The sequence below is a fragment of the Apium graveolens genome, chromosome 9 (assembly GCF_009905375.1).
Source record: "Apium graveolens cultivar Ventura chromosome 9, ASM990537v1, whole genome shotgun sequence".
Lineage (NCBI taxonomy): Eukaryota > Viridiplantae > Streptophyta > Magnoliopsida > Apiales > Apiaceae > Apium > Apium graveolens.
Window position 1 is genome coordinate 284,376,787 of NC_133655.1, and position 108,062 is coordinate 284,484,848.

Sequence of the window (108,062 nt, forward strand, 5' to 3'; positions counted from 1 at the left end):
TAGCGATATACTCCAAATCAGTTTTTCGTTTCTTGTCTCCATTGGGCTCATTACTTACTACGGTCTTCCTCATGCTTTCTTCAACCTTGATATACTTCCCTGCCCTCTCTTGGAGCTGCAACATACTTTCAGGGGGACGTTTGGCCAAGGACATCTTGAAAAACTCATCCCTAGTTCCTTATTGCAGTGCTATCATAGCTACCTTATCATCATGGTCTGGGACTTTTAAAGCCTCCTTTGTAAAACGATTCAGGTAATCTCTCAAAGACTCCTTAGCTCCGTGCACAATACTCATAAGAGATGCTGAACTTTTCTCATGGACTCTCCCACTAATGAACTGCTTAATAAAAGCCTGGCTTAACTCTCTGAACGATCCAATAGAGTTTGGGGGCAAACGGCTGTACCATCTTTGAGCCATACCCGACAGGGTTTGAGGGAATGCCCGACACTTTATAGCATCATTCACGAGTTGCAGCAGCAGTGCATTAGAGAATGTCCAAACATGATTAGCGGGGTCTCCCGTGCCATAATAGGCTTTGATAGTGGGCATCTTGAACTTCCTTGAGATATGGGCATTCATTATCTCTTCTGTGAAGGGTGGAGTTGGATCATCAGGATCTCCAAGGGGAAGGAGATTGCTTGGATCAGTTCTTGGGACAACAGCCCTTCTTCGTACCGGACCATCCAGGTCTATGATAGGAGGAGGATTTCTCCCCCTAGGAGGTATCTGGGGTCTGGTGGCCTGGTGAGCTTCCAAGTCACACCTCGGCCTTTGTATCTCAGCCTCATGAGCCCTGATCCTCTCCTGCACTTCTTGGGGATTCGCCCCTTGGGTGCTTTGAGGGCGTGGCCTTCTATCAACCATCGGCTCTTTGCCAGGACGCCTCCTTCTTGGGGCCACTTCATCATCTGAAGATTCGGAGTCTCTCTCATCAGTGTAAGGACCAGAAAATTCCCGATCCTCGGGGATAGGAGCCAAACCTCTTATATAGGGGGGTGATTGCCCTCGTGCTTCGCTTCGCCCAGCATGTCCACTTCCTCCAACCTCGGGGTAAAGGGGCACCCCGTAAGGGGGGTTAATAGTAACAACAGTTGAATATTCATACCCGACGGGTCGAGAAGTCACAGGTACATGTACTTGTTGAACTTGAGAATTCGTACCTTGAATATTCGGGGGAGTCGTCCCTTGTGGCTGAGGTTGAGTTGCCCCTATCTGGGCTTCCCCTTGGGTAGATGCATAAGTTGAGTGAGGAGGAATCTCCACGGTTGACGAAATCACCTGGGTTGTCCCTGATGGTGTTCCTTCCTCCAGAGCTCTAATCGTTCTCCGTGTTCTCGCCATGGTTGTTGTTGTCGTTTCCCACAGACGGCGCCAAATGTTATGGATTAAAAACTAATATAATTGATGTATCTAATAATAAGGAACGTGAGCTTCAAGGCTCGATTTTGACTGCTCTTGTGTTTCGTGACTCAATCTGCCTTAACAAGATGCCTACGTACCTTGCTGATTGCCAAGGATCAAGTCAAAAAACGTAGTTCTGATTTGTGGGGTGAGGCCCCTTATATAGATGTTGGGAGTCCTTGAATTGGACTTGGTATAGGAGACTTGGTGGGCAAGTCTCATAATTAGAATGGACTTTGGAGTCCTAGATAGTAGGAAACTGATTCCTTATCCTTTTAGGTCCCTTTGAGGCTAATCTGTAAGGATTTATATCCTTATCGGGACTCTTCTCAACAGCTGATTTTTCCCTTATTAATTAATTACGAAATTAATTAATAATCAGGGTTTTTGGGCCTTCTTTGTTCCATCAGGCCTGATCTGGTCCATCAGGTCTGATCAGGATGTTAACCTTTTTGGTCTGAATGTCATACATCTTCTTATCGGGCCTAGTAGTCCATACCTTGTATAATTAATGCAGTATTTAATTATACTATCATAATTTATTTATCCCTATCAGTAATAAAGTAGTTATTACACATACTGGTACTTTTTATGGAAAGGGTTACTTGTCTGGCGGTTTATTTTTAATAAATGTGGAGCCTTTTTGGGTAGTTTTATTAATGATAGTGTTGCACCTTCTGATAATTGTGTAGAATCATCTGATTTGTGGCACTTACGACTTGGTCATTTAAATTTTGGTGCTCTAAAGAATATGATGAATTTAGAGTTGATTCCAAAGCATGCCATTGATAAGAAAACTAAATGTCAAGTATGTGTGACTGCTAAATTAACAAGGAAACCATTTCATAATGTTGTTAGGGATTCTGACTTGTTAGATTTAGTACACACAGACATATGTGAATTTGGTGGTGTGTAGACTAAGGATCATTGTAGATATTTCATTACCTTTATAGATGATTGTAGTAGATATTGTTATGTTTATTTGCTTAAACATAAAGATGAAGCACTAGATAAATTCATTATGTTTAAAAATGAAACTGAAACACAAACTGGCAAAGTACTTAAAAGGTTGAGGTCGGATAGAGGTGGTGAGTATACGAGTACCTCATTTAATGAATTTTGCGCAAGGAATGGTATAGTTCATGAGGTGACTCCTCCATACACACCTGAGTCTAATGGGGTGGCAGAGTGAAAGAACAGAACTTTTAAAGATATGATTAACAGTATGCTGATTAATTCGGGGTTGCCAAAGTACATGTGGGGAAAGGCTCTGAATACGGCTTGCCATATTCTGAACAGAGTCCCTCTGAAATACATGGATAAGACTCCTTATGAATTATGGAGAAAACGTAAAACTAGTTTGAGTTATCTCCGTGTGTGGGGGTGCATTGCCAAGGTGCTTGTCCCTGAACACAAAAGAAAGAAACTAGGACCGAAAACTGTTGATTGTGTCTTTCTGGGCTATCTTGAAACCACAATTGCTATGAGATTTTTGGTTTTAAAATCTGACATAGATGGTATTGTGGCGAATACGATAGTTGAGTTTCGTGATGCAATATTTTTTGAGGATGTGTTCCCTATGAAGATTGGTATACCACAAGGTACTTTTGATACATCGAGTTCCATTCCCGATCATGTGGAAAGGATGAAGAATGTGGGGGCGGATCCTGGTAGTAGCTCTACTCCTAACGAAGTAGAGGAACCTAGAAGGAGTAAACGTTCAAGGCTAGTCGAGGACTTTGGAAGTGATTACATCACTTACAATGTCGAGGACGAACCTTTAATTTTCCGCCAGGCCATGGATTCTTCAGAATCAAGGTACTGGAAAGGCGCTGTGAAGAGTGGAATGGACTCTATTGTTTCTAATGGAACATGGGAGTTAGTCGATCTCCCTCCTGGGTGTTCTACTATAGGATGTAAGTGGATTTTTAAGAGGATGTTAAACCCTGATGGTTCAATAGATAAGTACAAGGCTAGGCTAGTTGCTAAGGGCTTTAGGCAAAGAGAAAGAATTGACTATTTTGATACATACTCTCCTGTTGCTAGAATGACAACAATCAGATTGCTTATTGCATTGGCTTCCGTACATGGTCTTATCATCCATCTGATGGATGTAAAGACAGCTTTTCTTCATGGTGACCTTGAAGAAGAGATTTATATGGATCAGCCTGAGGGATTTGTTGTTTCTGGTAATGAGAGGAAAGTATGTAAGTTAGTCAAATCCATTTATGGCCTAAAACAAGCTCCTATAGACTGGCACAAGAAGTTTGATGACACTGTTTTAAGCTTTGAGTTTTTAGTTAATGAAAGTGACAAGTGCGTCTACTATAAGGTTAGAGGAAATGAATGTGTGATTGTGTGTCTATATGTGGATGATATTTTGTTGTTTGGAACCAATATTGAAATTATTAACGAGATAAAAAGTTTTTTGAATAGGCACTTTGAGATGAAGGATATGGGTGAAGCTAGTGTGATTCTTGGGATTAAGTTGACTCGGTCAACCGATGGAATAAACTTGTCACAGTCTCATTATATAGAGAAATCTATACTTGAGAAGTATGGTTATTCAAATTGTAGAATCGCTAGTACTCTATTTGATCCTAAAGTTGGCCTTATCAAGAATAGTTCAGGTATTCCTGTGTCTCAGTTAAGGTACTCTCGGATTATTGGGAGTTTGCAATATCTTGCTAATGTGACTAGACCAGATATTTCTTATTCTGTGTCTAAGTTAGCTAGATATACAAGCTGTCCGAACAAGACTCATTGGGAGGCACTGGATAGAGTTCTTAGATATCTCAAGGGAACAATTTCTCTTGGCTTGCATTACCGGAGATTTCCGGGGGTACTCGAGGGGTACAGTGATGCAAGTTGGATAGCTAAGAAATCTGGTTCCAATGGAGTGACTGGATATGTGTTTACCCTTGCTGGTGGAGCAGTGTCCTGGAAGTGTTCTAGACAGACTTTGATTACTCGGTCCACTTTTGAGGCCGAGTTGTGTGCATTTGATGCCACGAGGACGGAGGCTGAATGGTTACATGGACTCATGAGTATGTTACCTGTAGTAATCAAGCCGCTTCCTGCCATTTCTGTTCATTGTGATAGCCGTACAACTATCGACAAAGTCAGAAGTGTTAAGTATAATGCTAAAACAAAGAGACACATCCAAGTTAGGCTTAAGTCTATAAGGGGTCTTGTATCTGATAGGATTATAGCTATAGAGTGCATAGGAACTTAGGATAATATAGATGATCCGCTGACTAAAGGGCTTGAGCATGCTGTAATCCTTAAGTCGAGGTTGGGGATGAGACTGATAACCCATCATAATTCATCAACAGCGGGAACCTAATACACCTGAGAGGAGATCCCTCGAAGTGTATTCAATGTGGTAATAACAAGTTGTAAGGATGAATTGGTAGTACCTCTACCATATACTTTTAGATACTTATGTATCTGAGTCTATCCCCTGTAAACCTTAAGAGGTATTTGAACAACTAGTTAGCAAGAGTTTTAACAAACTCTGATTGTAACAGTTTTGGATCAGGATTTGATAAATTCTGATGGACCAAATACTGTGTCAGAATTTGTAAAATCTGAATGGGGTCAAGTCGTAAGACGAGATGTTAGTAGTACATCTTTGGAGATGCCCAGCTAAGCGAATGTTATTGTGAGATCACAATTAGAGGAAAGGGTTATTCCTCGAAGCATTCGACGAACAGGATCGAGACACGACCATAATGTCTCAAAGCCGTAGATCTGACCATAGCCTTTGACTTGTCGTCGTCTATGAAGTGTGGTTACACTTCACGGATATAGATGGAATACCGACTCTGAAAAGCAAGTCATGATAAAATCTGATATGCATTTCTGTATGGATTTGTGGGGGATTGTTAGAAAATGGAAAGTTTGAGACATGTTTTAGACATGTTCTTGTAATGAGGACTTAAACTTTCATGTTTGGATCTAAGTCATTGTCTTAGTGTAATCCATAAAGAAATTGAGTTGAAGATTGTAGCTTGAAAAGGGTTGTGTGGGTTTGTCCCACATTGATTAAGTAAGCTAGGAAGTTTACTTAATGTTTAATTATAATATTTACTGACTTATTATATTATTTTAATATGAATATTGAATCTGAATATCAGGATTTGGAGTAATGCACTAAACTGATTATCCACCGGGGTACAAAGTGTGCATTATCCACCGGGGTACAAAATGCACTGAATTGATTATCCACCGGGGTACAAAATGCACTGAACTGATTATCCGTCGGGGTACAAATTGTACATTATCCGTCAGGGTACAAAGTGTACATTATCCGTCGGGGTACAAAGTGTGCATTATCAACCGGGGTACAAAGTGTGCATTATCCACCGGGGTACAAAGTGTACATTATCCGTCGGGATACTAAGTGAGCATTATCCATCGGTGTACAATGTATGGATTATCCATCGGTGTACTAAGCATTATCCACCGGGGATGGGCTGTTTCTGATTCTGAAAGTATTCACTAAATGCATTTAAGTCAGAATATTTATTTAATTAATATAACATATTTAGTTATGTTTTGGGATGTAATATATATACTGAACAAAACATTTTGGAATAAGGAGGTTGAAATACATTAGAATATACATACGTAAAACCCTAGCTATCATCTTCCTCTTTTTCTTTCCTCCAAAATTATACAGATTAGCATAGGTTTTGGCGACTGAGGTCTGATCGCTATTTGTACATCGAGTTGCCGTGAACCGGTGTGCTGTTGCTGTTTTATCCTGATAGGGTTATTGCAGTCTCTGAACACAGTAAGTGAGGGAAATAAACTCTTCAAGAACAGACTCTTCCTCTCGAGAGATTGGTGACTCAGCTGTGATTGAAATCTTCATTACGCTAAGCTTTCTTTCTCTTCTTAATTTTCTTTTACAGTTGCTGATTATTTTTTTTTATTTACGACCTTCGTGTTTTATTTTCGTTATTGGTGCTATTGCCTTGTTCTTGTTATTGGTTATATAACTGCCTCATTGTGTTAGTATAGTAGTAATTTACTATTGTTGTGTTTTCCCCGGAAAGAGAGTATACAAAAACACACGGAGACAATGACAATTTAACACTCTCAAATAATATCTTAGCAATTCATGTAACAGTTTAACACTCTCTAACATCTCAGCAGCTACTTCCTCATACGAGCTAGAGCTTGAAATGAAAAAACAAATTCAAATCCTCACTTTGCAGTTTTAAGAATTGCAACAAACAAATTTTCCAGGCCAACAGTTCTCCATAGCAGTCGTATTAAACGGGAATAACTGATACACACATTTACTGCAGAACCATTTAGATGAATCAGTGAATAACAGGAACTTCCATTTTAAATAAATGAAGTACATAAACTTTTTTCTTGTTGTTCATGCCATTCGTCCTGATAAACTCTTTTAATAGAGAAACAAAAACTACTCAATACAAAGTAATGGGTTATACAACCTGTGCACACTGCACATCTAAGTGCCAGCAGAGGCCAAAGAATCAGAATCTTCTAACCAGCACTACAAATTTAGGTGACCTTTTCTTGCTTCCGTAAACTTGCATACAGTTCTAGCAATTCAGGAAATTCTGCACAGTATTTATCCACATACTTTTCTACAAATCGAGTCTCAGTCGATACTACAACACTACTTAAGCTGAAGTCCTTTTTTACCAGCCCTTTTGACAACAGAAACTGAATAATCAAACATCGTGGCACAGTCCGATTCTCCAAGCTATGCTTAACAATAGTAGAACAAGAAAAAATCTTTGACATCTCCCATCTCATTTTGTTAACCAAGAATTCCATCACCCGTTCTACCTTGTTCTCCGAAACTTCCATAATTTTAGGTTGCTTCAAAAAAGCAGAAAGAATTTCATCATCTGACCAACCCCATTTCTTAAAACAATTCCATTTCCGCTCCCACATTGTTTTGCTCAACTGACACTTTACTACACAGGCAGTTATGAAATGATTCTTTGCAGGCTCAAATCCCATTTCCCTAACCTCTTTAACAACCATTCCAAACCGAGCCTGCGTCATTGTCCTCGCCCGGAACCTCAATATTCCTGCAATCCTATCATCTGGCACTCCATAATTTCGCAACAATTCAACATTCGGCCTTAATTTTTTTCCTAAATCCTGCTTGAGTAGCCAAGTCCACTTCCTAACTGCATAAACCACACTAGCATCATCTTTGAGAACACTTCTCAAAAACTCATAAGACGGTATTATAAAATTTGTCATATCGCGTCCCAGAATCCCCGGGTCTAATGCAAGTATATGATAGAGATCAGACGACGAAAACCCATTTTTCGTAAAGAAGTCCAATCTAGGCTCAATTTTCTTATGTTTAGCATAATACAAAAGTGCTGGACTTTTGCTAAAAAGACTACAAACTTGAGTTTCAGTAAACCCATAACTCACAAAAATAGATAAGAAAGGTTTATAACATTTATCAATCACATCAGCTCTTACAATCTCTGTAAAAGAGGCTTGCTTCAAGATACACAAATGGCGTGAATTTAAAGATAAATAAGCACAGTTCTTGAGCACATTTTTGTAAATATAACTAAGCATTGTGTAATTAAACAAAAAGGGGTCTCTTGAATAGCATAAAGAAACAACCTTTGAAGCTTTTCTTGAACATTAGAAGCTACCCATTGACCTTTTCTTGGCTATGAACTCAGTACAGCGCTCAACAACGTGATCGAATTCTCGAGAACCAAACCCTAATTGGAATTATCCTTTTCTTAAAAAGTATAAAATTCATATCAAATGGGTTTAAAAAACGGAAATTGGAATTGTTTGAAATTTTAAAATAAATAATTTATAAATTAAAATGAAAAGTAAGCACTTTTAAATTATGTAAGTGTTTGGATAATTTTAATTATAAGTCATAATTTTCTTTTACTGAAATGAACTAAAATAAATATTTTTTAAATATGATTATCTTAATTAGTGAATTTTAAGTTAAATTGCCATTAAAATATATATATATATATATATATTAAAACTAAAGTTAATAAAAAAGTAAAAAATTAGAATAATTTGAGAAAAAGTAAGTTATTACTAATATTCAATTCATCAGCTTAAAAGCTATAAATTTGACATATAAATTAGGCGGACAAATACTCATTAATAAGTTATAACGAATTTATAAGTGAACGAGCTCACTTATCAAAATAGCCAAACAAGCCCTATATAATGATAGCATAAGCACTAAATCAATGATATGACAATGTTTTTGGTACGACGATTTAGTATTAATAAAGACCAGTTATTTAGCTAGAATAAAACAAAATTGAAATATATGTAAATTCTAAGTGTTTTTGAAGTTTAAGAGAAAGCCGGATAATTAAAATAGACAAAAAATATTTAGATTATTTAAATTATTAGAGGAAACTAATTTACAACAAACAAATATTCCAATTCTAGTTAGCATACAAAAAATATTTAGATTATTTAAATTATTAGAGGAAACTAATTTATAATAAAGGAAGATTCTTAGCATTCAAAATATAAAACAAAAGGCCAATGATCATTGTATTTAAGTTATGTTAGTTATGTTTCATATATCCTTGCTAAAAAACAAATGCTAAAAAACAAATTGTCCAATGATCCTAGATAACCTTGCTAAAAAACAAATTGTCCAATGATCCTAGATAACCTTGCTAAAAAACAAATTGTCCGATTAACTTTGGTAATTATTATTAGTAAATATTTGAAACTTTTTGCGATATTTGAGTATAATTGAATAGCCCGAGTGGTTAAGGATAGTAGCTCTTAAAGCATTGCACCCACATTAGATGTCTAACACTAAACTATGATAAACAGCTCTTCAAGCATTGCACCATATTATCCAAAAACTTGCAAATAGCCCACACCATGGTTCCTTCTTCCTTGAAATCTATGAGGTATTTGAATTGATAACTTGGGGGCAAATAGCAAATAATCGTCAAAATGTGCTTTAACCCGTGAACCGTATTTGCAACTTCACATTAACAGAGAAAATGTATCCACTGAAGGAAAAAGAGTATGCAAAAACACACTTGGACCAACACAGAGACAACTGCGATTTAAATGTGTACATCAAATTCTGACCAAAAAAAATACATTCGAGCTCGAATCACCAACCTTGAAAGTTTCTTAGGTACTGCATCATACATAAACATTACTAGAATTTGTTATAGGTTCTACTATGAATGGATAACATTGCTTGCTATATTCATTGTACAAATATAGAGCAATTACACATATATGCTAGAATCCATGAAATCAAGTGCAACCTTATACATAAATAGGTAATTACATATAACAATTTAGCACTCTCTACCAATATCTTAGCAATACATATAACAGTTTAACACTTTTTAACAATATCCTGGCAGGCACTTGCTCAGACGAGTTCGAGCTTAAAATGAAAAGAAAATAAATTCAAATCCCTACTTTACAATTTCAAGAATGACAACAAACAAATTCCAAGCAAATATTCCCTATAGCAGTCATATTAAACAGAAATAACTGATACATATTTACTGTTGGAACCAGTTAGATGAATCAGTGAATAACAACAGAAACTTCTATTTTAAATATACGAAGTACATAAACTTTTTTCTTGTTGTTCATGCTATTAGTCCTGATATATTTAACCTGTGAACCATCTTGCAACTTCCTTTTAACAGAGCAAAATGAATTCCTTAAAGAAACGGAGAATAGATAAACATATTTGGACCAACACAGAGACAATGGCAATCTAAAGGTGGTACACGTCAAATCAGTAAATTCAAATGCAAGCACCCAGCTATAAACTCTTTCAACTACTGCAAAATTGTGTAAGCATAAAAAATAAGACATTGATGTTGTAATTTGTAAACAAGGGTTGTATTATAATTGATGTATTACTATGTAGCACGAAATTGAAACATCACTAAATGTTTTACTATGTCACACGAAATTGAAACATCACTAAAAGTCTAAATCCTTAAAAAGTACATGTATAAAATGATGGAATCCATGAGAGCAAGTGCGCAAATAAAATATACATGCTTGACAATTTAACACTAACGATACCTTGGCAGTTAATTGCTTAAAGGAATTGGAACTAAGAATGAATAATAACATCCACGTCCAGTTTCAAGAATTACAAAAAATAAACTTGCAAGACTTTTGGTTCCCTAAACCAGACATTTCCAGTAAGGGTTCAACTGAATGTATTCGTGGTTAGAATTATTGAAATGATAGTGAGGGAGCAATAATAAGAAGTTTATTTCAAAATTATGCAGACCAAGTGCATATCATGGTGAAGATGAACTCGTCTAACAGACAAAGAAAAACTATCTATTCAGTACAAACTAGCGGGTTAGACAACCTGGGCACACTCCACAACAGTTAGCTTTCAGGTTTCTGATAGCAGAAGAAACCAAAGAATTCTCCCACACGCATTACACGTTTAGGTGACCTGTTGCTTGGATGTTATTCTTCTGTAAACCTGCATACAGTTCTTGCACTTCAGGAAATTGTACACGGTATTTTTCCACAAAATTTTCTACAAATCGACTTTCGACCGATACAATAACCGTACTTAAGGGGAATTCCTTTGTTACCAACCCTTTTGACAATAAACATTGAATAATCACTCACCGCGGCACAGTCCATTTCTCCAAGCTATGCATAACAACAGCAGGACAACATGCAACCTTTGATATCTCCCATCTCATTTTGTTAACCAAAAAATCCATCACTCGGTCTATCTTCTTCTCCGAAGCTGACATAATATTAGGCTGCTTTAAAAAAGCAGAAAGAATCTCATCATCCGACCAACCCCACTTCTTAAAACAATCCCATTTCCGCTCCCACATTGTTTTGCTCAGTCCACACTTTACACTACAAGCATTTATAAAAATGACTCTTAACCGGCTCAAATCCCATTTCCTTAACCACTTCAACTACCATTTTAAACCCATCAGCATTTTGCAACATTGACCTCGGATGGAACCTCAACATCCCTGCAATCCTATTATCCGGCACTCCATATTTTCGCAACAACTCAACATTCGGCCTTAAATGTTTTCCTAAATTCCGCTTGAGTATCCAAGTACACCTCCTAACTGAAGCAACAACAATCGCATCATATTTGAGAAAACTTCTCAAAAACTCATAAGATGGTATAATCTCTGTCATATCGCGTCCCAGAATCCCGCGGTCTAATGTAAGTATGTGACAGAGATCAGTCGACGAAAACCCATTTTTCGTAAAGAACTCCAATTTAGGTTCAATTTTCTTATGTTTAGCATAATACAAAAGTGTTGGCCTTTTGCTAAAAAGACTACAAACTTGAGTTTCACTAAACCCAAATCTCACAAATATAGATACATAATATTTATATCGTCTATCAATTACATCAGCCCTCAAATTCTCGAAAAAAGAGTCTTGCTTCAAGATACACAAATGGCGTGAATTTAGAGATATATAAACACAGTTCTTGAGCACATTCTAGTAAATATAACTAAGCATTGTGTGATTAAACAAAAAGGGGTTTCTTGAATAGCAAAAAGAACCAACCTTTGAAGCTTTTCTTGAAAATTAGATGCGACCCCTTTCACTTTTCTTGGCTATAAGCCCCTGTTTACAATTGAACAAATGTTTGAATTTTTTAGAACTTAACCCTAATTTGAGTAAAAAAAGTATAAGAATGCAGGGAGATGGTAACTTTTTCCCTTTCAATTATGTATATTGTTATGATTTTGGGGTGTATTCGTTCTTAGTAAAGTGTTCACTTCTTTTCCGAAAATGTATTATATATAATTTATTAATTAAATATATTATATCAGATTTTGATTTTACGCTATTAAAATATCTGATGAATAGTCTTTAGAATTTAAATACAATATTTTAAAATCTCATAAATTTATGATGATATTTCAAAAACCATAAATAGTCTTTAGGATTTAAACACAATCTTTCAAAATCTCATAAATTTATGGTGATATTTCAAAAATCATAAAATATATTGAATAATCCCATAAAATTCATTATTTTATAAAGTCCAAAAAATTCATTAGCATGTGAATACAATCAGATTTTAATGCATTTTAAATAATCTTAGTTGAATATCATCAGATTTTTAAGTATAATTTTAAAATCTGACTGAATACCACCATATTCTTAGCATAATTTAAAATCATAGTTGTATATCATAAAATTCTGATACATTTTTTAAAATTTTATTTAAATACACATAAATTTCATAAATTAAATATAATCATTTAAATTTTCAATTCAACACATCACAGTTGCATACAACTATATTTGAGTTAAATGTAAAAAGGGAAGCTGAGAAGATTCTAAAATAAAAATAAAATAAAAAATTAAACTATATCCCCAATAAAATATTTTATTTAATAACTTATAAATTTTTAATAACAAGTATTAGTAAAATTTTAGTTAGAGCCATTACAATGCAAAATAATTATAGTTATTTTTATAATTTCATGTCAAAAAATATTTTTGTTGTCAAAATAGAATTTCAATTTACATTTGAGAATTTACCAAAAATACCAACCTTTTTAAGTTTTTTTTGCAATTTTACTATCTTCTGATTTTTTTTGCAAAAATACGGAATCAACCAAAATCAACAAAAATCAACCAAATATGTTACTAGTTGAATAAATTATTTTTGGTTGATTTGAGGTTGCATGTACTTGCAAGAACTCGTCAAATGTTGCATGCAGTTGATTCCTTGATTCCAGTTGCCAAAAAATCGTATTTTTGCAATTTTTTTTTGAAAAATAGTATTTTTACAAATTTTTTAAAAAAATGATAATATTTTTGCAAAAATATTTTAGCTTTGGGTATTTTTCAAAAAAACCCTTTACATTTATATTTAAATAATTTTAAATTTAACTAATTTTTGTAACTCTCTCCTCTGTGTTGTTTAAAGGTTATCAATATGTATACCTCTTGCATTCTTATTTATTAATTTTAAATTTAGATTTAAGTATTCATTTATGTATTCAATTATAAAAGGAGAAAAAGAATCCTGAAATTGATTTCGTAGATCCATTAATGAGATGATATAAAACGTGATTGTTTTACATTAAAATTGTTCTATATCTGTTTACGTGTACTCTATATTTACACATGATTTGTTTTTAAGAATATTATGAGAAACAAATAGAAAAATATAAGAGTAATATAAAATTAATTATTGAGCAATGTAATTATATTTATGGGAGTATCTCATGAATCCTTAGTAGGGGTGTAATTCGAGCCGAGCCGAGCCGAATACTGACAGGCTCGCCTCGAGCTCGATTAAAATAGTTCGGGCTCGAGCTCGAACTCGACCGAGACTTTAATTTCAAGTTCGAAACTCGGCTCGTAAAAGGTTCGGTAGGCTCGAGTTCGGCTCGAAAACTCGAATTAATTCACTAAATATTAACAAAATTTTGAAATATGATCGGTTCGACTTGAGTTCGGCTTGAGTTCGACTCGATAAAAAAATATATAAAAAATATTAAATATTTACATAAAAATATATTTATAATAAAAAAAATAAAAATAATAGAGGCTTAATGAGGCTCGCGAACCTTACGTGCCGAATATTTTAAAGCTTGAGCTCGGCTCGGTTAAAAATTAGAAAAGTTCGAGCTCGAACTCGACTCAATTATTTTCAAGCCGAATTCGAATTTTTTACGAGTCGAGTTCGAGTAGCTCACGAACAGTTTGGCTCGTTTACACCCCTAATCCTTACTACGATTAATCTTAGATTTCTCAATATTATATAAAATTACTTTAAGTAAAAAAATTTAACAATTAATTTCAAATTATAAAAATTATATTATTTATAAGTTATAAGATTGCATTGAAATTGTTCTAAAACAAAACTATAAGTTTGGCATAAAATTGCGGTACTTAACATAGATCTTCATAAAGGGATGATAATTTGTATTGCATGATATTTTAGTATAATAACAAAGGTTTCATAGATTTTATTTTTAGATTTTATATATTTATTGATTCAAAAAATTTATAGTTTACATTAATTAGAATATTTAGATTTTTTAAGTTGTTGAAGGAAACTAATTCACAAGACAAAAAATATAATTGCAAACACAATTAAACGCATACACACAAATCTACATTATTTTAATGCAATTATATTATGAAATACACGATAAGTTAAATATTTTGCAAATTACTTAAATTTTTTGACCAAGTTTGAATACGTAAGTGTTTTATTGATACTAGCATAATAACCCGTGCGAGATACGAGTCATTTTCTAAAATTTTTTTATACATCATGTAATTATAATATTTTTATAGCATCTCCAACAATATATTTATATAAGCTCTTGAGTCAAATTATGAAGAAATGGAGATAAAATTTCTCTCTAACAAACTCCATGCTCCCCTCTTTAACGTCAGGTCAGAAGTTTTGAATGTTTGCTCACTTCTAAAAGTGAATATCCCCTCATCTTTAAAGTTTAATAAAATATTCATTTAATACATTTACATATTATGAATATGGTGTAGTAGTAAGAGATTATATAGTTAAATGAAATAACTTGAGTTTGATTCCCACAAATCACATTTTTTATATAAATATTAAAAATATGGGTAATTTAGTCTTTTTAATGAGACTTTTTAATCTCATTAAATTATACCCGTATTCTCCTATTATATATAGAAGAGATGAGTTCCAAATTTTAAAATTATCATACTCGAGGTTCAAATTTTATTTTAATTTTGAAAATTTAATCAATAATTTAGTCAGACTATGCCTTATGTATTTTTACAAAAATGATTCGTGTATGATAAATACAAACAATAATTAAATTATATAGAAAAAATATATAGTATAATATACTTCCAAGTAAATAATTACCTTGAAATTCAAATTAGCTAATTACGAGGCGATACATTTTTTGTTTTCTTTTTACGATAACAAGTATTCAAATGTGATAAAGAGAAAAAAGAGCGAGCGAATACATTCAGAGAATGATATCTAATTAGGATTGTTTTTTAATTGATCTATTTGCCTAATTCACCCTTATAATAAAAATTGTACAACAATTTTATCTTTCTGATTATCGTGTAACAACAAAAACCTAAAATTCTAACGATTTTTATTCCCGTAACAAACTGACAACTAACCAGATGAATCATAATTTTTTTTGATAGTATAATATAATTTAAAAAACTTATTAGAAATATTGTATATTTTTAAGTTTTATAATAAAAAAAATATTTTTATCCGAAATCTTGGAAAAGCTCGGTTTTTATCTGGATTGAGCTCGATTTTTGTTCGCGGTTTTATAATTTCGACTTTTATCTGAATTTTTCGAGTTTCAGGTCGGGTCAAATTTTTAGGAAAAAGAAGACACGTAAAGACCGCGTGTGTGACTAAACTAGGCTGATTATTTTTTCCAAAACAAAATTTTCAGTTATTTTTTGAATAGGATCTCAGACTTCGATTTTTTTAAACGCCTGCAATTGGGAATAAAATACTTAAATAAAAAACTAATATTTTTCTATAACAAGTATAGTATTTTTAGTTATATATTCAGTTGTATAAGTGGAAATTGTAATTGTATAATATCTTGTTCATGTAAAATTTGAACGTAAAAATTAGCTTCGCATGACATGTTAGTATTTAACAAAGGTTTGCAAATTTTAAAATTATCATACTCAAGGTTCAAATTTTAGAAGAGATGACAAATATCATCACATCGATGATAATTTGTATGTCATGACATGTTAGTATTTAACAAAGGTTTGCAAATTTAATTATATACTAATTCCGAAGATATTTGATTACATTAATTAGAGTAAAAATATTTAAATGACTTGAGTTAGTTTTCATTACAAATGCTTAATATTGATGCCTACTTATTCGTAAAAATAACCTTATTTTAATAAATCCGTAATTTTTTGCCAAACTCGATCCTTCTATACGCTATGACATTGTAGCTTTCAAGATGTCAATAAAATAGAAAAATGTGCGATTTTGACGGTATATCAGTTGGTATCTAATAAAAGATTAATTTAAAATTCAAATCAATTTATTGTATATCGGTATATTTTAACATTGTCGAGAATTCAAATCTCATAAGAAAATAAGAGGGGTGTACAAGTTGTTTAATTTGCAAAATAATAACAAGATGTTACATTACATGAAGAAGAAGAAGGGTATGGATGGGGAGGTAGCTTTGAAATTGGACGTCAGCAAAGCTTACGACAGAGTGGATTGGGGTTTTTTGTTGCATCAAATGAGGCAGTTAGGCTTTGACAATAAATGGATTTCTTGGATGCAGTTATGTGTAACGACTGTAACTTACTCTATTAATCTCAATGGCACATAAGTTGGTCCTGTTAATCCATCAAGGGGTCTTCGACAAGGTGACCCCTTATCACCGTATTTATTTTTGTTCTGTGTTGAGGGCTTATCGTGTATGCTGAAGAATGCAGCAAACGAAGGAAGGATCCAAGGCTGTAAAATCTGTGTGCAAGCTCCTGCGATAACGCACTTACTTTTCGCAGACGATAGCTTCTTATTTTGCAAAGCTAAACCATAAGAAGTTATGGAGGTTCGAGCTATTTTGCAAAAGTACGAAATGCAGTATGGTCAGACGATTAATCTGCAAAAATCAGGAATCTATTTTAGCTCGAACGTCAGACTGGATAAGCAGGAAGAGTTGAAGAATTTTTTGGGAGTTTTAATGACTTGAGTACATGGAAGTACCTTGGGCTTCCATCATTGATAGAAAGATCTAAAAAGGTGGTATTTAACTTCCTCAAAGATCGATTATGGAGTAAAATCCAGGGGTGGAGTGCTAAGTGTCTCTCAAAGGCTGGTAAAATGGTTTTGCTTCGTACTGTAGCACAAGCGATTCCTTCATATGCAATGTCCTGTTTTCTATTACCAAAATCCCTGTGTACTGATCTTGAGAAAATGATGAATAGTTATTGGTGGGGATCTCAAACTGATAATAAGAAGGGCATAAGATGGGCTTCATGGTCTAATATGAGTATGTCAAAGGAGTTGGGTGGCTTAGCTTTTCGTGATCTCCAGGGGTTTAATTTGGCGCTTCTTGAAAAACAGTGCTGGAACTTGATAAATAACCCAGATTCGTTGGTAGCAAGGGTTTTCAAAGCAAAATATTTCCCAAACTCTACTTTATTTATAGCAAGTAGAGGAGGTGGTGCTAGTTTTATCTGGTCAGGACTTTGGCAAGCCAAGGAAACATTTAAGCAAGGATACAGGTGGGTTGTAGGAGATGGGAGATCAATAAATGTAAGTGCAGATGCGTGGCTTCGAGGTAAAGATGGTCATAGAATCGATGATCAACATTTGACTTCAGTGAGTGGTTTAAAAGTGTGTGATTTATTTGTTCCTGGTAGGAATGAATGGGATACTACTAAAGTGCACAACTTGTTTTCAAGGTGTGATGCTAAATGTATTTTAGCAATACCTATCCCAAAAGACCAGGTCCATGATCGTATTGCTTGGAATTACTCTCTAGATGGAAAGTACAGTGCCAAATCGGGGTATATGTACCGGCAGAAGCATTATAGTACCTGCAAACATTTGGAGGAAAGTAAGGGATGGGGTAGACTGTGGAAGATTCATGTCCCTCAAAAAATAAAGGTGTTCCTGTGGAGGGTGTGTAGAAATAGTGTTCCTGTTCACAATTCTTTGAGGGGGAAAGGAGTGAATATAACGATTTTATGTCCGTTTTGTGGTACTGATGTAGAACATTTGAGACATGTGTTTCTAGACTGCTACTATGCTAAGGGATGTTGGAATGATTTGGGGTTGGGGTTTGATACCTCGCAGATTCTTACGTGTTTAGAATGGCTGTTGCAGACTTTGGCAACTGAAACATTTGAGAAGCTGGCCCAAATAGCAACTGTTCTATAGGGAATATGGTATGCTAGGAATTTGTTGGTGTGGGAGAATAGATCTTTAACAACTCAAACGGCTATGCAGTGTAGTGTTCTTCAAGTTAAACAATGGAGAGATTGTCAGCTATTGAAAATGTTGAAAAACATGACTGCTATGCGAAGAAATGAAAGTCGAGAGATCAAGTGGTTTCCCCCGACTGTAGGCAGAGTGAAAGTTAATGTTGATGCTCACATAGTTGCAGGGTGCTCCTGGTTCTCTTGTGGTTTAATTCTTAGGGATCATGAAGGTAGCTTTATCCGGGCTAGAGTAAACAGACTTGCAGGTGAAGTCCCAGTAAGTCTCAGTAGTTAAAGCAGAGGCCATGGCAATCCTGACTGCTATCGAGTGGATCGGGTCACTGGGCGTGCAAGAGGCAGATATTGAGAGTGATTCCTTGGTCACAGTTCGAGCTATTAACAGTGATCTAGAGAATTATTTGGAAGTTGGTGTGGTGTTCCAAGAATGTCGTAATTTCTTGAAGGTTCATAAAGATATTATGGTGTCCTTTGTTAGAAAGCAAGCAAACAAGGTCGCTCATTTAGTTGCTAGAGAACCTTGTGAATTTAATTGCTTTGTTGATTTTATGACTCCTCCAAATTCTGTGTTTGAGTCTCTGGAAAACGAAAGCTTTTTGCATTAATATATCATTTCAATTTCAAAAAAAAAACAAGATGTTATTTTGAGAGAAAGATTTTCGTTTTCAGAGAATATAAGTGAAAATACCAAATTATCTCTGCATTAAATATTAGTTATTTAAAGAATAAGACAAAAATAATTTTGTTTGATACTCAATTACTCCGAAAATAAAAAATTTAATCTGAAAATAACATTTTCGAAATATTACTACATTTTCTTAAAATGTGAACGTGGAAAGCTATTTTATTATTTATATGCCACTGGCAATGTTGTAAAAATTGAGAATCGGGGAAGATCGGTCGAGTTACAGATTTAGGATTAATTGAAAATTGAGGATTAATCGGAGTAAAAATCGGATGTATTATAATATTAAATTATATTTAATATATTATTATGATTATATTAGTTATTTATTAATAAATATATATTTATTATATCATAATTTCTATAATTATTGATTTTTGAATTAATATAGTATTTTAATTTTAATAAATAATTATATATACTGCAATAAAAAAAAATCGTAAAAATAAATCGAATTTCAAAGATCGAATCGGTCGGATACTTTGTAGAAAATTAATCGAGGATTAATCGAATTTTTTTTAAAAAATCGGGATTTTTAGAACACTAAACCACCGGCAAGTGCTGTAGTTGTCTACAAAGTTAAGTCGTGTAATTAGCAATTGGCCATACGTGTACTCAAAAGAAACAAAAACAAATTATTAAAACAAAAGCATACTACATATGAAAGCCATAACCAAAGTCCAAAAATATCTTGAGCACAAAAAAATGGCAATAGCTTCAATCTTTTCACTAAAACCAACTCTACTCCCACCCTCATTCTCCTCTCTCTCAAACCTCAACTTCCCTTGTTTTCAAAACCCAAATCTCCAAAATCACCAAAGAAAAAGCATTCTAAGACTGCCCTTTTACTCATCATATGAGAACTCAAACTACAACTCACCAGAAACAGAGTGCCCTGTTCCACTTGATCAGCAGCCTGTTAATGAGTACCAGTATTTGTCTACTTCTCAGCCTTATTGTTGGGCTTGTGGAGAGTTTTCTGAGTACTGTTCCAGGTTGTTTGTAACTGGACTTTCTTTTGCTCTCTTTGTTGGGCTGCCTGTTTCTTGGTATGGCTCAGTTGGAGTTGGTTTGGACCCTGTGAAGAGAGTCTTAGGTGCTGCTGCTGGTGGGCTTTTTGTGGCTACTTTTGTTGTTGTGAGGATGTATCTTGGATGGGCTTATGTTGGTAATAGGTTGCTCAGTGCCACTGTTGAATGTAATGCTACCTAACACTTTACTAATGTGTGTTTGTTTGATTGTTTTGCTTGGATTGAGATATTGAGTTGTGTTATTTTGTTTTGCAGATGAGGAGACAGGTTGGTATGATGGTCAGGTAATCTCGAATTTCTTTGCTTTCGTGTTGAATTTGTTCTTTAAATGCTTGAATAGTTGAATTTGAATGTGGATGTCTAGTGACTTTAGCCTAATATATTGATACCAACATAGACTTGATCAAATCATGTATAAGTATCTCTAGGTATGTTGTTAAATGTTGATATAGTTCATCCGTGTCTAAGTGGGAGATAGAAGAATGTTTCTTGATTGCCGTTTTGCTCCTTAATCGATAGATTTGCATAAGAAAAATGTTTATGCCAGAAGGTAAAGGACTCTTTCTTGATCACAGGTGATGGATAGGGTTGCATCGTGTGGCCAAAGGCCACCGACTTTTGAATTACATTCTTGTTAGGTTATAGTATTAGTAAGATATTTGAAGAGGGTACATGTGTGTGAAGGTTTTGGACTGACTAAGATTGAAAGCAGGGGCACATTTAGGAGTTTTTTAAAACTTATGAGGGGTCATTCTATATATTCTTAAGAATTTTTAATGGTGAAGATTTACAATATTATTTACGGTGGAGATGTGTCCTTGTGCCCCTTTCTAGATCTGCCCCCAAATGGAATTTGGAAGACAAACTTCATATACTGTAAATGTATTACTACCCGATAAATCATAAACTGGGGATTGGAAGATTGGATTGTACTATAGTTCATGAACTGGCATATTTATACACCTACTCCAACATTTAAAGATTTTCAGAAAAGCACATGAACACAAGTACACAACTTCGAACCCACCTTACTAATGAAGCTGGCCTAATTGCTGGTTTAGCTTCATGAAGCTAGCCAGAACGTCACGCTTTGATGTGTTAGAGTACTGTATAATTTCACATATCAGAGGAAGATGTTGGAGGTAAATATGCCACATACGTGTGAGAATTTTGACAAAGCTAAACATAAAGGTGCTAGAGATACAAATGAGCAACATTAGTTCTTAGTAATTCAAAAGTAAACATTAGAGTGCTAGAGATAAATAGAATTAATATACTTTACAACACTAGAGGTATTATAGCCCCTGTATCTTTTACCTATTCCTCCTACAGTCCTACCCTGCGAGGTTGTCAACTAAATGGAATTGACAAGATTTTGCGAATAAAAGAAATATGGTTACTCTCCTAAGTAATACTTTTTGTGGATCCATCAACAGATCCGGGTCATTTGTCAATTTTGTAGTGTCAGTCTCTTTTCTTCAGTTATTTTTTCCCTTACAGGGAATGTTACATACATGTGCACAATTCAATCTATTCTTTTCAGTAGTATATCTGGAAATACCCATTGAAACCTTATGACATCGTTTCAAACACAAATGATACATTCCAAAATAACCGCTTTTCAGAAATGTTTTCCCTTGGCCATGAACCCCTTGGGATTTTTAATTCACCCAATCTTCTATTTTCAAGCAACAAAAATCTAGTTTTGTTGTGTCACTTCTCTTTAGGTTAAAGTTTTAGGTTTAAGCTGTTCCATCTCATAAACTAAAGTTGAACCGCCTAGTACTTCCATAAAAAGATGACTTCTGGACGACAATATTTTTTATATCAAACTTTTTTGACAGGTATGGGTGAAGACTCCTGAAGTTTTGGCACGCGATCGGCTTCTAGGTTCATTTACTGTAAGTAATCTGGTCTGGCTATTAAAGCGCATGATAGAAGTATGCATATATATCATAATATGACATTCTTGAATTTTATCAATCATCCGAAGAAGATAAAATTGTAACATTTGATGCTTAAATTACATGTGAAATCTTGGTGTGCTGTGGTTTGGTTTGATGCTTAAATTGCATCCTTTTAGTATAAGATCTAATTATATGTTTATCAACAAGGATTGAAGTAGCACAAATATCAAAATATGTATTCCTTATCAAGGGCATCAGAGGCCTTATCTTCTAGCTTGGCTGCAGGTGAAGCCGGTTCTTAGCAGATTAAAGAACACTCTGGTGGGTCTTGGGTTATCCTTATTTATGTGTATTGTTCTCTTCATCAACACTGAAGGCAGCCCAAAAGATACATATGTGTCATCCGAACAAGCGGGTGGTAGAGCTGTGCGTGGAGTTTATAGTGAGGAGTCTGCGAGATCGTTTGAGCCAGATGCATTTTGTGGCGAATCTGGTATTTCTCCGTCCCTGGAAAAGTAGACAACTTAATGCCCCTTAAAGTATGACTTTGCTCACATTTACAAGTTGTTTTATACATATATGTATATATTACATTGTTAACAATTTGTGGTCTCATATGAAAATAATCTGTAAATAGTCATTTACTTATTTCCCAGATTCTAGTAAATACTGTAGAAGATTGAGAAGTGGGAACAAGATTAATAGATGAATAAAATTCAAGTCTTGATGCGTGGTTATACTATTGATTTTGTATTGCAGCTACTCACTACATTTCAAACAAATGAACATTAAGAAACTATATGGCATCTGTGAACCACAATAGATACTTGAAGCTTGTCTAGAAAAGATACACTATACACAAAAACCTATCTGCAGGGACCGTGAGGTACGGTTTCCGCAATGCTGTTAGGAAATAAACAACCATCTGCAAGCAATATAGAAGAGCAACTTCAAATTATTATGAACTTATAGTAAGCTCTTATGTGATGCACAATCCAAAAGCAATATGCAAATCAGGTAAACATTACATGCAACTTAAGATTCTGACAAAGAATCAACAAATGCAATGTCTTTTATACACCAAATTTCTCCTAATGAGCTCCAATGTGAAGAAAACAAAGTCGAATTCACTACACTCTAGAATCTTCCCTTCTTGAAATCCGAGCAATGTGATAAATATTTCTTCTCATTCAATAATGGAGGCATAAGACCATGCAACAGCCTGATTTGCATCTTTAGTCACTTGTGTTAGAAAGAACGTGAACTCCAACTGAACCAAAAACCTTTCCTTTGTTTATTAATCTCTTGGCGTGCTCCGTTTTCCTAATCCACATTTCAAATACATGATGGGATTTTTTTGTTACCACTCTACTTTCAAATCAGTGTGTTTTAAGAGCTCCAAAGCAGCAAGTAACTAGTATGATTCCGCGAGGGAAACTTATCTTGTAATGTACTACTCAAAAGCCCACTCCACAACTCACTAGCTTCATAGCAGTTATGTTTCTGCATATGTTTTCACAATAACTCCGTAATCCTATTCCGATGATTCCATCTCAGACTCTTTAAATCAGTAACCAAAGTCCCATACATGAAAATGACATGGAATCATCGGAACAGACTTAATGAGTTATTACACAAACTTATGCGGAAACATAACTGATATGGAGCTACTGGGGTGCTGAGTGTGCTTTTGAGGAGTACAGGCAAGGACAGGTCTACCTCCTCGAATCGTACTAGATATTTGGCTGCTTTGGAGCTAATAAAACACACTAATTCTGAAAATAGTGATAACAAAAAAATTTAGCATGTATTTGAAACATGGATGAGAAAACTTTGCTTACTAAGAGATTGGCAAACAAAGGAAAGGTATTTAGTTCAGTTATAGTTCATCATGTTCAGTCTAACATAAGAGAAGACTAAAGATACAAATCCGTCTTTTACATTATCTTATACCTCCAAAATGGAATGAGAAGAGAATTTTATCAATAATCAAATGAAGAAGTTTATCCTTTCTTCCAAAGCTTTCTTTGAAATGCAGTAAAAGTAATTAAAATATCAAAAATACTAACCAGAAGTAGCATTAGGAAGACGACCATCTGCAGGTGGCTCGTCGAGATCATAGAGGGCCTAAGTTACCATTACTAGATTAAGAGAAAATAGCTACTAGTTACAACTAGTAAAGGAAACAGAGCTTTGGACACTCCTAAAGTTGTACAATCAGCTTGGATTAGTGAATTAACCTTAATCTGTTCAAGTCACTGAGTGCTTTAAAGTCTCACTTACAGGAGTTGATCCATGAAAGATTAGTAGTTGAGCAGATTTAAAAAGAAAAAAGAAGTCCAGGAAGACTTTTACAGCTTGATATCTCAGACTTGTACAGAAACCACTAGGGATTGCGATTTTTTGAGGTGGCACACTCCTGAGTTTAAGCCTAACCACCCTATGTAAATACCTAAGCTTCTGTTTCTGGAGACGACATGTAAATATTAATTTTTCTTTAAGATACATTCATCCGTCATTAACGATATAATAGTAAGAGAATTATAATTAATCTCTAAAATATCTTCAAACAAAGTAAACCAGTAAAGAAGATTTTTTCCTAGACTTTGAGAAAGGAACAGTAACAAAACCTACTTAAACAAGAAAAACCAAAATTTTAAGTAGTACCTGCAAACAACTCCAAACTTCTAAAAATATGAAATCTTAAACACCAAAAAAGAATTTAATCTGAAACCTGATGACACTGGATAGAAAATTCTGATCAGCATTCAGAATCTTAACATGCTTCTCCTTCGTCATCACCATCATCGTCATCAAATGATCGAATATCAAGCTGGTACCGCAGGATGCCTCCAATTCCACCAAACCCTTTGCAAAAGCGAGAGCCCTCTTCTGTTTTATCGGTGACAAACTCAAGCCTACAACCAAACCTTTTATATTCATTAGCAAACCACTCCAACAATGTCATCTTCTCTTCAACCTCTAGCTCATCATTCGTTTCACGGAGGTTACTCTGGTCAGCCTCTTGATCCTTGTTCATATACTTTACGACAACTTCAGATGCACTCTTGTTCCTAAGCACATACCTATTGATATCAATACCTTCCCAAACAATGATTATTTCAATAACCCCCATCTCAAGAGCTTTTAAAGTGTCATCTACACCGTAAACATACTTGCCACTGTCTTGCCTAATTTCCTCAAAGTACTTGCTCAGCAAACGCTTTTCCTCTGCAAACTGAACACCCGAGATGAACTCAGAAGAAAGCTCAATCGCTTGATTGAAACCTTTCTCTCCACCATGAGAAACATCAACAACTTTCAAAATTTTATCACCAAGACGCTTGTCAAACATACTGATTCAATTCAGCCTTCAAGTCTGCAGATCCTGCAAGTACTAATCCCGCAACATTAGGCTGACAAGTATTAGCATCAATAAAAAACTGCTTAGCAAGTTCAGCTGTCTTCATAACATAATTATGTCGTTTCTCTTCTCGAGTACGGCCAAATCTCTGCGCTGATTGGCCTCCTTTTCGTTGTTTGTTCGGAAGATTAACGTTAAATTTATGCACAACTTCTCTAGTATTCCCGCTCAATGTCCCGAATAGAGTACCATTCCCATCCATAACAATAAATCCAAACTTATCATCACATTCCAAAAGTTCATGCAAAACCTCAGTATGAAACTTATTATCACACATATAAACAGAAGTATTAATCACCTTAAACGGCTCGATTTCAACAGCAATCTTCTCTTCTTTGCCAGTATCACCAACAATAGTTCCAATATAAAGTACTAATCCGTTTGGAGGAACCTTGTGGTACAACTTCAATTTTTGTTGAGCAGATGTAATTGCAGATAAAACCGATTGACGATTAACCCGACTTTTAATGTTTTTCGCGGTGGCATGTTCATGCATGAGCATCTTTGCAACATCAGAGATTTGAGCACGAGGCGGCACGAGCAAAGATATCATGCTAGTTCCACTTCCTTTGACAGATTCAAGTGTCTTGAGACGCTTCTTCATCTTCCATGACTCGATGGTCTTATCTGTCTCGGACATTGTAACAGACCTGAAGAAGAAAATAAAAGGGTCAAATATAAAGATTAGGTTTTTAGAGATTAGGGTTTGTGATGTAAGGGCACTTTCGTTGGTTTATATAGGGCTATTATCCTTGGCCGTCAAGTAATTAAACATCTATTTAAATTCGGAAATTATTTACTTGCTGTTGTTAGAATTGTAAAAACACACAAAATCTAAAATTACAAATTTCCTACTGGAGCTTCGTGTCTGAGAGGTCCTCGTCCTCGCCGGAGGAGACTTCTAGTGGCTCTGCATCATTGGGATGACTGATGGGATCTTCAGCGACTTGTCTAGAAGCTACTTGTAGTCCCAACCGAGCTCATGCGCCTTCCTTAGTACATGGTCGGCACCAAACTGAAAGCAGCGCTCTTCCGTAAGGTCCAGTGTCTTCTCCTTCTTCCGAAGCTCCCTCCGCGTCTTCTTCAATTGAGCATTGCATCCTTTAATCCTCCTGTTGGCCCTTGCCAAATCCTCATTTAGCTACTGCTTGTCACCAGTCAGGACCTTCGTCTGGATATCCAGAGTTTCATTCTGCAGTTGGGTTCTCCAAAGCTCCTCCTCGGCCACCGTTGTCCTTCTCTCTAGTTCCGAAACCTTGGCCATTTGGACCTGCATCTTTTGCACCTTGTTCGCCAAAGTTGTGGCCCAAGGGGTAGCCCGAGAAATAAGACGAAAAAAAGACAAGGCAAAAGTATAGTCAAGCCGAATGATGAAGAAATATAAAAATAAAAAGATAAATGGAGTACGTAAAAATTAAACGCTTACCGGAGAGAGAAAAGACATTAGCTCTGCATACGCCTCCACTGGAGTGGCTGCAGCATAGAGCGTTCGGTCGGCCGGAAGCTGAAGCCTTCGGCAGAGGTCCGGAATGACTTCCTTCGTCTCCTCCATATCCGGGTAGACGGCGTGATTAATCATCAGCACCCCCAGTCGGGGAAGTACGTCTGAACGATGCTGTCACGGCCCCTTTTTCGCTTCAAGCTATGCTTAGCTCCTTCTTGGCTGCCCTGGCCCTCCTCCTCCTCGACTTCTACCGAAGGAAGAAGCTCCCGCCTTCCTACCTCTGGCTCCCTCTCCAACTCCTTCTGGGAGGGCTCGCCTTCCTGCTGCTTCGCAGCCTTCTCGTCTGCAACCTTCATCATCTTCCTCTCTAGAAGCGCCTCCATGGAAGACACTGAAAATGAAACAAGGAAAGGGATCAGATGAAGGAGATAAGGAAAATAAAAGCAGTTAAAATAAAGAATAGTTATTACTGGAAAATAAAAGAATGAGGGGTAGAGATTTGTTACCCCCACCCCACAAACCGTAAATCCAATCCTGGCTTCGGTAATTATCAAGAGTTAGTTTCTCCACATTGGCGTCAACCAAGGTTGTATATAGCTCTTTCTCATCGTTGCTCAGGTTTGGCATGATAAGCTTCGTAGGGTCGACCTCCCGCCCGGTCGAGAACTGACCCAGCTTCGGCCCGTTAATATAGCACCACTGGGTGTGGGGCATCTTGTTATTCGAGTTGGTCGTTGTCCAATCCGGGCGACCAGCCCGACGGGCAATGGTGTAAAAGCCTGGACTCTTTAGATTCCTCCGGAAGTCATAATGAAATCAGAACAGCCGGGTCAGTGGCTTCACCCGCCTGCAAGCACCTGTTCTAGAAGCAATTTATATGGATGAACTTGTTCGGGTCCATCTGTCCTAGGGCAATGCCCATCTAGAAGAACGGGTGCCGAAGGATCTTCAGCAAGGGGACTCGGAACCTGCACTTGAAAGCTGCCTCAGAAATGTCGACTGCATGGTCGCCATACCCCTTCGACACTACTGAGGTATCATAGATCTTCTTGTCTTCGTCAGCGTTGTACAACCAATAAGCCCCGCGAGGGACCTTGTACTCATCGTACATATCCTCCACCCTCGCCTTCGAAAGCTCAGACCTTTTATTTGCTGCAGGTTACGAAGCGACGGACCCGAACAGTCTTCGCCCTATCCACTCGGGCTGAGAAGTAGAGGTCCCTGCCAAGGTATTCGTTTGGTCCATGTCCCTGTATTCCAAAATAAGGAGACAAGTTAGTCCATGTACTCGAACGAAGAAAAGAAATGAAAAACACAAAGAAAAGGACCAAGTACATGTCCGGAACCGAACGAAGAACCTTTAAAAAATATCCAGGATCGGCTCCCGAAGGATGTTCTAAGGCAAGATCCTCCCGAAGGAAGTTTTTTCCCTCTAACACCTTGCATGCCATCTTTAAATTCACAGGACAAAAAACTGGGACACCAAGGGTCGGCTTCCGAATGATGTTCTTCAGCAAGGATGTCTCGAAGGGAGTTCTTGCCCAAGAACACCTCGCATGCCCTCTTTAAACCCAGTTGGTGCCCCCAAAAAAGAAAAAAAGGAAAAAAACAAAGGCCACCCAGCAACATGGCACCAGAAAAAGGTAATAAAACAAAGGCCACCCAGCAACAAGGCACCAGAAAGACACCAAATAAGACCGAAAAAGAAGAACAAAAGGCTTTAAAGAACAAAACATGCAAAACCCAAGGAACAACATTTTAAATCAAGTGAAAAAAACCATATACTTACTGATATCAAGATGTTGTTGGAGAAAAATGGGATGGTATGGAAATGTTGAGTTTACGCTGTCTGTCGCTACGAAATCCAAGAAGCCTTGAAGAAAAGCTTTAAACTAGTACTTGAAAGTGTTTTTGGAACTTGGATAAAAAAAATAAAGGAAAGAAACTGATTAGGCTTATATAGCCCCCCCGAAAAAAACTTTTTGGTGCCAAAAACTGTTAGGTGCCAAAAGGTCGGGTATAAGTAGACCTGACAACACTGGTATATGACTAGACCTGGCAATTTTTCACACGACACGAAACGACACAAAAATTTTGTGTTTGTTTTTGAATTTTAGGTACACGACACGAAAATACACGAACACGAAAGTATACGATAAATATTTCATGTCGTGTTTGTGTTTACCCTCGGGTACACAACACGACACGAGGTACACGATATAAATAAATAAATAAATAAATAATATTAATATATTTTAAAATTTATTTATGAAACATAAATTTTATACACAAAATATAAATCACTAAAAATCAGTTTCACACCATAAATCAGTTTCACACCATAAAATGTACGGGATGGGTTGGGGACTTGGGGTTTGGGCTGTTGTTGGGCTTATTTTAGTGGATATATAGAGAATAGAGAGCAGAGAGAGCCCCGACTTTTCAAACATAAATTAGAAAACATACATACAAAATTTAGGGTTTTGACTTGTTGCCGCAGTCTGTCTGAGGAGTGAGGAACATGGAAGAAGAAGATGGACCAATATCTAATGATCCGGTAATTTTTCACAACCTTCACTCTTTAATTATGTTTAGTTCTTTAATTATACAATCATTTTTTCCAGTGTATACCTTCTAATTAGTTGCTTTTACTCAACCTTCGAATCTTGTATTCCTTAGCATTTTATAATCGATTTTTATAAATAAATTTGTTTCTTTATACAGCAATATGAATCGTTAAGTGATGATGAGGCAGACCGGATGGAGAATGAAGAAACTGGACCAAAAACAGAAAGTTTCGTGAAACCTGAGAAAGAGAAGGGCGTTAAACGAAAATGGTCAAAGGCCTGGGATACATTCGACCTCTTTAAAGGTGTTGGAGATAAGCCAGATATAGGCAAGAAGTGCGGTTATACAGTCACATACAACTCAGCAACTGGGACTGGAAATTTGTTGAAGCATCAAAAAATTTGCGTGACCTCTTCCGATATTAGGCAAATGATAATTTCAAAGAACCAATGATCTATGTTGGTGCATAATGGAGCGTTTGATCCCAAGATTTTCAGAGATATGATAACCGACGCCGTGGTAAGACACAATCTGCCTCTTTCTTTTGTCGAATACGAGGGTATTAGAGAGGCCTTTTTATATGCAAACCCAAGAGCTACGTTAGTGAGTAGAAATACCTTGAGAAATGATATATTAATTAATTACAAAACTGAAAAAAGAAAGTTGTTGAACATGTTGAAAAGTTGTGGCAGTAGGGTATGTTTAACATCTGATATATGCACTTTTTGTTAATTATAACAGAACTCACAGGGTTAAAGGGGGATTCTAACTCTAACTTTCACTCTGTTTTCCAGTTTGCACAATAGTAATAATTTAACAGACTCACGAGTTGTCTTCACTAAGGCTGTGCTGTGTCCAAACAAAGTTTATCCTTTTAAAAATCACACACTTCAAGAACTGAATTACTACTACTACTACTACTACTAGCGTATGATGAAGTCAGACTTAGTAGAGAGACAAGATGACAACTTCTAAACCAAGTTTAATTAAATTACTCATTCTATCCAGAGTTTAATTTATTTTAGGTCATTTTCTTTCTTCTGTTATGAAGCAATGAATGTAAAAATTACAAGGACGGAGTGGCCCCATGGTTGATTGTAGTGCAACACCATGACAATACATGCGCAACATATATATAGTTCACATAGTACTTATTTTGTGTGTTAAATAAGAGTACGGTATTGAATTTTAATGTTGAATTTGTATTTGCAGTGCCTGAAGAGCTAAGACATGCTGCTGAATCAAGAATTCAAGATTGTGGAGCAGATTGTGAAATTTGGTGTTGCAAGAGCTATGGAATTCACAGAATCTATCTTTATTTATGTTTAACCAAAATTTGAACAGGATTTGTAAAATTTCAAAATTTCGTGTATTGAATTCGTGTTATCATGTACCAGTTCGTGTTTATTTCGTGTACATTTCATTTTTTCGTTTTTTCGTGTACCATTTCGTATCGTTTCGTTGTCGTGTACATGGAAAGTACACGAAAATTTTCGTGTACTACAGTTCGTGTCGTGTCTACCCGTTTTGAATTCGTGTCGTGTTCGTGTTTGCAAAACAGGTAGACGATTTCATTTCGTGTCGTATTCGTGTTTACTACCCAAATACACGAAACACGAAAGTACACGACACGATTATACACGACACGAATGATTTGCCAGGTCTATATATGACATGTGAACACGGTACGAAATGACACGAATAATTAGTATTTGGATTCGACACGAACACGGAAGTACACGAACACGAAAAAATACGAATATAATTAGTGTCGGGTTTGGGTTTTCAATATAGGTACACAACACAGAACGAAAGTACATGAAATAAATAAATAATTAATTTTTTAAAAATATATAATATACATATATATACTAAATACCAAATATGAATTTTACCTATTCTAAATAACATATATATAATTGTAAATATTAAATTATATATTTATTATTTCTTAACTACGTGAGTGAGCACTTCAGCATTTAATTATTTATTGCATTTTTAACAATTAATTTTTTGGTATATAATCCGTATACTTTAGTATACTAAAGCGGGTAAATACGAATATATTAGTTATGGGTTAGTGTCACCAAATTGGTACACGAATACAAATCCGGGTCGGGTTCGGATTTAAAATTTGGTAAACGAAAGTACACGGAACGTTTGTCCAGGACACAGAACATTGTCAGGTCTAGGTATAAGGAGTTTTTTAAAATCAAGGGTCACGATTAAAACAGTTGAAATTCAATGGCCACGATGAAGTCACGAATATCGATAATGAGATAACTGTCCTCCTTAAATGAATTCAGTTCCCTACGATGTTGCCACGTAGACGGACGAACCAGTAGAACGATAAAAACAAAGTATCCTAGGGTTTTTCTCCCCAAAACGGGCCGAGCTTGATGTCTATCGATCGATCGATTGACCAGCAGAAAGACAGGGATATGTTAGCTATAGGCCCGATAAGACCAAACAAACAGAGGTCTACTAAGCTTCTTAGTCATTGGGTCGAAGGGCCACCCAGCTAATAAAGGCCGAAGCCAATACTCTACTCTACTGTTGGAAACTAACGGAGAATCAAAACGTCTCCCCCTTTCTTGCCTCAACGGTTGTCCGCACTACAAGCATAACGAAGAATCATTTCTTACGGTTTTGGGTATAAATACCCCATGGAAAATGAGAAACAAACAACTTTTACACACTCTCTCTCTACTCTCGCTACTTTCTTGTATTTTCAAACCTACCTTACATCTGGATCACTGATTATCACACCTGAGGTGAATCAGGGGTACAATCTCTCACATTCTCTTCTTTCTTGTTAGACCGAAGACTGTTCTTTCGTTGAGCCAGATGCATTTTGCGGCGAATCTGGTATTTCTCCGTCCCTGGAAAAGTAGACAACCTTATGCCCCTTAATTTATGACTTTGCTCACATTTACAAGTTGTTTTATACATATATGTATATATTACATTGTTAACAATTTGTGGTCTCATATAAAAATAATCTGTAAATAGTCATTTACTTATTTCCCAGATTCTAGTAAATATTGTAGAAGATTGAGAAGTGGGAACAAGATTAATAGATGAATAAAATTCAAGTCTTGATGCGTGGTTATACTATTGATTTTGTATTGCAGCTACTCACTACATTGCAAACAAATGAACATTAAGAAACTATATGGCATCTGTGAAGCACAATAGATACTTGAAGTTTGTCTAGAAAAGATACACTTTACACAAAAACCTATCAGCAGGGACCGTGAGGTTTCCGCAATGCTGTGAGGAAATAAACAACCATCTGCAAGCACATATAGAAGAGCAACTTCAAATTATTATGAACTTATAGTAAGCTCTTATGTGATGCACAATCCAAAAGCAATATGCAAATCAGGTAAACATTACATGCAACTTAAGATTCTGACAGAGAATTAACAAATGCAATGTCTTTTATACACCAAATTTCTCCTTGTGAGCTCCAATGTGAAGAAAACAAAGTCGAATTCACTACACTCTACAATCTTCCCTTCTTGAAATCCGAGCAATGTGATAAAAATTTCTTCTCATTCAATAATGGAGGCATAAGACCATGTAACAGCCTGATTTGCATCTTTAGTCACTTATGTTAGAAAGAACGTGAACTCCAACTGAACCAAAAACCTTTCCTTTGTTTATTAATCTCTTGGCGTGCTCAGTTTTCCTAATCCACGTTTCAAATACATGATGGGATTTTTTGTTACCACACTACTTTCAAATCAGTGTGTTTTAAGAGCTCCAAAGCAGCCAAGTAATTAGTATGATTCCGTGAGGGAAACTTATCTTGTCATGTACTACTCAAAAGCCCACTCCACAACTCACTAGCTTCATAGCAGAATAACTCATCGTCTTCTACTATAGCAACTGTCGTGGTATCATCTACTATACCACACTACTTAGTGTGTTTCTGCATATGTTTTCACAATAACTCCGTAAGGCTTTTCTGATGATTCCATCTCAGACTCTTTAAATCAGTAACCAAAGTCCCATACATAAAAATGACATGGAATCATCGGAACAGACTTAATGAGTTATTACACAAACTTATGCGGAAACATAACTGATATGGAGCTACTGGGGTGCTGAGTGTGCTTTTGAGGAGTACATGCAAGGACAGGTCAACCTCCTCGAATCGTACTAAATATTTGGCTGCTTTGGAGCTAATAAAACACACTAATTCTGAAAATAGTGGTAACAAAAAATTTCAGCATGTATTTGAAACATGGATGAGAAAACTTAGCATAGTAAGAGATTGGCAAACGAAGGAAAGATATTTAGTTCAGTTATAGTTCATCATGTTCAGTCTAACATAAGAGAAGACTAAAGATACAAATCAGTCTTTTACATTATCTTATACCTCCAAAATGGAATGAGAAGAGAATTTTATCAATAATCTGTAGCAGCAGCTACCAGAGAGTGGCCACAAGAATGAGAAAAGAGTTTTATCAATAATCAAGTGAAGAAGTTTAACCTTTCTTCCAAAGTCTGCTTTGAAATGCAGTAAAAGTATATTAAACATCAAAAATACTAACCAAAAATAGCATTAGAAAGACGACCATCTGCAGGTGGCTCGTCGAGATCATAGAGGGCCTAAGTTACCATTACTAGATTAAGGGAAAATAGCTACTAGTTACAACTAGTAAAGGAAACAGAGCTTTGGACACTCCTAAAGAAAAAAGTTGATCCATGAAAGATTAGTAGTTGAGCAGATTTAAAAAGAAAAAAGAAGTCCAGGAAGACTTTTACAGCTTGATATCTCAGACTTGTACAGAAACCACTAGGGATTGCGATTTTTTGAGGTGGCACACTCCTGAGTTTAAGCCTAACCACCCTATGTAAATACCTAAGCTTCTGTTTCTGGAGACGACATGTAAATATTAATTTTTCTTTAAGATACATTCATCCGTCATTAACGATATAATAGTAAGAGAATTATAATTAATCTCTAAAATATCTTCAAACAAAGTAAACCAGTAAAGAAGATTTTTTCCTAGACTTTGAGAAAGGAACAGTAACAAAACCTACTTAAACAAGAAAAACCAAAATTTTAAGTAGTACCTGCAAACAACTCCAAACTTCTAAAAATATGAAATCTTAAACACCAAAAAAGAATTTAATCTGAAACCTGATGACACTGGATAGAAAATTCTGATCAGCATTCAGAATCTTAACATGCTTCTCCTTCGTCATCACCATCATCGTCATCAAATGATCGAATATCAAGCTGGTACCGCAGGATGCCTCCAATTCCACCAAACCCTTTGCAAAAGCGAGAGCCCTCTTCTGTTTTATCGGTGACAAACTCAAGCCTACAACCAAACCTTTTATATTCATTAGCAAACCACTCCAACAATGTCATCTTCTCTTCAACCTCTAGCTCATCATTCGTTTCACGGAGGTTACTCTGGTCAGCCTCTTGATCCTTGTTCATATACTTTACGACAACTTCAGATGCACTCTTGTTCCTAAGCACATACCTATTGATATCAATACCTTCCCAAACAATGATTATTTCAATAACCCCCATCTCAAGAGCTTTTAAAGTGTCATCTACACCGTAAACATACTTGCCACTGTCTTGCCTAATTTCCTCAAAGTACTTGCTCAGCAAACGCTTTTCCTCTGCAAACTGAACACCCGAGATGAACTCAGAAGAAAGCTCAATCGCTTGATTGAAACCTTTCTCTCCACCATGAGAAACATCAACAACTTTCAAAATTTTATCACCAAGACGCTTGTCAAACATACTGATTCAATTCAGCCTTCAAGTCTGCAGATCCTGCAAGTACTAATCCCGCAACATTAGGCTGACAAGTATTAGCATCAATAAAAAACTGCTTAGCAAGTTCAGCTGTCTTCATAACATAATTATGTCGTTTCTCTTCTCGAGTACGGCCAAATCTCTGCGCTGATTGGCCTCCTTTTCGTTGTTTGTTCGGAAGATTAACGTTAAATTTATGCACAACTTCTCTAGTATTCCCGCTCAATGTCCCGAATAGAGTACCATTCCCATCCATAACAATAAATCCAAACTTATCATCACATTCCAAAAGTTCATGCAAAACCTCAGTATGAAACTTATTATCACACATATAAACAGAAGTATTAATCACCTTAAACGGCTCGATTTCAACAGCAATCTTCTCTTCTTTGCCAGTATCACCAACAATAGTTCCAATATAAAGTACTAATCCGTTTGGAGGAACCTTGTGGTACAACTTCAATTTTTGTTGAGCAGATGTAATTGCAGATAAAACCGATTGACGATTAACCCGACTTTTAATGTTTTTCGCGGTGGCATGTTCATGCATGAGCATCTTTGCAACATCAGAGATTTGAGCACGAGGCGGCACGAGCAAAGATATCATGCTAGTTCCACTTCCTTTGACAGATTCAAGTGTCTTGAGACGCTTCTTCATCTTCCATGACTCGATGGTCTTATCTGTCTCGGACATTGTAACAGACCTGAAGAAGAAAATAAAAGGGTCAAATATAAAGATTAGGTTTTTAGAGATTAGGGTTTGTGATGTAAGGGCACTTTCGTTGGTTTATATAGGGCTATTATCCTTGGCCGTCAAGTAATTAAACATCTATTTAAATTCGGAAATTATTTACTTGCTGTTGTTAGAATTGTAAAAACACACAAAATCTAAAATTACAAATTTCCTACTGGAGCTTCGTGTCTGAGAGGTCCTCGTCCTCGCCGGAGGAGACTTCTAGTGGCTCTGCATCATTGGGATGACTGATGGGATCTTCAGCGACTTGTCTAGAAGCTACTTGTAGTCCCAACCGAGCTCATGCGCCTTCCTTAGTACATGGTCGGCACCAAACTGAAAGCAGCGCTCTTCCGTAAGGTCCAGTGTCTTCTCCTTCTTCCGAAGCTCCCTCCGCGTCTTCTTCAATTGAGCATTGCATCCTTTAATCCTCCTGTTGGCCCTTGCCAAATCCTCATTTAGCTACTGCTTGTCACCAGTCAGGACCTTCGTCTGGATATCCAGAGTTTCATTCTGCAGTTGGGTTCTCCAAAGCTCCTCCTCGGCCACCGTTGTCCTTCTCTCTAGTTCCGAAACCTTGGCCATTTGGACCTGCATCTTTTGCACCTTGTTCGCCAAAGTTGTGGCCCAAGGGGTAGCCCGAGAAATAAGACGAAAAAAAGACAAGGCAAAAGTATAGTCAAGCCGAATGATGAAGAAATATAAAAATAAAAAGATAAATGGAGTACGTAAAAATTAAACGCTTACCGGAGAGAGAAAAGACATTAGCTCTGCATACGCCTCCACTGGAGTGGCTGCAGCATAGAGCGTTCGGTCGGCCGGAAGCTGAAGCCTTCGGCAGAGGTCCGGAATGACTTCCTTCGTCTCCTCCATATCCGGGTAGACGGCGTGATTAATCATCAGCACCCCCAGTCGGGGAAGTACGTCTGAACGATGCTGTCACGGCCCCTTTTTCGCTTCAAGCTATGCTTAGCTCCTTCTTGGCTGCCCTGGCCCTCCTCCTCCTCGACTTCTACCGAAGGAAGAAGCTCCCGCCTTCCTACCTCTGGCTCCCTCTCCAACTCCTTCTGGGAGGGCTCGCCTTCCTGCTGCTTCGCAGCCTTCTCGTCTGCAACCTTCATCATCTTCCTCTCTAGAAGCGCCTCCATGGAAGACACTGAAAATGAAACAAGGAAAGGGATCAGATGAAGGAGATAAGGAAAATAAAAGCAGTTAAAATAAAGAATAGTTATTACTGGAAAATAAAAGAATGAGGGGTAGAGATTTGTTACCCCCACCCCACAAACCGTAAATCCAATCCTGGCTTCGGTAATTATCAAGAGTTAGTTTCTCCACATTGGCGTCAACCAAGGTTGTATATAGCTCTTTCTCATCGTTGCTCAGGTTTGGCATGATAAGCTTCGTAGGGTCGACCTCCCGCCCGGTCGAGAACTGACCCAGCTTCGGCCCGTTAATATAGCACCACTGGGTGTGGGGCATCTTGTTATTCGAGTTGGTCGTTGTCCAATCCGGGCGACCAGCCCGACGGGCAATGGTGTAAAAGCCTGGACTCTTTAGATTCCTCCGGAAGTCATAATGAAATCAGAACAGCCGGGTCAGTGGCTTCACCCGCCTGCAAGCACCTGTTCTAGAAGCAATTTATATGGATGAACTTGTTCGGGTCCATCTGTCCTAGGGCAATGCCCATCTAGAAGAACGGGTGCCGAAGGATCTTCAGCAAGGGGACTCGGAACCTGCACTTGAAAGCTGCCTCAGAAATGTCGACTGCATGGTCGCCATACCCCTTCGACACTACTGAGGTATCATAGATCTTCTTGTCTTCGTCAGCGTTGTACAACCAATAAGCCCCGCGAGGGACCTTGTACTCATCGTACATATCCTCCACCCTCGCCTTCGAAAGCTCAGACCTTTTATTTGCTGCAGGTTACGAAGCGACGGACCCGAACAGTCTTCGCCCTATCCACTCGGGCTGAGAAGTAGAGGTCCCTGCCAAGGTATTCGTTTGGTCCATGTCCCTGTATTCCAAAATAAGGAGACAAGTTAGTCCATGTACTCGAACGAAGAAAAGAAATGAAAAACACAAAGAAAAGGACCAAGTACATGTCCGGAACCGAACGAAGAACCTTTAAAAAATATCCAGGATCGGCTCCCGAAGGATGTTCTAAGGCAAGATCCTCCCGAAGGAAGTTTTTTCCCTCTAACACCTTGCATGCCATCTTTAAATTCACAGGACAAAAAACTGGGACACCAAGGGTCGGCTTCCGAATGATGTTCTTCAGCAAGGATGTCTCGAAGGGAGTTCTTGCCCAAGAACACCTCGCATGCCCTCTTTAAACCCAGTTGGTGCCCCCAAAAAAGAAAAAAAGGAAAAAAACAAAGGCCACCCAGCAACATGGCACCAGAAAAAGGTAATAAAACAAAGGCCACCCAGCAACAAGGCACCAGAAAGACACCAAATAAGACCGAAAAAGAAGAACAAAAGGCTTTAAAGAACAAAACATGCAAAACCCAAGGAACAACATTTTAAATCAAGTGAAAAAACCATATACTTACTGATATCAAGATGTTGTTGGAGAAAAATGGGATGGTATGGAAATGTTGAGTTTACGCTGTCTGTCGCTACGAAATCCAAGAAGCCTTGAAGAAAAGCTTTAAACTAGTACTTGAAAGTGTTTTTGGAACTTGGATAAAAAAAATAAAGGAAAGAAACTGATTAGGCTTATATAGCCCCCCCGAAAAAAACTTTTTGGTGCCAAAAACTGTTAGGTGCCAAAAGGTCGGGTATAAGTAGACCTGACAACACTGGTATATGACTAGACCTGGCAATTTTTCACACGACACGAAACGACACAAAAATTTTGTGTTTGTTTTTGAATTTTAGGTACACGACACGAAAATACACGAACACGAAAGTATACGATAAATATTTCATGTCGTGTTTGTGTTTACCCTCGGGTACACAACACGACACGAGGTACACGATATAAATAAATAAATAAATAAATAATATTAATATATTTTAAAATTTATTTATGAAACATAAATTTTATACACAAAATATAAATCACTAAAAATCAGTTTCACACCATAAATCAGTTTCACACCATAAAATGTACGGGATGGGTTGGGGACTTGGGGTTTGGGCTGTTGTTGGGCTTATTTTAGTGGATATATAGAGAATAGAGAGCAGAGAGAGCCCCGACTTTTCAAACATAAATTAGAAAACATACATACAAAATTTAGGGTTTTGACTTGTTGCCGCAGTCTGTCTGAGGAGTGAGGAACATGGAAGAAGAAGATGGACCAATATCTAATGATCCGGTAATTTTTCACAACCTTCACTCTTTAATTATGTTTAGTTCTTTAATTATACAATCATTTTTTCCAGTGTATACCTTCTAATTAGTTGCTTTTACTCAACCTTCGAATCTTGTATTCCTTAGAATTTTATAATCGATTTTTATAAATAAATTTGTTTCTTTATACAGCAATATGAATCGTTAAGTGATGATGAGGCAGACCGGATGGAGAATGAAGAAACTGGACCAAAAACAGAAAGTTTCGTGAAACCTGAGAAAGAGAAGGGCGTTAAACGAAAATGGTCAAAGGCCTGGGATACATTCGACCTCTTTAAAGGTGTTGGAGATAAGCCAGATATAGGCAAGAAGTGCGGTTATACAGTCACATACAACTCAGCAACTGGGACTGGAAATTTGTTGAAGCATCAAAAAATTTGCGTGACCTCTTCCGATATTAGGCAAATGATAATTTCAAAGAACCAATGATCTATGTTGGTGCATAATGGAGCGTTTGATCCCAAGATTTTCAGAGATATGATAACCGACACCGTGGTAAGACACAATCTGCCTCTTTCTTTTGTCGAATACGAGGGTATTAGAGAGGCCTTTTTATATGCAAACCCAAGAGCTACGTTAGTGAGTAGAAATACCTTGAGAAATGATATATTAATTAATTACAAAACTGAAAAAAGAAAGTTGTTGAACATGTTGAAAAGTTGTGGCAGTAGGGTATGTTTAACATCTGATATATGCACTTTTTGTTAATTATAACAGAACTCACAGGGTTAAAGGGGGATTCTAACTCTAACTTTCACTCTGTTTTCCAGTTTGCACAATAGTAATAATTTAACAGACTCACGAGTTGTCTTCACTAAGGCTGTGCTGTGTCCAAACAAAGTTTATCCTTTTAAAAATCACACACTTCAAGAACTGAATTACTACTACTACTACTACTACTAGCGTATGATGAAGTCAGACTTAGTAGAGAGACAAGATGACAACTTCTAAACCAAGTTTAATTAAATTACTCATTCTATCCAGAGTTTAATTTATTTTAGGTCATTTTCTTTCTTCTGTTATGAAGCAATGAATGTAAAAATTACAAGGACGGAGTGGCCCCATGGTTGATTGTAGTGCAACACCATGACAATACATGCGCAACATATATATAGTTCACATAGTACTTATTTTGTGTGTTAAATAAGAGTACGGTATTGAATTTTAATGTTGAATTTGTATTTGCAGTGCCTGAAGAGCTAAGACATGCTGCTGAATCAAGAATTCAAGATTGTGGAGCAGATTGTGAAATTTGGTGTTGCAAGAGCTATGGAATTCACAGAATCTATCTTTATTTATGTTTAACCAAAATTTGAACAGGATTTGTAAAATTTCAAAATTTCGTGTATTGAATTCGTGTTATCATGTACCAGTTCGTGTTTATTTCGTGTACATTTCATTTTTTCGTTTTTTCGTGTACCATTTCGTATCGTTTCGTTGTCGTGTACATGGAAAGTACACGAAAATTTTCGTGTACTACAGTTCGTGTCGTGTCTACCCGTTTTGAATTCGTGTCGTGTTCGTGTTTGCAAAACAGGTAGACGATTTCATTTCGTGTCGTATTCGTGTTTACTACCCAAATACACGAAACACGAAAGTACACGACACGATTATACACGACACGAATGATTTGCCAGGTCTATATATGACATGTGAACACGGTACGAAATGACACGAATAATTAGTATTTGGATTCGACACGAACACGGAAGTACACGAACACGAAAAAATACGAATATAATTAGTGTCGGGTTTGGGTTTTCAATATAGGTACACAACACAGAACGAAAGTACATGAAATAAATAAATAATTAATTTTTTAAAAATATATAATATACATATATATACTAAATACCAAATATGAATTTTACCTATTCTAAATAACATATATATAATTGTAAATATTAAATTATATATTTATTATTTCTTAACTACGTGAGTGAGCACTTCAGCATTTAATTATTTATTGCATTTTTAACAATTAATTTTTTGGTATATAATCCGTATACTTTAGTATACTAAAGCGGGTAAATACGAATATATTAGTTATGGGTTAGTGTCACCAAATTGGTACACGAATACAAATCCGGGTCGGGTTCGGATTTAAAATTTGGTAAACGAAAGTACACGGAACGTTTGTCCAGGACACAGAACATTGTCAGGTCTAGGTATAAGGAGTTTTTTAAAATCAAGGGTCACGATTAAAACAGTTGAAATTCAATGGCCACGATGAAGTCACGAATATCGATAATGAGATAACTGTCCTCCTTAAATGAATTCAGTTCCCTACGATGTTGCCACGTAGACGGACGAACCAGTAGAACGATAAAAACAAAGTATCCTAGGGTTTTTCTCCCCAAAACGGGCCGAGCTTGATGTCTATCGATCGATCGATTGACCAGCAGAAAGACAGGGATATGTTAGCTATAGGCCCGATAAGACCAAACAAACAGAGGTCTACTAAGCTTCTTAGTCATTGGGTCGAAGGGCCACCCAGCTAATAAAGGCCGAAGCCAATACTCTACTCTACTGTTGGAAACTAACGGAGAATCAAAACGTCTCCCCCTTTCTTGCCTCAACGGTTGTCCGCACTACAAGCATAACGAAGAATCATTTCTTACGGTTTTGGGTATAAATACCCCATGGAAAATGAGAAACAAACAACTTTTACACACTCTCTCTCTACTCTCGCTACTTTCTTGTATTTTCAAACCTACCTTACATCTGGATCACTGATTATCACACCTGAGGTGAATCAGGGGTACAATCTCTCACATTCTCTTCTTTCTTGTTAGACCGAAGACTGTTCTTTCGTTGAGCCAGATGCATTTTGCGGCGAATCTGGTATTTCTCCGTCCCTGGAAAAGTAGACAACCTTATGCCCCTTAATTTATGACTTTGCTCACATTTACAAGTTGTTTTATACATATATGTATATATTACATTGTTAACAATTTGTGGTCTCATATAAAAATAATCTGTAAATAGTCATTTACTTATTTCCCAGATTCTAGTAAATATTGTAGAAGATTGAGAAGTGGGAACAAGATTAATAGATGAATAAAATTCAAGTCTTGATGCGTGGTTATACTATTGATTTTGTATTGCAGCTACTCACTACATTGCAAACAAATGAACATTAAGAAACTATATGGCATCTGTGAAGCACAATAGATACTTGAAGTTTGTCTAGAAAAGATACACTTTACACAAAAACCTATCAGCAGGGACCGTGAGGTTTCCGCAATGCTGTGAGGAAATAAACAACCATCTGCAAGCACATATAGAAGAGCAACTTCAAATTATTATGAACTTATAGTAAGCTCTTATGTGATGCACAATCCAAAAGCAATATGCAAATCAGGTAAACATTACATGCAACTTAAGATTCTGACAGAGAATTAACAAATGCAATGTCTTTTATACACCAAATTTCTCCTTGTGAGCTCCAATGTGAAGAAAACAAAGTCGAATTCACTACACTCTACAATCTTCCCTTCTTGAAATCCGAGCAATGTGATAAAAATTTCTTCTCATTCAATAATGGAGGCATAAGACCATGTAACAGCCTGATTTGCATCTTTAGTCACTTATGTTAGAAAGAACGTGAACTCCAACTGAACCAAAAACCTTTCCTTTGTTTATTAATCTCTTGGCGTGCTCAGTTTTCCTAATCCACGTTTCAAATACATGATGGGATTTTTTGTTACCACACTACTTTCAAATCAGTGTGTTTTAAGAGCTCCAAAGCAGCCAAGTAATTAGTATGATTCCGTGAGGGAAACTTATCTTGTCATGTACTACTCAAAAGCCCACTCCACAACTCACTAGCTTCATAGCAGAATAACTCATCGTCTTCTACTATAGCAACTGTCGTGGTATCATCTACTATACCACACTACTTAGTGTGTTTCTGCATATGTTTTCACAATAACTCCGTAAGGCTTTTCTGATGATTCCATCTCAGACTCTTTAAATCAGTAACCAAAGTCCCATACATAAAAATGACATGGAATCATCGGAACAGACTTAATGAGTTATTACACAAACTTATGCGGAAACATAACTGATATGGAGCTACTGGGGTGCTGAGTGTGCTTTTGAGGAGTACATGCAAGGACAGGTCAACCTCCTCGAATCGTACTAAATATTTGGCTGCTTTGGAGCTAATAAAACACACTAATTCTGAAAATAGTGGTAACAAAAAATTTCAGCATGTATTTGAAACATGGATGAGAAAACTTAGCATAGTAAGAGATTGGCAAACGAAGGAAAGATATTTAGTTCAGTTATAGTTCATCATGTTCAGTCTAACATAAGAGAAGACTAAAGATACAAATCAGTCTTTTACATTATCTTATACCTCCAAAATGGAATGAGAAGAGAATTTTATCAATAATCTGTAGCAGCAGCTACCAGAGAGTGGCCACAAGAATGAGAAAAGAGTTTTATCAATAATCAAGTGAAGAAGTTTAACCTTTCTTCCAAAGTCTGCTTTGAAATGCAGTAAAAGTATATTAAACATCAAAAATACTAACCAAAAATAGCATTAGAAAGACGACCATCTGCAGGTGGCTCGTCGAGATCATAGAGGGCCTAAGTTACCATTACTAGATTAAGGGAAAATAGCTACTAGTTACAACTAGTAAAGGAAACAGAGCTTTGGACACTCCTAAAGAAAAAAGTTGATCCATGAAAGATTAGTAGTTGAGCAGATTTAAAAAGAAAAAAGAAGTCCAGGAAGACTTTTACAGCTTGATATCTCAGACTTGTACAGAAACCACTAGGGATTGCGATTTTTTGAGGTGGCACACTCCTGAGTTTAAGCCTAACCACCCTATGTAAATACCTAAGCTTCTGTTTCTGGAGACGACATGTAAATATTAATTTTTCTTTAAGATACATTCATCCGTCATTAACGATATAATAGTAAGAGAATTATAATTAATCTCTAAAATATCTTCAAACAAAGTAAACCAGTAAAGAAGATTTTTTCCTAGACTTTGAGAAAGGAACAGTAACAAAACCTACTTAAACAAGAAAAACCAAAATTTTAAGTAGTACCTGCAAACAACTCCAAACTTCTAAAAATATGAAATCTTAAACACCAAAAAAGAATTTAATCTGAAACCTGATGACACTGGATAGAAAATTCTGATCAGCATTCAGAATCTTAACATGCTTCTCCTTCGTCATCACCATCATCGTCATCAAATGATCGAATATCAAGCTGGTACCGCAGGATGCCTCCAATTCCACCAAACCCTTTGCAAAAGCGAGAGCCCTCTTCTGTTTTATCGGTGACAAACTCAAGCCTACAACCAAACCTTTTATATTCATTAGCAAACCACTCCAACAATGTCATCTTCTCTTCAACCTCTAGCTCATCATTCGTTTCACGGAGGTTACTCTGGTCAGCCTCTTGATCCTTGTTCATATACTTTACGACAACTTCAGATGCACTCTTGTTCCTAAGCACATACCTATTGATATCAATACCTTCCCAAACAATGATTATTTCAATAACCCCCATCTCAAGAGCTTTTAAAGTGTCATCTACACCGTAAACATACTTGCCACTGTCTTGCCTAATTTCCTCAAAGTACTTGCTCAGCAAACGCTTTTCCTCTGCAAACTGAACACCCGAGATGAACTCAGAAGAAAGCTCAATCGCTTGATTGAAACCTTTCTCTCCACCATGAGAAACATCAACAACTTTCAAAATTTTATCACCAAGACGCTTGTCAAACATACTGATTCAATTCAGCCTTCAAGTCTGCAGATCCTGCAAGTACTAATCCCGCAACATTAGGCTGACAAGTATTAGCATCAATAAAAAACTGCTTAGCAAGTTCAGCTGTCTTCATAACATAATTATGTCGTTTCTCTTCTCGAGTACGGCCAAATCTCTGCGCTGATTGGCCTCCTTTTCGTTGTTTGTTCGGAAGATTAACGTTAAATTTATGCACAACTTCTCTAGTATTCCCGCTCAATGTCCCGAATAGAGTACCATTCCCATCCATAACAATAAATCCAAACTTATCATCACATTCCAAAAGTTCATGCAAAACCTCAGTATGAAACTTATTATCACACATATAAACAGAAGTATTAATCACCTTAAACGGCTCGATTTCAACAGCAATCTTCTCTTCTTTGCCAGTATCACCAACAATAGTTCCAATATAAAGTACTAATCCGTTTGGAGGAACCTTGTGGTACAACTTCAATTTTTGTTGAGCAGATGTAATTGCAGATAAAACCGATTGACGATTAACCCGACTTTTAATGTTTTTCGCGGTGGCATGTTCATGCATGAGCATCTTTGCAACATCAGAGATTTGAGCACGAGGCGGCACGAGCAAAGATATCATGCTAGTTCCACTTCCTTTGACAGATTCAAGTGTCTTGAGACGCTTCTTCATCTTCCATGACTCGATGGTCTTATCTGTCTCGGACATTGTAACAGACCTGAAGAAGAAAATAAAAGGGTCAAATATGGAGATTAGGTTTTTAGAGATTAGGGTTTGTGACTTTCGGTGGTTTATATAGGGCAATTAGCCTTGGCCGTCAAGTAAACATCTATTTAAATTTGAAAATTATTTACTTTCTGCTGTTATAATTGTAAAAACACACAAATCCTAATATGAATTTTTATATTTTATTTTATTTAAATTCAGTAATAATTTACGTGTTGTACTTACAATTAGAATTGTAAGAGTATCTCCAATGATAATTAGAAGAACTGTTAGCTAAAATATGATAAATCATAAATTATGTAAAATTTTACCTAAGGGGAAGGTAAAAGACTCCAATGATATTATGTATAATTATGATAGTAAAATTATAATTAAAAGATTTAGTGGTTCGACAAATATAATCAACCAAATGTGATTATCTATATTTTTTGCTAAGGGCAATTATGGTTGGAGTGCTTACAATTTTAAATAATCTCTAAATATTGCCGCTTAGGTTCCACATAGATTCCACATAGATTCCATATAGATAATTTAGCTAAGGGTTTTGTACCATTGGAGATGCTCTAAAAGCACACAAATTCTAATATGTATTTTACTTTTTATTCTTTTTGCCCACCCCTTAGCTTGTCGAAACCAAGATGTTCGACTCCGGTGGACGCGGGGTTAGGGGTGAACAAAAAACTGATCAAACCGCAAAACCAACCCAACCCGTCCCTTATTTCGACCGACGGAGCCGAACTATCCAAAACCCGAAGTTTAATTGATTTAAATTTTTGTCAACCCGAATATAATGGGTTGGGTCAAAATTTAAAAAATTTAAACTCTTACTAACCCAACCCAACCCAATGTTATAATTATATTATTATTATTTGAAATTTTATTTTATGTATTTATTGTATTAATCAATATATTCGAAATAATATTAATATTTTACGGATAACACATTATAAGTTATTAACTTTAAACTGGAAGAGTATACGGTACACATGCTATCCAATAATATTTATCTTCCATTAAATTATGGGGTACTACTAGTTTACTTCAACTTTTGGTTAAATTTATTTGAAATTTTGACTCACGAGAAATATTTAAATAATTTTAATCGAGTTTTAACCCAAATTACCAACCCGACCCAACGTAAAAAGGGTAGGGTTGGGTTGAAAATATTTTTTTGGTTAACGGGTTCATTTTTTAAAAACCGAACTAATTGGATTGGTTCATTTTATTACCCCTAACAAGACCAACCCGACTCGCGTTCACCCGTACGCGGGGTTATGAAAGTGAGTAGGGATGACAAATTAATCCGACCCTACGGATATCCGATTTACAACCCGAAATTTAGGATATACCGAACCCGAAATTTTGGATTTGAATTTAGATCTCAACTATACTGAACCGATACCCGATCCAAACCTGAAACCCGATTAAAATTCAACACATTTATTATAGATTATATGTAATATTTTAGATGTAATACATATAATTTACATAGTTTTCTTATATTATTTGAGTAATATTAGATTATTATCAAGATTGTCAATACTTATTTAGTAAATTATAACTTTTTATTTCAAAAACAGCTTTTATTATGTAAAATGTACTTTGTATATATTTAGAAAACTATTAATTTGTGATAAAATACTAAATATTATGTTATCAACATATCTTAGATATTAATCACCATGTCAATCAGTGCAATATAATGTGTTTAACTAATTATTAGTTAATATATTTTAATTTTAGCTATTATATAAATATGATTAATAGTGTTTGTATGTATACATAATATTAAACTTGACTACATTATTCGGAATTTTGGATACCCGAAAAATACCCGACCCGATCCGAAACCCGACAGATTTGGTAACACCCGATCTGAACCCGACCCGCTGCCATTCCTAAAAGTGAGCCGAGCATGTTCAATGATCGGCATCCTTGAAGGGGTGTCAATTTTGCCACATAACTAAAAATATTTTTTTCAATGATCTTTCTCCACCGCATCAATTTTGGCTTTTTTTTTGCAAAATACTCTAATGGTTGACACACCTAGCATTTTATGGGATGCTAACTTTTACATCCCAACTAACTCACTTGACACTTCAATGACATCTCAAAACTCCAATAAAATGCTAAGAGTAGTGTCAAGCCACGTCATATCACATGATGTTGACACCATTTTGGGCATCCATGACAGGAGTTACTAGTCGAGACGTAGGTAAACAAGTTTGTGAGAGGACAAATAAAATAACAAATAATGTGTATTTTTTTAATAAAATTAAATATATTGTAAAATCATCTTATTTATATCCGGCCCAAATAATATTAACAAAACTAAAAAAACCCGGATATGCACTTCCTAACTGAACAAACCCCTTTCCGTACAGCCAGAACCAGGACGGCCAAATCTGGTATGAGCAAACATTTTTGTATGCTGTTTTGTTTCATAATAGATCAGCTGTGATCCCTTCAAAACAGTTTTGATATTTATGTGTTTTATATGTGTGGCACGTTTTGTTTTGTAATACATCCGCTGTTTCTCTGTAGTTTACATCTGTTTTATATATATGCGATGATTATATGTTTTAAAATGTATTGCATGTGTTTCAAATATAATGGACGTTCGAAGATACATTTTATTATAAGGGGTGGAATCAGGAATTTATCCGGGCTAGTGTTCGAAAATATTGTTAGAATGATGATATAATGTAATATTTCATATCGATAAGAATAAAAGTGTTTGAAACCTTCATAGATACAAGTTAACAACCAATGTGTACCAAAATTGCTAGTTTGTTCGGACCGATATGTGGTGGGTTGTTGAGTCTGCTACACATTCGGTTGTGAGCTTGGGCGTTACATCGATAAGATTTGAGACCTTTATAAATATAAGTCAACAACCACTTAATTGTGTACCGAAATTGCTAGCTTTTTTTGACTGACATGTGGTGGGTTGTTGGATTCGGTACGCATTCGGTTGTGGGTTTGGATGTTATATATAAGTAAGGGCCTTGCTCTTCCTTAACCGGTATCCGGTAACAGAGGCATGTAGAGGACTCGTGTTTGTTCCCTTTAAAACATTAAGAAATCCGTGGAAGATCCATAAGATCTTATACTTTTCAACATTGAATACTAATATTGAATATATTGTGTTATTCTAATTTATTTGTTCTTCTGCATTTTAATTTTGTACATGTATCTTATTGTTTAGGCTGATTACTGTATCCTTAAAATTTTTAATGAAAGTAATAATTGGAGAAAGAAATGAAAGATAGATTTGCAACTAGCTGTGATAAAGCACTGTGTGTGGATATTGATCAGTCTTTGCAGGTTGAGAGAAAATGGTGTCGAAGCTGAGTCAGCTGCAATCAACAGCTACACAAGCAACTAAGTTCTTGGCAAAGAATGGACCTGTCTATTACAAGAAGCTATTAGATAACAACAAGCGCTACATCCAGGATCCTCCTACTATCGAGTCGTGCCAACTTCTGTCTAAGCAGCTTTTTTTCACTCGTCTTGCCAGGTTTTGTTCTTTAAACTTGTCTGTTTTACCAAAATCAGGCTATTAGATTCGAGTTTTTTGATGACGTGTAGGAAACTTTTTATAAATGTTGAAATTGTACATTGTATCAATGTATCTACAATTGAGGGAAGGGTAGGGGTTAGTTAAGCTGAATTCCACACGACACAAACAGATATCACATGCACTTGTTGCTTACCTCGATACCTTATTAGGAAAATATGATTAAATCATTTGTAGATTGATTTCCACTTGGTGGAACTATTCTTAAAAGATGTCAATATCGCACTGATTTGGTAATGTAGAAACAGACAATGCCTTGCCCTGCTCATTTTTGGGTAAAACCAAACATTTCGTCTTGTGATATTATGCTGTTGTCTGTCAACATACAGAGGAAGATAGAACCAGTGGCGGAACAAGGACCCGAAAGATACGGGGTTAATATACTTAATTGTAAATTTTTACTGAATATTCAAGATTAGCCATGGCTCAGGAAATTCTATTGATTTTTAGAATGAGAAAGTACTCGGGATAAAATAAAATTTGGCACTAGATATAGGTATAACTAAGTAGTGCCTCAGACCAATCTATGGTTTTAGATATTGGGTAACAAATTACCTTTTGGGGGGTGGTCACTCTAGTTTATATTCTGTGAGACAGTAGTTAAGCCAGCACTGCAGCAGTAGTCATTACAGCTCTTGGTTCCATCATAAATAGCTTTTTGTGACGAGATAACAAATTTCACCCTCCAATCAACCTAATACTTCCCACACAGTACTACGTCTCCTAAAGTTCAGAGCTCAACTCTGATTTGTTCCGACTCTCCGAGCAGTGAACAACTACCAAGTACTGTACAATATATTCATGGCCCCGATTGTCTGAGAGGGATGTTAAGAAATGATAACTATCTTCTGCTAAACAATTATTGCAACCATTGTGTGATCTGAAGATTGAGCTTGGGCCGGTTATTTGTCAAAGTGAAAACTGTTTGAGTAAAGTCCCTATACTTGCGCTAGGTTTCTACTGCAGTTTTCATCATACCTGTTTTTGTAATCACTGCATCGCATCTGAAATTATTTAGTACATGATTGTAGATACGAGCACTGTTTTTGAATAAAAACCTTAATTCTGTTAGAATTGCAACATAAGAAACAAAACTAGAGACACTCTAGCAGTCTATCTTTTACCTATATCTTTTAGATACAAATTCTTCTCTTTCTGTACTTGAATCATGTAAAGCGACTCAACTGACTACTTGGAACAGCATTCCCAGCCGCTATGATGCATTTTGGAAGGAACTTGATTCTCTGAAGGAGGTATGGAAGATGAGGAAGCAGTTCAGTACTGAAGATTACGGCATTGCTGCTCTTTTTTGGGTAGAATGTTATTTATGGTATTATGCTGGAGAGGTTATCGGGCGAGGCTATACATTCACCGGTTACTATGTCTAGCCGTGTAGAGACTGCAGCAAGACCTGCTTTGGGCCTCAACCAATAAACTTTCTGCAATAAGAGATTGTATGCTAGACTCTTTAGTTACACATTTAAACTATAATTCTAATGTGAGATTAGGTTTAGATTAGTTTCTTCTACATTGAATAGAAAGATACAATTCTGTGATACTTTCTGTTGCATGTTTCTGATATCTGAGAGGCTGAGGTCCTCATAGGAAGATACATTTTTGTTAAATAAGTATTTTTTTTGCCATTTTTTAAATTCCAAATTCTTGATAAATTGTGTTGATAAGATTCTTAAAGATTTGTAGCATCTCATTTTAATATTATTGAACCCAAATTTATTAGATTTGTAGCATAATAATTTTGTACTGATGTGAAGACAACTTCAAGATTACCAAGTAAAATGAAAGAATAAAACATACTTTGGCTTCTTTAACTGTAAAAGGTAAAATCAAACTCTTTTTACTGCTCATCTAACCTCCAACAGAAGAACAGACTTAAAAGATGTAATAATACATAGAATGTGAATTGTGATAAAATTTTATTTTGACAATCAGCATTACAAGTAGAGTAAACCACTCAAACTTTTACTGCTTGTCTGCCTAGTGTTTGTAAAACAAGGAGTAAGCATTTGGAACTCCCTTACATCAAATACCAGGCAACAGCACATTCTCCTTACCTACAACTTTCTTGCACTTGCTGTGACGCCCTCAATCTCAAGGTTAGAAAGTGAGAATACACACACCTTTAAACCAAGAATAAATAAGGATAAATCCCGGTTAACTAATAACAGGATCAAACAGGATTAAGTTTGAGACAAGATTACAACTACCAACTAGATAATATATTACAACCCAAAATATATTATCAAATTTACATAATCGATTCCGATTTGGAACCGAAAGATAACTCAATGTATCTTTACAAACTCTCCGGCTAAAGCGCTCGCTCACACAACCTGTACTACCTGTTTTGGCATCTGGAAGCCTAGAACACGGTAGGGACCGCCAGGTACGCTCTTACGAGCAGTGCGCCTAAGTATGACCATCTTCTTACTTAACTGACATGGTTGGAACAAAGCAAAATATATGAGTATAAAAAGCTCAGCAAGTAACTAAATGACTGTTCTATGATGCAATAATAACAATTATCCAAAATCACTTTTAAGGCATTCTACTTTAAATCTCTAGGTGGCAGATTTCTGTTTTTGGGCTATGAAAGGGTTATGAAGAAAGGTTTGGGCTTTCAGGAATTAAGGCTCAAGATAGGGTGAAAGCCGACATTCATCACAAATCATTAACAGGATCTCAAGGATCTTTCAAATGGAAAGCAAGAATCTATTCAACTCTGGGAATCAATTATATGATTGATAACAATATCAGAATAAGAATCAGGGTTCTCAAAGTTGTATGCTAAACAATAACACAATCAACTTTTCTCAAATCATTTCATTTTCAAAAAAGCAATTGTTAAGGCGATGTATTCAATATCTTTTATAAAGTGATAGGGAATCCTTGATTGGACTACTTTAACTTTCACAAATAATCTTATGGGTGATCAGCCCGTACCGACCTCCATCTGCTCGTTAAGGTACCTATGGCATAATTTCAGCCTTAAACTGGACTAGCCCCGCTAGTCTCTTATATGACCGGACTAGTCCCACTAGTCTCTTACGTCTCAATCCAATCCATCAGGAATTCATTTGGAAAACCTTGTGTTGGGAAAGAAAGGTTTTACTAAGTTCATTTTATCATTACCAAATATATGAAATCATTCGGACTCTTTCAAGTCGAAACTCATTTTTAAGTTCAATTTCAAGAATTCAAAGGAATTAAACAAATCAAATGATAAACATGGATCAATACCAAGGAACTGGATCAAATGACAAACATGGATCAATACCAAGGAACTGGATCAAATGACAAACATGGATCAATACCAAGGAACTGGATCAAATGACAAACATGGATCAATACCAAGGAACTGGATCGAATGATAAACATTGATCAATACCAAGGAACTGGATCAAATGACAAACATGGATCAATACCAAGGAACTGGATCAAATGATAAACAGGCTATACAAGTTAGGGAATCAAAACAGTTATAAGGATCATTACAGGCTAAGGTAAACAAAGGAATGAAGGATCATTACGCAAGGAAGTTCATAAAGGTTCTTATAGGGTTTACAAGAATTCAGGGTATCAACAGGTGATCAGGATATGAATAAAAAGGTTACTATTAAGGTTTGAACAATAATCATATCAAGTCATTACAAGAACAATATATGGGTGGTTCAAGGGATCAATGATAGATATAGCACAAGTACCTGTTAGGGCGAAAACACGCGCTAATATTCACGCAAGGATACGCGTTCGCAAGTAGTATAAGATATAAATCAGATTCGTTCCCACAGAGACTGGTTTAGGTTAAGTTCAATTTATGCACCTATGCAACAATGCATGGTTATCGCTCAATGCTAAGACAAATAACAAATTGGGTTTTGATTAAACTAAGAGATTTAACTAAATAACATTAACTAAGAGAATTGAGGTTGAATTGCTATATATGACAAACATGGGATCCTAACTTCATTAAATACTTCATTCAATAGCCTTTTCGTTCTTAACCTTAGCATGAGATGGTGATGACACTAATCAGATAACACGAAACTGATAAACGTCAACTTTCGTTGCACGAGTACCATTCTACCAGACATCCACAAAAGAGATAGAAGCTGAATAGACACCAATTATATTGAGACCCTATATGTCTATAGAATTTGACAACATAACGGTTTAAGCACAAGTTATCTATCTTGATTACATAGGGAAAGTAAGATGGTTAAAATTACCTACGAATCATGCATAATAAATACATGAACCTATGCTAGCATGGCAAGTTTTAAATCTCTAAATTCACTGTCGCTTCAGAAGAGATTAACACGCTATCTTATATGTTAGCTACGCACATAAGACGAATAAGCACAACCAATACTAGGATATCAATCAATCACCACACACCAAGATATCGAACAAATTAATTATTGAAATCCATAAGTAAATCCGCTAGAATCCCATGATAGCGATTAGCCCATAATTGAACTCATCGTCACCATGGGTTCCAATGAAAGCATGGTATAAACAAGGTCTTAATAAATGAATAATAATCAAAGTACGAATAAACGAGATCTAGGTTCAACAAGAACGAAAACGAGCATCCAAAGTTACAACTAATTCAAAGAATCACAAGTTGAAAACAAGATCTTCTTTTTCGGAGTTGTTTTGTGCTTCTAGGTCTTCTCCTTGGTATCCCAATCTTCTCGGATGATGAAAACCCTTTTTTAATTATATATACGCCCATATTGGACCTGGACCCTTAAAATCGTCAAATTCCACTCAAAAAAGGCTTTTTCGGCGAAATCAGCGAAGTCAGCCGCGCATCAGCGCGCGGCCGCACGGCACACCAGGCGGGCGCCTCCACCAGCGGGCGGGCGCCTAAAGCCTGTCTGGAAAAATTCTGATGAATCTTGTTTTGGCCATAACTTGAGTTCTACTCGTCAGAATTAGGCGATTCAACTGCACACGCGAAGCTAACGAGATTCTCTACAACTTGACAATGGCCTTAGATTCCAAATCTGATCAGTTTTCATCATATTTCCTTTAAAAGCTCCTTTCTTCATTTAACTGATACCTGAAATGCAATAACACAAAAATACATCAAAATACCAACAACTTGAGTCCAAAACACCAATTTAAGCTTGTAATAAATCGTTCCAAGTGGATATAAAATCCACTTATCAGTATCAACATCAGGGTTCAAGAACCAATATCAGGTTATCATAAGGGGAAATAACAGGGCTTCTCAAGAATCAATAACAGGTTCACAAGGAACAATAACAGGGTATCTCAAAATCAATAACAGGTATATCGCAATTGCAATAAAAAACCTCTAGTTAATCATGGCATCATCATTATCCTCTCTACAATCAATTATACGAGTAGGCAGAGTTACTTGTCTGGATTCGCTTTCATGTTTTACGGGGTTTGAGCTACTGCCACCTAGAATACATTTCTTTTTTCCTAGCTTGAATGCCTTCACGATCCGAATCTACAATCCAAAATCAACCCTAATTAGATTCCCACTCGACGTTCCCAGAACGTTTAATACTTAACCCAATCCGCTCTATCGCTTACTTTAAACTTACGAGTATAAGCACTGAATACTCACATAACACTTAATAGTGTATACTTATATACTTAAACTCCATACTTTAGCAAATAATCTCAATTCGTATGACTCGATAACAAAGCAACTCAATCCTTTTGAAATCCATGAACCATTCGACTTTTGCACCAAAATACAAACAAGAAATCAAATTTTTACAAGCAAAACCTTAATTTGTTACATGCAACACCACAAATTGACATGCAAGTACAAGGATCATCTATAAACTTTAGTTCAAGCCAAAATTCATCCTTTTAAACCAAAATCCTTTGTAAACATAAATCAAAATCAAAACCCCCCTTTTTAAATAGTAAAAATTCGAACTAAAACCATTTAATCAAGTCAAAAGATTCTTTAAATACTTAAACAATAATCAACCTAAGCAAACAATCATTCTTCTCCTTTTAATTCACAAAATTTGAACCCAGAATAGCATAAAACCTTCTAAAGTCACATACAACTAGTCTAATGCTATCATTTATACTCAAAATCATTTAACCGAGAACTTCCTTCATAAAATCAAGTAATCATTTTTTATTATAAATATTAACTAAAAACAACTAGCATGCAAGCCACAAAAATTAATTTAGTCTCTTTTTAATTACAAAACCCATTCGGGTTTTTCAAATACACACATGCACACACCATTTTTGACATGCAACCTTTAACTCGCATATTTATCTAGCCAAAATCCATTATATAATCATTCTACTCAAGATCAAACCAAGTTACAACTTGAATACACAAAATCTTATATGCATGCAAAGAATTTTCTTAAAAAATAAGATTTTATAGTCCATATCAAACTCAATACTAAATATAAGCAAGTAAATCATGGATCATCAATCAAAACTCATTTGGAAATCAAAACCCCATTTTATTTTTCCAAAAATTTGAATTACACCAACTCAAAACCAAAGAAAACACAACATATAGCACACTACACTTCTCCCATGATCATACACTAAGAAATTGAGGTTTTCTTAGATATAATCAAGAGAATTTGATTTTGAAACTAGCTTAAATACTTACATGCAAATGGTTATGAGTAGAAGATCAAAAATGATGACTATAGGTAGCAAGATCTTTGAATTTGGACTAAGTTTTGATGTTCCATGCAAGAGAGAGAAAGGGAGAGAATGAGATAGCCGAGAGAGAGAAGGGAGAAAAGAGAGAAAAGGAAAAGAGGAAAGAAAGAAATAAAGAAAGAGTGGTCGGGTGGAGAGAAGAAAAAGAGAGAGGGGTGGGTTTTTATAGCCAAAATGGTAGGGGGTTTTGGTCTTTTGTCAACCCACTCTAGAATCTTCTTTTTATTTAACTCAAAACGAATTTAATTAATACGTCACCCTCTCAGAAAAGATGGGAATGAAATGAATTATAATTTTAGAACATAGATCTCGAAATTAGCTTTCTAGATATATTTTAAAAAAAAAAATTGAGCGTACGGTTTATTTTCTATGAATTTTACAAGATTGCGCTCAAAATAGAATTATAACTCGATAAAATCATTTTAAAATACACCGAGCACCAAATAATTCCATCTATCATTTTTTTTGGAAAGTCCCTAGGACTATTTCGAAGATAACAGAACAATTTCACACCTTAACCATACTCGGATAATTTTATAAAAATATATAAAGGTTCAATAAACCTTATTTAAAATCAAATAAATCCCTTAAAATCATTTAAAAATAACCAAAGCACATAATCAAGCACATTTTCAAGCAATAGCACGTATTCACATATCACGACTCATATCGTAACACATTCGATCATAAGAATTCCCCTTTTTAATTAATATTCACTTTTCGCGTAACGGGTCGCGTCCTGTCTGACGGCCCGATGCTGAGGGTTTTCAATTACGCTTCTCAATCATTCTCTTTATATCAACTGACACATCACTGGAATATAATACTCACTTATACATTCATATTTCATACAATAACACATAGTTCACATTTAAATACCTTAATCTCTTTTTAAGACGGGTTCCGTTCAACCTGACGGTCCGACAACAGCTTATCCCCTAAGCTGACTCATCAAACTAGAACGGGTCATTTTACATTCCCAGTTACTAATATACAATAAATACAATTAATCAACAAAATTATTTAACCCTTTATTTAATCACATAATTTATAATTACACCACAGAATTATACTTTATTCACTTAATCATGTCACGAAATTCCCAGTCGCTACAATCTACCCCCCTTAAAAGGATTTTGTCCCCAGAATCTAGTCTAAGCAAATAGATGAGGGATACTTTTCTTGCATTTCACTCCCTAAATCCCAAGTTGACTCTTTTACTTTAGGATTTCTCCACAACACTCTAACTAGAGGTACAACGTTATTTCTGAGCGCTCTCTCTTTTCGATCTAAGATTCGAACTGGTTGTTCCACATAAGACAAATCTTGTTGTATTTCTACTGGTTCCAACTCAATCACATGGCTTGCATCAGCATTATATTTCTTTAGAAGAGAAACGTGAAATACGTTATGAAGATGTTGCATCTGCGTTGCATCTGCGGAGGTAACGCTAACTCATAAGCCAATTTTCCACCTTGTTTAAGTACTTCGAATGGTCCAATATACCTGGGACTCAATTTTCCTTTCTTCCCGAATCTGGATAAACCTTTCCACGAAGATATTATTGACAGCACTTTGTCTCCGGGATCGAATTGCATATCTTTCCGATCTTCATCCGCGTATTTCTTTTGTCGATCTTGAGCAACAATCAACCTTTTACGAATCACTTCCACTTTCTCTTTCGTTTGTTGAACTAGCTCTGGGCCAATTAGTTTGCGCTCACCAACCACGTCCCAATATGTAGGGGATCTGCATTTTCTTCCATACAACGCTTCATAGAGCGGCATGCCAATACTCACGTGATAACTATTGTTGTAAGAAAAATCAATCAATGGCAAATGATCGTCCCAATTTCCTTTGAAATCTAATGCACAGGTTCGAAACATATCCTCGATCGTTTGAATTGTCCTTTCGCTTTGTCCGTCAGTCTACGGATGATATGCCGTGCTCATTTTCAATTTAGTTCCCAAACGATCATGAAATTATCGCCAAAATCTCGAGTTAAATCTCGGATCTCTATCGGAGACGATAGATACTGGAACTCCGTGACGCATCACAATCTCGTCCGAATACATTTTGACCAACTTTTCCAATGAAAATCTTTCATTGATAAGCAAAAAATTCTGATTTTGTCATTCGATCGACTATCACCCAAATCGCATCATGATTAGACTTGGTCTTTGGCAATCCTACCACGAAATCCATCGTGATATGTTCCCATTTCCATTCAGGTATATCCAATGGTTGAAGCAATCCACTCGGTCGCTGATGTTCCGCTTTTACTCTTTGACACGTATAGCATTTACTTATCCATTCCGCAATTTCCTTTTTCATGTTTGGCCACCAATAACTCTCTTTTAAGTTCTTGTACATTTTCGTACTTCCAGGGTGAATTGAAAATCTGGAGTTATGCGCTTCGTGCAAAATCTCATGTTTTAGCTCCACAATGTTAGGTATCCAAATGCGTGAGTTAACGCGATATATTCCTTTTTCATCCTTTTGATCTTTAACTTCCTCTTCTGTCAACTTATCTTTCTCGTGGTTCATTACTTGCTCTTGACCACATCGAATCTTTTCCAAAATTTCTGGTTGAAATGACATTGCATACATGGCTCATTTTCCTAACTTTGGAATCAGCACTTCTATTTCCAACTTTTCAAAATCCTTGATCAATTCTTCTGATGAAGTTAACATATTCAATCTTTCTTTGCGGCTTAATGCATCTGCTACCACATTCGCCTTCCCAGGGTGATAACTTATCGTACAGTCGTTATCTTTGATCAATTCTGACCGTCTCCTCTGTCTCATATTCAGCTCATTCTGAGTAAAAATATATTTTAAACTCTTATGATCCATATTAATCTCACACTTTTCTCCATATAAGTAATGCCTCCAAATTTTAAGAGCAAACACAATCGCTGCTAATTCCAAATCATGCGTGAGATATTTTTGTTCATGCGACTTTAGTTGCCTTGATGCATATGCTATTACTTTCCCGTGTTGCATTAACACACATCCAAACCCTTTATACGAAGCATTGTTAAAATCCAAAGCCCTTGCACATGCATGGTTCCTTCAAGTCCATTGTGATTGGCACAGTAAACATTCGTTGTTTGTATTGAGCAATATGTTCTATAGGATCACTGGATCCGTTGTAGGGTTTCATGTAAGGAACCGTGAATCTCTTTGGGATCTCCACCCTTGCTATCTCATCTGTGAATGGTGAATCCGCATAACTTGTTGCTGTCGCTTTTTCCCAAGGCTTTGGCACCCCTGGGATACGTTGGATCATCTCTCTCACTTCCTGTAATTCCTTTTACACGGATTCGGGAATATGATTCTTTGCTTTTGATCTATGCTTAGATCTCCTCCTCTCACGATCTGTACTCCTTTTGTCATGTTCTTCATCGTAGATTATTTCTCGTGCACCTTCATTTGCATCATTGTCTTGCATTGAACCCTCGTTGTCCTCCTCAATCATAACCATATCATCAGCTTCCTTCTCTCTGTTTCCCCATCCAATGTCTTCATTCATATCCAGGCGTCGTATTATGCTTGGTACATGTTTCTTGCTTGTAGTCTTCGTCTTGGATTTTGACGTAGTAATCTCCTTTTTCAAGTTCGCATTCTTTGACTTCAATGCTTACAGTTTAGCTTGTAGTTTCTTTAATGTCGTTGTCGTCTCTGAACTTGCATCTGGGTCTTCTTGATTGGGCGTGAGAGTCTCATTCGTCATTGTGTAGCACCGATCTGATTATTAGCTAGTTTCCCATAGACGGCGCCACTTGTTTTGCTTAAATTTGTGGGTTAATAGCTAAATCTATCTTGGTGTGTAATTTGATTAAAACTATAGCATAAATAAAGTGAGACTAAGGATTGGTGACGCGAAAAATCCCGTGAAAGGATAAAAATCGCGGGTGGGATTGATGCACAGCCTAAATAATTATCACTGGGATACAAAGAATAGAATTTGCTTGAGTGTGTTGTCTAGTACGTGTAGGTTGTGTATTTTACAACGTGAATGCACTTATATTTATAACACCTCTTCTATGTTCAAATTGCCACTATCTCCTGTTTTCTCTCCATGATCCAACTGTTGGTTGAGCTTATTGCTTCTTATCCCATATTTCTAGCTCGCAGTTTTGACTCCTTCCCGTCCTTGGTTACGTCCCGTCCTCTCGTCCTTCTGTCATATCGTGCTAGTCATCTTGGTTCACGTCCAAGCCTTGTCAACCTGACTCCCAACATCTGCCCTGCTCTAACTCATATAAAAAGCGAAAATATTATTCGCGCGTCTTTTGTGCTCCTTTCTAAATTCGCCACGTCGGTGGGTGATACCTCTCTTTTTGATAGGTGCTGCCCTGATTAAAGGCAAGTCGGCTATAAATAATCAAACATATATATATATATTCCTGATTCCTAAATTTGGTCCCAAACACCTTGGATAAACAGTATCTCACGGAACCCTTACCCTTTCATACAAATGTATAGCCTAACAACGTTAGAAATGAAAAAAATTATACATATAATTCTTCAATCTCCACTTGTTGCATAAATTATCAGACTACTAGTATGTTTTAAGAACTGATTTATAAAAGTCAACCAAAAGTAGATGACTCATGACAATGATAATCTAATTAATACTAAAAGCATACTATATATGTCTTGTTATCAGCTTAACAAAACTGCAGAACTGCTTATAATTAATCTGAATTGATTGAGGTCTAATTGGTTGAAGTTTGGCTAGTTCATTTATCAAAAGAACTGCATTATTGTAATGTCATCTTCGTTTTTGGAATTAGTTTAGAGGAGTTGACTAACTATTTGCATACGGCTATTCCATTATCAAACTATTAAGATCCATGAATTCAAGTGCTTTAATTTCTCTTAATAAAGAATAAAGTGTGTCTATAGTCAACTATCTTAATGTGTGGATGTCTATTGGATCATTTTTCTTCAATTTCGATTGCATAATTTTAAATACTTGAGAGATCTCGAAACTAAACATGTACAAATATTTGAAAAAATGTTGATATTTTAATTATTTCAAAAAAATCGATAGCAAACAGTTATACCCTCGATTAACGTGTCACTCTAACATAATTTTTATATCACCAAAAGAAAAAACACTTGGACAAACTTTTTTTGCCCATAATCTCTCACCAATCAATCAATGAAAATATTGATTAATACGTAATTGATTGAAAGGTTCTAACCTTTTTTCCAAATTCGATAATTATTTTGTTGGATAATCAGTTCATCTAAAAATTTAAGTTGTTATAGGAAGAGCCAAACGGATTTATATTATAACAATTCCCCTCACTCGAGAGCCCATTTTTGGGTCGAAGAGTGTTGTCCTCCCCCGCTGTTGAGCTCTGATTTCATGTTTAGTAACCAGCTCATCTAAGGCTCAATCGGATCAATATTCTAACAAGTGTTCAAGAAATTGCTAGGCGTGCCAGGACGACGGTGAGAATACCTTCGAGAGATTAATCGACAAGTCAGAGATTAATCGGAACATTAATCGGAAGAATATAAATATTATTTTTAATTTTTATAATTATATAATGAATATATGTAAAATATTTTTGATTGAAAAAAAAAGTAGAACGGTATCAAACAATATCTAGACATTTGACATTAGTTATATACTAATTATTAAGTTTACAATATTAACTATATTTTAATTCACATTTTTAAATTAATTACAATATGACATTTTTATATTTTAAGTGAGAAAATAAATATATTAGATTACCAGTTATCTCTTACCAATACTTTATATTAGAAACTGACATGATATTGTGTGAAATTAGAAAATTAATGAATTAAAATTATAAAAACATAAAAGAAAATATTTTTTTAAATATTTTCCGCCTCGACCGCCTAAGACCGATTTTTGACCGCTTAGTCCGCCTAATCCCGATTTTGACCCATTTTTTAAAAAAATACCTAAATTACCGCCTAAATCCGGATCGGAGCGTTTTACCACCGCCTAGCACCTAGACGCCGCCTAGACCCGATTTTTAGAACATTGATTCTAACATCTTTGATCATATGTTTCATTCTAGTTATACGATTATTGGCCACTAAAAGTCTTGAGCAAGCGCAAACGGTCAATACTTTCGAAATTTTCAGAAATATACGAGAGGAAGTGTTTTTTGATCCAACATAGGGACACCTAAGATGTCCTTGCTTGAATCTTGCTAAAATAATACTATAAACACTTGTATAATTGTGTATTATAAGCAACTTGTTGTTTTAGGCTTACTAAGAGCCACTACGTGCACACTATTTTATTGTGTATTCTAAGCTTTCTAGTTCATTGAAGATTCTATAAATAGACTAATCCAGCAGTCATTAATTTTAACTTTGATTAAGGAAATTAACAAGAGAATATTGCATCTGCTTAATGGGGATCTGTATATCCACTGCATCTTCTGATCAGATATATGCTCTTGAGCATGGCCCTGAGAATGTTGTGTATTATGAAGAAATAAACAATATAGCCGATGGAATTCAGAGACTTGGTTCTCTCCATACTCAGGAAGGTAGTAAAGGGCTGAATCAAGATTGCGCGATTATTTACGAGGTATGTCAAATTGTTATAATTTTCGTAAAGTTTTTGATAAATTCATAGAATCTTCAACCATGTTGCTAATCGTTAAAGATGGTCCGGAGCAAACAACTGTTAGGGCATATTATACCGCGATACGTGTAAATGATGGTCCCTGTGTAGGCACATAAAACATCCCGGTATACACAAACCGTGGAAACTTTCTGCATTATGATATGCTGCAAAAATCGTTTGACCCTAACCGGACCCGTTATCTGTAGACTATAAAGTGTCTTAATTTGAACTTCATTGTTCTTTGAAACAGGGCTTTGGCATGGAATATGTAACTTTTTGTGGAGTTTTTGATGGTCATGGAGCAAATGGTCACACGGTCAGTAGGTTGGTAAGAAATCGCTTGCCTTCGTTGCTCTTGAATCAAATGATTGATATTGCGAAAAACAATACAATATCGTACAACGATAAAGATTTTGAGAAGTGGAAAGAGGCTTGTGTTAGTGCATTCAGAGTGATGGATAAAGAGATTAAGCTTACAGAGAACTTAGACTGCGCTTGCAGTGGTACCACTGCCGTTACAGTTACAAAACAGGCAAGATTTTAAGCCTGCATTTTCTTCGACAATATGTGTTCACTACATGTTATACATTTCTCACTCAATTAGAAAAATTGCAGGGTGATGATCTTCTTATAGCCAATTTGGGTGATTCACGAGCAGTGTTGGGCACGATGAGCAAAAATGGAATCCGGGCTGTTCAGTTAACCACGGACTTGAAGCCATCTGTTCCTCGTAAGTCCTCCCTTTAAATTTCCGACTCTTGAAGTTTTGGACTATATTGTACCATCGGATTATTGATTTATATTGGATTTTATTATGATGCAGTGGAAGCAGAGAGAATCAGAGCTTGTAATGGTCGTGTGCTAGCACTTAAAGACGAATCACACGTTCAACGAGTCTGGTTGCCTCATGAAGACACTCCAGGCCTAGCCATGTCTCGAGCTTTTGGAGACTTCATACTTAAGAATCACGGTGTTATTTCCACTCCTCATGTCACCAGTCACCGTTTAACTTTCTCTGACCAATTCCTTGTTCTCGCAACTGATGGAGTAAGCCTGCATTTCTCGATACAAATAAATGTATAAACAAAATCTCGGAGAATTGTTTCTTACCAGCAAACTGTGAAAATTGCAGGTCTGGGATGTGCTAAGCAACAATGAAGTAGTATCGATTATCTGGACAGCGAAGAGCGAAGAAGCGGCCAAGGCAGTAGTGGATGCAGCCTCAGCTGCCTGGAAACACAAGTACCCAGCTTCAAGGAGAGATGATTGTACTGTGATATGTCTGTTTTTTCAAAGCAGTTTGCATCACATTACAAAGTCACAAACATGACCTTCCAAATGACTTGGGCTTGTAATGTTATATTTACACTAAATGAGCATTGTGGATATCATGTTTAGAAATTTATCACAATGCAGCTTGATGTCTCTTTTTTGCAGTGTTTTTTAGAAATGGAAAAGAAAATCTGATCTTAATTTTCTTGGTGGGAATCATTAGCTTAACATAATATGTTCTTTAATTATAACAAGTAACTTTGATCTTAATTCAACAATCACCAATTAACATTGACCTAATTCAAAACTCCAAGCTCTGTAGTTCTAACCTGTAACAAGTAAGATTGATTCGAGTTTCAAAAAAAAAATGATTGATTCGAGTTTCAAGTTATAAAATTGAATACGACGAGCAATTTAGTACATGTAAAAATATAAAAATTACAAATAAATATATGTTCAAATAAATCAAAACTTGCGACGCCAAGAAAACGATAATAGATAAATTTTTCTCACTTGAGTTATCTTATTGCACTCATAATTTAACATGTTAGTTACCTAAATATAAATATTATCGAACAATAAAATTAACCATCAGATATTGCAGTTAACAGCAAGTCCAGTGCATAGCTAGACCAACTTTATCTATAATATAAGATCAAAATAAAAAAATTATACTCCAATGCATAGCTATGCCTATACTTGGTTTTATAATGCAAAAATAGATAATTGGTTCCCGAGTTTTTCCTTCATAATTGTGTTCCCGAGTTTTTTCAATAGAGGAGAGAAAAGATTGAGAGAGAAAAATTTTCACGCAAAAGTTTCTTACAAAAAATGGGATGATTTGGGGAGAATCTCTCACATACTTTTCAATATATTTCCCAACAAATTAATATTTGCAAAATTTTATCTCCTTTGCAAGAAATAACTTGGGAAAATCTTAAAGAATTTTTTTTGTCTCTCTTCTATTCATTTCTCTTCTCTTAGGAACACAACGTTAATCTTTTATCTTCTCTCCTGAAAAAATTATGAGCACGAATGAAGAAAAATTATAAAAGTTTATTTTCCGTTCTTTTCATTTCTCTCCTGATTTTAACTTGGGAACACAGCGTAAATGAAAATTTAGGAAAAAGAAAACAAAACTTCACTAAATTTAGGAATATTTGGTTGTAAAATAGTATTAGCATTGAAGTTAAAATCCTATTTTAACACCAAAATACACGTTTTAATCTCAAAATATAACAATAGCTATAATCATTTTAACTTTGATATGGACATGCTGTAAAATATTAATAAGACAACATATCAAAGTCCAAGCACTACATGATGCTTGATGGCTTGATTAGCCTTGAAATGTTATTTGTAAAATAAAAAACAAAAAGCAAAGATTATTGAATTAGGTGGTGTACTGGGCCACACAAGTTGAATTGGGCTTGTGTTTTGAACTTGTATAAAATAATTAACAGATTTCACCATTTTGGTAACATAAAATGTTTGGCTCACTTTCTTCTTTTCTTTTATAAGTTAAAATGTAAAGATGCAAGGGAAGTGCTTAGTTTAGTCATATTATATTTTTAGTAATTTGTTCATAAGTTAAATTTTATGCAAGGGAAGTACTGGATCATAAATTTTAGAAATTGATGAAAGCAAATTCAATCCTTAACCCTAAAAAGTTCATGTGTCCGTCACTGGCACGGAGGAGCTAATGAATTAACAAACTTTATGATCCGTTTGGGAAACTGGATTTTATTTGAAATTCAGAATTTGATTAAATAAATTATTTGGGAATTTAGATTTTGATTTGATTTGAAATTCAGAACATTCAAATATTAGTATAAACATGAGAATTTGAAATGACAATTCAAATTTTGTTATCTGAAATCCCTCATTTGAAATGAAATTTAAGTTTACAAACGCTCTTTTACGATATTTGAGATGAATTATCACAGTATTTAAATCTGAAAAATTCATAAATCCGTCACTAAATATCATTATATAGGGACGAGCTTATGGATGAACAAATATTACGATATTTGAGATGAATTCTCACAATACTTATAAAATTAATTAATATAGCAGAAGTTCCATTTGATCTAAATGAATTAATGACAATTTTAAATTTCCGATCATAAATTAAGGGTGTGTTTGGTATTGATGTTGCAGAAAGTAACAACAATTTTTTGCTGAAAATCAGTTAAAAACTGTTTGGTAAAATTTAAAAACTGCTTTTCGGAAAAGTGTTTTTGGCCTAAAAGCTGCTGTTAGAAAAAATAAGTGCCCCGTGCTTTTAAAAAAGCTGATTTTCAACTGTTGCGGGAAGCAGATGCTGATTTTACCATCAAACTTTACCAAAAGCATTATTATTTTTAATTTTTCGCATCAAAACATATACGTATTAAAAAAATTATCAAACAGTTATTTGATTTTTACAACACTTTTTCAAACAACACAACAATTTTTAACAGCAATCCCAAACAGAGCCTAAGGGTGTGTTTGATATTGCTGTTGCAGACAGCAACAACAGCTTTTCGCTGAAAAACAGTTAAAAAACTGTTTGGTAAATTTTAAAAACTGCTTTTCGGAAAAGTGTTTTTGGCCTAAAAGCTGAAAGCAAGTCCCCCATACTTTTAGAAAAAGTGTTTTTCAGCTGTTGCGGGAAGCAGATGTATCAAAAAAATTACCAAACAGTCATCTGATTTTTACAACAGCACTTTTTTCAGCAGTATTTTTTTTAACACCATATAATTTTTAACTGTAATTTCAAACAGAACCTTAGTTAACCTTTACTTGATTTCTTTCCTTTTTAAAAAGATGAGAGTAACGGGTTAATAATCTCCTAAACCTACGAAAAATATTACTCCCCAACAGGTTGAAAAAGAATCTTGCAATTAGATAGAAGGATTAAGGGATCAAGTTGTCAAGTTGCGAGGGAATCTAGTGTGTGACAACGACTCCTAAGTAAACCAAAAGCTAGTGAGTGGTTATTGATAAAGTGATGCTAAGTTGCTTAATTCACCGGTCTATTATTTAGGGTCTGTTTGGCAATATATTTATAAGCCACTTATGGCTTATAAGCCCGTAACAGCTTATCGACGAGTGTTTATCGACCCAACTTATAAGCTGAATTTACAACTTATAAGCTGATAAGTTGAAAGTTGGCAGTGACGTACTTTTTTCCAACTTATTTTCATTTTTTCACTTTTTTCTAAAGTTTTGATTTTAAAATATAAATTTTTAAATATTTTCTAATTTAAGATTCATGAACTAAAATAATTGTATTTAATAATTATTTGTTTTAATTCATTTAAGTAAAAAAACTTCTGACTTATAAGTAAATTTATCCAAACACTTATAGAACTTAGAACTTATAAGTATTTCAACTTATCACTTATTTCGCACTTAATCATTTTAAGTCATAAGTTACTTATTTTAAGATTTCCCAAACGGGCATTTAGTTTTAAGAATTGATTTCTCACTTGACTTTTCAACACTAACATCGCAAGATTTTCAATAGACGATCAAATCAGAATACAGGAACAATTTTATTTTTTTTAAAAATAAGTCATTTGTATATTCCGATCCTCTCCATCAAAACCCTAAAATTATGAATTGGTGATGTTTACAAGGGACAGGGACATCTCCATTTGATTAACACGGAGTTGTGTTACTTACGGCTAGTGCTGGCCAAGTGTGCGGTCCGTGCGTGCCGGGCCGGGCCGCACACGGGTTGAACACTCGGTAATTGAACACTGAACCGGACCGCTGAATTACGAATCGGCCTCGGGTCGGGTTTGAACCGTGATAACAGGACTCGTAACCGAACCGAACGAATTCGTGAACCGGGCCGTGCGGGTTGAATCACGAACCGGCCTTAGTCCATTTTCTTTACACAATTTCTTGTACCTAGACCTATATTTACCCGCCAAACGTAGATACTTAATTACCTTCCTAATAGGTTCTAATAAATTAGTTATTTGTTGAATTCCTACTTGAGCCGTTAAGTTAACTATGTGAGCACAACATCTAATGTGTAAAAATACTCCATCTAAAACTGAAGGAATTTCGGTCCTAATATAATTAATACATTTGTTGTTATTAGCAGCATTATCTAAGGAAATTGTGAATACCTTGTTAAACAAATTAAATTCTTTAATTGTATCTAAAATTCTAGACATAATATTATAACCGGTGTGTGATTCGTCCATAACATCAAATGCAATAATTCGTTTTTGTAACATGTAATCAACACCAATCCAATGAACGGTAACACATATATAAGGCTCACCTTGACTCGAACTCCAACAATCACTAGTTAACGAAACCATACCATCAAATTCTCGAAAAAATTCAATTAATTGTGCTCTAGCGCAATGATATTGTGTTATTGTGTGCCGTTTTAGTGTGTTTCTAGGAATTTTTCTAAATGCCGGATTTATCGTAGTTTTCATCATATATTCTAAATTATCACTCTCACCGTGAGAAAATGGTAACTCGTCTAGTGTAACATAAGTAGCAAAACTTTCTATCATTCTATCTCTACTATAGGAAAAAGGCATACCTCCACCTCCCGTTGATGTCATAAAACCACCGAGTTGTGATTGTTGTGGACCTCTTCGTGCTTCTCCGCTTTCGTGACTCGCCTTCGTAATAGAGTGAATATTCTCCAAATGTCGGCTTAGTGTTCCCGTGCCGGTCCCTCGAGCATAACTAAATGGTGGTTGTGGTCTACCATTTTGTACACAAATCAAACAATGTACTTTAAATCTATTCGGATTATCCGGCATAGCTTCTTTCGAAAAATATGTCCACACGTGCGACGATTGTCTCGAACTCGTAGCACCTACAGAAATTAAAAAACGAATAAAATTAAAAACGAATAAAAATATTATAATCTATTAATAAAATTACAATAACCAATTAAAAAAATTACATTCATGAATTAAAAAAATGAATTTACAAAACGAATAAACAATATATTATATATATAATACACGAATAAAACTATAAAATAACATACCTTCTTCGGTATTAAACGTGGATCCGGGTCGAGGCGGGAGCATCGAAGCCGATGGGGTTGAACCTTGAGAAGAAATGCTCCCTCTTCCCTGTTCCATTTTCCTGTTCGCGAATATCTGTTACCTTTTTTTAATATTCGAATTTTTGTTGTTAATTGAAAATTGCGAATGGTCGAAGAACTGTGAATAAAAGTCGGAGAAATTGAGAATTGAGATTGAGAGAAACAGAGAAAGTTGTTTTTGTATGTATATATTTATAAGGAGAAAAAAGTCGGAGAAATTGAGAATTGAGATTGAGAGAAACAGAGAGGTCGAACTCGAAGAACTGTGAATAAAAGTTGTGTTTGTATGTATATATTTATAAGGAAATTAGAGGACCGTTGGAGCCTTGGAGTTGGAGGAGGTAACGTTAACCTGCAGGGAATCAGAGATTCAGAGTGCAGCCATGGCAGAAAGAAGAGCAGGGAGCAGAGGAAGACGTTGGCGCGTGCGTGCCACCCGCGGGCGTGCTGTGCGGGCTGGCTCGGGCTGTGCGGGCTGGCTTGCCGTGCGGCTCGTGCGGGCTTGGCTCGTGCGGGCTCGTGCGGGCTCGTGCGGTCCCGGGTTCTAAAATTGGTATTCGTGTTCGGTTCACCTAAATTACCGAGCTGTGCGGGTTTGAACCGGCCCGGTTCGGTCCGAATTTTTTACGGTTTCGGTACGAACCGGTCCCGAATGAGCGGTTCAAACCCGCCCATTTGGCCAGCTCTACTTACGGTTACGGCACGTTTACTGTCTGCAGTTTGTAATCAAGTCAAGAAATACTGTTTACCTACAGGAGTTGGCCTAATAAAACCAAGGATCCGAAAATTGAGACAAAGTATCTTCTGTTTGTTTTTTTTTATGGTATTGGTGGGCTCGTGATGACCGGGAGACATATCTGAGATTAAAAACAAGTGATCGTGTTTATAATTACAGATTTGTTCTTAAAATATTTTCATATAAAATATTCTAAACTAAGGTAATTTCCTCAGACCCGGTTTTCTCTTTTTTTACTTAGATACTAACAAGTTGTTTAGAGTTTAGCTTAACATAAAAAAAGGTTATTAGAGATCATTTGTCTATACTCTTAAAGTAGTTTCACTTTTATCCGTAATAGTATTTCTGAATTTTTAAAAGGAGTGAAACTAAGTTTTAATAAATATAAATTTAATAATCTTTTACTCCAAAACTTTCATTTTAAACATTTGATGAAAATATTTTACCTCATTATTAGTTTCTTACTTCTCGTTAAAAACATCGGGAACAGGTCCTAAATCAGTCATTGATCTCCTTTCTTTATAGCTGAAAATGTTGGGCCACAGACTCACAGAGACCGAGCTATAAGTTGATTTTTTTAGCATCACCAAATAAAAATCTCCAATTGTAAAAGTTTGATATATAAGGGGTCTGTTTGTGTAAGTTACTTATAACTTATAAGCCCGTAAGTACTTATCTCAGATTGTTTGTCGATCCAATTTATAAGTCAAATTTACAACTTAAAAGCTGATGAGTTGAATATTAGTAACGACGTTTTTTCTCAACTTATTTTGATTTTTCACTTTTTATTAATTTTAGTTTTAAAATGTTAAGTTAATTTAAAAGTCATAAATTAAGATAATAATATTTAAAAATTATTTATTTTAGTTCATTTTAAGTTAAAAAAATTATGGTTTATAAGTAAAATTAATCAAACACTTACATAACTTATAAGTATCCATCTACTTATCATTTTTAAGTCACTTATTAATTTTAAGTCATAACCTACTTATTTTAACATTTCCCAAACGGGCACAAGATCTCGTCCCGAAATCTCGACTTAATTTCACAAAATTTTAACAAAAAATCTCGAAATAAGATTAGTTTGACTCGATTATATATATTAAATAAATATAAATATTGATACGAAAATTTAGAATAATAAAGGCTCGATTAGGCCAACGAACCTTACGATTCGAGTAATTTTATGATCGAGCACGATTCGCTGGAAAATCGCTGGAAAATTGAACAGCTCCAACCTACTCAATTATTACCGAGCTGAATTCGAACGGTTACATCCCTAGCCATCACCCACCAATAAGCATTAGCTTTCCCATTATTTTACATGAACAATTTGGTGTTATACATGAATATGATTTTAAGTTAGGCTAAAAAATTCGTGAATAAGTCCCACACTCTCACTAAAATATTTTTGAACAAATTTGATTATAATGTTCGAAACATGCTAGTTAATATAATTTGAGAACATGTTCACGGACTAGTTTGTCCATACAGTTTGTGACAAATACGGGAACACAATGTTCACGCTAATTATCATTTTAACTGTCTCTTGATTTTTCAGCACATATTTCAAGATGCTTTGACCGTATAGTAAAAATGATTATTTTTAAAATTTTTCTTTTACAAATAAAAGTTTAAGTTACATATTTTTATTCAAAAAACCAAAATTTTAAAAATTATTATTTTAACTATGCGGTCAAATCACTTCGAAATAAGTGCAGAAAAGTTAAACGACTATTAAAATGAAATAGAGGGAGTGCATATAAGTGAACATATTTAATAAATATGTGTCCATGACACAATAATTAGTTAATAGTTATTTGTATATTTATTTACAAATTATTTTATTATTTTATTTATTTATTTATTATATTTGTTTATTAAAATTATATATATATATTTATTTATTTATCCTTAGATATAATAATATTTATAATGTAGCACATATTTGGCCATAAATAATCCAGTTCTATATATAAGAGGAACAATGTATAAATAATGTTATTTTCCAATATATCTTATAGTCTTATAATTGAATATTTATTTTAGAATATTATCAGGATGAGTCAAATTTAAATCGAGAATAAGAGAGGATAAACTCTTAATTAAGCCGTCCAACCTGGTCTAAGGTATTACTCACACCTTCACCCTCATTTCTTTTATATTCTAGAGAGAGTGTTCCAAAAACATTTGAAATTGCATATTAAGTACAGTTTGATAACTTATTTTTACGACCTTATGATTTTAAATAAAAACTAAATATTTTAAATTTTTATTTAGGAAAATAAAATTTTTAAAAAGTTATTAAACTTTACTTTATATATATAAAAAAATTGTGCCGGAGACTCTCTAAATATTAAAAAATGAGAGGAACGGAGGGAGTATAATTAAAGTACTGAAGTACTAAAAGAATAGTTTGGTGCACACATATTTGTTTACAACTTACTTCGATTAAAATATAGTATGTTTTTAACTTGTTTATTTCATAAACTTAGCTGTACAATTTACTAGATTATCATCTGTTGGCAAATGATTAATTCAATCCTTCTAATTCTAATATTCTATCATTTGCTCACCTGTCAGAAATATATATTTGAAAAGAATTAGGCGCAGTCGGAGAAATTGGATTATAGGTGGATGTTGTGTTAGTTATGTCATGCATTATGTACCCTACTTCGGCTAGATTTTATTAAGTGCTTACCCTTTAATAAACTTGGGGAGATAAAAATAAAGAATTTATTAAAAATATAATTTTTTATAAAATTATTTGTAAGTTTATCAATTTTTTTAAAAAATTATAAAAATACGATTTTTATTATGAAAATATTTTTAAAAATATGATGTTGCATAATAGATTGTATTTAACTTGAATTGTGCAATTGTTTGAATTTGTATTTCGGATTGAATTATGTGTTGCATCTATGTTGAAAATACGGTTACAAATGTGTTTGCAAAATGGTTCCCAAGTTGTAGAATTTATTTTTGAATATATTTTTGAAAAATGATAGTATTTTTAAAAAAGATTGTAAAACTTGGGTATTTATGAGAAATCCCCTAAAATAAACTAAAATTTAATTTTAATATATGTTTATAGATCAGAAAATATCGGTTGCAGTGTGTCAAATATAGTTTTCAGAGAGCTTCAAAAAAGAGAAAAAAAATAGCTTTCCGAGTCAATAAATCAAATTAATACTTCGCATAATTATGGAACGAATATTTAGCAATCAAAAGAAAATTAGCATGATATTATAAAAGTTATCACTTTATCATCCCCAAATAACTAAACAAATACTTACTTTACAGTATAGCAAAGCACATCAACATCCCTAATCAACATAATTAGGTAGAATTATAATTAGTTGTCGGTTAATTTAAACTAAATCCCTTTTGTCAACATAACATTCTACTACACAAATATATTTTTAACATTATTATAAGTAACTACCAAAATGAAATTTGGATGTGAAAATTAAAACCATCACGATACGAATTTCGGCTAAATATTTCGAACCAATTTTCATAAATATTTTTAACTAATCTATACCGTGTTTTAATTCGTAAAATTTATACATAATCACAAAACACTTCTTATATTTATTAATAATAACATATTAAATTCCGACAACGAACAATCTCAAAACAACTTCAATAATAAATTAAATCGTGACAATTCAACATTCGAGAACAATCTCGAAACAACTTCGACAATAAATTAATTCACGACAACTCAGCATTCGAGAACCGTCCCCAAACTGCGACCTCTTTCACAAAACAAAACTTTGTTGTCGAACAGTGCAGGGCAAAACATTGCCCAAGAATCAAGTAAAACACCGGCCCCACTTTTCTCTGTAATACTATTTCTGTTTCATTAAAATTTATACATTATTTTTCGGTACGCTTTTTAATACTTTTTTAAAACATAATTTCACAATATTTTAAATTTTTTTTTCTAAATAAAAGTTTCATGTTAAAATTTTTATTTAAAAAAAACATTATGAAACTATACTTTATAAAAATCTCGAAATACGTGTAAACAATAAATGTATAGAACGAACGGGACGAGTTAGTATACATTTAATTTATCACTCCATTTCCGACTACATTACGTAGTGCTGCTTAATGAGAAAGCGAAATACACACCTCTGAACGGCTCTTATTAATTCTCCGCACCCCCCACTTTAATTTACAATTTCATCCGCTACAAAAGTCTCTGCAAATATCTCTTTTATATATACACACACAACACACACCTCTACACACACCACTTATCTTCTTCTCATTTACGCAACAGGATATATTTACGATGATACGATATCTCGCCGGAGCAGTGGTGCTTGTAGTGCTTGTTTCTATCTCTGCCGTTGTTGAGAGCCGGCATGATATTTTAGGTGGCGTGTTGAAGTTGCCTTCTGAGGTTCCGAGTTTTTTCCGGGCTGTTTCCGATGACGATGACTCCGTTGGAACCAGATGGGCGGTTCTGATTGCTGGATCCAACGGTTACTGGAATTATAGACACCAGGTATTCATCATCATTATCGTTAGAACAGTTTTAGCCGGACATATTCTCGTATATATATTGTTTTTATATATACGGAGAATACGTCTTTTTAAAAGCTAAAACTGTTCTCACTAATTAAACTAAATTTAATTTATGTAGTTTAAAGTATATATGAACTGATTGTAATGATGTTTGTTTTAATTCGTGTGGAGATGAGTTTATTGCTTTTCTTTATTTGGTGAAGTTGTTTGTTTTTATTGCGGTATGTGCGTATTCTTATTTGTTGTTTGATAAAAATTAAGAAACTGTTATGATTGGTCTTAGCGTGTGGGCCCAAAGAATGATGACAGCATGCGAATTTTTGTTGTTGATTTTGTTTTTTTATGCTTAGCTAAATTTGTGAAGTTGCTGGATATAATTTTTTTGGTTGATGATTATCAATTTGCATACATTTAGATGTACACACATACTTGAAATGTCTCGAAATCTCTCGAATTCATCTTGAATTAGGAGTTCAGATTTCAATATAAAGATTAGACTAGTGATTATGCTGTTTCTATGAACTATGCTTGTTTGTATTTCAAAGTATATGTTGGGTTCAGTTGCTAATAATTTTTAAAGCTTACCGATAAGATTGCTTGATATTTCTCTTTTTGGAAGAGAAAAGAAGAATATTCTTAAATTATTTTGGATAAGAGTTAGCACAAAGACTTCACTAAGTAAGGGTGGATGAAGATATTCTTAAGACATGAACCACTTATCATATTCATGAAAATAAATATCATTTGAGGCAATAGTACAGTTTGTTTGTTTTCGATCTTATGTGAGATGATATGATAGTCATATAATGCATGTGGGGGAGTGGGATCTGCATATACTCACAAAAACATAGACGGTATCTTTATTTCATGAATTAGTAGTGTGTGCTGTCTGTGAGTTAGTTTCAAATTACATTAGCCGCAAAAACCAAGTAGTGTGGGGTCTGGTAAAGACACCAAATCTGCAAAACAGTTGCTTGCTTGGTGATTATATGGCATGGCTTTCATTTGCTTTTATCATTTATACATTTTCAAATAATTTAATTCAAGCCGAAAACTTTATGTTTTTCAAATGAACTTATTATATGACTTGGTTGATTACTTGTAGTTTAACTTTCAATGGACGCTGTTAGCATTCTTTGATTTAATAATTATGTGTAATGAATGTTTACAAGTTCAATTTGTCTATCTGCATTACTTGTAGTCAGGTTCATGTTTTATTACATACGCCCCTTTTAGATCTTAACGGCATTTAATGGGATTTCATGTTTCAATTGATTCTGTATACTTGGGGTGTGAGTGGCATGGCACCAAAGTCACTTGTATGAATAGTCATGAAAATTGTTTGTAGAGGATTTACCATGCACTTGGTACTTTTGATTAAAACAATGCTACTATAAGATATGTATACTGGCATGGTCGTATGTAATTGTATTGAATGCAGCAGGTTTGTTTTTTAATTATGGGCTTACTTAAATGTTAGACTAGAGACTTATCCTTTAGTGATAGTTTCTAATGGCTACTTTTTGACAACCTAATAAAAAATGTACAGGCTGATATATGCCATGCCTATCAACTCTTGAGGAGAGGAGGTGTCAAAGAAGAGAATATTGTTGTCTTCATGTATGATGACATTGCATATGATGAAGAGAACCCAAGGCCCGGAGTAATTATTAACAGCCCTCATGGTTCTGATGTATATAATGGTGTTCCAAAGGTATGACCTTCTGTTTAGGCATTAATTCTTTAATATATGTAATGTCTCTTTGTTTCTTCTCCTTATGTTGCTTCGCATCAGGATTACACTGGAGAAGATGTTACTGTCAACAATGTTTTTGCTGCTATTCTTGGCAACAAATCTGCTACTACTGGAGGGAGTGGGAAGGTTGTGGAAAGTGGTCCAAATGATCACATTTTCATATACTACTCTGACCATGGCGGCCCTGGTGTACTTGGTATGGTCTCTTTTTGTTGTCTATATATTCTGTATTGTTTTCTGAAAGAATTTAAAATATGTTTGTGTTCGATAATGGTTCTCTGTAGCTTTGTGTTACCTGTGGTGCTAAAAAGGTGTCACTTGCTTTGATTCAAATTTGTGGTTTAAGATAATTACCCATAATTATGCATGGCTAGAATAAAGATATCTAATCTACATATGTTTGAGATTTATTAACATGTATACCAGCTATATACATGTGTTTTCAAATTTAAGATAAATGATCAAGTCTTTGTGAAACTAAGTTTAAGGTGTTTTCTTAGTTGTCTTGATCCAGTATTAGTTTATGTATTATATCAGAAAGGTGACTAGCGAAAAATAAACTGTTGTTGCCTTTCCTTTTTACCTTTCTTGATATCTTTGTAGAAGATATATGATCCAAATAAAGTAATTTAGTTACAGCTTCAGTTCTGGTGGAGTACATTAGTAGATACTAGATAAACATTTGCTCAATTATGACTGGAGCTCTCTTTTCTTCTCGAGTCACTCTCAGTAGTCAGTATTCTCAAAAAAACTTATTCGGCACACTAAGGCTTAATTTGCCCGAAGAAGGGGTCCCACTTCGATCCCAAAAAATGGGTTTTCAAGTTTAGGAGAGTGTTATGGATACATAATATAGGTAAGCTCTTCCCTTGACAGATTCATAGTTTGGGAGAGTTGGCAACTTTACTGTTTTTATTTCTTTATTGAAAGTAATCTCTTTAGGGAGATGGAGTTTTTAATAATGAGTAGTTGATATGTTTGTACAAATATATCGAAAACCATCTCCATAGTAGTCAGATAAATTAGGCATTCTCATTCCTGAAATGAAATTTAGATCAATATTCTGAGACGGTTATTATATATCAATATAGTACCCTCTGCATTGTATAATCTATTTTTATAATAATCTTTGGCATTTAAACCTACAAACAGAGTATTAATTCTAAGTTATTACACTAACCGCACGGTTTCTCTTCTCCTCTATCTAAATCCAGGGATGCCAACAAATCCTTACATGTATGCTGGTGACCTGGTTGATGTATTAAAAAAGAAACATGCTTCTGGAACATATAAAAGCTTGGTAAATTATTCTGTTGCTGTGTTTATCAATTCTGTATAGATATTGTGATGTTAATTTTATGCATAATGTTGTGTATCTGTAGGTATTTTACCTTGAAGCTTGTGAATCTGGAAGTATCTTTGAGGGTCTGCTTCCTGAAGGTTTAAATATCTATGCAACCACAGCCTCCAATGCATATGAGAGCAGCTGGGGAACCTATTGTCCGGGAGAGTATCCCAGCCCTCCCCAAGAATATGAAACTTGTTTAGGTGACTTGTATAGTGTTGCGTGGATGGAGGACAGGTAAGCTCAACTTCTTTGAGCTTTCAATTCTATCTTTTAAGTGAAAATATTGTGTCTCACATCTGTAATATTTTCAAAAGTTACCGTAGATACCACTGACAATAATAAGTTCAATTTATTATTAAGTTATTTGAACTTTATAGAACATACAACTCAAAACATTTCTTATAATATATACGCTATCATGCATAATTTTATAACTTGTTCCTCTTGTTTTTTTAAAAAATTAAAAAATAAATAAAAATAAACCATGCAAGCATCCAAGTAGTCATATTTGAGAATTAAAAATGTACATGCATCTTACCCATTAGTATACACTAAAGATGTGCATCTCTGCAATGTTTTCTGGTCTAGCTTGATCAGTGATAACTGATCAGTAATGTGTCAATTTTTCCTGACATTGCAAAATTACTATCTTTTTTTTGTCTTATTCGAACCTCTTGTGATAATCAATTTTTTGAATCTGTGACCAGTGATATACACAATTTGCGCACGGAAACACTACGGCAGCAATATCAAGAGGTAGGATCTCATAACAATTTTGATCTTGAAGAAGATGTAAAATGGTAAAATGTCTGTGGCATATAATGTAAAATTCTTGCTAAAAAGATTGTTCAAGACGAGATTACTAGGGTACTAGTTCATATATGGGTTGGTGAGTTGGTGTCCTTGAATATGTTCTACAATCAAAGTTGTTGTATGAAAAAATAATTTATTTTATTAGAGTATCCCACATTTTTCATTTCTAAATTGTAGGTTAAAAAGAGAACTTCAAATGACAATTCAGGCTGGGGTTCCCATGTCATGCAATATGGTGATCTCAAGCTTAGCACAGAGGAGCTTTTCATGTATATGGGGACAAATCCTGCAAATGATAACTTTACTTTCGTTGAAGATAACTCCCTTAGATTGTCAGCTACAAAAGCTGTTAATCAGCGGGATGCTGATCTATTACATTTTTGGGACAAGGTTTGTCTGCAAACTTATCGTATCATCTTATTCTCGTCCTTGTTAATCATATTGTCAGATACTTAAATTGGATGAGTGAAAAAAATTGTCCGAAAAACTGGAAAATATTATGCTTAGTTCACAATTGTACACAATAAATACTTAACAGGGAACTCTTTTTTTTGTTAAATATTTAACAGAGAACTTTACTTGTAGGCAGTTGGGCAAATCTCATCCTATAGTAGTTTCGTTCAATTTATTGAAGCTTTGGGCAAGAAATGAATAAATCTTTTGTTGCCTTACACATCACCATGAACCTTGTTTACCTAGCCCAACTAATTTCTTGTCATCATACTTATTTTTGAATTATATCTATGTTGTGGGCAGTACCGCAAGGCTCCTGAAGGCTCTGCTAGGAAAATCAAAGCTCAGAAACAGTTTTCTGAAGCTATGTCACATCGAATGCATCTAGACAATAGTGTACAACTTATAGGAAAACTCCTTTTTGGTATTGATAGTGGTTCTGAGGTGCTCAAAACAGTCCGTCCTGCTGGGGAACCTCTTGTCGATGACTGGCTCTGTCTTAAAACACTGGTAATTTTAGCTTACTCTACTTTTATCTGCATTTATTGTTTGTGTTGTCCACCCTAATACGATAACAGGGAGATGATTACCTAATTTTTATGCAACGTTTCCTTACATTTTGGGCTCTTAGTGAAAACAAAACACCATTTTACTTTTACAGGTTAGGACATTTGAAACATATTGTGGATCCTTATCTCAATACGGGATGAAGCACATGCGTTCTATTGCTAATATGTGCAATGCTGGAATCAGCGAGGAGCAGATGTCTGAGGCATCAGCACAAGCTTGTCTGACTTTTCCTAGTAATCCATGGAGCTCTGTCAGCAAGGGATTTACTGCGTAATAATGGATCCAGCTAATGGCCATTATCGACTAATTGCATCTTGAATGTGATCTTATGCATTACTTTGGCTTCATTTACAATTAGTTAATGGCTTTGTATAAATGCAAAATTTGGGCAATGTAAATATAGTCGATAACATCCCTGCAAGTTTGTTTGTACTGTTAGTTGCTTTAGCCATGGTATGTGTATTAATTATTATGTCGCATGCTCCATGTATGTCCGGAAAGATGGCAAGTTTGTCCTGTATATATGGAATTTTATGGCCTGGATAAATTTTATGACAGTAGTCATATCATGTTATGAATGTATGTGTATACACTTATTTTCGTATCATGTCTTGCTCTTCCGACGAGTGAGAATGCGAGATGTAGAGCAACATCTTACTTGCGAGATGTAGAGCAACATCTTACCATACTTTGCGAGTGAGATTGTGAGATGTTGAACGAAGCATGTTTGATTTGTGTTTTATTTAATAGACAATTCTTTCTTGTTTTAAAAATTTTCGATTTGACCAATTTTTATAGGTACTTCATCGATTTAATTTTCAAAATCTGATTAATCGTTACATATTTTTTTAAACTAATACACTAAGGTTAATAAGTTAATTGATATTATAATATGTCCAATTAATATTCTCATTAATCATCCAATTAGTAAATAATTATCCGATTAATCATTATAAGATCGTCTAATCGATTATCAATTTTTACAACATCGCTATAGAGTAACAAAATATAATGTAGATGCAGCATTGTGATGACAATCGAGCAAAACAAGGCACTCTGTGGGTATCTTATTTGTCTTTACCTTCAAGACAGAAGTTGTAATAAATTTATTATGTTAAATATAGTTGAATATTATAATCATCAGAAAATTACAAATTTATCGTTGTGAACCTTGCTGCATCTTCTTTCCTATTTAAAAATTTCAAATTATTTTGAATGTAAAATACACATTATCTTTTTGAAAGATTTTTTTTTAATTTTTTATAAATCCGAAATTAATCTTTACATAAAATATAATAAAAATATAAACTGCATTAATATTTAAAAATCACTAACCGATCAACCCACATTTAAGAAAAAAAAACCGATTAACCCACAGTTAACGGCGTGAAAGTAACATAACGGCGTAACGGGAATCCCCCAGGGAGAGGTGACATGATATAAACGGCGTTAAAAATGCAAACTGGTTGGGTATAAAAGAATGTGTTTCAAAGGAAGAGAGACCATTTCGTCTCTTTTATTTTAGAGAGAGAGAAACGTAGAGAGAGAAAGCTTCTGTCTCCTTCTCTGGTTTCTATATACACACACATTTGTGTATCTATATGTTACTGAATAAACATTTAAGTTCTCATAAGATCTGTAGCTATTCGAGATTGAAACAGCTGATCGAAAACAGTCTCGTTAAGAAACTGTGTTAAATTTGGTTACATTTCTTCGATTGTTTGAATCGTTTCGATAATTTCAAGAGGTTAGAATTTGTTATCGTTCATCGAAATAGAGTTAAATTCCGTTGTAAAATTCATAATTCTCACAAATTTATGAATATGATGATATGATGTGTTGTGAAGAGTGGTGATTTGTTTGAATTTTTGTTTGCAGATTGTTTTGGTACATTTCAGTAGATTGAAGACAGATTTCGAGAAGGCCAGGAGATCGGATAAATATATAGTGTTCAACAATGATTTTCTACAAAGCTATGTTAACGAAACCAAGCAAATCGTTCTGTTGATTCACATCCGGAGAATTCGATATTTTTTTCGAATAAACAGTGAGTAGAATCACACATTTGATTTGATTTTGTTGTTTACAACTATTTGTGTGTGTATTATTCGTGTTTCTGCTGCTGATACGAGAATTTTGTGCTCTGTTTTGCTAATTTAGCGGTGTTGATGTATCAGAATTGTGAATTGGATGTACCGAGGAATTTGTTGTTAATATTGAAGAAGATTAAAGATCAATAATAAGAAATCAACGCAGATTTCTGAATTAAGGTATGCTTTGCCTTGATTTGATTATCAAGCTTCTTCTTCATATTCTCTGTTTATATTATCACTTGCTTCTTCACGCTAATAAGTTGGTAAATTATGTTTCTCGTCTTTCATCTCTTCTATCATGTCTCTAGATCATCAGATCCTCTGATGTTTTAAAATGCCAATGTAATTGCAATTTCTTCACAACAGTTTTCCAAATCATTCGCATACCAATTTCAAAGTTTTCGAAAGTTTCGAAGTCTAATGATCTTTCATCTCCATAGTGTTCTTGATAGTTTTGTTTTAACAAGCATCTAGATTGTCTTGTCTCATTGTCTGTTTTCTTCTTCATCTTATAATTTTATTTACAGCAGTAAAAAAGGTGAATAATTATGGATTAAAATTTATTAACCGCAGTGGGGGTAATAATGTTTGGTAATGGTGACTGACAGGTGGGCAAATAAAAAGGGAGATAATAATGGAGAAGCAGCAACAACATATTAATAGCAACAACAGCAATAACAATAGACAAGGGGTTATAAGATCTATAACAACAGATCAAACTAAACCGCCTGTTACGACGTCGTCTCAGTTTGTTTTACAGTGGGGCAATCGTAAAAGATTACGTTGCATGAAAGTTCAAGTTAAAGACAACAACAATAACAACGATTTACAACATCAACAAGTTCCATCGGGTCCGAGAATCCGGGCTCGGGTTGATCGTCGGGTCGTTAGGCCCGACCCGAATTTGAATCAGAGTAACGGTCATCTTAATCTCCGGCCACGTCCGGCTTCTCCGGCTCAACGTGTTCTCAGGTAATGAAAATTTTGTATATTATTGTTGTTTTTGTTTGTTTTTTATTGGTGCGTGTAGTGTACGCTCCGGGAATGGTGGGGTTTAGTTGGGGGGTGAGGTCATGTGACGTGTGTGAGTGGGGTTTTTATTTGATTTTGTTTTTGAATTTTTATTGGATTAAATGTTCGGTAGAATAATTTTTTGCAAAGGCCAAAAGTGAGGATTACGTTAGGTTAGGGTTGGTCACTTTTGATGGCACTATAGTCTATAAAATGTACTTCTAGAAAAATAACTAACTCCACACTTCTCATCACTGTACCTACTTTATAGATATAATATTAATCGGTCTCACTAATTTACTCACTTTTTTAACTTTTCTCCACTATTTTATCATTTTTCTTAAATTCCGTGCTGACGGAGGAAGTATGTTAGTATGTTGTATTGGCATAATTCATACCCGTAAAAATGGAAATTCATTGCATTGTGGTGCTTAAACCCAAATACTTGTTAGAGATCCCGAGAACTTTAGGATATTCGTTAGAGTATTTTGTTCGATTTTGTGCGATTGATCTCTGATTTTCGAGTATTTATTTGAGTTAAAATTGATTTTTGTACAGTAGTGTGCGTCTCTGTAATAGAGCAAGTGGTAATAGTGCAAGTATTAAGAAATGGTGTTTCAAATTTCAAATATTGAGATTATGTTTTTGTTATTAAGAGGGGGATTTGGCCAGTTTTGCAGGTTTAATAATTAAAACCAGATCAAATTTTTTTTTTTTTCTAAACCAGACACCAGGTATGGGATTGGATGTATTCATGTATTCTGAGGAAAAAAAGTTGAATAATTATGAAGCAAGTGGTGAGTTTTGAGTGCCTGTAGAGTTAGTTTTAAAGTTTGAATTTTGAAAGCAAATGGCGTGGTAGGGTAGGGCTGCCTTTGGTGCTGGCTGCTGCTATTATTGGTCCTTTCTCAATAATAATACTGGCTTTTTAGCTTCCTTCTACAAGTTGGGATGTTTAAAGTCTCCCTTCCTCAACACTTTAGTCATTAAACATCATATTAAAGATGATTGTTAGGGGCAATTGATTCTTAAGAGCATATGGTACCCCGAAATAGTTGTTTGTGTATTTATACCAAAAAATTTGTTATAATACACATATCGCAAAATTATGTTATATTGTAATAATCGTTTATTCCTGATTAGTTCCTAAATTAAAATTATTTGTATAAATATATTGTTTATCGGATGAATCAAGTATTGAAGTATGTAGAGACGATTCAAGGTAGAGGATAAAATGTTATTTTATCGGATCAAATACGACCTAAAGATAATTACTACTCCCTCCGTCCTAATTTATCTGTTCTCTGTTTGATTTTTTGTGGTCAAATTAATCTAATTTTGACTGAAAATTTCATATAATATATAATCGAAAAAATTATAAAAATTATATTATTAGAAAGTACACGCAATCTATTTTAGTATATATATTTCGGTTTTTCAAAATAGTGAAAGATTGATATTTAATTTACGGTCAAAGTTGAGTCATTTGATAAAAAAGTCAAACATGACGTATAAATTGGGACGGAATGAGTATAAGTTTTCGATATTCAATTCCGGCACCTGGCCGATGATCACAAATTAACCGGTGATTATTTGGAATGTCACATATGCTAACAACATAAAGATGACATGTTCATTTTTGTTGGGGGATAAAAAGGTCATTACACATAATTTATTTTTATTAATGTACAATATAATATTGTGCGAGAGTTCATGATATTTTTTCTCACTAGGCCACGCGTCCAATAAGCTAACACATCCGTTACTTTCTCACACAATCCACAACAACATAGACTCACGCGCCCACGCAATTACATGTACATAACTTTCACATGAAAGTGGACACATAGTTTGTGAGCCTTTATTGTTTTTTGGTTATCATCATTTTGATCAACGGCCCAGATCTTGCCACCTGCACTTTGTCATACTTTCCCACAGCTGGGAGATCAAATAATATAATATTCTCCTCTCTTTCATCTCCCCTCGTAAAACCCAATCTGATCCATTCCAATCCACATAAACCAAAAAGGAGAGAGATATACTCAACAAAGAAAAAAAAAAATTTTATAATTATTACCACCACATTAAACCCAAGGTCAGTCTTGTAATTCTCCACCTTGAATTTTTTTTTTTACATTTTTTACGAGAAAATAATATTTCCGTAAATTCGAAAAATATTTGTACGAGGTCTTGCGGCGCAGTTTGTTTTCCGCTTTTTACGTAAACAAATGAATGATTTGTTGACTGGATAGGTTATGTGATTTGCAGGAATTCAGAGAGTACAGGTAACATGAAGGGAGCACAAAGCAATGGAGTTGGGCAGGATAAGAAAGTGGTAGTAGGTAATAGTCCTTCCAGGACCACCACTAATAGCAATAAAAACAACAACTGCAATAATACTCATAATGAGGCTGCGGTGGGAGGTGGCGGGTCATCGGAGAAAGGCGGATCGTCTTCAGGAAGCGAGCCAGGCGCGGTGATCTGGCCACCTAAGTTTGTGTTAGGGTTGACAAACAAGGAGAAAGAAGAAGATTTCTTGGCGATCAAAGGGTCTAAACTACCTCATAGACCTAAAAAGCGTGCCAAGTTTATTCAACGCACCCTCAATGTTAGTTAGTCATTCTCTCCCCTTTAATATTTGTTTACGGGATAAATTTATTGTGCAATTTATTTATGCAACACAATACTTGGATATACATTTGAAATCGGTCAATAAAATTGATGATCAGGAGGAAGTATCCATTAAACTACACCAACACTATAGACCTGCAATTTTTGCTGCAATATTTTTCGTGTTTGATAATATGTAATATTGTACAGCTGGTGAGTCCGGGGGCATGGTTGTGCGATCTGACGCTTGAACGATACGAGGTCAGGGAGAGGAAGGTGAATAAGAAGGTAATACTATAATCGTTAACACGAAATTAATATTTACTTTCAATGCTTGATACAAATTAGTAGAATTTCGTGACTTGTAATTCTGATTCTAGTAATTCTTAGACAAATGCAGTTGTCAAATGTTTAAATTGTCTTCTTACAGAGACCAAGAGGGCTGAAAGCCATGGGAAACATGGTGGATTCGGAGTCGGAGTGAAGAATGTAATGATAAATGTCTGTAAATGTAGCAACGATATTAGCGGTGAAGACGGACCTCTCATCCTCGATGACGGAGTTCTCATCCCTTGAGCATTTCAAAACGAGAGAGATGCAATTATGCATAGAATAATATGTTAGGTTTTATTTCTTTGCTTCTTAGTGAATGTGGAAGACTTTCATATTTCTCTCTGCCTTTTGCCATCGTGAATAAAATCCTGTTATTATTATCAGCATTTTTCTTCTTGACATCCGTGGATGTGTTAGTTTGTGTTTGCACGATTCCATCTAATGAGCATGGAGAGCAAAGGAAGTGCTAGAGCTCAGCACTGGGACCTCGATAAACGAATAATCTCAGCTTAGCACTGGGACCTCGATAAACGAATAATCTCGTTAAATAAATACTCTCCTACATCTCATATTATGTGTCACATTTCCTTTTATAGAAGTCAAATTTACCAACTTTTGACTAACGATTAAACATTATTCCTATATTATTTCAAAAAACTAAAAATTATATATTAAAGTAGATTAAATCTACTTTCCGGTGATGTAATTTTTTTATTTTGTTCAATTATAAATTATTAATAAATTTCAGTCAAACTTAAGTCAATTTAATCGACACAAATCCAAAGAAGACATATAATATGAGATGGAGAGAATACTATTTTGGTCTTAACATGATATAGATAATGTATTTTTTAACTCGATATATATATAATCTCCATTAATGAATAAAAATTTCATTTTCAAGGTATTCACTTACCGAGTTTTAGGTGTAGTCCATAAACGTGCATAATCTAATTTGTTTACTAGATAAATTATAAACAACCTAACCAAAGTTATATATGTTTTTTTATTTTCGAAAAACAAATAAACATTTACTAGTTAGATACTCGAAAATCGGAGCTAATCGATTAAAATAATGACTAGTAATTTATGAACAAGTTGGGAATTTATCAGAATAAAAATTGTATATTTTTAATACTTAAAATAATAACATATAACTTATAAATCCTTATTTAAAATAAAATATATCATTGAAAAATAATTCATAATGATAATTGATTGAAAAATAATTCATAATGATAATTGATAAGTGATAAACCGGATTTCAAAAATCCACACAGTCAAATACTCCCTCTGTTTTTTTTATTTGTCGCTTTGACTTTTACACGTATTTCAATGTGATTTGTCCGGCTAGTTAGAAATATAATTTTAAATTTTTTTTTTTATGAAATAAAATATAAGTTCTCTACTTTTGTTTCAAATCACATTTCTTCGTTAAGGATTTATCGACGACTAAAATACAAAATAGAACAAAATCAGCTGCTAGCCTGCTACCAATAACTCGTCACCTGACATTTCTTCGTTATCATCCTTCAACTTTTCTACATTCAACAGTCGTTCGCACTCGTCTAATGAATTCTTTCATTTCTTTATCGTTCCTAATACCCAAAACCAAATTCATATTATTGATTTGTTCTCTTTGGATTTTTCTGCGGATATTATGTTCCATACCTAAAATAATAGCCCCAATATCATAACAAGATTACAACCAAAATTTAAAATATCACAAAGAAGCATTGAGTGCTTTCAACTCCTAAGCTGTTTACAACACATTGTTCTAATTTGTGAAAATTAGCGTAACAAAGAACAGAGGTTGAATGCTTGATCTTGAAAACTTATATCAATAATAGAATCAATTTAATCTTCAATCCTTCTTGCAGGAAATTAATTGGAAACCCGTATTATACCTTCTGATTTTCAGTAACTTTGCCGAGATTGTAGTATTTTTAAAGATTTCTTTGTCCAATTTTTTTAATTAGTTTCCATCAAATTTAGAAAACTATAGCTTGGGAGTATAGCAATGAGTTCCAGGGTTACCTTCATTTTAAATAGACATTGGGGATTTATCGAGATTCGGATCTTCCAGCTTCATGATTTGTATTCAATTGAGATTTTGAAGGATTTTTATCGGTTTTGAAAATCATGGGATATTCAATTTAGATTTTAAATAATTCTTTAAAATATGAAAAGATTCAACAAGGATTGCAAAAAAGTCTTTTAAAATCTAAGTGTATTCAATTTAGATTTCAAAAAATCAATCAAAATTTGGTGGTATTCGATTTGAATTTTAAATAATCCATTAAAATCTGATGGTATTCAAAAGTTTTTGGATTTTCTTTTATTTAAAAAAGTTGTGACTTTTGAAGGATTTGATAATACATTTTTAATATTTTGAAATCTCTTCGAAATACATAAGATTTTGATGGATTTCTGAAAAACTCCACAAAATCTGCAAGACTCTACAAGATTTTTGGATCAATTCCATCAAAATCCGCGAACAATTAAAATCAACGAAAATCTTTTAAAATCTATAGATAATTAACAATCCTTTAAAATCTGAAATGAATTCTTGTTGGGTCATGTTCCCTGACAATCATGTGTCAGCAAACTGTTAACCAACACATCACTTCCTGGCTGTTGGATGAACAATCCAACGGCCAGGATTTTAAAAAAAAATTAACGGCCAGGATTTTAAAAAAAAAATTCCCTGTCCGCGTAAAATAACCGCGGAATGTTGCATTTCCGCGTAAAATAAGCGCGAAACGAGTAATTACTTTTTTACCCTTAATTACCTTCCGCGTATAATATCCGCGAAAGGTCTGGGAAACTGATTTAACGGGTTGAAAAGACCCATTTAGCAGTTTTGATCTAAACTATAAACACAGGCGAGGCTATTGGCGATTTTAAGGCGAGGCTATTGTCTATATATTCGACTGTGTTTTTGAATTTTGATCGTGGATTTTGAATTTTGATCGTGTTTAAGTGTATATATGATCGTGGATTTTGAATTTTGATCGTGTTTAAGTGTATATATGATCGCGTATATATGACAGCCTATGAATTCCCTGGTTGAGGAACAAATATTGTACTATTGGTTGGACCGTGACTATTCCCTGACTGTGTTTAAGTGTATTGATGCTGCGAGTTGGATAATTGCAAGTGGATGTTGCGAGTATAGAGTTTTTGCATTGCGGTATTGAATTTGTAGAATTGGTGTATGATATTGTTTGAGATTTCTAGAATTAGAGTTTTTGTGTTGCGATTTTGAATTTGTATTCATAGTTGTGTTTATATGATTGGAATAACTTATACATACATGAACTGTTTTCATGTTTATTGAATTATTTTCATGTTTATTATTTCACGATGGGTAACATATTGATGGGTCCAGTTAGTCATGACATTATCTTTGATAATGAGTATCATGTGAGTTCGGATGTTTGGGAGGGACATGAGCGGGGTCCTTTGGAGTGTTATTTTGGGAACAGGAACATGCATATGTGGGTTTTGTCTGATGCACAGAAGGACTTGTTGCATAGCATTGGTTTTGGTGTGTTTGCAAATCCGGGTATGGTTTTGCAGAATGATGCGAGGCTTGTCACGACACTTGTGGAGAGGTGGCGTCCCGAGACCAACACTTTCTTCACGAGACAAGGGGAAATGACAATGACTCTGGAGGATGTTGGATATATCTTGGGTTTACCGGTTGCTGGACATCCGTTAGTTGGCGACGGTCTGGATAGCGGCTTGAGGTATTTTACGAGATATTGGTTTGAGCCGTTGGATGAAGAAGAGGTGAAGGTGGCATGGGCCAGAGCCGGCATAAAGCATACATGGTTGTATTAGAGATATGGGAGGGTTGAACGCAGTCCTGATCCGAGGAGGATTGCTGTCAACACACAGGCATAGTTGCTCATGGTTGTTGGTTTTGTTCTATTTCCTACCAGTAGTAGGAATGTGGTGCACCCGAAGTACATTGGACACCTCCTACGCTTTCTTACGGGTGTGCAGAGATGGTCCTTGGGTTCTGCGGTTCTTTCATATCTATATAGGGGGCCCAAGCATGCAGCACAGAAAGGGGCGAAGAGGAATGCTTGTTGTACGTGGTTGTTGCAGTTGTGGGCATATGAGTGGTTCATGATTGGGAGACCTCTTCCTGATCCTATCAGGGATTCATATCCAGTTGTTGAGTTCTGGGCTAGGCCGGTTGATGAGGTGGTTGCTGAGGAGGAGGAGGAGGTGGAGAAGGAGGCGGATGCGGAGGAGGAGCCTAAGGGAAAGGAGGTGAAGGATAAGGAGGTGAAAGGGAAGCAGGGGAAGAAGGTTAGGGGGAAGAAGGTGGCGGAGGTCAAGGAGGTTAGGGGTAAGGGTAGTGGAAAGGGAGGGAAGGGTAAGGTGCAGGCTGATGTTGTTCCTGATAATCCTATGGATGAGGATGTTCTTGGGACTGGGATTTTTGTTAAGAGGAAACGGGCTATAGGTAGGCATGATAGTAGATTGGCGCCTCATCATAGTTTGCCACATTATAGAGGCGAGTTTGATGGAGTTGCAGCTGATATTGTGGCGTGGACGCCATATGCCCACTTTCACGAGATGAAGGAGGATTTAGATGGTTATCATGACATATCAGCTGAGGATTGAGAGGCTCATTTCTTTGGTCTTGCTAGGGTTCCAGTGCTATGCTATGATGTTGTTGAGTATCAGCATTTTGATAGGGTGATGAGACAGTTCGGGTTCAGACAGGGTATCCCACTATCACCTGTTAATATGACAAAGTATAGGAAGCCTATGATTCGGTTTAATCTTTATGACTGGCGGGGTATATGGTTTGCTGAGATTGGTGAGTGGATCCGTTTTAGTCAACACCCCGAGGTTGTAGTGGCTCATCAGCCAGACTCAGTGGATGACACATGCTACATGCAGTGGTACTCAGGCATTGCACGGATGCTTGTTGGGAAGCCACGACCATTCTTAGAGCCACAGTACATCACCCGTGAGTTGTTTAAAAACTCACAGGCATTGACCTTGATTGTGCTGAAAACTAAACATAAATAATATTAGTCATGACCTTGTACGTTTGTTATAATTGTTTCCCCCATATTTTTTATAATTATTTTCTCCTTTGCATTATAGTAGCAACTGATTATACGCCACAAAGTTTGTTGAGCCGTACTGTCGATTCATGCAGGATGTTAGAGGTTCGGCATATAAGGCTCCAGTGTTCCAGCATGTTCAGCTATCTACCGAGGCGATGAGGCCTAAAGTTGGAGGGATTCGAGAGTCCGATGTCATTGACATGCCACAGCCGTCTCAGCAGGTGTCACAGGCCCCTACATAGGCATCTGTATTTGCATTAGGGTCGTTTTCGAGGGCTGAGAAGATGGATATCTGTCGCCCTGTGGAAGAGAAATGGGAGATAGATAAGAGACTAAAGTGGGAGAAGATGGAGGTTATTAGGAGGGATCGGGGATGGAGAGGTTTTCCCGGGAGTGGTCCTATAAAACACGATCTTATGTGGACTTTGGACACAGATGTTATGCAGAGTTTCAACCCAAAGGATGGCTAGATGATAGGATCATATATGCTTACATGGTATAATCTTTGACCTTTTTCATTTATGTCGTTCTTTTTATTTCACTTTAAATTTTTATATTTTGCAATTGTTGTGTGATAACCTGTTTCTTGCAGTGGTTGTTGCGTGATCGTGAGGAAGCCATAGCTTCCGCGGGGGTGTATCCGAGGATGCCTTTGAAAGAGATTTGTCCTAAGTCCAATCATGTATGATGATTTAGGAATAACTTTTATGTAATCTGTTTTGATTTCATTGATATTAATAAAAGACTTATTTTTGTTTTATTGCGGGCTTTATCTATTTAAGTGTTTAAATAAGATATACCATAGTTTAGAGTAAAGCTTTTTATGGATTATGATGAGATCATAATAATGAGACCTAAAAGATGATAACTCTAAACTTAAATATTTCCTGGTCGTAGGATTACTAACTGGTAATTAGTAATCCGCAAAGATCGGTACATACTATGCTTGCTTCATTATGAAGGATGTCTGTTCTCGTAGACATTTGTGTGGTGACACTATAGCTAGTATGTAGGTGCTTATTATAGAATAAGTTCACTGAACATGACTCACACAGCTGAACAACTGATGGAGTTCACTCACGTGTCAGCAGTTGTTCACATAGTGATAGTTGTACAAGTATCCTTAGACTTGAGGTCATCATAGTCATCTTGTGTACACTGAACTATGCTTTGGTTTAGTTCTTAGTCTCCAGGGAAAATTATAAAGGCTCTACTGGGTATAGGAATTTGTACACAAAGATAGTGTATGATCAATAAAGGATCTACCCCTTCCAGTGAAGGAAGAGAATGTTCAATGCTGATCCACTTATGCTAGTTCATGAATCTCTGGCCAGAGTGAATGAAATTAGAAAGGAGTTTCTAATTTACATTAAATAGAACTAAGCATAGTGAATGGGAAATCAAATGATTAAATAAGATAGGCTTGACACAAGTTCTATGCCTTGTATTTAATCGTGACATTGCAGGGTAGAAGGAATTGATTGTACGGTAACTACTCACTGAATAGGTTCTTGGTATTCTAAGCAGTGAATTCGTATTATCTGGATAGTCGCGATATGCTGAGAAGTATCCCTCACGATGTAGAATAAATATGATTAATTTATTAATTAATCATATTTAATGAATTAGAGAATTTATATAAATAATGATAAAATAGTCTTATTATTATTTATTTCTACTACCGGCTTAATATTGAACCTATAGGGTCACACCATAAAAGAGAATGATTTAATGGTGGAGTAATTAATTAATAATGACTGGTAATTATTTATTTGTCAAATAAATAATTAATTAGCAGATTTAATAAGTGATTAAATGAGATTTAATTAATTCTTAATATTATTAATTAAGAATTTAATTTTGGAAATTAAATCAAGTGAGAGAATTATTTTTCTAAAGTGTTTAGAAAAGGGATTAATGATTAAAAGGTGTTTTAATTATTAGTTAATTGGTTAACAAGAATAATCAATTAAAGGGTTCCTCCTTCATCACATTGTACTCTTGGTGGATACCGGTGGAGTGCTTCACACTTGAGGAGCAGCTGCTAGGGATTTCCGTTCATCGTTCTTGGATCGCTATTAAAGACCTCCATCTTTCGATTAACGTAAAGCTTCTTAAGGTAAACATACTGAACTACGAATTAAATATTATTTTTCGCATGAATCCTGCGGAGGGTTTCGATTTTTTTTTAAGATTTAAATTTACGTTTTCGTTGCATTTATGTGCTAAAAACCCTTCAAAGACATCAAGGCTACTTGCGAAAAGTTTTTAATTCGTTTATGTGTTTACCTGTTTTCGATATATGAGCATGTACGTGATTCGCCATGATTTGATGTTGATATAATATGCTTATATATGTATGGTTTTGAATATATGGTATTCATGTGAGTTGTATAATCATAAGATGATTATGTAATCTGCATATATACTTATATATACATGATTTATGTTTGTTCTAATTATGAGAATCATATTAGATACGGATTTTGAATTGGCTGCTGCAGATTTGCTGAAATCTGGGTCTGGTGTCCGATTTACGCAAACGAATACCCTATTCCATAGGTAAACGAGCGTTTGAATAAAACTGATAGCCATAGCTATCAACGACTCGTCTGTAAGGCGTTTGACGTCGTTTACTGCCCTTAAACAGTGATTCTTCTTTTTCTGATTTGATTTTGATTTTTCTGATTTTTGTCATATTTTTTTTTTATGATTAGATCATGGATAATATGATATGTTAAGATCAGATTATGTGTTTTAACATGCTTTTATGTGTTGTATGAGCATGGTGGATGGTTATGGCCTTTCGACCTTAGTGTAATGGTTTTGGTTTTGGTTTTAAATACTACTTGCATGTCGTCAATCTTTGTAATCATAAATCTCGAATGTAACTCGAGTTATTCTTGTAAGTTCATTAGATTAGTTTTACTTTCAATCATGTAATATAATTGAAGACTCAAGAAGGCTATCCAATGGAGGTGATACAAAGAAGAAGACGAGGCATACAAGAATTCTAAACAAAGAAGAAGACTTATTTAATAAGTAGTTGTATTTATTTCCATCACCATATTAGATTGACCTTGATCTTTATCATGAGCTTGATAAAGATCACATAGGATGTGACATGATAGTATATATAGCTCCTGGGAGGACTACTCCTAGGTTTTCAACTCTATACAGCTCGTGGGAGGACTACTCCTAGGCTCCTAATTCCATGTAGCTTCTGGGAGGACTACTCCTAGGCTCCTAACTCCATGTAGTTCCTGGGAGGACTACTCAAGTTTGGATGAGAGGGAAGCTTTAAGCATTTTCAGGAGAAACCTGGACCTAGAGCACAATGAGAGATATATAGTGGAGCTAATCAATAAGGAGCCGCAAAATATGGCAACAGCTTATTCCATGGCTGCCAGATTCATTAAGGAAACAGATGTGCTCCAGGTAATGAGGATGACCCGGAATGGGGGGTCCAGGAGCAAAAACACTGATGACCGACCGAAAGGGGGTTACCATCAGGATAAGAAGTTCAAGCAAAGCAACCAAGGCCAAGAAAGACAAACTACTCCGGTTTTCCAGAGACTTGGTCCTAAGAAGGAGTCAAGCAGTGACCCAGGACCCGTGAAGCAGCCCCGGGAGCCAAAGCAGGAGCCGGACTGGACTCCTCTCAACATGACCCGGGAGGAAATCTTGAAAGAGGTAAAAGACAAGCCTTTCTATTATCCTCTTTGAAACCAATGTAAACTCCTCCGGAAAGCAGGCCTTATAATAGGCAGTGTGATTACCACGAGACCCATGGCCACAAGACTGAGAATTGCTTATCACTCAAGTACTTCATTGAGGACCAAGTGAAGAAGGGGAACATGAAATAGTACTAAGTTCAGGACAACAGAGGGGAAGCACAGAAGAGAGGAAAGAATGTAGTCAATGTGGTATTAGGTGGATCCGACTCCCCACCCCGGAGCCCGGATTTCGGCGAAGAAGTGCTCTCAATCCAATCACTCCCAGACCTGGTGATATCTTTCAGCAGCAAGAACTACGAAGGAGTTAACCCTCATCATAATACAACTTTGGTTGTCATTCTGGACATATTTGATAATGAAGTAAGAATAATGCTCATAGACAATGGCTCCTCGGTAAATATTCTCTTCAAGCACACAGTGGATAGAATGCAGTTAGGGAGCGTCCGCTCAAATGAATGTCGGGAGGACCCACTCTATGGCTTCGGCCACAACTTAGTCCCAATCCAAGGAACTTTGTATCTACCAGTCATTTTTGGATCTGCTCCTAACCAAGTGACTCATGTCATCAAATTTTATGTGATCAATGCTCCTTCTTCATACAACGGTATTATTGGCAGATCAGCTCTAACCATGATGCAAGAGATAACTTCAATCTCCCATCTCAAGATCAAATTCCCAACCCCGACAGGAGTTGGGGAGATTAAAGGAGATTACGGAGTTGCTGAAACATGCTACAACCAGGGGTTAGTTATGGCAGAAACTCATCAAGATAACAAGAGGAAGGCTACGGTCCTTCGCAAGCAACAAAACATGAAGAAGCACCGACCCCGGACAAGGGAAGAAGCAAACAAAACAAGTCCAGAGGGACTGGCAAGCAACCAAGTCATGGTAGTAGACAAGGCAAATCAAGTCCCAGAACAAGCTAGTCCTACCATGCAAGCAACCAAAGAACCTGAACAAGCAAACTTCTATCTAAAGAAGAACTCCGAAGCCCGGATTCATCAAATGGTTTCAAACAAAGAACAAGCAAAAATTGAAGCCGCAGTTGAAACAGAAGAAGTCCAGGTAGATGAAAGCAATTATAGCAAAAAAGTGAAAGTTGGGTCAGGACTCGAGGAGTCCTTCAAGGAGAGATTAGTGTCCTTGCTCCGGGAGTACAAAGATGTTTTTGTCTGGAGTCCAAGGGACATGCCAGGACTGCATGAGTCCATAGCAATGCACAGCTTGGATGTCAACCCCAACAGAAAACCAGTAAAACAGAAGAGAAGAAACTTTGCTCCGGAGAGACAAAGAGCCATTGACGAAAAAGTAGAAAAGCTACTCAAAGAAGGAATCATCAAATAAATCAAATATCCAGAGTGGCTAGCTAATGTGGTCATGGTTAAGAAGTCCAATGGCAAATGGAGAATGTGTGTGGACTACACTGACCTGAATGACGCATGCCCGAAGGACCCGTATCCTCTCCCAAACATTGATCAGCTGATAGATGCCACCTCCGGAAACATCATGCTTAGTTTCATGGACGCCTTCTACGGATACAACCACATAAAGATGAACCCGATGGACATTCCTAAGACAGCATTCATAACTCACAGAGCAGTCTATGCTTATGTGATGCTACCCTTCGGGCTTACCAGTGCAGGATCCACTTACCAAAGAGCCGTGAACAAGATATTCAAGTCCCAGATTGGGAGAAACTTGGAATGCTATGTCGATGACATGATTTCAAAATCAACAACTATACCAGGACATATGGAAGATCTGAAGGAGTGTTTTGACAACCTGAGGAAGAACCAACTCAAGCTGAATCCGGAGAAATGCACCTTCGGAGTAGGAGCATGCAAGTTCTTAGGATTTATGATCAGTAACAGAGGAATAGAAGCCAATCCAGAGAAAATAAAAGCAATCCAGGAGTTGAAAGCTCCCAGGACCCAAAAAGATGTGCAGAAGCTAGCAAGATCCCTATCAGCACTCAGGAGATTTGTCTCAAAGCTAGCAGAGAGATGCCTACCATTCTTTGATTTACTCAAAGGAGCAACCAACAAGAAAGAGGTGAACTGGAATCCGGAGTGCCAAAAAGCATTCGAGGAAATCAAGTCATACCTCTCTCAGCCACCAGTCCTAACTAAAGCTCATCCAGGAGAGCCTCTCTACTTATACTTGTCAGCAGGAGCACAAGTCGTAGGAGCTACCCTAATCAGGGAGGAGAATGGAACACAGCAACCAGTCTACTATTTAAGCTAAGTCTTAAAAGATGCAGAAACAAGATACCCAAGATTGGAGAAGTTTGCCTTTGCCTTAGTCACAACTTCAAGAAAACTCAGGCACTACTTCCAAGGGAGAGAAATCAGAGTAGTAACAAATCAACCACTAAGGAAAATAATTCACAAACCAGATGTCTCGAGAAGACTCATCAATTGGGATGTGGAGTTAAGCCAGTTCAATTTAAGCTCCATTCCCAGGACGACAATTAAAGCTCAAGCTCTTGCAGATTTCATAATCGAATGCAACTTCCCAGAAGAAGAACCGGAACCTATGGACATGGATCAGGAGCCAAAGAAGAAAACAAGTCCGGGAGCCTGGACCTTAAAGGTAGATGGTTCTTCAACAAGCGAGAGGTCGGGAGCCGGAGTCATACTCAGAAGTCCAGAAGGATTCAAGATATAGATAGCTATATCTTTCGGCTTCCCCGCAACAAACAATCAAGCAGAATATGAGACATTGATCGCAGGACTAAAGCTCTCCAGGACTCTAAACATCCAGGACTTAAAAATTTACAGCGACTCCCAGATAGTGGTCAAGCAAACAAATGGAGAATACATAGCAAATGACCCTACTTTGGCAAAGTATCAAGCTTTGGTTCAGAGCTGCTTAGCTTCAATACCAAACCATCAAGTCCTTCAGATATGCCGAGAAGAAAATGAAGAAGTAGACATCCTATCCAACTTAGTCCGGAACTCATCAGATCTGGACTGCTCGGTCTACTTCGAAGAACTCCACAAACCATCCATTGAATCAAGAGAGATCTTGGAGATAGAAAGCAGTCAAAACTAGATGACTCCCTTCATAAACTACTTGGACAAAGGGGAGCTCCCAGAAGACAAAGGAAAAGCTCAAAGACTGAAAACAAAAGCAGCCAAGATCTTCCTCGAAGAAGGAATACTTTACCGCAGGACCTTCTCATCTCCTATCCTGAAATGTATTGGCCCAGAAGAAGCAAAATACTGTTTGGCAGAAGTGCATGAAGGGATATGCGGAGACCACATGTCTTCAAAGGCCCTAGCTCATAAGATTATAAGACAAGGCTACTACTGGCCAACTATTCATCAGGATGCAATAGAATTCGTCAAGAAATGTAAGGAATGCCAACTTTTCAGCAACGTGCCCCGGATCAGCCCAGTCCTACCATCCCCAGTCCTATCACCTATCCCCTTCAATGTTTGGGGTATCGACATTATGGGACCCTTCCCCCGGGCCAAAGGAGACCTCAGGTACCTACTAGTCTCTATTGATTACATGACAAAATGGGTTGAAGCAAAAGCAATGAGGACAATCAATCAACAAGACTGCATAAAGTTTATTGACAATATTTTGATGAGGTTCGGGATACCGCGAGTCCTAATATCAGATAATGGGCCCCAATTCATTGGATCAGAGTTCGAGTCCTACCTCCAAGAGCGCGGGATCAAGCACAAAAAATCATCAGTGGCATATCCCCAAGGAAATGGCCAAGTAGAAGTAACTAACAGAATCCTGCTCCGATGTATCGAGAAAAGACTAAAAGAAAGCAAAAGTAAATGGCCAGAAGAGCTACCAAGTGTACTTTGGTCCTATAGGACAAGCCCAAGGACAAGCACCGGAGAAACTCCATTCAAATTAGCTTATGGAACAGAAGCAATGCTTCCTATTGAAGTGGGCTCTCCTTCCCACAGAGCAATAAACTTCGAAGAAGAAGAAAATGAAGAAGGACTCAGAATAAACATGAAGCTAATTGATGAGGTCCGGGACCAAGCTATAGAAATGATGGAAAAACACAAGGAGAAAATAAGAGAGCATTTCAGTAAGAAGTCAAGAGTCAAAAACTTCCAAGTTGGAGACTTAGTTCTTCGAGACACTGAAGCATCATATCCCACAAATACTGGAAAGCTAATGCCCAAATGGGAAGGACCATACAAGATCAAAGAAGTCCTCAAGCCAGGAACCTACAAGCTCCTGAACATGGATGGCTCAGAAGTCCCAAACACTTGGCATGGACTAAGGCTAAGAAAATTCTACCAGTAGGAGAACAAACAAAGCAACCAAAAATCTTGTAGCCAATATGGCAAGCAACCAATTTGATTATCCTTCTATTTTGTATGAATGATTAATGAAAAAAATTTCCCCCTTTACATACTCTTCAAAACTAACCACTAGTCCGGACAATCTATTAGTCAGGACTAGGGCAACCATTTTTACTTAGAATTAATTTTCTAACTAAAAGCCACCACTAGTCCGGAAAAACTATTAGTCGGGATTAGAGCAACAATTTTTACTTAAAATTAATTTTCTAACTAAAAGCCACCACTAGTCCGGACAAGCTATTAAGTCAGGACTAGAGCAACCATTTTTACTTAGAATTAATTTTCTAACTAAAAGTCATCACTAGTCCGGACAAGCTATTAAGTCAGGACTAGAGCAACCATTTTTACTTAGAATTAATTTTCTAACTAAAAGCTGTACACTAGTCCGGACAAGCTATTAAGTCAGGACTAGAGCAACCATTTTTACTTAGAATTAATTTTCTAACTAAAAGTCATCACTAGTCCGGACAAGCTATTAAGTCAGGACTAGAGCAACCATTTTTACTTAGAATTAATTTTCTAACTAAAAGTTGTCACTAGTCCGGACAAGCTATTAAGTCAGGACTAGAGCAACAATTTTTACTTAAAATTAATTTTCTAACTAAAAGCCACCACTAGTCCGGACAAGCTATTAAGTCAGGACTAGAGCAACCATTTTTATTTAGAATTAATTTTCTAACTAAAAGTCATCACTAGTCCGGACAAGCTATTAAGTCAGGACTAGAGCAACCATTTTTACTTAAAATTAATTTTCTAACTAAAAGCTGTCACTAGTCCGGACAAGCTATTAAGTCAGGACTAGAGCAACCATTTTTACTTAGAATTAATTTTCTAACTAAAAGCCATCACTAGTCCGGACATGCTATTAAGTCAGGACTAGATCAACAATTTTTACTTAGAATTAATTTTCTAACTAAAAGCCGCCACTAGTCCGAACAAACTATTAGTCAGGACTAGAGCAACAACTTTTACTTAGAATTAATTTTCTAACTAAAAGCAATAACTAGTCCGGACAATATATTAGTCAGGACTAGAGCAACCATTTTTACTTAGAATTAATTTTCTAACTAAAAGCCATCACTAGTCCGGACAAGCTATTAGTCAGGACTAGAGCAACCGTTTTTACTTAGAATTAATTTTCTAACTAAAAGCCACTAATAGTCCGGACAAGCAATTAGTCCGGACTAGTGCAACAATTTTTACTTGGAAAAATATTCTAAGGCAAAAACAAACTACAAAAACAAAGCAAAATTATAGCAAACATTAAAAAATTACCAGACTTGAATAAGCCCGAAGCAAAGTACGAATATTACAGATATCAAAGTTATCAAACGTCTTCAAGAAAAATCAAAATTACAAATTCAAGACTCCGGAGCATTAGGAGGCAAGAAACTGGGACAGGGCCCGTCGAACGTCTCCGGATCCCCTAGCCCGAGCTCAAAATCCTCCTTTGCCTTAATGAATTCAGTAACGAAGCTGTCCCAACTGGCCTCCGGATCGGTCTTGATGTGCCTTTCTGCAACCAACCAACAAAGCTATCTCCGGAGCACCAGCATTAGCAAGAGCCTTGTCGTACTCTTCGGATCTCTTAAACTCTGCAATGACTTCAGACTCCGGACGCACAACAGACATCTGCCTCCGGAGCTCAGCCAACTCAGATTTCAGGTCAGAAGCTTCTTTTTCAGATTTCTCAGCCTGGATCCTTACATCATCAAGCTGCTGGTTCAGCCCGGAGAGAGAATTGTCCTTAGAAATGATCTGATCCTGGAGCCTGCTAATTTCAGAATCCTTATCAGCAATAGCAGCCCGGGAACTTTTCAGCTCATTGTAGGCCAGAGAAGCTGATCCAGCCATATACCCACCCAACTGCAAAAAACAGGAAAACTTAGAAAAATATTCTAAGGCAAACAAAAACGAGAAACAAGAACAAGAAGAAAACATATCTGACCCCAGAGCCGGGAACACTCCTTCATAGTTGCATCGAATCCGGACTGGTTCATCCTTCTCCAATCACCTTGAGTAGGAATCCCAGCCATGAAACGAGCAACTTTCTCCTCCAGCCCCGAACCACTGGCATCTGGACCCTCTACATCAACAGTCTTTCCTTTACCAGCCCCGGACCCGGAACCAGCTTCAAATTTTTCAGCCCGGGGAGGCTTACTTCCAAGGGTGCGAAGCCTCTTCCTCCTCCTTCCAGAATCACCACCCGGAGCCTCGCCTATAGGACCAAGGTCCTCAAGATTAGCAAACTCATCTCCCATTTCAACATCAGCATCTAGCTCCAGACCAGGATGATTCACATCTACTTCAGGTTCCGGAATCGGAACCGCATTACTCTGGGATCCCTCCTCCACAGAGGCGTTAAATCCGGACCCAGCAATAGCATTCTTCTTCGGCAACTTGAAAGCCTTACCAAGACCCTTCAATGCATCACTGTATGCAGAAGACGACATGTTCGGATTGTAGTGTGGCAAACCTGCAAGAAACAAAGCGAAAATACAAGTCAAAACCAATATACAACCAAGGCAGATGAAAAAATATGATAAAAAAAATGAGAGGTCCGGACAGGAAGGAAAACTACTTACAGCCTAGCCTATGCATAGTTCTATGATTCATAAAAGTGTCTCGGGTCATTTGGAAACCCAGACATTCACAAAATGCAAACATTAACCGGATAGCTTCACCCCGGAGCACATCCCTACGGAAGCGAGTCCGGACCCCTTCTGAAGCAATATGGGGGAGATAGTACAAGTCTAAGCCCCGGAGCATGATCAACTCCCCATTCCAATACTTCAGCGAAGATTGCTGGATAACAGGCCTGTAGGAGCCACCATAGCCGCACTCCGGAGCCCGGAACCGAAGTTCATATAGAGGGAACTGGCTGGACCGGACCAGATGAAAAATATGATGTCGTAATTTGAACTTGGGTTGCACCTTGAACTGATTGCAAGTAGCAATGAACCAGGTCATCCACTTTATACCATTAGGGGTTATCTGCATCGGAGAGACCTTGTACACATATTTACACAGATGCTTCAGGAACAAATGCCAATGAGGATTCCATCTGGACCGAAGATGCTCCAGCCACACCCGAACAAATCCATCAGCCGGCCTATGATGAGCCCTCTCATCCGGAGTCGGCCACCTCCACTCAATCCGGCGATCCAACTGAAAAGCAGCCCGAACCGCAGAATCCTGAGCAGCATGATCTAGGCCAGCATACTCATCCTTGAGCTCATAGTACTCATTAGCCATTATGCTATCAGCAAACTTCCTATCAAACGCTTCCCTATCGTAAGGTCCCGGACCAGCGTTTTGCTGCCTAGCATATCCGGACCTAATGCTCCTATAATAAAAGCTATCCTCTATCTCCTCACTCTTGCTAACAAAGTAACCCAGATTCTTCACCCACAGACCCTCCGGACTGCAAGGTACCTTTCTCGAAGAAATCTTTGCAACTGAAAGTTTCGTTATGGCCTCAGAGTCCGAAGTGGAAGCCCTCTTCCCCATCCCAGCTCGTTCAGAATCAGCAGAAGACTCGATATCAGAACCAGATGGCCCCGGATAGCAAGTTATGTAAGCTTTGGCACGCGCCTTAGTCCGGACCATAAACCTAAAACAAGTGATAAAGGTTAGTCTAAAAAATCTACAGTTTATTTATCTTCAAAGCTAGATGGTCCGGACTACCATATCTTCAATTTTATTACAAGTTAAAAGCAAACAGTCCGGAGACCCAACCCAAAAGAAAACAAAAACCCAAAATTAAACAGACGCTCCAGACTGCAAAACCCCTAAGCTAAACAAACAAACCTAGCCTATTGCTCCGAACTCAGATGCCACAATAACACAAAAACAGCAACCAATTACAAACTCCAAATACAACAACATTAGTCCGAACTAGGTATCCAAGTCCGGACCCAACCAAAAAACCCTAATTCCAGAAACACTTACAAAATAAAATCAAACACCAAAATATACCACAACCACATATAGATACATATACACGAACATAAACACAACAACTCAACAGCAACCAAACATAGAAACACAAACACACAACAAAGCAACATATGAATCAATCGGAAACAGAATAGACAGTGAAGCTTACAAGACAGAGATAACGGAGTGATTGGGGACGAGCAAGCAACAATCACGAACCTCCGCGGACTCCTGTAACAAATGACGACAACGGCAGAAACGGCAAAGAGAAAGAAGAAAATAATAAGCAGAACAAACAAAGATAACCAAAGGTAAAAAAGAAAAGTAAGGAAGCAAGGGCGCCTTTTATAGGCGTGGTGAATACAAAAGGGTCACGCCACGTGGCAACATCCTGACCACCCATCGCACACGCTTATTAATTAAGAATCATTATTACAGGACGTCTTTTGAAAAAAGACAACTGTAACAATTCAAATTATTGGGGGGGAATACCAAAAAACGTTTCAACTTCCGAGTCCGGACCCCACCACTCAGCGCAATCCGAACTGGGGGCAAGAAAAGCTCAACTCCTGCTAAAGACAACCACCTTAGTCCTGATTCGCAGAACTCAGCGCAATCCGGACTGGGGGGGCAAGATAAGCTCAACTCCTGTTAAAGACAACCACCTTAGTCCTGATTCGCCGAACTCTGCGCAATCCAGACTGGGGGGCAAGAAAAGCTCAACTCCTGCTAAAGACAACCACCTTAGTCCTGATTCGCAGAACTCAGCGCAATCCAAACTGGGGGGCAAGAAAAGCTCAATTCCTGCTAAAGACAACCACCTTAGTCCTGATTCGCAGAACTCAGCGCAATCCGGACTGGGGGGCAAGAAAAGCTCAACTCTTGCTAAAGACAACCACCTTAGTCTTGATTCGCCGAACTCAGCGCAATCCGGACTGGGGGGCAAGAAAAGCTCAACTCCTGCTAAAGACAACCACCTTAGTCCTGATTCGCCGAACTCAACGCAATCTGGACTAGGGGGCAAGAAAAGCTCAACTCCCGCTAAAGACAACCACCTTAGTCCTGATTCGCCGAACTCAGCGCAATCCGGACTGCGGGGCAAGAAAAGCTCAACTCTTACTAAAGACAACCACCATAGTCCTGATTCGCCGAACTCACCGCAATCCGGACTGGGCGGTAAGAAAAGCTCAACTCCTGCTAAAGACAACCACCTTAGTCCTGATTCGCTGAACTCAGCGCAATCCGGACTGGGCGGCAAGAAAAGCTCCGCTCCTGCTAAAGACAACCACTTTAGTCCTGATTCGCCGAACTCAGCGCAATCCGGACTGGGGGGCAAGAAAAGCTCAAATTCTCCTAACAAAACTATCAAAACCTCATTTTCTACAAACAAACCCAAATTCACTCCCCCATCCGGAAAATCTGCATAAGGGAGTGGGGGGCACATGATAGTACATATAGCTCCTGGGAGGACTACTCCTAGGTTTTCAACTCTATACAGCTCCTGGGAGGACTACTCCTAGGCTCCTAACTCCATGTAGCTCCTGGGATGACTACTCCTAGGCTCCTGACTCCACGCAGCTCTTGGGAAAAGTAGTCCTGCACACTACCAGTCCTAACCAGCTCAGTCCCGCAAGCCTAACCTTGGTAAATCCCAGCACGTGAGACGTTGGCCCAGATACATGATGGGGACAACTGTCACACATCAATCATGGGAATAATCAGGGCACATGTCAGAGGATCCTCGGAACATTCCTCAGTCAGTCTCGCACTGACACGTGTAAAGCATCCACCCCAACCAGGTGTCCTCCGCTCCCAGAACCAATGGCTATGATCTAAATGTACCAACCCCAAAACCCTACCCTTGTGCTATAAATAGCCCAAGAAGGTGAGGTTTTGGGGTTAATCACTCTCTCACACTCACAAACACACCCAGCCACCTTACATTTATATTCATCTTCATCTCTCCAAAAAGTAAGTTCTTACTCTCACGCCGGAGGCGGTCGCGGAACTCCAACCCTCTTTCCGGTTTTGTTTTGTAAGAACCCAACCACAGCTACACCTCTACAGCGGCGAAGGATCCAAGACGGCGACGAAGGATCAGCCCCGCCACCACCAGGAATTATCATTATATATATATTTTAAAGCTTACCAATACATATTTACAAAATGGATCTAATATACAATCTCAACAACATGTTTCAACAAAGCAATTAAATTTCCTTACCCTATAGATACTCAAGCTTTTATAAGAGATTCCTCAGACCCACTTTAAACAACAATTCGAAAACCCAACAATGTTCCACTCTACTCAAAGTTTTGGTGATAAAAAAATTAAGTTGCATGCAACATCACACCTTGATTCGACTGGTATTTGATCTCAAAGTTGTTGCAAAATGAAAGAGCTTTAATTGGCCGAAATATAATGGTCTTGAGAATTGGCCGAAATATAATATTTTTGGGCCAAATTTCCAAGCCCATTTCAGTAATATAGGCTAAATTTGCATTCTCCATGTCTCAAAAATACAAATTTACCACAATGGTAAATTTTTACACCAAAAAACTTGAATCCGAAAAGATTACGAGATCGTCAAGGTTTTATGTTTATTAGCTTTGCATCCATTTAGAGATATTTCGAAATTTTTATAAAATATAATTTTATAAAAAAAAATTCATTTTTTTTAAATAAACGTTTAAATATAAAAAATTTATTAAAAAATTAAAAAAAAAATATGAAATTATAATTTAAACGAGTATTGAAAAACATACCAAAAAATAATGTATAAAATTTGATGGGACAAGGAGTACAATATTAAAAATCGATGACAAAACGAACTTGTTCCGCAGAATCAAAACACAAATTAACATAAATTTATACTACACTGCTAAAACACAAATATTAGAACACATCGTAACAAAAACAATAGCCACCGCAATAGATAAACCAAACACAATAAATTGAATCAACAAAGCTACTGATAATAACAACAACGTACTCAGCACTGTAAAACTAGATAAAATAATAATAAATGTCGATTCGTATCTAGATCTGCAATCAAAACCTCTCCACACTCTCAATATTACTGCTATTACTAATATTTAATTAAATTTAATATATACTGTCCTCACATGCAACACTGATATATAATAAACTCCACGACGGCGTTTCAAATCTCTACATCTTGAGAGCGGATCCGAAGAGAAGAGCGACGACAGCGCAACCGACGACGGCGAACGACGGAGAGAGGGTTCCGGCGGCGGACATCGGACTAGGCGCCGGAGCTTCGTCGGCGAATGCAGATCCGATGAGACATAACACGACGGCGACAAGTGCCAAGGCTGAGAATGAAGATGAGGCCATTATATTTTGAGAGAGAGAGTGGGAGAGATTTGAGAGAGATGAGAGATTTGAGAGAGATGTAAGAAGAGTGAAGTGGAAGGAAACAGGAGGGTTGTGTCGGTATTTATATAGAAGTGTGTTGTGTAAGAGATTGAGAATAGAATAAAAGTAATATTTGTTTTACGGGCAGCTTTAGGGTATGTTTGTTCGGGCAGGGCAGGGCATCGGGCAGGGGGTTGTTGATTTTTATTTACAGGCTGTGATGACAGGACAGTCTTTTTAGTTACAACTGCCCATGTGAGTTTCTAGCCTGTCTGCCTCCCTGTTGGGGTCCATTGCTCGCATTTATGCGCGGTTATGTCCGTGTATAATCTTAAAAAAATGGATAAATATTTGCTCGATTTTAATTAATCGGTCTTTCTAATGTGTTTCCAAGGGCACAAAGTAAGCACTAACTCCCGTGAGTTTGGTGCATTTTAATTGGTGATGTTATTAAAAAACAGTTAATTAATTGATTCCTCTAATTTATCCTCGTAGATGTTAAGAGCGAAATTTCATAAGTTTATCTTATTTTGATTGATGCAGTTTTGTATATGCAGGGTTATTAATATACTCTCCGTCTTAATATATAAGTTTTTTTAAATTTTTATACGTATTTTAAGTTGAATAAAAAGAATAGTATATGTCTACGCACATATGCTAAAAAATCATCAATTTATTAAACTTAAAAATCATGCAATAAAAAATGATATTAAAAGAATTAATCAGTAAATAATATTATTTTTTTTTATTTTAAATGAGTACGGTGGCTGATCCAAAATATTTGAATTTTGTTTTTGATGATATATGAATATATTTGTAATATGATGGGTGAAAAACCAAAATAACCACCATTTGGGGAAATTTGTCCAAAATACCCACCGGTGGGAAAACTGACCAAAATACCCGCTGAATACGCATTACCATCATTCGTATTCTATTTTTTTAAAAAAATACAAAAAATACGCATGTGAGACATGCGTATTCACATGCGTATTCTTTGTATTTTTTTAAAAAATAGAATACGTATCTGTAACATGCGTATTCAGTAGGTATTTTGGACAGTTTTCCTGCCGGTGGGTATTTTGGGCAAGCTGAAAAGTGGTGTATTTTGAATATTTTTTATGATATGAGCCCGCGGAGATGGGCTGTCACTACAGTTGGAAAAAATAACAAAAATAGCTGATTTTTGAAAAAATTTAACAAAAATAGTCATTTTGAAAAAAGTGGCCAATTTTGACCGATTCAATACTCCACTGTCAGTTGGGTATCCCAATTTATATATGATACTCCACTGGTAGTTGGGTATTTCATATATGGGATACTCCACTGCCAGTTGGATATCTTATATAAAGTGGATACTCCACTGACAGTTGGGTATCCCATCGGTCAAAGTTGGCCAACTTTTCAGAAATTGGTTATTTTTGTCAATTTTGTGTAAAAATAGGCTAAATTTGTCTTTCACCCCTACAGTTGTGAGGATGTAAAATTTAAAATTCGATGTAATTTTAGCTGTAGGCCTTGGTGTAATTATGATTGTGGGGAATAAAAACAAAAAACACAGAACAGATGTCAAGTGAAAACTACAAGAGAGTGACAGATGGTCCATAGAGAAGTGCGCCTCAGTACCATGGTCAAATTTCACGGACCCAAAATGCAGCAGCCAGGACTCCATTTGAACTTGGCAGATTTTACTGGTTACTTTTTGGACTTGAGCCAGAGTTTGAACTTGCACAAAACAAGTGATACCAATCCCATCATCGAGTAATTTTATACTCCCTCCCTCTAGTTTCGATACGTTTACTATTTGTACGCATTTCGAGACTTCTATAAAATATAGTTTCATAATATTTTTTTTAATTTTTTTTAATAAAAGTTTAAGCATAAAACTTTGAATGAGAAAAAAAAAATTTAAAAAATATAATGGAGTTATACTTTAAAAGAGCATTGAAAAACGTGTCAAAAAATGATGTAGAGAATTCATTGAGACAGAGGGAATACTCCCATGGTCCCAAATTAGTCTTCCCCTCTCACTTTTGATAATTTGATACTCCCTCCGTCCCTCCCATTTGTTTACACTTTCCTTTTTGAGATGTCCCATCCAATTGTTTACATTTCAAAACTTTCCAAAAATAGTAAAATTTTTATAGTTTTTAAATTAAATACATCCACTATTTTCCTCCACTATAACCACTTTATACATATAATATTAATCGGTTCCACTACTTTACTCAT

General features: G+C 36.0%; 7 protein-coding genes and 3 pseudogenes across 10 annotated transcripts; 5 read left to right on the plus strand and 5 right to left on the minus strand.

Moving 5' to 3' along the window:
- Nucleotides 1–6,943: 6,943 nt before the first annotated feature.
- On the minus strand, nucleotides 6,944–7,993 carry LOC141686477 (uncharacterized). Its single transcript, XM_074491511.1, has one exon. It carries the CDS (start codon nucleotides 7,991–7,993, stop codon nucleotides 6,944–6,946), a length of 1,050 nt encoding a protein of 349 aa, XP_074347612.1.
- An 11,735-nt stretch (nucleotides 7,994–19,728) lies between these two features.
- Nucleotides 19,729–22,744, plus strand: LOC141684162 (uncharacterized protein ycf36). The gene is made up of 4 exons (XM_074488998.1): nucleotides 19,729–20,277; nucleotides 20,366–20,394; nucleotides 21,955–22,011; nucleotides 22,303–22,744. The coding sequence occupies exons 1-4, from the start codon at nucleotides 19,740–19,742 to the stop codon at nucleotides 22,534–22,536; spliced, it is 858 nt and encodes a 285-aa protein (XP_074345099.1). The 5' UTR covers nucleotides 19,729–19,739; the 3' UTR covers nucleotides 22,537–22,744.
- A 901-nt stretch (nucleotides 22,745–23,645) lies between these two features.
- LOC141684161 (eukaryotic peptide chain release factor subunit 1-3-like) lies at nucleotides 23,646–27,318 on the minus strand (annotated as a pseudogene).
- Nucleotides 27,319–33,982: 6,664 nt separating this feature from the next.
- On the minus strand, nucleotides 33,983–37,175 carry LOC141683106 (eukaryotic peptide chain release factor subunit 1-3-like; annotated as a pseudogene).
- A 5,240-nt stretch (nucleotides 37,176–42,415) lies between these two features.
- LOC141683089 (eukaryotic peptide chain release factor subunit 1-3-like) lies at nucleotides 42,416–45,825 on the minus strand (annotated as a pseudogene).
- Nucleotides 45,826–48,152: 2,327 nt separating this feature from the next.
- On the plus strand, nucleotides 48,153–51,020 carry LOC141683090 (uncharacterized). Of its 3 annotated transcripts, none has more exons than XM_074487789.1 (3): nucleotides 48,153–48,220; nucleotides 49,131–49,332; nucleotides 50,594–51,020. In XM_074487789.1, the coding sequence occupies exons 2-3, from the start codon at nucleotides 49,151–49,153 to the stop codon at nucleotides 50,778–50,780; spliced, it is 369 nt and encodes a 122-aa protein (XP_074343890.1). In that variant the 5' UTR covers nucleotides 48,153–48,220; nucleotides 49,131–49,150; the 3' UTR covers nucleotides 50,781–51,020. The 3 variants fall into 3 exon arrangements, with proteins under 3 accessions (XP_074343890.1, XP_074343889.1, XP_074343888.1); XM_074487788.1 differs by having other exon boundaries at nucleotides 48,160–48,220; nucleotides 49,140–49,332; XM_074487787.1 differs by lacking the exon at nucleotides 48,153–48,220 and having other exon boundaries at nucleotides 48,396–49,332.
- Nucleotides 51,021–62,454: 11,434 nt separating this feature from the next.
- Nucleotides 62,455–64,182, plus strand: LOC141686776 (putative protein phosphatase 2C 72). Its single transcript, XM_074491835.1, has 5 exons — nucleotides 62,455–62,692; nucleotides 62,982–63,263; nucleotides 63,347–63,461; nucleotides 63,555–63,778; nucleotides 63,864–64,182. Exons 1-5 carry the CDS (start codon nucleotides 62,513–62,515, stop codon nucleotides 64,059–64,061), a joined length of 999 nt encoding a protein of 332 aa, XP_074347936.1. The 5' UTR covers nucleotides 62,455–62,512; the 3' UTR covers nucleotides 64,062–64,182.
- A 9,792-nt stretch (nucleotides 64,183–73,974) lies between these two features.
- On the plus strand, nucleotides 73,975–79,899 carry LOC141682872 (vacuolar-processing enzyme-like). Its single transcript, XM_074487560.1, has 9 exons — nucleotides 73,975–74,332; nucleotides 75,902–76,066; nucleotides 76,148–76,304; nucleotides 77,323–77,408; nucleotides 77,491–77,690; nucleotides 78,164–78,212; nucleotides 78,447–78,659; nucleotides 79,026–79,232; nucleotides 79,384–79,899. Exons 1-9 carry the CDS (start codon nucleotides 74,117–74,119, stop codon nucleotides 79,564–79,566), a joined length of 1,476 nt encoding a protein of 491 aa, XP_074343661.1. The 5' UTR covers nucleotides 73,975–74,116; the 3' UTR covers nucleotides 79,567–79,899.
- Nucleotides 79,900–80,803: 904 nt separating this feature from the next.
- LOC141684166 (uncharacterized) lies at nucleotides 80,804–85,725 on the plus strand. Of its 2 annotated transcripts, none has more exons than XM_074489004.1 (7): nucleotides 80,804–81,039; nucleotides 81,171–81,339; nucleotides 81,453–81,562; nucleotides 81,994–82,357; nucleotides 84,665–85,004; nucleotides 85,217–85,294; nucleotides 85,437–85,725. In XM_074489004.1, exons 4-7 carry the CDS (start codon nucleotides 82,020–82,022, stop codon nucleotides 85,488–85,490), a joined length of 810 nt encoding a protein of 269 aa, XP_074345105.1. In that variant the 5' UTR covers nucleotides 80,804–81,039; nucleotides 81,171–81,339; nucleotides 81,453–81,562; nucleotides 81,994–82,019; the 3' UTR covers nucleotides 85,491–85,725. The 2 variants fall into 2 exon arrangements, with proteins under 2 accessions (XP_074345105.1, XP_074345104.1); XM_074489003.1 differs by having other exon boundaries at nucleotides 81,470–81,562.
- A 14,067-nt stretch (nucleotides 85,726–99,792) lies between these two features.
- On the minus strand, nucleotides 99,793–105,070 carry LOC141683119 (uncharacterized). Its single transcript, XM_074487811.1, has 3 exons — nucleotides 101,098–105,070; nucleotides 100,461–100,988; nucleotides 99,793–100,378 (listed from the first exon to the last, which is right to left on the minus strand). Exons 1-3 carry the CDS (start codon nucleotides 102,119–102,121, stop codon nucleotides 100,335–100,337), a joined length of 1,596 nt encoding a protein of 531 aa, XP_074343912.1. The 5' UTR covers nucleotides 102,122–105,070; the 3' UTR covers nucleotides 99,793–100,334.
- Between the last annotated feature and the right edge of the window lie 2,992 nt (nucleotides 105,071–108,062).

Excerpts from the sequence above, each read along its gene's own strand:
- LOC141686776 (XM_074491835.1), top strand. The coding sequence starts at position 62,513 with ATGGGGATCTGTATATCCACTGCATCTTCTGATCAGATATATGCTCTT. Across the intron at positions 62,693-62,981 it reads ATTGCGCGATTATTTACGAG|GGCTTTGGCATGGAATATGT; the intron begins GTATGTCAAATT and ends TCTTTGAAACAG. Across the intron at positions 63,264-63,346 it reads CCGTTACAGTTACAAAACAG|GGTGATGATCTTCTTATAGC; the intron begins GCAAGATTTTAA and ends GAAAAATTGCAG.
- LOC141682872 (XM_074487560.1), top strand. The coding sequence starts at position 74,117 with ATGATACGATATCTCGCCGGAGCAGTGGTGCTTGTAGTGCTTGTTTCT. Across the intron at positions 76,067-76,147 it reads TATATAATGGTGTTCCAAAG|GATTACACTGGAGAAGATGT; the intron begins GTATGACCTTCT and ends GCTTCGCATCAG. Across the intron at positions 76,305-77,322 it reads TGGCGGCCCTGGTGTACTTG|GGATGCCAACAAATCCTTAC; the intron begins GTATGGTCTCTT and ends ATCTAAATCCAG.
- LOC141686477 (XM_074491511.1), bottom strand. The coding sequence starts at position 7,993 with ATGCTTAGTTATATTTACAAAAATGTGCTCAAGAACTGTGCTTATTTA.
- LOC141684162 (XM_074488998.1), top strand. The coding sequence starts at position 19,740 with ATGAAAGCCATAACCAAAGTCCAAAAATATCTTGAGCACAAAAAAATG. Across the intron at positions 20,278-20,365 it reads GCTCAGTGCCACTGTTGAAT|ATGAGGAGACAGGTTGGTAT; the intron begins GTAATGCTACCT and ends TTTGTTTTGCAG. Across the intron at positions 22,012-22,302 it reads GGCTTCTAGGTTCATTTACT|GTGAAGCCGGTTCTTAGCAG; the intron begins GTAAGTAATCTG and ends GCTTGGCTGCAG.
- LOC141683119 (XM_074487811.1), bottom strand. The coding sequence starts at position 102,121 with ATGGTCCGGACTAAGGCGCGTGCCAAAGCTTACATAACTTGCTATCCG. Across the intron at positions 100,989-101,097 it reads AACTATGCATAGGCTAGGCT|GTTTGCCACACTACAATCCG; the intron begins GTAAGTAGTTTT and ends TGTTTCTTGCAG. Across the intron at positions 100,379-100,460 it reads GGAGTGTTCCCGGCTCTGGG|TTGGGTGGGTATATGGCTGG; the intron begins GTCAGATATGTT and ends TGTTTTTTGCAG.
- LOC141684166 (XM_074489004.1), top strand. The coding sequence starts at position 82,020 with ATGGAGAAGCAGCAACAACATATTAATAGCAACAACAGCAATAACAAT. Across the intron at positions 82,358-84,664 it reads CCGGCTCAACGTGTTCTCAG|GAATTCAGAGAGTACAGGTA; the intron begins GTAATGAAAATT and ends TGTGATTTGCAG. Across the intron at positions 85,005-85,216 it reads TTATTCAACGCACCCTCAAT|CTGGTGAGTCCGGGGGCATG; the intron begins GTTAGTTAGTCA and ends AATATTGTACAG.
- LOC141683090 (XM_074487789.1), top strand. The coding sequence starts at position 49,151 with ATGGTGTCGAAGCTGAGTCAGCTGCAATCAACAGCTACACAAGCAACT. Across the intron at positions 49,333-50,593 it reads TTTTTCACTCGTCTTGCCAG|CATTCCCAGCCGCTATGATG; the intron begins GTTTTGTTCTTT and ends TACTTGGAACAG.